At 38.3% G+C, this 144,179-nt stretch overlaps 1 protein-coding gene across 1 annotated transcript; it reads left to right on the plus strand.

The window, feature by feature from the left end:
- The first annotated feature begins 2,015 nt into the window (after window positions 1-2,015).
- On the plus strand, window positions 2,016-115,626 carry LOC145999665 (glycerophosphodiester phosphodiesterase 1). Its single transcript, XM_083136798.1, has 6 exons — window positions 2,016-2,408; window positions 12,713-12,888; window positions 32,622-32,727; window positions 37,974-38,066; window positions 102,299-102,528; window positions 109,136-115,626. The coding sequence occupies exons 1-6, from the start codon at window positions 2,061-2,063 to the stop codon at window positions 109,341-109,343; spliced, it is 1,161 nt and encodes a 386-aa protein (XP_082992924.1). The 5' UTR covers window positions 2,016-2,060; the 3' UTR covers window positions 109,344-115,626.
- Window positions 115,627-144,179: the final 28,553 nt, after the last annotated feature.

Genomic DNA, 144,179 nt, shown 5'->3' on the forward strand with positions numbered 1-144,179 from the left:
CACATCCATTTTGTAAAATCAATATTCCTGATTTTTACGTAACTTTCCAGACTACTGTACAATGATTTAACTTGCTTGTGTTTATGAAGTGTTAAGGTGTTAACAAGTGTCCTAGATTTTTTTTGCTTCAGTTTACGTATTACTTGTGCTTTTCTGCAGTCCAATAATGCCACGCTATGCGTACAATTTAAAGCATCGAATTTTTATGTTCGACTAGTCGTATTTTTTAAAATTATTATTTTATTTTGCGTAATTTTAATTTCGTCGGTCCCTCACATAGGCAACGCCAGGACATGAGGGTTCAAAACCCTACCTGCTTATCGATCAAGACTTTGAGAAATGATATATCGACTTTCGGGGTTATCAAAAAGTCGAGAAGTTTCAAATTGACAGGGAATTCGAACTTACGGAATGCTTAATAAATAAAATTTAGCACAACGAATCGAAAACTTATAATGAAATGGTGATATTCGTGCTACAAGTTCAAATACAACTGCTTCGGGCAGAAATGACACGTAACATTCCAAAATTCGGGAAATTTCGGAAATTTTCTGAGCATTTTTCGTCCAGAGAAATTCTCGAAATTATTCGTGAAATCGCAAACATTTTACATCCATAAGGTGTTAGGACTTAATTTCTTTCCCGTCTGTATTCCATTCTGTGCGCCTCTAATTTAGAGTTTTTAAACAAGTCGCTGCACATACGGGATGAAACAGGTAATCTGGATAAATTTACTGAATTGTGGTGGGAGTTGGTCATTGATCCCTCTTAAATGAGTGGTTACATTCATCAGTGATAGAAAATGCCGTTTTTTGGAGGATTCGTTGCATCCAAATTAGCAAAACTTAAAAGCCACTTTCAGACAGGCTAATCGGAACTACGCTTAGAGTTTAAAAAGCGATGCGCACAAATGTGCACTGTGCCATAACCGTGGATCGCACCCGAGCCTCCTTGATTACAAGGCAACAGATTTACTGAAACGCCATCGGAGAGGGCCGAAATGAGCAATGATCATCAAAGAAAGTTGTCCGTTTTCATGTTCTCTACGTCTACGCCCACTGAAAACGTGATATATGCTGACATCCTAGGTCCTATATGCACGTCCTCCTCTTTTCGTGCGTGCATGAACTCAATAACTTTTTCACATACACATACACACTTGTGTATGTTTTTAACGTGTTTTTTTTTTCTTTTGAAAACTCTTCTTGTGATGTACATGCAAGTTAATATATTAACGCTTGCAATTTCAAAACATGCTATGTCGTGCCATGAAAGTGGAAACACGTAGGATTTAAGTATTTTAACAAAACCACAAAAACACCCAACACAAAGACTGTTCTTCTTGTTTGACCGTTAGGTCATTATGCATGATGCTATTTTCAACTGTTCAGAGTAGTGGTGTGCGGGATCCCGAAAGGTCGGGGCGGGTATCTGGAAAAAAATTCCTGTCCCGATCCCGGAAAATGACTTACCGACTTTTCGGGATCCTGACCAGTCGGGAAATACCGAATGGTAATTTTAAAAAGTGGCTAATTCTCAACGTTTTCTGCATTTTAAGTGTATGAAACGTATAGGAAATTGTTAGTTTTTATTCCAGACATGCAAAAACAATCACTTAAGGTCAAAATGACGTGTAGAATTCGAGATTTTCAGAGCTTCGAGAAATTTCGAACATTTCTCGTCCCGAAAATTTCCCGACTTTGTCGGAAAATTGCGTAATTTTCCTGTCTCGAAAGTCGGGATTTAAAAACTTTCCCTTACCAACCAAAAAATATCTGTCCCGGACAGCCGTAGTTCAGAGACGAACAGTGAGTTCGCTCTATGGGAAGACGACGACAGGTCTTCTTTTTTTTTTTTTGTGGTTTTGTCAAAATACTTACTTCGAAGGACCTAGTTGTACTTGTAAATAGTAGAGGAAGATTTAATTTTAATCTAGATGACGTGATATTCCATCCGAAATCCGATACATTCCCTCAGAATACTTGGCTAAAATTGACTAGTGTGTCGATAGGATCACAACGGTGAAGAAGAAGAACAACAACAGCAGACGCCGCGAAAACATGGCGAGTTCAATGAAGATGATGTTTCTTTCGTGTGCAACCGCTTGGTTGTATGTTTTTGGAACATGTTTAATATTGATGGACCTTCTGTTTTGTTCCTTTCCTTTGGCACTAATAGGCGCAATTATTCTTTTCATATTTGTGCAAATTGTAAAGCTCAATCCACCAGATCCGTCAAAAGTTGAAGCACTTTTGGGTCAAGATCCTTGGATACAGAAAGATAACACGGAAGTAGGCGGTGATTCAGAAGATAGAAATTCTGCGAGTGAACCTTACTGCATGAGGGTTGTTGCCCACAGGGGAGCTGGATTAGATGTACCAGAAAATACACTGACAGCAATCAGGAAGGTAATTGTCCAACACGTGACGTAAGTACTTTGTGGAGGCGTGAACACCCTGTACCCTCTCGAGATTTACGTTGATTTTTGTTTTAATCGATATATTTCGATGTTTTTCGTAATATAAAATTGGTTCCAGCGCGCGGAAAACCCAAATAACGGAGATATTTGATACCAAAGTATGTACTGCGGAAGTAAAAACCTGCCATCATTCTATCTTCGTTGATTTTGTTAGTAAAAACTGTGGTAAAAATTTACTATCCTTCGGACACCTCTAATTTTTTCGTTTCGTCAATTTTTGACATTCATACTTACGTATCTGCTTCGCGGAACATTCCTGAAGGTGTAGAACATCTAGAAATTGCAAAATAAGCGAAAATAAGGCGTTAGTTTTCGGAATGGAAACTGTCGATTTTCGCGATTTTTTTTGTTTCACAACCAAATACTGATACTACCACGACACCAAATTTTAACTATGTTTGCCTAACCTAACCACGTGCCAATGGTTCGTGGGGCTAGCGTCAATGGTTCGCAATTATTTCCAATTTCTAGATCCTGATACTAACACGACACCAAATTTTAACTATGTTTCCTAACCTAACAGAACTAACCTATCCACGCGCCAATTGTTCGTGGGGCTAGCTATTCTCCGTCGGAGAATTAATTTTCAACAAACAACATGAATTTCAGCTATGAAACATTCCCACATCACGCAAAACACCTTCCCGATGTTCGACAATGCTACAGAAACGTATTACGGTAAGTAGTTTCTTCTGTAAAAATAAATAAATGTGTCCGAATTATAGTAAACTAGTACCCTTTCTCATGTAAATTTGAAGAAATCCGTCTCCAGTATAGTAAAGTGTTACCAAAATTATAGCTGTTGTTGTGGAATGTCGTGTTGCGTGCTATATTGACTTACGTGAAGCCTTCTGGCTTTTCTGCCTCGTGCTAAGGTAACAAACTTACTTCATTTCACAACACATCTCCGCAAGCTAAAGACAACGGGAAAATTCATAAACAACAACATTTCATAAACCATGCAAAATATTTAATTTTTTTGAAGGGTTACAGAGGTCAATTTATGTTAGAAGGTGTTTGTGAAAAAGTATCTACATAACACAGTAATGTATTTTCAAATTTACTAGGAAAAGTAAAAAAAAAAAGGTAAAATGCTTTCCTGTGCTTAGCACCACGTCATGAAGGCGTATAGGGGCTGTGGGGGTAACGCCCCACTTTTTCTTGATCCAGTCATGAGTGGGGGTGATGTGATCAGCATCACGCCCCTGACCACCTTTACCCCCCAGGGTTTCCACCAGGTACCCTTGTCATTCCAAGCTGGGTGGGCACCGGGGCCGCTTCCAACATTAGAAAAGTTCCCAGATTTGAACCGGCAGGGGATCGAACCCGGGACCTTTAGCATGGTAGTCAGATGTATAACCGACTGTGCCACTGCAGCCACCCACTAGGGAAAGTAGGCATTAGGTTTGGTAAAATAAAAAGACTGCACTTTCACTGCACAATTTTTGTGCTACTTTTTTCTCCTCTTCCTTGTAACTGTTTCCTCGGACCTATCCCACAAGAACTATAAAATGGGAAATTTATGAAACTTGTCAAATTGCATGGATGAAACTAAAATATCAATTCGTATTTTGGTTGAGTTTTAGACATACAACTTGCATTACGCTAATGTGAGTAGAAGCCCATATTGGAGTTATGTCACCAGATGTTCAGTACACCATCACTTTGCAACCCATTCAACTTCCCACCCACTTCATGCATTTTAATTGTCAAGTGCCTGAAATTTTGTTTTGTTTTACTCACTTGAGTTAGTACAAGGCTAGGAGATGGGTGAATTATGTTGTCAATTTTACTCTTTTGCATCTATCTTCAGAAGATAATATTCTGTGTTGGTGTACTTTATTTTGACATCTTCATCTTCATGTCTTTTGCCTATCCAATCAAAACAAAATGTAACCCTGTAGCAACCCAGGGTTGCTGCATATAGTCTGAATGCATAAAATAATCTTTCAGCTTTGCATCATTAAGGTCACTATAACTTTTAAAAATCTACTGTTTCAGTACATGTTAGTGAAAGGCAGTGTTGACATTGAAAGATACTGCACCACCAGAAGTCCCGGGGTGGAATATATGCATTCTTTTCATTGGTCTCGCATGGATTTCGTGTAATTGTCATGAGTGATTCTCGGTACCAGTTGTATAAGCCGGAGACACATTAAACTCGTTTATTTTCAAATAAAAACCATTTCTACTTACCTCATATGCATAGCAGAACATTTTTCAAGCTGGGGATAACTATTTTTTCCATGAAAAAAGCGTTATTTTTAACATTATAATCATTTATTGGTTGTTGCTAATTCGGCGGGCAAATCTTGACTCACGTTGTCTATTGTCAGCTGATGTGCAGTGTTTCCAAACTTATGAACCGATAAATGCCGCACAAACTATTCACAAAAGGTTTTTAAGCGAAAATTGAGGCTAGACTCTACGTCCTTATCTGCATGGTGATTGCTTCTTTGCGATCGTGGTGCGGCACCCGGCATCTTTTCGCGTAAGTACCTTTTTCTTTTTACACTTTCTGTTCACGATAGCCCCAATATCCATTCACGGGGCCGAGGTATGCCTACGAGGTTAGGTTAGGCCTGTTAGGTTAGGTTCCATTAGCACTCATTTCACCCCTAAATATGTGCTTCATCATCTAAAAAATTTCTCAGTATGTTCAATTACGCATATCCGGACAACATCGGTTTTTCTCGATTTACTCCTTCAAAAAAATTTTCCTCGCTTTGGGATTAACGTTGTTGAATTCCTTATAAAATAAGCTTTCCAACGATATATGACACGTATTCCTTAGGAAAAGGATGTAAACTAGAGTGTTACCTTAAATTGGAAAAAAAGAAACCACTCACACGTCATCTTGTAAAACTACCGCGTGGTTGCTACACTGACAGGGGGTTACATAATTGAACGCACGGAACATTTGATTCACGTAGCCGACGGTAATGGCAGCATGAGCTATCGTACAACGGAGATGCATGAATGACGAAAAATACCTTACTTACAGGCCAAATAAGTTGCACGATTCGAAAAAACAATTTCCCCGGCTTTAGAAAGTCCTCAAGAACGCAATTCCGTAAGTACTTTCTCGTCTTTTCTCTTGTAAATTTGAAGAAATCCGTCTCCGACTTATACAATCGTTACCGTGATTCTCACCATCACAATTGAACTGGAATAGCAGAAAAATATCAAGCCAAATAACAATTCTCAGTGTTCAACACTGGTGGTGTTTATGAATAAGAAATATATAGTCATTTGGTATGGATTTCAAATTCTTCAGTGGAGGAGGGTTAGAATTTACACTCCTTCCTCCAGTGATAAATTTCTATGGGAGGATGACATGGGTAAATACTCAAGGTGACCTTGTACCAGGACAATCATGGAAATAATGATGAAACTGATAGTGTGAAAAAGATACTCTCACTTTGGCAAGTCTATTGATTATATTCCATTATTTCAATACTGAGTCGTGTTTCAATATTCACATTTGATCACCCCAAAACATATATCTTTTCATAATTAAACTCTCTGTGGCTGGTGACCGATCATACACGCTTGAAAATACCAACTTTTTTCTTTCCAATCTGCACATTTTGATGTTTTAAGGTGTCTGAAAGTGATTTTAACATGTTGAAACCACAAAGAGCCTAAGTGAGATATTTATTCTTGAAATGTGACCACAGCACGTCCAAATTCTTTGCATTCCGGACCACAAAGAAATTTTTGTCATTCATGCAAGAAATCAACGGTGGATATCGAAGGATAGCACATAATTACCATACCATGGAGAGAAAAAGAAAAAAAAAGGTTAAATTTTTAAAAATAATGTATGCTACACTTCACACATTACTTGTTCTTGGCAACTCATGAATGTACGTACACACAGGCTCTCTATTGAAGAAATCATAAATTTAAGATATCATAGGTCAGCATGTTTGGTAGCACACTTTCCACTCGCGATGTTAACTTCAACAATATTTATGTTAAGTTAACAGAGCCTAGCAGGCCTAACCTAACAACGTAGGCATTCCTCATGATATCATACATCTTAAAATCACTAATTATTCGCTTACAATGCGTCTCTGCATGCTAGAAATAACGAGAAATGTTCATATGGATGCAATCAACGATATTTATGCTAAGAGAACCAAACCTAACAGGCCTAACCTAACAACATAGGCATTCCTCGTGTGCATGATATCATAAATCATACCTCATAAAATCTCCAATTACTAGCCTATAACACATTTCCGCATGCTAAAAACAACAAGAAGCATTCATATGAATAACAATCTTTCCAACCCACTAAAAAAATTTCAAGTTTTTAAGGGGGTACTGAGGGTCACCATCACCAACTATCTCATTCTCTCATCAATTTACAACCATTTTTTTTATGTTGTTCCCATTTATAATGGAGAAGAATGTAAAGAAAACACTGATGTTGCATTTTTGCCACACTTGTCATTTTTTTCATATTTTTTTAAAATTACAAATAATGGTGATAAATGCATTCGGCCTGTGCCACCGACACAGACAATGTCACACAGGTTAAGCAAGTTAAAAATCAAGGGAAACCAAAGCTGACTCAGTAGGTGGTTGGTAGAGCAATGGCATGGTATGCCAGAGACCCAGGTTTGTCCTGGTCAAGCCTGCATTTTCCTCTTGCATTTCTTTGTAATTCTTCTCCTGTGCGTCAGATCGTAAGGTAATATATGATGGGTGATAATATGCACCATTGACGTCACAGAGTCACTTGCAGTATTACTAACTGACACCATTTTCCACAGAAGCAAAAAATTAGGTGAAACCAAGGTTGGCTCGGTACCTCAGTTTGTGGTCCAATGACACAATAAATGCATTGTTCCTGCATTAGGCAAGTAATTTTCTGTAACTTACTTAGGCATGTGGATACATCTATCGCCCAACCCTTTAACTATCTTAAGGTATGAAATACACCATGAATTATACTGATCATGCATGCTGAACATATCTTTCTTTGTCTTTATTCTAACATCAACTGCAATTTTGGTACCCTTGACCCTCTGTACCCCCAAGAGAAAGTGAAATATCTTTCATGGTTTATGAAGATTTTGTTGATTTTAACTGTTGGAAACGTGATATTGTGAAGTAGAGAACATGTGTTACCTTAGAATGTAACTTTACTGTTTAAGCAGAACAGCCCGAAGGCTTCGCGCAAGTGAATATTGCACCCAAAACGACTTTCCACAACAGCAGCTATAATTTTAAAGTTAAGTTAGTATTGTTTGGTTTGGTACTGCTAGTCTTTCGCTATTTTAGTGTACATACAAACGGTTTTTACTAACAAAAAGCAGCGAAAGTACTCCGAAATTGCAGGTTTTAACTTATGGGACATTCTTTGAGATCAAATATCTCCGTTATTTGTGCTTACCTAATGCTGAAACCACTTTCACATTCCGTAAAACATTGAAATCTGTCGATTAAAAAAATTACATAATTCTCTAGAGGGTACAGTGGATAAACGGTCCCCGGTGTCATGGCCGTATTTAGAGGGGGGGTTTCTAGGGTTCAAACCCTCCCCCCCCCCGAAACTTCTGACATGTTGGATTAATGGAAGTTCAGAAACCAAAATCTGTAACTAATTTTCATTTTTTTTTCGAAGCATCACAAAAATACAAGGAGACAATGTTGAAACGATCGAGCTAGAATTTTCATACATTTGGAATTCTGAAACTTGAATGAAACGAAATTTATTCTCGGAATCGTAGCCCACCTGCGACCTCTCCATTTTCACTTCTGCTGTCCTCATTCCAGTGTTGTTCCTATGTCACTCAATCATCACAATGAATATAGACTGAAAATTGCCTTATGATTGTCCCAAAATTCCCTATCCGAAAAAGTCGAAAATCCTCCTTGATAGGAGTTCAAACCTAGTATCTCCAGTTTCGTAGCACGTTACGTTAGCGATTGAGGTTACAATCCATGCTCCAGGCAAAGTTTAAAAAAATGTAACTGGTTCCACACTTTTCAAAATTCCAAAAATTGAGTTTTAAGGTCAAACAACAAAAACTTTATGACTAAAATTTTCATCTAACTTTTACAGCTTTTTCTTGAAAGGATCTAAAATTTAATTACAAAGTATAATAATTGTGCATTTCAGTACACACTATATGAAACGTAAAGGAAGAAAACAAAGGAGAGACCTTGTGCTGGATATTCACTCATCTGCTGGATTGAGTAAACCCCCTCAAGGATATATCAATGTTAATAATAATAATAATAATTAGCATTATTATGGGATAAAATCGTTTTATTATTATATTTTAATTATTATTGTATATATATTGTTATTATTTCTATTATTCAAATTTCTGGTGACGCCCATGGGAACAATTATGAATGAACCCCCCCCCCCCCCCCCCGAAAATGTTTCCTGCCTACGGCCATGTCCGGTGTAATATTATAAAATGTCAGTCAGATGCTAGCCAAAATATGTACTAACCGAAGCAGTGTCATGGTTACTCCATGTTCACTTTCGTCATTAACACATGTCTACATGACCTCCTCTTCCTCCCTTACCTAACCCACTTCTGTGTAACATCTGCATCTGCTGTGTGTTCTGGCTTTTGACACCGATATTTTTCTCGTTATGTATTTAAGTGTTTGGATGACAAATCATGTAACCGACGTTAACTTTATGATATTATGTGGCTTAGAAGTGCAACAGGACAACACAGCTGAGCTTAGAACTAGAAGAAGATAACACGTTCAGCTACAGAAAAGCACTCATGTGCAGTATAGTTCAGTGTTGCAATCTTGCAATGAATATTGAATGTTTACACTGGCACCCCACATGCCTAACAGATGGTTAATCTTGGAGCAAACCATTACTCCAATAAACATTGCCTAGAATTTTATGTGTAATGCAGGACTTGGAGTGGAAAACTTTATCTGATGGGATGCTTGGTCGAGCCTTATGGTTAGCTGGGGGATGCTTTGTAAAATTAATGCTAAGAAGGTGAATTTATTTAAATCACTTTAAATAAATAATTTCTAGATTAATGTACATAACTACTTTGTAGATATCACAATCACTTTTGATGAAAGTACATTAATCTCACAATCATTTGATGTCTTTATTAGGGTCTAAGAAAGGAAACAAAATATATGTACTGATGGGGTGAATCTCGTAGGAAAGGAAATGTAAATTATAAACACACTTCAATTTCTCTTGATTTAAAATTCAATCATTTTCATAGGCAAGAACAGCAAACATTTTGTTTAGGATAATATGCAAAATACTAATCGTGTTAAACCATAAATAGTGTCATTATCATTAAACTGTAAATAAACATGGCAGGTGATATTTTGCAAACTGTCATTTAAGAAATCCCAAAATTCAGCTTCAAAGACTATAAAAAAATATTTTATGTTACAATTATATAGTACATCCAGAATGTTTTATTTTCACTGGAAGAAATGTTCCTGAAATTATTATTGTTTCGTTAACACACTCAACAAACATTTCCATAGTGTTCATATGTATACAGTATTAGAGACAGACAAATGTATATTTACATGTATTTTTTTATTTGATTTAATCAATCTGTTCAAATATTTTACAGGGCCGTTTACCAGAGAAAGTATTTCTATTAAAAAACATATATCTACGTGTATGGTGCAAAAAACCATACAAGCAATTTTAAGCATGTTTTGTTTTTAAAATATGATTTTTTAAAATAAAAATAATTACTTTTTATCCACCCACCTGACTAATGATCCCTATTTGACAAAGTACTTTTATCATGTATATTGCTCCCCCCCCCATCAGTTTCTATGTTCTAGTTGGAAGTCTTCTGTATTCTATAACAATGGAAGTATATAAGGATATTTGTGTTCGAGTTATTGGATATTTTTTGTTTTTGTAGTCTCACAGTTTTACAGTAATCTATCTAAAATTTTCTGAATAAAATTTGGGGCTATATGAATTAATCATTCCTCTGTTTTGCACTGGCACATGCATGGTGGAGGGGGAGGGTTGCGGAGCTGAAGGAGCTATAACTCCCTCCAAAATTTTGAGACTATCAAAATTATAAAATTCAAGTAGTAAATAGCATGTGTAAAACAGAAGGCATAAACTCAAAACCCCCTTAAAATGAACCTCGATTGCCATTTTTGCCTTTGAACAACTTTTAAAATAAATGTTAAAAATTGTAATTGCCCTGGAACGAATTTATATGTAAGTACATATCTGTGTATGAAGCTGAAATCAGTAATATTTTGCATCATGGCATGTAGACCCGAAAAATTCAGTTTTTATTTTCCATATATTATGTTTTGACTCATATTTTACATATTTTTGTTATTTTTACATATTATTTCCATATTTCAGAACATTTATCAACGTATGCTACATATTCGCGCATTAACTACATGTCCCCATGTGACCGAAAGAGATGGGTGAATTTCTTGCGAGCAACTATCAAAGTCCAAAGCAACGTTAAACAAACGAAAGAATAATACCTTTTTTAAGCCCTGGAATTGCATTAATTACAGGTTTTCTGTCATCGGAACAATTATGTTTTATTTTTCTTCAATTTTACACCTCCCAACTGTTTGCTTTTGCTATTGTAAAACACTTGAAATTTCTGTTTAATTACAATTATTGTCAGCAAGAGAGATTCAGGGCTCAAGCATCGGCTCCTGGTTGTTAAAAACGTTATTTCAGCAATGGTGGAAGAGAGTCCCAAGTCAAGCAGCCCATTGCTAACCCAACAGCAGCACCAGATGCACCAATTTGCAGCACATGTACGGGATTTGCTTCTGGTTTCTCTTCAAGACAGTCACAGTAATAGTTACAATGCCAAAACTGTATTTTATGTAGCTCGTGTAGTGTCTTATATCATTAAAAAGATAAATTTTTACAATTTTAAGTCCATATTTAACTCCACATTTTGATGGAAATAACTAAATATGTATTTACATATTTAGCACATTTTTACTACATATAAATCTGTTCCCTTACAATCTGCCCCTCCCTTAGAATGTAATATCGATCTTTATAATATAATTTCACCTCCCCTCTAAAAATAATGTGTGTGCTAGTGCTCCTGTGTAAAGGATTTTCGTGTATCCTCATGTGTGCATGTGTGTAAAATGGCAGAATATGAAAACTCCATATGTTGTATTATATATCAGTTGTATTATAAGAATCTTTTGGGGGCCCTTCGTGAACAGATGATAAGAAGTAGACCAACCATGAGGAAGAATGACTCATGCATTCTTCATCAGGACAACGTGCCAATTCACAACACGCTATCTGTGAAGAAGTTTTCTTTGCTCTTCCGAAAAGTCAATTCTGCACTAAAAGGAATCCGGTTCGAGTCTGTGGACGCGGTGAAAGCCAAAGCGATACAACTCTTAAACAACATATCAGATAATGACCTGCAATATTGCTTCTAACAGTGGAAGATCCTCGTAGAGCAGAGTAGGGATCGAGGAGGGGACTACATTGAACATTTCGATTGTCTGATTTTTTTCAATAAAAGAGTTACAGCATGAGTCTGGAAACTTTATTGCCACACCTCGTATCTCACTGGAAGAGATCTCATTCAAAATTTATTGACATATGGCCTAGAATTTAAACCTTTTTTTTTTTTATTGGGGTAGCATGTGTGTGTAAATAATGTACAGTCAGTAATGAATGTTCTAAATTCCTGCAACTTACAGCTATTCTGAATGACAACCATGTATCATGTATTTTATTTTGATTTTTCCCATTCTCTGGCCGGTCTTGTCTAAAAAAAATGTAAATAAAGGAGTTATGGTAATAATATATTAATACATATTATTGGCCATGGCCGTGTAGTTAAGGCATCAGGCTTTGGGCTCGGTCTACTACGGGATGCGTATTGGTTCAAGTTCCCTGGGGGAAGCGTAACAAATTTTCTCCTGAGATTTCGGCCAGTGTACGGGACTGGCGGCCACCCACCATCGTGAGGAAATTGCGGAGCTATGAATGAGTAGCTTAACCTAATCACCCAACTCTGCTGAGGAATGTGGGAGTGAGGCCGGCTGTCAGTAAGTTGGTCCTGGCCCTCAAGGGGTGTTGGTTAGGTTAACTACAGGAATAGGAATTTTAACATGTTTTCTTTAGTGATTTAATAGCTATACCAGTTTTCTCCTGATTGTAAATGTCTTAATTATTATTGCATGTAATTCTAACCTTAATGTAATTTTGGTGTTGTGTTATTTCAGTGCCGAGAGAAAGGGTGTAGTGCCATTGAATTTGATGTTGCTCTGACAAAAGACAACGTACCTATTGTTTTCCATGATGATAGAATAGACAGACTCACAGAGCAGACTGGAGTAATAAGTGCACTCACGTGGAATGAAGTCAAAGAACTTAATGTTTCTGCCAAACATCCTTTCAGGTAAAATGTTACATTATCTATAATCCTCAGTCTGCCAACTTATCAATTGAAATAAAATTCTGCCAAATTTGCTGTTAACATTTTGCACATGTAGCAATATCTTATCACAATTTAGCACTTTTATCCAAACACTATTTTATTTTCATGTGTATAGACTTCACAGTTGTACAGTATGATCAACGTAGAATTGGTCCCCACTGACTAATGACAAACCTGCATATCTGACAATTATGGTAGAATATAATTGCCTTACGTAAGGTAAACCTGAATAATGTATATTAATTTTATCTAACTACCATTGCAATAAATACAGTATTTAAAAGATATGTTGGAAATGCTCCCCTTGCATCTCTGTGCATTTTTGTGCACATGAAATCACACGTGACTGAATTTGCATAAATATAACTATCAGTGGTTTTGATTTTTCCACAGATGTTTTTCTTGAGTTTAATTTCATTGGTATAGTTATTCTGATATGCCTTTACTTGCCAATAATATCACCAAAGTCCACAAACCTTTGCAGGCCTCCCAAATAATTATTGATGCCTGAACGAAGGCACAGTGTTTCAAATTACACTTTAAACTATTGACGAGGGAAATGGAGGTGTGGCCATCGTTCATTTGTTTCCAATATGGCATCCAAACGTTGATAAGTTGTGGTGTGTTGTCTGCTAGCACTGGTGAGCAGCGGCCTATTCAAGACGCCAGGCTCGACGAGGGAGGGTTTCATTGAAAGCACAAAAAGCAATAACGGAATATAAGCCACAGGCAATGGAGAGCGTTTCTCATGTACGGGAAACGACCTCCTCACGTTGATGCATTTGTTTATGTTGTCAGTTCAAGGTTTATGGAAAAGTTTTCATAAGTTCCTGGCTGCTGCTATTTTTGTAATCTAGCTGATGTATTGTTTTGGTGAACAATTTCATAAAAAAATGATATAGGAGTGAGGAATTGATGAAAACCGGCAAAGTTATTACAATTGATGAAGGAATTGGGAGCTTAAAAGTCGAAACATTAATTTGCCTCAAACATCGCTCTGAAGCTCGCAAGTTGAACGTTCATTCACCTCACATTCCACCGGATGCAGAGCCGAGCAACAAGAATTTTCCACTTGGCTCTGCACAGTCAGCAAGGCAACGGCCCTCGCCAGAGGTGAGTGCACCTCCACTGTAAATTTCCATCTGCATCCAGGGATACCCCAGGTGCACAGTGGAGGTGCAAAGTCCACCAAAGTATGATTCAAATCCAATGTATAAAACCCCTGGAGTCGGTAAATCGATCTCTCACTTCGCTCCAAAATCACCACCAAACGATCGACGAGAAGAGGACGACGGCCTGCTGAGAGATCGCGACACTACGAGGCGGCGACAAGCGAGAAGTCCATAAGCAGTCCAGATTAAGCCAGCCGAAGAATCTGCAAGCCATAAAACAAGTCGCCGAATTGCCTGCCGTCTCTTATCGTCATCTTCGATCTCTCCAGCGGGCACCTGTCACCGTCACCCACGCCAGAAGCCGAGGGCCAGACCTACAGCAAGGGGTGAGTAGCGTTCAACATCACAGGCTCCCAACAATCCTTCATCAACCTCCTTAAGGGTAGAGGTGGTTAGCCAAGTCAAACAAAAGACCTATCGTATTTATCTGAGCTACGTCCCGGCATGACTCGATCCCGTACCTTGCCCGACGTCACACTAGACAATATTAATCAATTCACTAGCATAAATTCTTATTATACTGAAGTCAGAACATACATTTTAAATGCTACCATTTACGTTGTTCTTCTAAGTTGAATCATGAACAAATTGACAATGAACGAGGAAGTAATACTACACATTGAAGATTGAACTTCCTGGTATTTAGTCCTTGATACTGGATCTAACTTTCTTCCTTCCTTCCATAGTAATATATGCATTTATGTTGCTTATTCTATCATACCACCTAGATTAAATTTCAGCAAATTTCGATCCACCATCTAAATTAATAAAGAATACACCAACATAATATAAGAATATTGTTTATAAATATTACATCTTATTATATTTTACGTAACGACATACAAATAAACAAGTACTTAGGTTGTGCGGGAAAAAAGAACTTTTCACGAAAATGTAAATTGCACGCCAGCATATGCTGTGTTACTTCCTTGCCAATTAACAATTCCACTGCCCATATATTAACTTCTTGTCTGCTGGGAAATTTTGCAATGAATATGTTTATAGTTTTATATGAATTGCACCTGTAAACCAAACAGTACTTCATTGAATTTGGTTTTATTCTATGGGAAGTCCTCATTTCTTGATATTTGTTTACGTCAAAATTGGTGGGCAGACAGATCGGTGCATTCTTTAAAGATGACAACCCATAAGCTCATCCATTTCGTGATACTTTCTACTCTTAAACATTTATACAGATATCATTCTTCATATCTAATTAACTCCCAGACTATAAAATAAAGAAACGTCCTGTGAAACTGGTTTTCTTTATGACATTATCAATGTTTCTCCGTAAACGTCCATGCATGTATATGAACCATTATCACTAGGACTCGGAAGTTGAGGAAAAATCCTTTTTTTTTTCTAGTGTCCTAAGATGAGGCTCAACATAATATATGTTCATTTTGGGACATTGTAGACCAGAAAAGGGTGGGTTTTATTTGTCCTTGTTTGCCTTTTTCGGCGTTTTTTTGGCTTATTGGTCCTTTTTTAGCCTATTTTTAGGTCTTTATGGTTGTTTTTTTTTGCAACTTCACCTTCTTTCGACTAGGTTTTTACTGATATTTTTTTTTAATTCGAATCATCATCAGTTCATCATCTCTTAAACATCCTTTCTGTAGTAAAGAAATAAATAAATATATTTGAACCATCCCTGAAACAAGAAAAAAACGTTTTTGGACGACTGAAGCAGGTACGGTACAAGATCCTTTAACTGTAACTTGTCTGAAAGGTGTAAGTGGCAACTTTATCTTGTTTTGAAGCTTTCAGCATGGTGTATACGACCAGACAGCATGGGCCCGAAAACATCTTAAGTCAGATAAGGAGGTGCCGCACATATTCATTAAATATGTACTTAGAACTGAAGTTATTAATTAATTTGGATCATATTTATATGTCCTTTTTCCCGTTTTTAGGTACTTTTATAGGTATTTTTTTGGCAATTTATAGGTCTTCAGCCCTAGTTATCACTATTTGGAAGCTTGCAATTTCTACCACTTTGGTGACACCACCGTAGATTTCTTTCGTTAGTAGGCCCAGTGTGAATTACCCTATCCGTACATATTGACAAAACTTAGGCATACTGTGCATTTCTATGTTTTTGTAGTCTTGAATCCAAATTTGTCGATGTTCTGTAAATGAATGGGTGTGAATTACAGTACTGCATGGAACCACATTCGCTCGCTCATACTCGATCGAATCTCCCTCGCTCCAGAGTGGTACACTCGAATATAGAGTGTAAACAAATATATATGTAAACATCTGCCCTGGTAGTTTCAGCTGATAATCATCTATTCATTTTCATATATTGCTGTGTATTTCTACATTTTATCATGGAGGGAGATGATGACTATGACTATGATTATGACTAATTTCACTGTGTCTTTCACTTCACGATCCATATTTGAAGGCCCACTACTATAGACAAATTACGGTTAATTATTATTCGCTCAAGCGAAGGAACTTTCGATTTCGTAAACCATCTAGCATCATACGTTCCAACTATGAGACGATCGAGCATAAAGGTCTCGAAGCACTCTAGTGTGCATAGTTGAGTTGTCTGATTTTGATGATTGTCAGCCCTAGCTTCTGCACTATGACCATCAAATCAACCTTAAGAGAGCATACTGTATTTCACCGCATAATTGTCGCAGATTTTATGCATTTTTTTTTCAAGAAAAAGAAGAAAGAAAAGTGTCCTGTATTGCCGGTACTTAAAAATCATTCATTATTAGGTAAACTTACTTTGGTGCAACCACAGAATACTCTTAAATACATGTTAAATTACATCCAAATCTACGCACACTATTTCTTTGTGACTATTTAGCGAACATTTTTCCAGTCTCAAAAAAGTTAATCTGTTAGTTGTTGATTTCTTTATTATAGTCGAAAGATTACACTAGAGAATTTTTTTTTTAGTGTTACGAAGTATAGACTTACAAAATTTACTCTTGTGTGTCTGAAGATTCTGCGCTGCCCTCACCGGTTTCATTATAGTGTACTAATGCAACGATTATACAATGAAAGGTTATAAACCAATATTTGGACTGATAAAACAGGGTGTCACGGGTTCCTAATCCAACACGGAACTGCAATTTGAGAATGCAGCTCCTGTATGTATTGTTCTACATACCTATTGATCTCCCCATGTGTGTGTGAATTTTCACACAGGTAATGTTCACTTTTTTGGTACATACCTTTACTTCCTTAAGCTCTCGCCACGTCATGTGGCTTCTTCAGAAGGTTGGGCAAGGTTTGAGTTAAAACATGGTAAAAGGTAGATGGTTAAAAGGTACCAGATGTTAAAATCAAAGGAGCAGTTGCTCTGTCAATGCATGTGAAGTAGTCCAATGTTGACTTTTTGGTGAGCAAAAGGTGCAACTTTATACTTTCTGGATAATACTTCCTTAGGTGGTGCAACAAGTGGTACCATGAAAATTTTGTCCTTGAACTTTCTGAATAAAAATATGATTTGGCATGGACGTAATGTTTAAATAATATTCAAATCACGCTAGGGCCGCCGTTAGGCAGCACAAGACCCTGTGCAAACTATACCCGCGAGGCTCTTATATTTTGAAAAATTATAATGTATACACCTTCAATTCCTCATAAAATTGTACACTAATACCAACATGGTTATTAATATTGTATAATTTTTACCCCACCTTCAACACAAGGATTTCTCTTGAGACTCCAACGAAATTTGGCAGCGTGTTTAGGACATCAAGACAAATAACTTTCTTTAATAACTGTTTCCTACTTTAGGACCTGTTTCGACCTTCTGTCAGCATTCGAAAAACATATTTTATCCTGTATGTATGTAGCCATGCTCTATAGATACATCGTTATGAACGTTAAGAGCCACGGTAGTCTATTCGGTAGGGCATCTGACTGCCGTGTGGGAGACCCGGTTTAGATTCTCGGGGTGGGTGATCTAAGGTTGGTACGAGAGAATGGTATTCCCAGCAAAGTCCCTTTACTTGCAAAGAATCCTTCCAGCTTCTCTCTAAGACTGCAACAACATTCCCCAACCCACAACAATTATTCTTTACACATGTGAAAGTATAAATAGGTACTTGGTATGGTACAGTTGAGTTGATGGAAATTCTTTTAGAGGGGACAATGTAGCTTACCTCTCACATAAAATGTGCCCCTCACCTTTCTTGTACCAGTCCTCAATTCCAAGGGTGGCCGTCCCCTCCTACCCAAGTCCAATAGCATTCACCCACATCATGTCATAATCCTCATAAAGCATGAAGACACCATATATCTTTCACAACTGAAATCACTTTTCTTAGCTTTACACTTTAATTGATCCACCTTTCCCTGAAATTCTTCATTCTCTTCACCTAACGGACTAAATATGGTGCATCTGGTAGTAAAAGTGAGTTGAAACCAGCTAAAGTTAATGGATTTATAAGTATTATATTCTGATTTCCCCCTCCCTACCTCATTGCACATATTGCAACTTGATGCAAACGTGTAAACTTTTTTTTACACATTACAATATTACATATATTCAAGAAAAATGTATACATCTTGAATTTTATATTAAGATGTCGTCGTGGTCTTGCAATGTTGCTTAGTTCTGGGTTGTTCCAGTTGTTGATCGATCAGCTCTGATGGCGGCTCTGAGATGGAGTTGAAAGCTTGGGCAAACTTTTAAAGTGTTTCATATCGAGCTGTTCTCATGTTTTTTCATGTTGTTTTTAACTAGAATGTTCACAGCCTGTGATGTAAGGAGTTTTTTAATGTCATAAAATTTTATGTTGTTTATAATCCTTTCAATTTTTGCAGTATAGTCATTAGGTATTGCTACAGTATCACATTTTACTGTTTTTCATGGTTCAGTCCGTAGGATATCTAGCTACTGGACAGGGGATATCAATTGGGAATTTTTCAGATTATGTTTCTGTATAAGGTAGCTATGGGGTTCAAACAGCCTCTAACAGCCTTGGAGCAAATTTGGCTGGAGTGTTAATGGTGAACACATCACCTCCACAGTGAACAAAATTTTGAATGTATTGTGCCCCCTATCTCCACCCCTTCCCACTATGAACCTCCATGGCTTGTTGCACTTTGCAGGGGAAAGCTTTACCTTTACTGTTTTCCATGTATTTTTCTAGTACTCCTTAAAATACCTAATTTTCCAATTCATTCTTTTTGTTGGTTGTGCATTAACAATAATAATAATAGTGTGCTTCCTTGGTGGCATAGTGGTAACATCGCCACCTTGTAATCAAGGAGTACCGAGTTCGATACCCAGTGGAGGCACATAGTGGTTCGGATCCCACTTTAAACTGGAGGTCCAGTCCAGTGGCAGATCCAGAAATTATTGTTGGGAGGGGCGAATAATTTCAAAAGTCGGGTACCTCATCGAACCTACTATTGCACTGTTTTATATGAACAATAGCTATTGCGTTGATGCATAAGTTCGTAGCATTTTTTTCACCGTTGAAAAAGTTTTTTTTTTTATTTGATATGAACAAAAGACAGAAGTTAATCGGTAATATATTTTCCTTCATTGTCCATTGTTGTCTACCAACACTGAGGCAGTTTTTCGATTCCACGCCTGAAGAAATCAGCTGATTTGGGGTTAAAGACATCGCCAAGCCAAGTTTGAAGAGCATTTTGATTACGAAAGGAGTTTCCTTGAAGATTGGTAGATTGAGAGCTGAAAAGGTGAAGGGTGCAAAATAGGGGAAGTAAGGAGGGTGTGGAATAACCTCCTAACCAAGATCCTGGATAGCAGCTTTTGTCGTGTTAGTGGAATGTGGGCGGTCATTATTCTGTTGCAACAGCACTTCCTGACAGACTCGCTGATTTGTGGTGTTTTGACGTAAAGCATGTGCGGTATCCTGAACCTTACCCATGCAAATGTCGCACGATGGTTGAATGGGCACAGTTCATCACATTTGCTAATTCTTGGGTCGACTGACATGGTTCATTATGAATTAAAGCTTTTAAACCATCTTCATTAAAGCCCGATGGTCTTCACTGAAGACAAAATTGGCCTCTTTGAAATAACAAAGCCATTTTCTTACCATGCTTTCCCACAATGGCATTCTCACCATACACCACACAAACGTTTGGAGCTGCCTTTGCTCCTATGTTAAACTCAAACAGAAGAATATGTCTAAAGTGTTCGTTTTTCCCACTTGACACTTATTGTGCTTTAGCCCACAAATAACATGGTCTTCCTTCAAATCTGTAAAATTCAATGCATATTCACAAGCACAACAATGCCACTCCAATTGAGGAACACTAAATGATAAACAAACTCCTAACACCGCCGTGTTGCCATACCAAACACAAATGCTGCAAACTTATGCTTCAACCCAATATATGGTTCTTTTAGCAGGAGACAACTATGCTCTATGGGTTAGCTCTTTTAAGGGATCCAGGGCAGAATAGATGGTTATTGTAAATTTTTATCCATTGGTGTAGCAACATATTGCAAAACCCTGATCCGTTCTTTAAAATTTACATCTCAAAGTGCATAGATATAAAAGCTTCAGGCATACATCAGCAAAGGTATCATGAAATTTAAATACCCTATTTCTTCGAATTCCAGGTGCACCTTTTTCTTGGGTCTTTGATCTTGAAAATTTAGGTGAACCTTAGATTCGATGGCGTATTGATCAGAGTATGTACGAATAATACAGGATGCCTGAAAATTTTTACCTGTTGCCTAAATTTTCAAATTCAGTGCTAAGAAATGTTTTTTTTTAAAAAAAATGTTTCTAGTATATGAAAATTTCCATTACCTTTTTTTTAAAAAAAAATAATGAGAACAATATGTGTTTTTTGATGTTTGTGTGTTTTCTGTATCACATGTAACCTTACATCATCATATTAAACCTGGCATTATATTTTTTTTCACTGTTGCTAGCCGAATATGGCAATATGGTAGAGTCGGCCATATATTAGAATTATTGAATAGTTTTTCATGTTGTTACCAGTTGAACCTTCTTGAGGAAGGCCACTCTCATGCAAGAATTAATTACTTTTAATCGAATCCAATTAATAAATTAAATGTTGTAAGAACATATTTCAAAATGTGTAGCTTTATTTTAGTTGGATTCATGGCTTTCTTAGACTGTAGATGTAACAAACCCAAAGGTGTGGTGAAGCCAAAGGTTTTATGGGAAACTTAATTTAATAGATAAAGAACATGTGACAAGTCTCTAAAGATGACTGTCTCATTTCCCAAACACTTCACAAACCAATCAATACTTTGCATGTTCCCCAAACTGTATAAATAACTAAATTCAGTCTTCCCAACAAATTTAGGGCTTTATCAGGCAAAATAGTGGCTCAGAAGTCACCCGTCACGTAGCGCAGAGTCACTATATTCTCATTTCCTGTCTCATGTTTTATGGAGCCACTGGCTTCCCACCAGTCACGCTGAGTCACGTTGATTATGTTGCCTATACACTCATGACATTAGCTTCATTGCAGTAGCACATTCCACATTGCAAAAATACTACACATGGTACCTTTTCCCTTTACTTTTGTATATTTACCACCATCTCTCTTGCATCTTCTTGTAAAACTCTTCCATGCCAGAAACTTGGTAGAAGAGAAGCCTTTCACGTCACATACGTATTCTATTTCGAACCATGCAGTGCCAATAATAAGAGAAAGCCATAACATGACGACAAGGGTGTAGCAATGGCATTGGCCGGTTCAACTATCAAGTTGATATTTGCCGACACCAACCCCCACTGACATCTGATCTTTTGTCATGAAGCTTGTATTGTAATGCATTTTCTCCTGTAGGCACCCTAGAGGTCAAAATACCCTAAAAATCTCAAATATCATTTCAGATAAGTGTGATGGAGGACAGTACAACCTGCAAAGAAAACTGATTAATATACACAGAACTGGATCAAAATGCTCATGTGCAAACACAAAATCATGCACACTTTGGAATCCATAAATATTATGCAAAATTATAAACATTTGTTGGAAAACATTTCACGTTTACCACTTTATAAAGCGTGGCACATTTCACAGTTTAACGTGGAAAACTGTTCGAATTATTGTGGCACTTACAGCGTTTACCAATTTTAGTCTTCAATTACCATAGCCTAGTACACAAACAAATCTTACTGAAAGAATATTACTGACTTACTGAAAGAATATTACTGACTTTCATCATAATCTACCAAACATAATCACAATTGTCCTACCACATTCGCAAAGTTCCCGGTAAATGCAGCTTCCGATAACCCATGTAGCAACCTACCTATGCATTGTCATCATGCATTGTTCAACTGCACTTACATCGTAAAAACAGCTCAGTGATTAGAAAGCTCTCCAACGCAAGAAACCACTAATACTTAATAGAACAATTCTTGACACTAAAACCAACTTATGTGGTTAATATTATGTAAGAAATTCATTCACAAAAGTGTGACAGAAATTATATCCATCAAATTACAACTCCATCATCACCAAGTTCAAATCTTTTAACTTTCTTCCCCCAACCTTCTAGGATTTTTTTTAATAGCCATCAAAGACTTACAAATACCATAACGAACATTACAACATTCAAACCGCTACTAAGTAACTCGTTTAATGCCTTGAATTTGTGTGACTTTTGGAATGCATTCATTCATAAACATCAATTGTTATCATATATGCTCCAATATTTAGCATGTTAACACCAGAACAGACCATTTTTTATCAATTTCAAAACATTTTTTTCTTCTGGACTGTGTTCCTTTTAATTGTGACAGTTCTGTCGAACTAACCAAGTCAAATCTCTATGTGTCATGGCAATTTCTCCCTTACTGGCACTGTGTGGCTCAAAATAGAAAATGTGTGTAACATGAAATGTTTGGTTTTAGTTATGTTGTTATGATGGTATAAGGGTTGATAGTGCTACTAGGTTTTTGACATGGAAGAGGAAAATGGTGATGTGCAAAAACAAATAGAAAGAGCATTTTTGCAAAGAATTCTTAATAAATTAATCAAAGATAAGAAGGGAGTGTACAGTATTAAATGCCAGTGCAACAAAGAGTATATAGACCAAACGGGCAGGAGTATGAGCATAAGTTGGAAGGAAGGTGACAAAGACATGAGAGAGTGTGTTCCCCGAACATTATTGATGAAGGGCATGGAATTGGAAAACTAAAAGTAGTTCGAGAGGAGAATAAACCAATTAGCAGGAACGTTTATGAAGCCTCCTATATTTGTAAAGACAGGGAGAATAAACTAAATAGAGAAGATGGAAATGTAGATGAAGTATGGATAGGGATGTTCAAGAAATGGAAAAAACGGGAATACAAGAAAATAGGTTTCCAAGTCACCCCAGGCATAATCCGTAAGACTTGACTTTACGTAATAGAGAGGGGAAGGGTAGTGAGGAGAGAAATGGCACACGCACAACCTCCTGCATACGGCGAGGACTAAACCAACAGTCAGCACGGGGAAGTGAACAAGTGGGCATCTTTTTAACAGGTTTTTAGATCGAGAAATTTTTACAGCTATGGTTTTAAACAAATGAGGGAACATGGGGGTAGTAAAGGTTTTAGAGAAATTTTCCAAATTCTGCCTTCGCCTAAACTGTACCGTTTCCTTTTTTCCTGATGTTTGAGATTATTTGACGTGGCTATGATATATTTCTGGTAGCCGAGAGAAAGAACCTGAAGAAGGGGAACAGTTGTTCCCGAAACGTCGTTTGAAATAATAGATACTCGCTACACGTAAGTACAACAGTTTTGTATTTTTGATTAATTTATTGAAAATACGAATTAATCTATATAAACGTGAGTAAGTCGCACACATCATAAATTATGAATTCAAAGAATTCTTGCTAATCTGGTACAGTAATTCCTTTTGCCTATTAGGCATATCAAGGGACAGAAAGCAGTGTTGGGGTGAAGCAAGGCATCACAATGCAGTTTCCAACAGTAACTAACAAGTGTTGCAAGTACCTCATAAGCAGAGATGGAATTCATTAGTTAATTTTAATATTACCGTATTTACACGTGTATAATGCGCACCCTGGATTTTGATGGGGAAAAGTTACAAGAAATTATATCTCATGTATAATGCGTAGTATAATCCATGTTAAAGAAATGGCTTTCTTACTTGTAGGTTGTAAAGCTGTTGTTATGTGGACCAAGAGGAGTTACTTTTATTCATGGTTTTGCTCATTTTCTCTGTACTTTTTCTAAACAAAAAACAACAAAATATATACTTTTTCCGTGACTAACGTAACATTTATAAGAGGCACATTCAGGACTCTCAAAGTAGCAGTTAGCAGCACAAAATTTCTTTCATTAAGGCATTTACACACACCATATATGTCATATTATTTTAACAGTAATACATTTTAATTATTATTTTATTTTTCCTTATCTTTTCTTTCATCCAAAGTACCACAAAAATCACAGCATTTCTTCATTTTGTGGTGAGCTTATTTCAACAGCGTTGCACATTAGTATCGCCATTTTGAATGGAATACTGTTGCCATATTCAGGAAGTACAGAATTTAAGCTTTACAACGACATATAATATGAAAGGGTTCCGTAAACGTGAAAAATCAATGCAAATGTCACAAAATCCTGGAATGACGCTGTACGGTTTCATGTTGGCTGTCCTAATTATTCCGTGCATAATACGCACCACAGTTTTTGGGGGCAAAAATTTTGGGAAAAAGTGCGCATTATACATGAGTACGGTATTACCATTTGAGATTGCTTTTTGGCCTCATTAGGTTAAACCCCCTCTATGTAGATTTACATTGCCATTGCAAGGGGACTGTAGCATGAACGGCATTCATCATGATGCTTATTTCTACCTCATATCATCATCCTTCATTGCTGAATGTTTGACCTTTGAAGGGACCCATAAGTCTAGGTCTCTTGCATACAGTACACCTGGGAACCACAAATCTTCGGGGTCTGGCAGATGGACCCACAACCAGTATAATATAATAGCAATGGTTCTCAAACTGTGGTACACGTACCCCCAGAGGTACATGAACGACTTAAAGGGGGGTGCGCGATGAGCTCGGAAGAGAAATGTTGAGAATACCGACACAACAGCATTTTTCCTGGAGGTATATAGAGCAGACTTCATAGCGTTAACACTCGATAGGAAAATAAGGCTGATTTTGTCACTGACACTCTATATCTTTGTTTCATCTGTTTTGGAATAAAATACTCGTTTGAAATCTATAATAGCCTAAATTGGGAGCCAAATCTCCACTTGAAAGTTTCAAGTGCACAGCCAGACATCAAGAAACAGTGTCAGACTATGGAGGCACATCCTTCTCATTAGAAACTCTGAGGATTTACAATTTTAAAAAAACCTCCAAAATCGTGCTTGACAGTTTGTTCACCTTTTTTCCAACTCTGGAAAAAACGTGAAAATTCAATTTCTTTTATGTATTCTTAGCATACATGTGTTTCACATTTTTATTTTTATAACTAATCATAAGGACTGTAAACGAATAAAATACTCGTTTGAAATCTATAATAGCCTAAATTGGGAGCCAAATCTCCACTTGAAAGTTTCAAGTGCACAGCCAGACATCAAGAAACAGTGTCAGACTATGGAGGCACATCCTTCTCATTAGAAACTCTGAGGATTTACAATTTTAAAAAAACCTCCAAAATCCTGCTTGACAGTTTGTTCACCTTTTTTCCAACTCTGGAAAAAACATGAAAATTCAATTTTTTTATGTATTCTTAGCATACATGTGTTTCACATTTTCATTTTTATAACTAATCATAAGGACTGTAAACGTAGGGACACCCCCAAAAATAATAAACATAAGATTATGTTTATTTGTTTCCCATCTTTCCACACACATGCACATGCTTTACAGATGCACGCCTCCAAGGTATCAAAAACGCCCCACCAATCAGACAGCCAAAAAATTCCTCAAAACCAACTATTCGCAGAAAACCTATGGGAGGGTTACATTTGACATTTAGTTACAACTAAAGAGTACAATGAGAGAAAAGTTTGAGAACCACTATTCTATAGGTTTCCCATGTTGTCTTGTGCTGTGCCGTCCTTGTGTCCTGCCTCATCTTTCATAAATGACATAAGATTTTTAGTACTACCTGTGTTTCAGTTTGTTCTTGATAATGGAGTAGTGATATCAGTTTTTCAGTGCGTAGAGACTTGTTTTTAATAAATATGTCAATTTTTAGGAGTTATCTCCATAATGCTTATTCTTTTTGTACACTGACCTAAATGAGTTGTTTTTGGTAAGCGAGCTTTTCAAACTGGAGTGACAAGTTACACAAACTACAAGAAAGAAGTGACAACAAGCAATATGGACATCTCAAGCCTGTGAAAAAAAAAAAAAGACATTCACTGCACATGTACAACCAGCAGGCAGCTGCCACATGATACACTATTGAGAAAACTGCCCATTGAAATGACACACAAGCAACAAACAGGTTCGTTTCCATGTGACACATGTCACTTGTCACTTCAGTCTGAAAGCTCCCTAAGGGATTATTGACTTTGTATTAGAAGGGTGTAAGTAGTCTCAGTGATGATGCATCCATTATCAATTTTTAATAGTTAATGAGTTAATCTCATTAAGTTAATTGTGATGATGAGGATGAATGATGATTATAAATGAAAGTGATGAAGGCAAAAACACATGTGCCACATCAAAACCTCAACCGTACTTCCAGTGGCAAGATTGTGACTTGACCATTCAACTTCTGCCACTGTGCAACTATCAAAGTCTGGAAAATGTACATAGAACTCCAAAACAACTTACTGCTTGAACTACAATGGTAATTCTTATGCATTCTGCTGTTTAATCCCCCCCCCCCAAGGTCTATGTTGCACTCCCCCTTCCATATGTAGAACATTCCCCCTACCCCCCTTTATGCCAAATGATATACTTAAATTATTTTGGTCAGACAAAATTTGCAGAACTATACATATAATGGAGACATATTTAAACAATATATGGTTACTTTAGGTATTGTTTACAATGTGGACCTTCACATGTATATTTGACATTGATTGAAATAACACTTTACGTAAATGATGGTAACTACTGAAAAGTTGTTGCAGCAAATTTATTGTTAATTTCACCATTTTGCACCACATTTGAAATATCAGACTCAAGATTAATAATGCCCCCCACTTCCAAACTGATTCTAAAGCCATAAGAGGTGGTGTGTAATTTCAACCCCATCGCTGCGATCACCCACAGGTAGGTAGAAAAACTGTGCATTAATAACCATAACTAAAAATCAATAGCAACTCAATCAAATGAAATCCCCCCCTACATTTTTGTGTGAAGATATACAGAATTGGTAGCTAAACTATAAAATGTCCCCCCCCCAAAAAAAATACCATGACACAGGTGCATCATGAATGCCCCCTGTGGGCACCCCTGACTTAAACATTATTTTGCAAAAAATGAGCTAAAGTTTTATCTGGCAAAATCATTCTCTTCATTTCAGTTCTTGTATTCTTGGGACCATGTAATAAATATGTGTACTTCATATGTTTCTTTATTATTGTTTTAATATCAGGTTGTTTAAGGGTAAATCTAATGAAATATATATAAAAAGGCTTTTGTTCTTTTTCACACTGCTCACCAATATGAAAATAATTAGGTACATTACAAATATTAGAAATAAAAATTATTTTAAATTACATATCATATTTTTGGAAGTGAGAGACTCGTTAGTAAATATTTACAGAGAAACTTAGTACTCACATTTTGGGAAGGTGTTTTTAGTCTGTTCTATTAATTTTGGTGGCCACTTCCACCATTCTTGTTGGAACTTGCATTGTTGCTTAGAGCATTTATGTTGTCTTTTGTTCGACGATTGCTGCTAGGTGCACTGTTGTCACCAGTCTGTCTGTCTGTGCCATCTGCAGTTCACCGGTGTTAATTGCTGCAGTAGTTTCATTCCCATGAACTTTTCTCAGGCAAAATATTTTTTTAATGTACGAGGCGTATTTTTTAAGTAAATACCATTTCAATATGTACAAAAAAACAAGTAAACTTTTTGTAACAATTTTATTGTTACATGAAAGATATGACGCTTGTGTGGTTAAGGCAACTAACTAACCCGGTAAGTTAATGATAGTTATTTGGAAGCGCGTGGTAAATATATCCCTGTTAGTGCCTATTCCAAACAAGGGTCACAAACACCTTTCGACGCTACGTTTCCGTTGAGTAAATAAGTTCCAAAACATGTAAACCATCAACAGAAAGGCAACGTCGCGTTCCGCTAAATGCAGGAACCCGAGGAACGGTCAAAATCACGAAGATTCCGTTCCAATTACTACTATGCTTATTTATGTTGTCTACAGCAATGTTCCTGTAACAAATGATGACGCCAAAAAATACTTAATCACCATTAACTCACTTAATACTAATTGACCAAACAGACTTGCATAATTTAATAACCATCGTAATCTTCAAAAAGAAGCAAAGAAGAGGGGGGGGGAGAGAACAGTCAAAAAGGTGTAAAATGACTTTAACCATTCGAGAACAGTATCCTGGTTCCTATTCAAGAAAACATATTTATACATATATACATATATTGCTTTTCTTTCAATGTGTTCGATTTAACTCTAACGGAATGAAGCAAAAGATAAAGGAAAGAAAACTTCAATTTTAACCTCCTTTTTATTTCAACAATTTTAAACTATCTTGACTTCCTAATAACACGTGAAATATTATTACATGACCCTCAACCTCTCATTTTTAAGAGGGGGAATATTCTTTACAAAAAACGAGTACAAGGAACAAGTCCAATTGAAAATTCAACGTTTCTGTAACTGTATTGCTTAACAAAAGGCAACGCAATGCCAATAACAATCTACGGAGGTATTCTGCAATAACAATTAATCCTTAACATCTACGTACAATCAAGCATAAGTACCCTACATGTACATATGTATACTTATTTATTGTGCATGGCTTGGAGGCTACTGCGTAAGGTGTTTCGGGGATATGACTTATTAAAGCCGAAAAAAGGGGGGGAGAGTTAGAAAAAGGGGCACATCGTCATTTGACAAACTTGATTTTAAAATTGTTGCTTCCTGTCTTTCCGCAGGGTCTACACAGCAATTCCTTGCGTAAAGAAAAACAATTTTTTTTTTTTTTTTGCCACAATCGATTATTCAGTCTCCAAAAGGGACATGAGAATAGAGAGCTAATCGATCTTTCTTTGGGATTGGACGGTTATACGAAATATTGGAGTAAAAATGTCTAAGGCTTCGTGTTGGACGTACTTTCACTTGGTATCTTTATCAGTTCCAAAAATGCATACATAAATTATTAGAGTTCACAGTCCGAAAGCACTATACCAATATATTTGGCACGTTAATTTACATCCAAAAGTCAAAAAAGGGGGGGGGGGGTAATGTGTTGGAGAAAAAACTCCGAACAAAAACAGCTCGCTGAATAATCTCACAAAAGGGAGAGTAATTGTACAGTTCAAACGGGGCAAGTCGGTAACAGGATCAAATAAATCTATAAACGTCCACTTTACCTTGATGCAATCCTTCTGATGGTCCTTATCACAATCGCAAGCACATGGTATGGATCACGTAACTGCATTCGTGCGCCTCTTCACGAGTCTAGAAATCGTGGCTTCCAAAGTTGTATTCCCATCTCACCATTGCAATGCGTGGGCGAAGGAATTGCGTACAGGCAAGGCGATCCTGCTCCGCTGCTAGTTGACTGTATGTGGCTGTTTCAAAGACCGGATGCGAACTGTGTTACTGACGATCGGGAATCGTGCAAGAAAGGGGGGGGGAGAGTATAGTTTAGCGTATCTACGACAGATGGCAACACCATCTAAATGCCGTAGCGCTATCATATTTTGCGGTGGAGAGTTTATTTTCTCCGAAATAAACTCTATAGACGTACAAAAAGTACGAGTAATATTCCCAAATTAAATATATAATATTTGGAATGTTACAAAGACCACACTTTTATCTACTTTTCCACATAATTGCCACCAATATTAAGGCACTTATCATATCGAACAACAAGCTTTTGTATTCCGTCATCATAGAAGTTTGCTGCTTGAGTTGACAGCCACTGCAACACGGCCGTTTTAAGGCTATCGTCGGAATCGTGGCGCTGACCTCCGAGATGCTTCTTCAGTTGCAGAAACACGTGGTAGTCATTGGCTGCTAGATCGGGGTTGTATGGAGGATGATCAAATTGTTCCCAACCAAATGATGCGATGAGATCTTGACAAGTAAAGTCAAGGCACTACCTAAACGTTTGCTTTTGTGCACCTCAGTTAATATGTTTGGTACCCATCGTGAGCACAATTTTCGATAGTTTAAGCGTTCGGTAAGAATTTCATAGATAACACTTCAGGGAACTTCTCTGATAACGAAGAAATCGTGAAGCATCTGTCGTGAAGCGTCTGTTTTCTTTCACTTTTTCGTCGACTTTCTGCACCAAATCGACAGTGATCACTGAGGGTCGCCCACTCCGTTCCTCGTCATGAATATTCTTTTGGCCATCTTTGAAAGCTCTTACCCATTTGCGTACCATTCCATCACTCTTAATGTTTTGTCCGTACACTTCACAAATCTGACGGTGAATTTCAACTGCTTTCACGCATTTAGCACTAAGAAAATGAATAACAGCATGTATTTCACAGTCAGCGGGATTCTCATTCGGCAGAGGCATTTTAAATATGCAAAAGCAAATGTATACACGATCGATTGTTGCCGCAATGGCGTCTGTGGCTTGCCAACAGATGTAGGTACACAGTGTGCATGCACAGGATACCGACCGCAGCAGCAGAATTTCAAAACAGTACTTACTTTAAAAATACGCCTCGTATATTCGAACATACAAACCAGTGATTAAAAAGTAATGTAAGGTACAGCTATCCCCCCCCTTCCCCACACACACTGCAAATTACTATCATAGTCATGTGGGAGACATGAATTTAGTGCCCCCAAACACACATTCAGAATCTCAGCTATTTGTGAATGTGATGCGATCACCATGCTCCGGCAACCTTCACTCCATCCTCTTGCCCCCCAAGTATCAATTTATTAGAGGCTAGGTGATCCCCAGAACTGCTCCATGGAAGGACATTGAAAAATTCCCTTTAGAAATCACCAATCATGGGAATCTAACCCCAGTCAGATGCCCACCATGGCACCATACAAACTAGTGATGCTAATAGTATAAACAATGCCTACATTTCAACAGCTATTTCTCATATCTAGGGTGTTCGGGGAAAAAAGCACTAATGTTACCAACTGTGATTTTCGGTTGCTTTCATTTATGTCACACTGAATCAATCCCCCCCCAAAAAAAATTCCCATGACACAGGTGCATCATGAATGCCCCCTGTGGGCACCCCTGACTTAAACATTATTTTGCAAAAAATGAGCTAAAGTTTTATCTGGCAAAATCATTCTCTTCATTTCAGTTCTTGTATTCTTGGGACCATGTAATAAATATGTGTACTTCATATGTTTCTTTATGTTCGGGAAAAAAGCACTAATGTTACCAACTGTGATTTTCGGTTGCTTTCATTTATGTCACACTGAATCAATTAAAGAAAATATTATAAGTATTTTTACATTGGGCACATGTAATGATAACATTGGTGATCCAACATATGAGGTGTGTTCAAAAAAAGACCAAACTTTTGCTGTTCTTGCTTTATTGCTCATGATACACACTTTCAACCACTATCCCCTTCAAAGTACTCCCCCCCTCCCCCAGCGTCAATATACCTTTGTCATCGTTTCTTCCAATTTTGGAACGCCTGCTGGAACCCACTTTTGTAGATGGCCCGCAGTACTCTCGTCACATTTTCCTGAATTTCCTCGATATTCTGGAAATGCCATTCAAAGTGGTTTTTAGTTTGGGAAAGAGAAAAAAGTCTGCAGGTGCAAGTCCAGAGAATAGGGTGCATGGGGCACAACAGAAGTGTGATTTTTTTTACCAGATAACTTGTGACAAGGAGCAATGTGTGAGGTGGAGCGTTCTCATGATGCAACATCCACAACTAATTCCCCCACAGTTCAGGCCTCTTCCTACGCACAGCACCTCTCAATCGTGTTAGAATTCTCTGGTAGACTTCCTTGTTTACCGTCTGACCAGGTGGTACAAATTCATGGTGCACAATGCCTTTCCAATCAAAAAACACAACCATCATCACCTTGGATTTTTGACCGACTCATCCATGCTTTCTTTGGTCGAGGAGACCCTTTCCCCACCCATTGTGAAGACTGCCTCTTCGTTTCCACATCGTAACAAGTCTGTAATGTTTCCTATTAAAGGAATTAACATAAATAACTGCCTCCTATAAAATTTCATTTTTTGACTTAAGTCCTTTTTCCTGTACAACCTAAATATTACACAAGATGGTATTTTATGAAGAAATTTGAAGTGTTGTAAGTGAATAATTCTTAGTGTGGTTGAATGGCAAATTGTAAGCATGCATTAATTCATGTAATTGTGACTGTTCATTTGTTTATGTAAATTAGAATTCACTCATATTTATTTTATTCTTTCATTAATAGTGCCACATACCCGAATGAGAGTATTCCTCGCCTGGATGAATTTGTGGAAGAGTGTCTAAAGCTTGGACTGCGAATGTTCATAGACGTAAAGGACTGTGATTTGAAAGTAAGTTCATGTATAAAATTTGCAGCATTAGTGAAGTCTGTTTCTGTTTTTTGAGACCAAGCCAATATGTAGGTAGGTTACATGCAAGTGCTGTCAATATATTTCTCTTCCATCGGGTATTCTTAATGGATTAAAGAATATGAATCTGACTCATTGCTGAAGAATGTGTATTTTATGGACGTATGCATTGGTTTATCAGGATATATTCAGTCACTATCAAGGTGTCAGTCCTTTCCAGGAAGATGGTTGCAGGATAGCTTTGAGAGCTATGTATAAGATAAAACAGTATCATTGTGTTGCTTTTATTGTTCAAAAGACATCCATAATTTTTCCCCTGCGAGTTCAGTGAATGCTATGACTCTTACTACCAGTTCCGTTTTCAGAAACAGTTGTGTGCTAAGCCAGGAGTTCCATAACTTTTTCGTTTCAAGGTACTCTTAACGTTTCAAGATTTTTCTGCAGCGCCCAAGTCAGAATGTAGGCCTATCTAATATTTGTAATGCTCAGTCAGTGTGGTTAGGTTGCTTGCCTTAAGTTAAAAAGAATAAAACATCAGAAACATTGTATATGTAAAAAGTACAAATAAGCACATATTTGGAATAAGTGCCATTTCAGTGAAAATATTGGAACATTTCAAGCCAGCAGCGGTGCCCTAAGGTTCCGCGGTGCACACTTTGGGATCCACTGTGCTAAGCAATTATACTGAACAAATGACATAGACATTTATCACATGTACTAATGTGCTAATTAAAGAACACTTAAACATGACAATTGTGGGAGATTTCAGACCAAAGCAACACATGACACATATTGCTTGGGAACGTTTCACACCATAGTGGCATGACAGGCTACACAAGCCTGCATTCGGGTGGTGAAATCCTCAAGCGACAGGTGTCGTTTGTCGCTTCGATGTGAAATCGCCTTGAGAGTGATACATAGCTAAGATATCTCAACATAAGGATCAGTAATGTGAGATTAAATACTGGCATAAATAATGTACAGTACGTAAGTTCAAATAATCAGGATAGCAACGTAGTAACTACAGTACCAGTTGACCCGATGACATCTTCCTCCAAAATTCAATGTGACTTGCGCTAATGAGAACGTGAACTAAAGTCAGCAATTTGATTTGAATCTTGTCTCAGAGTTCAGGACAAACTTCGAAAAACAAAGCTCTTAGAGACTACATTAATCAATTAGTGTCAATATTTAACCTAATAGGAGTTCCAGAGGGATATGTTTTAAGAGAAGAGATTTTCATATTTTCACAATTTTTCAGAGAGATTCCTGCATCATTATGATTTTGAAGCATTAAGAAATAGGAAATAGACGCCTCACAAAAAGTTTGGAATATTGTTGTATTAGGCAATAAGTGATAAGCACGGGGGCATATGTCGGCGAAAAGAGGAGAACGTCCACCAGACAGATACCATGTGTTGTTGCATTCCAATCCTGTGTCTATCATGTATTGTCTAACGTAACAATATTCCTTTTTGTGAGGAGTGTATGATCCTAATATTCATGAAGATTTATTATCTATTCTGCCTATTCAAATTTGGAAGATGACCCATCCAAATCAGACATGATTAAATTACTATAGTGCCTTATATGCTTCATGGCATAGTGCAAAGTGCAGAGGGAACTTTACCATTTGATCATTGGTTATTTTCACTGCATAGAGGCTGGAAACATGCATTCTTCCAGTCGCATAGATTCATTTTAATTAAAATATTTCACATTTAAAAGTAAAGTATGCACATTCTTTCGTCACAGATGTTACCCTTGTACTGCCACACATTTTGAGAAAGTTTCCTTGAAAATTGCCTCCTCACGCTTCTGCAGTTGGTTTTCACATAAATCGTACGTAAAAATTATTTGTTCTAAAGTGTATGTTGTGACATTATAACAATACTAATAAGCACTTATCAACACTCATCACTTCTTGGTTGTAACCTTATCAAACTCACAGAAGTGAATATAAACCGTTCAGCATGACACAGCCACTTGTATAAAGGTAATACTAACATTCACAGCACAGAGATCCATGTGATCCAAACGCACTTTCTCACTGATGCGATTGTTTGTGCATTTCTAGAATGAAAACTGCCATTCAGAGAGAAAAAAAAAACATCCCTTTTCAGGAATGACTTCCAATTTTTTTTATTTTTTTTAATTCCTGAGAGACCTGAAATATGAAAAAAAAAAACATCCCTTTTCAGGAATGACTTCCAATTTTTTTTTTTTTTTTTTTTTTTAATTCCAGAGAGTCACCTGAGATATGCCAAGAAATGTCGAAATTTTGGAAAAAATGGAGTGCAGGAACATGAAACAATACAATTAATGAACCTAACATAACTGTTTACTGAAAAATTATGAGTTCTTCAGAAATAAAATTTTATTATTTTAACAGTGGACATCCTTTCAATTGCAATAATACCCCAAAAGTGCAGTTACATCAACTGATTACTGTAACATCACACCACACAAGTAACTCATGGTCATTACTTTGTCCAGGTCCTCGCATGAATTGCCCGGTGTTCAAAACCTTCGTGGCCAAGTAAAATGTAGTTGAACATAGCAGGATCATTCCATGTGAAATTTGGCATACTGAAAAGACCTCCTCATGTAGAAACCTATGCAAAGTTGCAGATCCATAGCTTTTGTATTTCTGAAATTACAGGGGTGTGAAATGGTTGATTTCAACCATTTTTTTCACAATCTTGTTAATTTTAAATTGCAATATTTCAGCACCTATAGAAGTGATTCAGACACCCTTAAAGTGTCTTAAAGACAGTCTTGAAGAACTTTTTCTCATGTGATATTCCATCCCATGTCAGTGGGGTAAATATTTGAAAATGGTGTAATCAAAATTTGAGTAGCCATTTTCTCAGAAACGGATCTTTTAATTTTTTCAAAAAATATATGATGTGCATACACCAGGATTGTTAAAGGTCCAGGAATATTAAATAAATTCAATTCCGGTCCAGGAGAGAAAATCATCAAGCGTAAATGGGTTCTGGACCATAAAGAACCATTTTATCTTTAAAGTATTTAAATTCGGTCCAGGAACCTTTTTTCCCGGTCAGTTTAAGTACGGTCCAGGAACCTTTTTTTTCTGAATGAATTTATATACGGTCCAGGAACCTTTTTTCCGAACTAATTTAAATTCGGTCCAGGAACCTTTATTCCAGGATCAATTTAAATACAGTCCAGGAACTTTTTTTTCCGAATCAGTTTAAATAGGGTCCAAGTTCTGTATTGAAATGAAACAATACGCAACTTGGATCAAATACGGACCTGACGATAAACAATTATCCACTTGCGAGCATGAATGACTAATCCAGGTGCTGGCTGTCTCGAGAATCTAAGGTACAAGGTAGAAATGGGCGAAACACAAACGCTGCAGGCATGTTACCCGTGTCCATGTAGTCCCATTCTATCGCGCGCGTTCCTTCCCTTGGTTGTAGCAACACTTTCTGCCCCTCTTGTGATATCTGCTGGGAATACAGCAGCCTCACGTTACCTCATCGACGGCTCCTATTGTCTGCAGTTCCCGGATCGGATGCCGGAGCAACACGTGACGGGTTTGTTTGAACTCAATGTGACGCCACACTAATATAGTCCATTGCATTATGTACAATGTACAGTAACTCTTCGACAAGGGAGTATTTGAACGTATTTGAACGTGGGCCACAAGAGAACAACAGCGTTATTATTTATTTCCTGCGATACGGTTTCTACAACCGCAGTGTGACGTTCCAGTGTAAATGTACTCGCGGACATTTTTAGAAGGCAACTTTTAATTGGTCAATCCTGGTCTACGAATTGTAAATAAATTCAATCAATGACTGGAAGAGAAAATCAGCAAACGTAAATGACTGTTAGACCTTTTCATATTTAAAGCATTTCAATTTGGTCCAGGAACCTTTTTTCCGGATAAATTTAAATTCGGTCCAGGAACCTTTTTTAAAGAATGAATTTCAATTCGGTTCAGGAACATGGGCTTGGAATACTTCATGAGAAAAAGCTCTTCAAGACCTTCCAAAGGGCATCCGAATCACTTCTATAGGTTCCCTGATTGCTGAAATATTGGAATTTAAAATTAACAAGATGGTGAAAAATTTGATCGAAATTGCATATTTTGCACTCCTGTAATTTTGCAAATACAAAAGATATGGATATGCAAAGTTCAATATTTTCCTACCTCAAGTGGCCCTTCCAGTATGCCAAATTTCAAATGAATCAAAAAATGAACCATTATTATTAAACCATGTTAAATTGACATGGATTGACCCAGCAGCATTAAATGTCATACCACTGTTGATGTGTAGTACATTGCTTGCAAAGCAGCGACCAAAATAAGTCCAAGAAATGTATTTTTCGACCAATTTCCTTCAAATGGTTTACCCTAGTTCTTCAAATATCTCATAGTTTCTGGGAATAGGGTCATTACTTGAGAGGGATGTTATTCTCAGGGTCATAATAGAGAGTTGACTGTATGTTAATGAAAATATCAATCAACAGTCCACATAAGCACTTTACAGCATAAGTTTACATAAGTTTTGAATGCATCCAGTAATGTTATTCTACATATGTTAATTTGGGGTTATGCTGTTTATTTGTATTTTATATCCTGTTTCATGGGTTTCCTTTCTTTTAATGTAATTTTCACTAACTTGTACAAAATTGTGATATGTATTACAAAACTTTTGAAGGTAAGAAATTTGGTATCACTGTAAATATCTGATTTTTCCGATATGCCAATTTCAGCTGATATTCATACATGAGTAATAATTTTTGTCACATTCCTACTTAATTGATTAGTACAAATACAGTACTTACGTAATATGTGACTACGTGAATTCGCAGTTACATAATAACTGTACGTAGCTCTCATAAGACATTTTTTTTTATTTGGAAAGTGTGATTTCAGTTTCTTTTTGTGTTCTTTTATATATTTTTCATACTTTTATAGTTTATATCTGAGTAAATACTGCTGCATGGTGTTCATTTATAAAATAATACTGTGTAAATTATATCCATACATATAATAATAATAAATATTGCAGTTTCTTATGAAGTTACACTTAAGCAATTTACAAATTTGACTTACATAAAATTCAAGTTATGTCAAGATTTATGCAATGCATTACTTACTCGGGGGGGGGGGGGGGGTTACTGTATTACTGTATTACTTTTTGTATTTGTTAAATGGCATGTTTTATACAAAAAAAAATTGTTTTCAGATTGTCCCCTTCATTCTTCACTTGTTCATCAAGCATGAGAATCTTCACGAGAAAGCTGTGGTGTCTTCATTTTATCCCCAGATAATTTATCTGGTAAGTAAAGATATTACTTTTCTGAGATATTTTGCAGAATAACTTGTAAGCTGTTTACGTATTCTTGTTATTGGCATGTGCCTGTAGTGGGTAGAGTGGGGGTTGCAATGTATATGTTGCCAAAACTCTTAAAATTTTCAATTAAATCATTGTTTTTAAAATTACTTTTGTGTTGAATGCTCTAATAGTACAAAAAACACAATTAACCTGTGGCATTCCATCAACATTTTCTGTCTTCAGACCAAATATATTCTGGGTAACTTTTTCAAGATGGCTGGTTTGGTACATGTCTCCAAGACTGCACTTTGGGGCAGCATGTTTCAAACCATACCAGCACCTTGTGGCAGCAATTAAGATGTTATCTCTTGAAAACTACAGTCTATGATATTTCAGTTTTCATTTCTGTCTTTTTTGTTCATTTATATACATATGTAAGTGTGATATTGTGACAATGGCAAAGCAATATACAGGGTGGCTCAATAAGTCACTTAACACCCCCAGTACAAGGCCACTGCAGCGCGCAACATGGAAATGGTGGTGACCAATCGTTATCAGGCCAAGGGGGAACCACATTGACGCCACCCACATGGTCAGCGGCCATCTTGATGTCCGCCATCTTGAATTCAACTTCAGAATTTTAAATGGGAAGGGGGTCGTGCGATATATCAAAATGGGCTAGAATTTCATGAGAAATGCAATGGTGAAGGTTTTTTCGACGTATCTTTAACCAGTAAAAAGTTATGACTGAATTATTGTACCAATTTGCTCCTTTTCGAGGTGTTAGAAAAATGCCTTAAAATTTGTTTAGCGCTTCGGTAATGCATCGAGATCAAAGTGACATCTATGGAGAGACGTTCGCATGCCATTGCACATTATTTTAATCGTATAATGAAGAGCTGTGCATTATGAATGGTTGTCGCGAACAATTTACAGTGTGACGCTTCCATTGAATTAAAAGTCCTTCACAGTGACAAGACTAATGTTTATGTTCATAAGGAAGTTTATAAACAGAATATGTGACCCTTGTCATCTGATAACTAACTTTGGACAAGAACTGGTTCATAACGTTCCCATAAGTGTTCTGGTGTTCTTCCCTATTGAAAAAACTCTGTAAAAAATACCTTCTTCCATAAGCAAGGATGAAAAAAACTGTTTATTTAACAAATCCAAGTAGCCCTAAGCATTTAAGGTTCCGTTGATGGAAAATTGACTAACCAATCGTGTTCCACACAGCACGCCACACCGTTAACTTACCACCAACACTAACCATTCAGCTTTGATCTGTCGAAAATGGGTTATCAGATAAAAATCATCGAATATTCTGTTTATGAACTTCCTTATGAACATAAACATTAGCCTTGTCACTGTGAAGGACGTTTAATTCAATGGAAGCGTCACACTGTAAATTGTTCGCAACAACCATTCATGGACTCGAGAAAATGGCGGACGAGTAGCGGACGTGTAGCAAGAGCTCCCGATTTCCCCCCCAGTCTCGCTGGCACATACATTACTCATACATTACTACCAGAACAAACTAGTGTCAGCATAGGAAAGCATCACTTCCAGCACCTCGGTGGTGATCTAACAGCTAAGGAATCTTACTAAATCGCATAATTATGCCTAAAGCTTCGATCACCGTAGTTGCCAGCCGCGTGGAAAGCGTGGAGGAGAGGCTTCGGGCCTTCGAGAGCCAACTTCGGGACGTCGCCGGTCAGCAACCACCCGCTGAAAGCAAGGAGAAGGGATTCCAGGCGGCGTTGCAGGATCTCAGCTCGGCCTTCCTAGAATTTAAACGGGAGGCGGTGGACACGCTGAAGTCTGTCAGGCTGGACATCCAGGATCTCCAGAAATCCACAGAAAGAAACTTGACATTGATCGACGACATGGAAATGTATTCCAGGAGGAACTGCCTGCTGTTACACGGCATTCCTGAGACGGCCAACGAGGACACGGACGAGCTTGTCCTCCAGACGATACACAAACACCTCCACCTGCAGCACGTAACCCTGGACCACATCGAGCGCTCTCACCGCATCGGCCCCCGGAGGAGAACAGCGGCGGATGCGGTCAAAACTGGGAAGAGGCCCATCATCTTTCGGCTTTGCAGCTACCGAACCAGGGACGCCATCTGGAAGAACAAGAAGGCGCTGAAGGGAACGAGAGTTCTCATCACCGAATCCCTGACTGCAGCCAGGCAGCAAGTGCTGCAGAAGGCCAAGGAGCAGCATGGCCCCAGGAACGTGTGGACTCAGGATGGCAGAATTGTCATACTAAAGAACAATCGGAAGATCTCCGTCACCACGCTGGAGGAACTACACAAAGTGGAGTGAACGCGAGGGGAAAAAGAGGACGTGCAGGGAATAAGCAGCCACTCAGAACGTTTATCTTTGCCTACTGAGGGCGCATCAAATTCCGCCACGTTATTGCGTAAACTCAGTTATTTTTGTGTATTAGTGTTTGTGACTACATTATGTTAGTTATTGGTATTTATGTTACTACGTTAACCGTTATGCTCGTGTCTGTTTGTGTTTGTGTTTGTGTGTGCGTGTGCGTATGTGTGCGTAAGTATATAGAATCCAGTTTTCGGTGCCCTGCAGGTTCTAAATACATCACTTCTGCTGGCTTGGTAAGTGAATCTCCAATTTCCAATAATTTGTGTTCGGTAGACGTAGCGACAAATGTTAATTTTATTTATTTATTATCTTCTCATTCCCTATGGCTCAAACTGATATTCTGGTGGATGTAAATCTGGCAACGCCCCCACCCGGTGCTTCTGTAGAACTTGAAAACCTGCCCCCCTCCTCTTCATTTGCCAGAACCCCCTTCCAGCGGCAGACCGTAAACTCGCTTCCCAACCCCTCAAACTGTTTGCCCGCCGGCAACCTCCCGGCAACACCGACGTCTGCTTTTTTCAGTCAATTAAGAAATATCTGCATTTCCCCAGCAAGCGACAACGACCTTCGCTTCCCAACCCCGGTGCCACAAATGGGCGACCCACCTCCTGGACCGCAGCTGAACCTCCCCTCGGGCAGTCTCAACGTCATCCACGTCAATGCACAAAGCATTCTCGCGCATCTCCTTGAAGTCCAAAATATTGCCCAAATAAACAAACAAACACGTGCATGCTCTGCTCGTGTCGGAAACGTGGCTGAAGGAGAGCCTTTCGAGTGAAATGGTGCACCTTCCAGGTTTTCGTCTGTTCAGAAGAGACAGGATAGGGAAGAGGGGCGGGGGAGTGGCAATTTATCTACGCGAAGATATTCCTGCCAAAATCCTTTCGGAATCACCCGGCGACTACGACCGATCTTCCGAATATATAATTATGGAAACTACCGTCTGTCGACAGAAACTCCTCCTTGCCGTAGTCTATCGACCACCTACCACTCGCCTCGAAAACTTCGAAAACGATATCGCAACATTTCTACCAAAATATTCTCACGCAATTGTTTTGGGAGACATGAATGTCGACCTGTGTACCACCAAAGAGGAGGCTATGCAATTCCGCGATACGTTCTCGGCCTTAAATCATACGATCTGTCACCTAAACCCAACCCACCACACGGCCACTTCAGACTCCTGGCTTGACGTCATTCTGGTCTCGGACGAAAATCGCGTAACGAGCCATGGCCAAATTCCGGTACCTGGGATTTCCTATCATGATTTAATTCACGTATCATATAACATCCGCGTTCCAAAATTTAAGCCTAAACAAGTATCTTACAGGGACATAAAGAACGTTGACGAAACCCGCTTGAACGAAGACGCTGCACTCGTTCCGTGGCACGTAATTAGCACGTTACAGACAGTGGACGAGCAAGTTCACCTGTTAAATACATTTATTCTTGAGCTGTTCAATAAACATGCTCCCGTCAGAAAGAAACGGGTCTCACGTCCCCCCGCCCCCTGGCTGACGGACGACGTACGTCGACTTATGGTCATGAGAGACAGAGCTTACACCAAATACAGAAATGACGTAAAAAAAGGTGACTCTAGCACATGCAGCTTCGAAAATTATAGAACCCTGAGGAACCGCTGCAATCAGGAGGTAAGAAAAGCCAAGCGCCGATTCGCATACGAATTGCTCAACCACCAAAATAAACCGGACGTTCTATGGAAAAAGTTGAAAATTCTAGGTGTTGGGAAACAGAAAAAGGACGACTACATTCCTAAGTTTGCACCAGATGTACTGAATAATCATTTTTGTGACGTCCCGACTATTGAAAATAATGTTAAAATTGAAACTATTCGGAACATCGCAACGCACTCCGCAAACGCTTCAAAATTTTGCTTTTCCTGGATTTCACCGGAAGACGTTAGAAAATCTTTACTTAAGATAAAATCGTCGGCCGTAGGAGTAGATGAAGTTTCCATTCTCATGATCAAAAAAATCCTCCACCATGTCCTTATTCCCATCACGGACATATTCAATTTCTCCTTGCTTTCTGACACATTTCCGTCGCTTTGGAAACTCGCCCAGGTACGCCCTATACCTAAAACAAGCAACGAAATCAATTTAAACAATTTTAGACCAATCAGCATCCTCCCAGCTCTGTCTAAGGCTCTAGAACATCTTATTAGTGGTCAAACCCGTGACTTCCTAGCACGAAATAACCTAATAAACCACTTTCAATCTGGGTTCCGTAGCAACCACAGCACATGCACGGCTCTCGTCAACGTAACCGACGACATTAGGTTAGCCATGGACAATCGACAACTTACAATCCTTGTTCTTCTCGATTTTACCAAAGCTTTCCAAACCATTGATCACGAAATTTTACTCACAAAACTATCATCCCTATTCAGCTTCTCGAACTCTACGGTTAACTGGTTCCGTTCCTACCTGTCTGGACGTCAACAATGTGTCGTCGACCCACATCGAAGATCATCCTGGAAAAGCATCCCCTGTGGCGTCCCTCAAGGCACCGTACTGGGCCCCCTCCTGTTTACACTGTATATTAACGACCTCCCGTCGGTGCTTAATCACTGTAGGTATCACATCTATGCCGACGACTTTCAATTATACTTTTCTTTCCCTCCTCAAGAAATATTGAATGCAACCGAACGTATAAACAACGACCTGAAAAAAATCAACAAGTGGTCTGTAGACCACGGCTTGCACGTCAACCCGACCAAAACCCAGTGTATGCTCGTAGGCTCCCCAAAGATTCTGAACAGAATTGACGAATTAAATCTCCCTAATCTTACGGTCAACGATAAACACTTGCCTCTCTCTACCACGGTTAAAAATCTGGGAATTACACTAAACAATAATCTTACCTGGAGAGAACACGTAAACTCCGTGTGTAAAAGAGCTTTCGGTGCACTACACTCTCTTTACCGGCTTAAAAACTTCCTCCCCGAACGTATAAAAACCAAACTTGTTCAATCTCTTGTTTTCCCTATTATTGATTACTGTGACACTGTTTACTCGGACGTAAATTGTGAGCAAGCTAAACGCCTTCAGCGAATCCAGAACGCCTGTGTCCGCTTCGTTTTCGACATAAAATATTCAGAACATTTGACACCGTATTATGCGAAGGTCGAGTGGCTGAAATTAAGTGATAAACGGATTTACCACAACCTTGTCCTACTGTACAAAGCCCTAGAAATAAAAGATCCAAAATACCTTTCCGGGCGGTTTCAATATCTTTCGGACTTTCACTCCCGCAACACCAGATCACGTGAAAAATCTCTGTTATCCATCCCTATCCACAGATCTAACTTCTACGCCAATTCGTTTACCGTTACCTCTGCAGGACACTGGAACAGACTGCCCCCCGAAATCCAAGCCTCCTCCTCAATTGTAACATTCAAAAGACAATTAAAATTATACATGCTAAACAATTGGACCTAGATTAAATTCCCAGAAAGAAATACGTTATACATTTAGCCCACGAAATATGCTTTCTATGTAGGTACTTGTGTGTGAATGTGTGTTTGTGTGTGTGTGTGTGTGTGCATGTAGAAACTGTATTGCTTTTATTTTTAATTTCTTCTAAGCTACTTTTTTTCATTGTGTTAGTAAAAATAATGAGCAATGTACGTAATTAATGGTTAATCCAGGGCTTGACTGCTCGTATTCAAACTGTATTGCTTTCATTTTTAGTTTCATTTTACTTTCACTACTTTACTTTTCTTTTATTATTTTATTTTTCATTTATCTTTTTTAATTTTTTAATTGTATACAATTTACTGCAAAGAAAAAAATGATCCCTGTAATTAATGGTTAAGTGGAAGAGAAGGCATTAATGCCTTAACTTCGCCATGTAAACAAAGTCGTAAACAAAGTCGTAAATAATGCACAGCTCTTCATGGATGTATCCAATTAAAATAATGTGCAATGGCATGCGAACGTCTCTCCATAGACGTCAATTTGATCTCGATGCATTACCGAAGCGCTAAACACATTTTAAGGCATTTTTCTAACACCTCGAAAAGGAGCAAATTGGTACAAGAATTCAGTCATAACTTGCTACTGGTTAAAGATACGTCGAAAAAACCTTCACCATTGCATTTCTCGTGAAATTCTAGCCCATTTTGATATGTCGCACAACCCCCTTCCCGTTTAAAATTCTGAAGTTGAATTCAAGATGGCGGACATCAAGATGGCCGCCGACCGTGTGGGTGGCATCAATGTGGTTCCCCCTTGGCCAGATAACGATTGGTCATCGCCAATTTCAAATTCCATGCCGCAGTGGCCTTGTACTGAGGGTGTTAAGTGACTTATTGAGCCACCCTGTACAATGAATCCTAGATTTTATATATCATATTTGCTTTCCTATAAGATGCAGTATTTTCCATTAAAAGTAGGTCTGAAAACAAGGATTGATTTAAATCAGATATTTTTTTAATGAATAATTTATTGAATAATGTTCATAAGGATTCAGTAGATATCAAAATCACTTTTGATGAAAATACATTAATCTCGTGATCATTTAATAGTGTTCATTAGGCTCTAAGAAAGGAAAAGAAAAGAAACAGAATATATGTACTGAAGCTTATTCGAAAGGAAATGTAATATGTAAACTGTAAACACGCTTAAATTCTCTTGATTTAAAATTCAATAAATTTTATGGTCAAAAATAGCAAACATTTTGTGTAGAGAAATACACAAAATGCTAACCATGTTAAACAGTAAATAGTGCCATTATCATTAAACTATAAATAGACATGGCAGCTGATATTTTGCAAACTATCATTAGAAGAATTACCAAAATTAGGCTACAAAGACTTTAAAAAATATTTAAAGTTACGATTATAGAGTACATCCAGAATGTTTTATTTTCATTGAAAGAAAAGTTACTTAAATTATGTATTATAGTTTCATTAACGCACTCAACAAACTTTTCCAAAGTATTTTTTTTATTTATAATATCAGAAACAGAAAAATGTAAATTTACAAATAATTGTTTATTTGCTTTAATTAAACTCTTCAAATATTTTAGTCATTTACCAGAAAAAGCCTTTCTATAAAATAAAAATCTATGTGTATGTCGCCAAAAACCATACCAGCAATTTTATGCATTTTTGCTTTTTTAATATAAAAAATCTGATTTAAAAAAAAAAGTGATTCTTATCCACCCTGTCTGAAAAACATGAAAAACATCTTATGGGCCGATACTCATTTCTTGAAATTTTCTCAGTTCTGAGTTCGACAATTTCTTTCTTGCTTCTTTTAGGTGTGTGAGAGCATTCCGATCATATTAGTAATGCACTGGATGGTACAGAGGACAATTTGTTGTATGAGAACTCAGATTCTTCTTTAGAAGAGGTTTCTAGTGAATCTTTTTTTACCTCAATAATGTGTACAAAAAGGGAGATACGGAATTTCATGGGGCAAAGCTGAAAAAACTTATAATTCGGGAAAATGTAAAATCGAGAAAAAATTTAAAATATATGTGACGTTCTAATCAATGGCTAAATAGGAAAGCATGCGTGAGGTCCGAAAGTTAGCACAAGTATTGGTAGAACGCACAATAGTCTTTATTTGTGAAGCCTTTGGTCCGAGGTTACGGAATGCCTCAAGGCTCTTATTGAACCTCACTTCTGACGGTCAGAAGTCGGACACAATTAAGCTTTGGTTTGCCAAAAAAATGTGCAACAATTTGCCTACAACAAAACATCAGCAGATGCATTATTCAACATTACACTTTAGATCTAATTACTTCAGTACTACACTACATTCTATACTACCTTCACCAAACACATGCACAATCATAAAGGCATCTTATCTTCGACGTCGCAGGTTAAATTACGAACAACGTTGTATTCAGTTTAACTTAATTCAATTTATTCATTTAGACGTTGATTTTTGATAACATGTTCAAATAGGTGCAAATATGCAATAGCGGTGTATCAACAATAGACGAATTTCATGCAAATTTAACATACTAAAAGGTGCATTCTCTCTCTTAATAACAAGCATCAGCAATTTTAATATTCAACAATCCAATTAATCATAATCAATTAATCATCTACGAATATAGATGCTCTACTAATCTTTATTTTAAGCATAAGCAATATCTTTGTTTAATGAAAAAAACTAAATGGGAGAAATGGGGTGTAGCGATCTCTCTTATTTAATTTCCACCTAATCACGTCATTAAATTTCAATTTCAACACTAGCATATATCCACACATGTCATGGAGTGCCACGACCATTTATATAACAAGCCCAGTGATTTTTACTAATGCAATTAATTATTTGAAGGTTCATAGTGTAATTCCTACACAATGGTTTCATGCTTAACACTTCACGCACATTGAAAAATCTAGTTTCGATTTAAATGTTCCAAGAAGCAATATAATTATTTACAGTTATTTCCACAAGAGACTTCATTAAATGCTTTTCATACGTGAGCACCTCGTTTATCTGATATTCAAAGTTTCAGAAACAACGCCTTTGAATATTCTAGACAGTCAAAATGCCGCTTGGTCAAAAACAACTTTTATGTTCGATGCACAGCACATACCTGTTTCCTTAGTCCAATGATACCACGTTGCCACGTCTAATTTTTGAAGTATGGAAAGTTTGTATCACCAGTAATTTTCCAGTCACTGTACCCCCTCATCAGCAAATGGGCAACCTTCGACAATACTTGCAGAAAGTCACAAGAAAAAGCCCTCCTTCAATACTTCTTGATTTGTGCGATGTAAGAAAGTTTGTATGACGTAACTTCGGCAACCTCGTGGAAGTGGGAAGTCAAAAAATGTCTACTGCATCCTGTCTCTTCTCTACGGTGAAGTATTCGTTCCATGGAATTTGAAGCAACTCGATGATGAAGTTCTCTGCAAATTTGGACATAGTGAATTTAGCATGGAAAAACGAAAATGCTAATTACGCCATCCTTCCTTGTTCGGTCTCGAACCCGCGAGACTCTTCGACGATCGCTGCTGCTCTACTTACATTGTACACCGCAAGTCGATGTCTGTTCCGCATCTTACTGGAAATGTCCTGGTTCTTGCACGATGCGTTGGAGTAGTAGGTGCTGCCATCTGGTGCTTGCATAACTAAGCTTTCTCCTCGACAGTTGAAGGTGCAGACAGCAACTTGTAGAGGGGTGGAACATCCTGAATTGTGGTGATTTTATGCGTCGAAACTAAATGACACACTTTTCGGCGAGAGAAACGCCACATATCTTACTATATTGGGACTATCCAAATTTAATGTACGAGGGTGATTCAAATGAGGAAATACAGAAAAATTATACATACATCATTTTTCAACGTAGTCCCCATGAAGTGTAATGCACATATTCCAGTGCTTCGGAAGTGCAGGGATACCTCATGAGAAGAATTCTTTTGGTTGTGACTGTGGCCACTAGTGCACCACGGTTTTCACCTCTTCGTTGCTTAGGAAATGCTTGTCTCCCATCGCCTCTTTGAGCCATCCGAACACATGAAAGTCACTGGGGGTGAGGTCTGGTGAATAAAGTGGGTGTGTGAAACATTCAAATTTCATATCCTGGATTGTCACAACCGTTAAACGGGCAGTATGCGGTTGGGCATTGTCATGCAATAACAATACACATGAAGTCAGAAGTCCTCATCGTTTACTCCTGATTGCAGAGCGAAGGTCACCTTCGACCTGGAAACAATGCAAAAGTTCCTTACAGGCATCAACGTGACAGTATCTCAATTCAGCAGTCAACTGACATGGCATCCATCTCCCCTCACTTTATTGAATCGCAGCACATCATGGACAATATTGTGTGCTGAACCAACACTAATATCCAAAATGGCAGCTATTTCCTTCACAGGAAATGCTTGTTTCCCATCACCTCTTTGAGCAAGATCTAGTGAATAAGGTTGGAGTGTGAGACATTCAAATTTCATATCCTGGATTGTCACAACACTTAAACGGACAGTATGCAGTCAGGCATTGTCATGCAGTAACAATACACTTGAAGTCAGAAGTCCTCGTCTTTTCTCCTGATTGCAGGGCAAATTCCTTCACAAGCTCTTCCGCTGTGGCAATGTTTTCGTTCGTCACTATGTGGTGTGCCTGGCCTGGTCGCGAGGCGTCCTCCACAGAAGTTACGCCACTTTTAAATTTTCTACACCACTCGTAAACTTGCTGTATGGACACACACTAATCACCGTACTATGCTTTCACCCTGCGATGAATTTCAAGTGGTTTAACACCTTCACTACTCAAAAAAAGTATCGCAGATCGCTGCTCTAATGCTGTGCATGTCAACAATTGTGTGGCCATCTTTGCACTGATGCTGCTTCCTTCTTCAGTGTTGCAGCATTATGTTGCCACCTGTTGGCCATTCTTTCAACCACAAGGGTAACTCCTGCCAACTTACATATCAATCGTACAACTTTTCGGAATTACATTGCACTTTTAAGGTTTTCATTTGTACCACCCTCGTATAATGCAGGAAAATGTAAAACCAGGGAACATAAACATTGGGGTTGCATCACATCACATCAAGTTTGAAAAGCACCTGAAAAGTTCTCCTCATGAGAAACTAGGTGATGGAAGAGCTTAGCGTCTAATATGGATTAATGAAAAAGTTTCCAAAATTTCATAAACGTCTTGTTTACCTCACCATGGTTTTGAAGAATTCATATCAGAAAATGATTAACGTTGGCCAGTGGCAATATGGTCGTGACCATCAACACATGTGTGCAATGCTTAAATTGCCTTTGTTCCACTTCAGTGTGTTTGTTACAAGTTTCAACAGACATAAATCACAAACACAAAAATCAAGCAATAATACACATCTCGGCCCATACAAGTTTTCACTAATCTGAAACTTTTAGTGTGCATTTTTGTTCTTCTCCATTCATGTTTGGATTATTTTACTCAAGGTGTCTGCATCTTCCATGCTTGAACAGTAAAGTTATAGCACAAAAACCAGTACAGAACTGTAGTGTATACATTTTGAAATCGTTTATGGATTTGTCGCACCCTAATATTGATTGATTGATTTGCTTTATTTTACTTCACTTTTTTTTGCCACTTTTGGCTAATTTGCGAAGATGGGGATGATTGATGATATGAAATTGATGAATAGACAATCACAAACATCCATGCCCAGGCTGGGATTCGAACCTGGGACCCCTGGCATCATAGTGCAATGTACTCACCACGGCAGCCGGCTCCCTAATATTGACATTAAACAAATTTTTACCTTAATACATGGGTGATAACATCGTGCATGTTCTACCAGGCAGTGAGCATTGTCAGTTGGGGTCCATGTCGATGTGTGGAGTGCCAATACCTAGCCGTATCTGATGGTTACACAATAAATAAGTGCATTTCTTGAGGAGGTTGGGATGTGTCTGTAAGAAGATGAGAAAAATTGCATCATGTTGAGTTCCCTATATTGTCACCATTGTGTAACCATCAGATACGGCTAGATATTGTTGCTGCAGGCTTCATGCAAGTCTTGATGACATTTTCGTACATTTTTGCCACGGTCCACCTGTATGTGGATCCACAATCGCTGTTCTACCTTTGAAACATGCTTTAGGGCAGTCCACAAAATGGTGTTTATTTCAACCTCGCACACACACAAAAGCACTCGCTGCACCAACCACTTTTGGCACTCCACACATCAAGGTGGACCCCAACTGACAATGCTCACTGCCTGGTAGAAGAACATGCATGGTGTTATAACCTTTTTCTGACACTTTTAAATTTACAACCCACGTACCTCACTATCCTTTGTCAATATTCGTGGTTGTAGAACAGCTATATCATCCTCTGATGTGGTCTCTTAACAGTAAAGTCAAAATTCTGACAGTTTTATATATATATATATATATATATATATATATATATATATATATATATATATATATATATATATATATGTTTTGTTTTAACATCTTGATGGTGGTTTATTTCTCGTTTCTGACCTGTTGGATGTAACAAACCTTCACTTTCCCTGCCAGGTTGGTGTTTGCCTTCTGTGGTTCGTCTACCTTATGAAAAGTTTTGTCCATCTGAAAGTCAGTCTTTCTAAGGCCATAGGTAGCCATAAAAATGCCATTGTATTCCTTGTTTTTGTTTTAACCACTTTTCAATCAAATTTCCTTTATTATTATTAATTACCATTTTGCCTTTGTAGATGTTCTGGGTATTGTGTTTTATCAGGGTGGCTACTCAAATTCCTGGAATTCTGCGTGAATATTAGGGTCTTGGAATTCTATGTGAATTTTTCACCTTAGACATGAAAAATTGCAACTTTTATTAGCCAAGTCTCATTGAATTTATACATATTTATACGGAAATATTCTGAGGCAAGTTTTTCACAGTAAAGGTTTTATTTTTATCGAGTAAGAAGGAAAGTTGCGGGGAAAATGAAACAGAATTCTCTCAATCCCTTTGCTTTTTTAGTGTCTTTTGCAGAATAGTCTATCTGACAGATGAAAGATTATTGCAAAATAAGATATCCTAAAGTTGAATAGACCAATTGCAGTTTGAAGTTCTTGTACATAGGAATTGTAGCTTTCCTGGCGACGTGATTCCAACAGGTGTTCTCTGGAGCAATGTATGGGTTTGAAACGTTGGAAGTTAACGCTGATTTAACCTGACTGGTAACCCAAGAACACCTGTTCGAGTTCTTGTACAATGAACAAATTTTCGTAAATTAGTATATCCTTTAATATCCGTCACTTGTGTTTGAAGATGTATTTCGAGTCTGAATATGTGGAATTGCAAATATAAACTCCGTACTTTAAATTAAATACTTTCAAAATATGTTAATTGAATGGATTTCGAAATTTTGGCTACATTGGAATCACACAGACCCTATATATTGTTAATATATTTGTGTGTGAATATGTGTTAATGGTGAGATTCATAATACGTTGATGTAGAGAAAACATCTGCTTGTATACCCATAAATCTTTGGAAAGTTCACCTTGAAAACCGGGAATTATACTTGAATTTTATCATGGTCCTAGAGTAGCCACACAGTTTATTCTGTGATAGAACTTCACAAAATATATTCTTCAGAGAAAAATAAATTCATGAATCTTTGCGTGTACAAGTGGTTTTGTCATAAATTCTTCTTTTGCACAAATTGAATTATTTCAAATATCGCCAGCTGAATACTGTTTTATTGTATTTCCACTTTTCATCGGAAATGTGTTGAGGACTTTATCGTGTTCCATACATGTTAATTCATCACATTCCAAAGCAACGTATCTGGATGTGAATTATCAACAATAATGTAATGTTTTACGCAAATCTTGTAGTGTATTCAAAATCCGCAAAACTCAAACTTTAATCGGCTGTACTGAAAAGTTAGTGCAGATGAACATACAACATACAGGGTGGCTCAAAAAGTCTCTTAACACCCTCGGTACAAGGCCACTGCAGCACGCAAGTACTTTTAAGTAACTTTTTAAGCCAATGATATGGTTATTATGTAGAAGAGTGTCTTGGCACTAAGGAAAGTCATAGCGAATGCTAGTTTTTTCTCCATGTTGTATATGCCAATGTAAAATATTATTTATGTGCTTGGCCTCCCCGATGGCGCAGTGATAGCATCGTCGCCTTGTAATCTAAGGGTCCCGGGTTCGATACCCGGTGGAGGCATATAGTGGTTCAGATCCCACTTTAAACTGTAGATCCAGTCCCAATTAGCCTTACTGTGCATAAAGTGAACTAAGACACCAATCAATCAAAAAATACTTCATGGTTGATACTTTTTATGTACCGTATTTGACATTTCTACACATGTATCTTTGAAGAGCAAAGAATAAATTAAACACTGTTACAATGATTAGAGATTATTGCAAAACAGTTGGGATGGAAAAACAATAGGCCATAGAAATTCAGTAAACCATGGAAGCTCATGTATTTGTGTCATGCTTCCTATTCACTATTGTGGATTTTATCTCTGTAGGTTCACTATATAATTCATACATAGTTTCATTGCATGTTTTGGTCATAATCATGGTGAGGTGTGCCCTGCTCCGTGGCTGTGCATGTCTAAGGTGTCTGGCTTTGGACTTAGACTACGGGATACACGCTGGTTGGAGTCTCCTGAAGAAACATAACAACATTTCTCCTGAGATTTCGGCCATTGTATGGGACCAGTGGCCACCCACCATCCTCACGAATTTGGGGAGTTACGAATGAGTAGCGTAACCTGATCATGAAAAACCTACAACAGTGACTGGGGGTTTGTTGTGTCGACCACATGTCACCCCGTAATTGGTTGGATGATCTCGCACCTCTGGTGGGAGTGAGGCTGACAGTAAGTAGACCGTGGCCCTCAAGGGCTGTTGTGCCACAGGTTATTATGGTGCAGTGTGATCACTTTGAATGTGAATGTCATCCTGATTGGTTAGTGTGATGGCTCTTTTCAGTGTTCTCTCCATCTTGATTGATCCACCCCTTTTTTTCTCTCTCCCCACTGCATGCACTGTGGTTTCATCCTCTCCCAGGCAGGCATCACACAAATATCTGGAACTTACGTGCAACCAGCTTGAATTTTAATTTGTACATAAACAAAGTACTATTTCATTCCTGTACAGTTCAAATTGAGCATTGTGTGGGTGTGTGTATCAAATCAGTTCATCTTATTTGCTGGTCTGCAAAGTATGTTTTTGTTCCACTAAGCTAAATAAGTATTTAACTAATTTCCACCCTTACACATTCGGGTGTAAGAAAAAAGCAGTGTTGAATTGTGGTCAAAATATTTATTTCTTGACTGCTACGTGATGCAAGATTATTTATCAAGTTAGGAAACATGACATGGATAACTTCTATGCCCAGAACTGGGACTACAACTGAAAAGGGTTAATCACAGTTGGCCAAAAGGTCAAAATGTCTGCTGTTTTTTAGAAAATAAATAAGTAAAGAAAACGCCTTTTTTTCCAACACTAGTTAACAGTGATCAAAATTGTCCTTAAGCCTATACTATAGGTTTGAGGTTAGTGTACATCCTTCTTAAGGGTGGCATAGTTTTCTTGTATAATACCAGTGAGGGAATGAATCTGTTCTATGACCAATCTACAAGGGGTGTTCAGAAAAAGACCGGATTGAGTGCACTACACGCAAACTACTTGATGGAATCAAATGAACACAGTTGCGCCATCTAGCGGCATCTTTGTGAAGTACATTGCAACAGGGCCCAGAGCTCAGTGCAAGCCGTTCACGCACGCGAGCAACACGTGTGTGTGTTAAATTTTGTTTCAAGCTCGGTAAAAGTGCCACAGAGACGTTCACAATGCTTCGGGAAGCCTTCGTGATGAAGCAATGATCCGATCACAGTGTTGTGACTGGTACACTCGGTTCAAAACTGGGAGAACTTCAACGGACGAAAATCCTCGAAGTTTGCGACCGTCCACGACAACAGACGATGTTCACATCAACCTAGTGCGTGAATTGGTTCGGGCAAATCTTCGATTAACAGTGAGGGAGCTAGCAGAAGAGGCTAACATTAGTGTAGGATCGTGTCATGCTATTTTGACGGACAAATTGGGCATGCACCACGTAACGTCGAAATTTGTGCTGCACACCACGACAACGCACGAGTTCACACCGCTCTACGTGTGACTGAATTTTTGGCCAAAATCAGGATGACGGTGATTCCTCAACCCCCATACTCCAGATTTGGCTCCGGCAGACTTTTTCCTCTTTCCAAAATTGAAATCGACATTGAAAGGTCATTGGTTTTGCACAATTGATGACATGAAACAAAAATGTACGAGGGACCTAAAGAGCATTCCGGAAGAAACGTTCCAGGAGGCATTTCAAAGCTGATAGAAATGTTGGGAGCGGTGTGTGGCCAGCCAAGGACAGTACTTTGAAGGGGACAAACATGAATAAGATGTACATGTTCAGGTAAAGTTGCTATTCCAACAATCCGGTCTTTTTTTGAACACACCTTGGACTTATCGTCAGACAATAGAAATAGCAGACTTTTAACATCTGAGAAGAAATGAAATTCAGAAATAAAATAAATTATTTCATTGTTAGTTCATTTAGCTGTCTAGATCTGCAATCTTTGTCTTTGCTCCTGGTCGTGTGAGAGATCACTGATTGATAAGTACCCAGGGCTCCACAGAGGCACCTCAGATATAATCTTGTTATAAATACTCTCAAATTTCCAGACATTTTGAGCTTACTGTTATCCTCTTTCATTCTTCCCTATTCATTGTCATCCCGAAGCTTTGGAGCTTTTGTCCAGGTGCCATTCTTGTGTGTGTGGTGTACATGAAGAATGTGGTGAAACTTTCCAGACAATTTCTGGATAAAATTCCAAACTTTTAAGGCGAGGAGGGACAATTTCCCCTTGGTCTTTCTCGCTGGGGCAGCTACCAACTTTTGCCATGAGTGTACATTTTGCATGTGACGTGATATTCGTATAGCTATAGGCTGCGTCACCCACCTTTTGTTTCCTCCCCATGTATTTTTATATATAGCGCTGTGGCTAAGATAAAGATGACAATTTTGTTATCCGGGAACCCTTTATTTTCGATTTTATATTAACATCATTGGATTATTGAGATGGGTGATGCCGCCAAATCTAGGCGGTGAAAACTAAGAAAGAATAAATTGCCATCACTTTAAAGCTAACGGTAATAGCAGTACCCCTACCCCTCTGACAACTAAAATTACCCTAGTAGGCACTTTATGCAGCCTTCGTTAATCTAGCTCCTTGAAAGTCCTCTTTAGCTATATTAATGGTGAAATTTAGCTCTATTATACACATCAGGTTTGGCAACACTGCCAGGATGGCCGTAGGAGGCAAGGAGAAATGCACTAGGCTTATGGGACCATTATTTTATTCGTTCTTTCGGGAATATCAAACATCCGATGACGTAGAAAAGTACATGGACGGAAAAAGGACACGTAGAACTATGTCATAGCAGTAGGAAAAGTCGAAACTCCCATTTGATGAGCCGTAACTTGAAGTTGAAGTTGATGTCCCATAAGGAATACATGGGATTCGGTAAATACTAATTCATCATATTTTTCAAAAATCGTATAAGGCTTAATAATCAACTTAGGAAACCGCTTCCACTTGCCACATGGGGAGAAATTCATACTCTTCATTTCTGCCGGAGATCTTTTTAGTAGCATTGCTCATTCCGACAATATTGGAATAAATGCATGCCTGGTGCGTAATTGTCCCTCTTCGCCTTAAGGCTCGGCTGGACCTTTGGCAGGTGAATGGGCGATTTTTATCAAATTTTCCTCTCCATTCGAAAAACTTCTTGGATATTTAAAAATATGAAACATTACATCAGCTTAGAATTCCTTCTAGAGCATTGACGTGAATTTTCATGTAGTTTTCTTTCATTGTTGTCTAGATATTATCAATAGTTTAATAGACTTATGTAATCACAAAACCAGCCGAGCCTTAAGAGCAAATGCCACTCTCATCCTTAGCAACTGAAGGGCAGTGGACAGAGTAGAGTTTAATGTATGGTCTGTGGTGGAAGGGAGAAGGGGTTTCTGGGTGTTCAAATCTTCTCATCATCCATACTCTACATTGAGTATTGCTGGCTGGACAGGTTTCATTGTTGGGTCATGCTACGTCAAATCATTCAGCCATTTAACCCACAATTTCAGATTTTATCAAATTTGCTACAATTGTCCATCGTGTTCAAATTTTTAAACTTGTTGTACATTTAGTTTTGGAGATGCAGAAGTTTATAGTTTGCTGAATACTCACCAACAAAAAATTGAAATCATGCATCCATTTCTTAAGAAATAAGCAAACATCCTTGGAGAGACAATTTTATGAAATTTTAAACCCTCAAAAATTCTCTCTTGTGCTAAAGAAAAAAATTAATAAATTTAGTAGTCAGTTTGAAAAGAGATTGTCACCATGATTCCCACTTTGATAATGGATGTTTTAGTAACCGAACATGGCAATTGTTAAAAATCTCTAAATAGAAATGGCATTTGAATGTATTTTTCATAACAAATCATGTCAAGTACCGAAATAGCATGTCAACTACTGACTCCTTGGAAACATTTAGCTAGAAACTAGAAGAAATAAAGTCACTTTTGGGACATGTTATGGGTTGTAGAATGAACCTGATGTTCATTATGATGAATATACAACCTCTGACAATAAAGTTCGGTGAATGATCCTGAATATCGAAAGTAGACGAATTCTTAATGAAACCTGCCTTACTGTCCTTCGAAGTAGTCCCCACCTTTGGCTATGCACCATTGAGAACGGCTGTACATGTCCTGGAAACTTTTAGAAAAGTCTTCTTTCGGGATGGTGTTCAAGACCCTCATCACATTCCGTTGGATGTCCGGAATATCCTCAAATCTCTGACCTTTCAAAGCGATTTTGAGGCGTGGGAAGAGAAAGACATCTGGAGGATTCAGATCCAAATTTCTTGCAATGCATTGCTACAGAGAATGAGAGCTGGTGTGTGAGGTATGACCCTGAAACGAAATGCCAAAGCATGGAATGGCGTTCTTCTGCATCACCCCGTCAGAAGAAGGCCAAGGCGGAAAAATTGTTGTTCCCTCCGGCAGGAATTCTTTGTGGATCATGCCATCACTGTCAAAGAAAGTGATAAGCATCGTCTTGATGCGTGATTTTTACGCCTTGGCCTTCTTCCGACAGGGTGATGCAGAAGAACGCCATTCCATGCTTTGGCGTTTCGTTTCAGGGTCGTAGATCACACACCAGCTCTCATCCTCTGTAGCAATGCATTGCAAGAAATTTGGATCTGAATCCTCCATATTTCTTTCTCTTCCCACGCCTCAAAATCGCTTTGAAAGGTCAGAGATTTGAGGATATTCCGGACATCCAACGGAACGTGACGAGAGTCTTGAAAACCATCCCGAAAGAAGACTTTTGTAAAAGTTTCCAGGACATGTACAGCCGTTCTCAACGGTGCATAGCCATGGGAGGGGACTACTTCGAAGGACAGTAAGATAGGTTTCATTAAGAATTCGTCTACTTTCGATATTTAGGATCATTCACCGAACTTTATTGTCAGAGGTTGTATTTTTAAAGAGTCCGTCATAACTTGGATGCTACAATAAAATTAGAAAGATAAAATCCTTAATGGTGTGAACTTCTAGTGCCTTTCATACCAGTGTGCACCTTCAATGGTGCAGTCTAAATTTAGATTTCAAAGGCAGTAGATTGAAAACCACATACTTCCAATAACTTTCCCATCTTTCCTTTCTTTTGCTATCTGCTAATAATGGAGTTGCTGTATTGTACTGAACTTTTGACTGACCCTGTATATTAATTTCAAATTTTTCACTAATGAAAAAGGTGTAAAATACAAAGATTGGTCAAAAAAATGCACAATCCAATGTAACTTGAAGCAAGTCTTTCACACACACTTCAACGAAACATCGTAGTATTTATCTTTATCCAAATCTACTTACAGTTTGTTAAATTCAAAGAAAACTCGGACGTCACTATATATAATTTCAATATATTTTCACTTATTGATCTACTGTCTTCTATTTTTTTCGTTGCTATGCTCAAAATATGTATAGAAATTTATACATCGTAATTTCACATTATCAATAATTAATTATACATCTTATTAATTCAACAACGTTTTGGAACATAACAAAATAGTAATTGATAACAACATAAATATCATAATGCATTTTAAACTCAAAATTAAACAATAAATATAAATGAAATAAATGAACATCTTTGGGCCAGTCACAATACGCACCCCTTCCGGGTGAAAATTTTCGACTTATTTAAGTTCTGTAAATATCGAAAATTTTACATTTAGTTACAAACTTGTGAACATTGCATTTTTAAATTACAACATTTTTTTTTTTTCAAACAATATTAATTCAGTTCACTATGATCTCCGTGAATCAAACTTGACTGACATATTAATTTTGTTTTAATTGCATGCATTCAGTACATTAAACTAAAGACAATATTCTTGAATATGCAAATATCCAACATTTTTCATTGTAGAAGTGTTCATAGTTACCTTAACCTAACTACATTCAAGAATTATTTAGGCAAATTTAAGCAACTCTGTTTTCCTGTCCGCTGAACAATTAAACTTCTTTACATTAGACAAATTTTGCTTATTTACAGATTTCTTCCCATCTAGAGACATAAGTTCCACATAATTATTCTTAACATTTTTAACTAAGTAAGGACCTAACCATAAATCCAGAAATTTGTGAATTTTCTTATTAAGAAAGCTGCTCTTCTCGTGGATTTTAACAAGAACAATATCGTTGACTGCGATTGTGATACTCCTTCCATCCTCTTTCTTCGATTTGGTTATAGCCCTTTTCTTCATTCTTGTTTTTGGCATTAGACATTTATTCTGCCATGTCACCTTCTCCAGTTCAGATGGCCAACTAATTTGATGAAATACTGTATTCTTGACATTATCATGAAGAAACAATTCATTCGGCATAAATCCTGTAACCTCAGATACCTAACTGTTTAAAAGTCCAATGATTACACTTAAGTGTTTAAACCACTGCTGATGATTATCCTTTGTGTATAGTCTTAGTAGCCTGATTATTTCCTTATTGTATCGCTCAATTGGGTTGGCGAAAGGTGAATACACTGATGTTGTAACATGTTTTATTCCATTCGATTCCACAAAACTCTTCCACTCAGCTGATCGAAATTGAGATCCATTGTCAGACAAAATTACTTTAGAAAGTGGATAGTGATAAAAATATTGCAGTTGGAACTTATTTATAATTTCCTTGGTTGTAGCTTTTCTCAAAGGGTAGGCCATTATAAATTTCGACATAACGTCCACTATTGTTATAATAAAGCTATAACCTTGTGATTTCGGTAAAGGTCCAATAAGGTCTATAGAAAGCATACTGTGAGGGGTTGTAGTATGTACATGCAAAATTTCTTTATCAATTTTTAAGACTGCCTGCTAAGTCTTTGCACATGTTAAGCAGTTTCTGAGATATTCCTTAATAGTATCTTTCATTTTTGGCCAATAAAAACAATCTTTGCATTTATTATGAACCTTAAAATATCCAAAATGTCCTTGCTTATCGTGAAGTTGATGTAAAATTTTAGGTACCAACTCCCTTGGAACTACCAGTTTCCACTTATCGTCTGGAAAGTGCTTCAGAAACAGAAGACCATCATGGAATGTGTAAATCTCTTTGGATCCTTTCGGAGTATTGCCTTCCTTTAAATGCCATATAATTTCAGAACAGCATTGATCCAGTCTTTGACTCTCCTTCCAAAAGTCAACTGTGTCCTCATCAACAATATCTAGATTCAAATAATTAATGTATAATTCATTGATGAGAGGAACGCCTGTAGATAAATCAGGATACCTACTAAGAGTATCGGCAGCTGGGTTACAAGTTCCAGGTATATGATGCACGGAATAATCAAATCCTTGTAGTTTTAAGGACCATCTGTTGAGTCTCTGATTTAATGACTTCGCAGACTCCAGCCATGATAATGATTTGTGATCAGTATACAAATGAACTTTGGTTCCAGCAACATATATATAAAATTTTTCAAAAGCAAAAAGAATTGCCAAACATTCGATCTCGTGCGTACTATAAGTCACCTCATTACCGCGAAGAACTCTGCTTGCATATTGTATAATTTTGAGATCCTCTCCTGAAGTGTCGCCATTTTGCCATAAAACCGCACCGATCCCCTTCTTCGAGCCATCTACATTTATGTTGAAAGATTTTGAAAAATCAGGTTGTGCTAAACCCTCGGGAGATATAACTAACTCACGTAACTTCTCAAATGCCTTTGAATGCAATTCCTTCCACATCCAAGGAACATCAGATTTCAGAAGTTCATAAAGAGGCTGAGCAGTTTTTGCAAATTTATTTATAAATTTTCGTCTCCAGTTGACCAAGCCAAGGAATTTACGAAGAGCTCTTTTGTTATTAGGTGTCGGAAAATTTATTATTGCAGAATTCTTGCTTGAATCAACTTTAATTTGGCTTCCAGAAACTATATGGCCAAGAAAAGAAATTTCCTTACATGAAAATTCGCACTTCGAAAACTTAATTGACATATTAGCCTCCTTGAGTTTCTGAATAACAGCTTCTAAATGCCATAAATGTTCCTGCCAAGTTTTACTGAAGATCAAGAGGTCATCCAAGTAGCAAAAAACGTAATCATTAAATTCCCTTGTGAATATCTTATTCATTCTGTCTTGGAAAACAGAAACTGCAGACTTTATACCAAAAGGAAGATATCTAAAAAGATACTGTCTTCCACGATATGAAAAAGCAGTATAAATATATGAATCCGGACTTAACGGGATCTGAAAATATCCACAAGATAAGTCAATAGAAGAAAAATACTGCGCTCCTAAAAAGCGTTGCAACATTTCATTGATTGGTTCCACTCTAACTTGAGGACTAATAACATGCTTATTTAAATTCCTAAAATCCACAACTGGCCTCCACAGACCCCCCTGTTTCGGGACTATGTGCAAAGGATTTGAATATGGCGAAGACTTGGTAAATTATGCCCCAACTTTCCCATTTAGCAAGTTCTTCTTCCAAAGGTTTTCTTCTAGAAATCGGAATGGGATATGGTGCAGTAGATACAGGTATTTCTGTGTCCATTTGTATCTTATATACCTCTACATTTGCATGTCTTGGTCTATCGGAAAATTGGTTATGATACTTACATAAAAGTGAAAGTAAATCTTGTTTTTGTACTTCATTTATGTCGTTAATTTCAAAAACTTTATTGTAAATGTCGCTCTTAGAAGGCATGTATTCGATATCTGATACAGGCACATAATTTAACAATCCACAACACTTCAATTTATTTGCTTTGGATTGAGGTTCATTCTTAATCGTAGAGCTACAATATTCATCACATTTAGAGTGTAACAAATTAGAATCTTCATTATTTAATGAAGCACAAATTTCCTTACCTGAAGAACTTACTAAACTTATGTGCTGTGACCTGAGATCTACTATAGCCTTATACTTTCTTAAGAATGGAACTCCCAAAATAACATCAGCGTTAAGTTCCTTTATAATAAAGAATTCCATAGGAAAATATTCATCATCAATTTGAAGGCTTATCGTTTTGCAACCAGCAATCTTGCACCTTTTACTTCCAACAAATCCAGACAATCTGATATCTTCAACCTTGTCTAATCTAAGATTACCAATCAATGATGTTTTTTTGCACCAAACTTCGTAATTTAAAACATTTGCTTGACTTCCAGAGTCTATTATACAAGTAATAGGTAATTTACATATGAGTCTATGTATCATTAGAACTTCCGTTACAGGAATAGGAACACCATCCTCATTAAAAGTCCAGTCGGGTTCATCGTCGAACCATTCTAACAGAAAGTTTATTTCAAACGTTTTGAAGGATGAACTCGCATTATTTACAACATTATTATGACCTTCTTCACTAACACTAACATCAATTGAACGTTGCCTCTTAACAGGACAGCAGAGGGACTGAGGCACTTCCTTCTGCGCAACTAATTTAAAGATGCAGAGTTAGGAATTTGTTGCTGTATCGATGCTTGTACTTGATCTATTCGCGAAATATTTTGTTCACGATTTGCCATTCTTGTAGAATCAGAATTAATTTGTGATACCAAACTTGCTGCTTCAGGTTGAGAATTTAATGAATTTGAATTTGCAGGAAAACGCTGATATGGCATTGTATTATTATTAGCACTGCGATTTTCATTCATGTAATAGAATCGCGATTGATTGAGCAAATTTTCATCATTAAATTGTCCTGTAGGTGAACGAGAATTATTTTGCCTGTAATTATTTCGGAATTGTCCTCCGTTTCTAGATCTGAAGCTATTATAATTGTTTCGTGCAGTAAAATTTCCATGATGTCCATAATTATTAGAGGTTCTCCTAAAATTGTTGAAATATCGACCTCGAAGATTGTTTCCCTGCCGATTTTCGTAACCTTGATTGATAACAGCATTGGAATCTACCTCACTACTTGTTGGAGTCTTAGTACAAACACTAGTGGTCTTCGAACGTCGAACATTAACTTGCCGCACATTTAACTTGCCTCTATTTTGTTCCGAATTCTTAAAAACCTTTGGAATATTTTCACGTTCGTTGTCTTCATTAGGAAGAAAACAAGCCCCTTTCTACTAAATTTTTTTACATCTAATCTTCTTAACATGCTAGTTAGTTGATCTACTGAACGAATTTCGTGACAAGTAATGTGATTGGCAATATTAGCAGGTAATTGGCTAAGTATTAACTGCACAACATCTATATCTTGAGGATTTTCAACCAAATTGCAATAACTAGAGTGAGTTTTTAAAGCAAAAGTCTCTAAACTGCCATGTACACTGGGATCGTATTTGTGATTCCTCAATACGGAGAGTTGTGATTGGATAACTTCCGAAGAAGCAAACTGATTAATGAATTCTTGTATAAACTGATCATAAGAATTAAAGTAATATTTATGAGTCCGAAACCAATAACCAGCTCTCCCAGTGAAGCATTGTTGGATACTTTGCAGTTTCATTTCTGTTGGCACTCCTACAACATTTAATATGTTATCCAGCTGTTCAATATATTCTCTCGCTGATTGTTGCTCTATCTTTCCCGAGAACTTAGGCAATTGAGATAATTCACTTAATTTTAAACGTCCACTTCTTGCATTTCCTTCTCCATTGCATGTATTTCTAGTTATAGGATGATCACTTCTTCCTCTCACACTATACAGTCGATTATAGCAAATATGGTTTGCTCCGTTTAACCCTGTGTTACTACAGTTATGCAATCTCGAACCATTTACAGAAGAATGAGGATCATCGTGATTGTTCGAAACTGAACATGGTACACTTGCATCACGATAGATATTACTAACACAATCATTGTGTGGGTTAGGTTCTGATATTTGTGGGTTAAAATCACACCACATACAAGGAGAATTAACGCTTTGATCCAGATGACAATGTGGATTATTATGTACATTACTAACATTGTCATTATTCTTAGTAAGCACAAAACTAGAAGTAGGATGTGAATTTGTACCAAACAGTTGATAGCAAGCATCAGTGTAGTTATATTTCTCAGCACCTAACTCTCGTTTTTGGAATGGACCTTCTGAGTTGTCACTTCGGAATTTCTTTACGGAAGTTTCTTCAGAGCTAGATCTTACAGATTTATTATACTTGTGCTTCCAGCGGACATGTTTACGAGCACGAGTGTTAGTAACATTCTTCTTACCGGAAACTGTCCTAGAAGAATCATCTGATACATCACTAGACGAAGTACTGAGTACAACATCACACTGAGTTTTTCCATTCCTACATGTATTAGATTCTGTATTATCCACAACAATTGATTTTGTTCTACTATTACTATTTGTAACAACAGAATTATGAACAGAGGAATTATGTGTAAGGGCTACGCTACCTTCATCACTATCGTTAACCGTGGCTGTTAAATCCTTGCCATCAGCTTGAAGCTTTTTGATATTTTGTTATATACCTTCAATATGGGAATTAAACTGTTGGAACCTTTCTGTACAATGAGAAATATGCTTATGTACATCAGCATTAACATCGTTTTTACTTTCTAAAATAGTGACTCTAGATATAAGATCAACTATATTAGCAGAGCATTCATTACAATTTGAATTGAGATTATCTAAACGTTGGTCATAATCAAGAACGTGTTCTTTCAATGATAATTGTACATTTTCAAATTCAGATAGTTTGACATCAACATTACGACATTTATTATCAAACACAGATTCAAGACTTGTAGTTGATTGTAAACACGCTGTACTAACCGCATCTATTTTGTCCTTAAATTCAGACATTAAAATATTGAGCCGATTGTTAACATGACTAATATCATGATTAACAGCTTCAAATTTGACATCAAGCTGTGAAGATAACTGTGTATGTGCACTAGATAATTCAGCTTGTTTTAAAGATATAACGTCAAATTTAACCTGAATATTTTCATTAGACAGATTTAATTCTGATCTAAGTTCCTGATTAGACTGTTTAAATTCCTGATTAGACTGTTTAAATTCCTGATTAGACTGTTCAAACTGAGTCTTAAGTTCCTGATTAGACTGTTCCTGATTAGACTGTTCAAACTGAGTCTTAAGTTCCTGATTAGACTGTTTGAGTTCTTGATTAGACTGTTTAAATTCCTGATTAGAAAGTTCAAACTGAGTCTTAAGTTCCTGATTAGACTGTTCAAACTGAGTCTTAAGTTCCTGATTGGACTGTTCAAACTGAGTCTTAAGTTCCTGATTGGACTGTTCAAACTGAGTCTTAAGTTCCTGACTAGAATTTACAACAGCTAATTGTATGCTTCTAATGCTGTTTAGTATGTCATTTAAATTAGGATTTATACTTTCCAAATACACTGGCAATTGGTAAGTATCGTAACTGGAATCACATTTCTTACAACAATATTTTTCCTTAGTGGTAGAATAAATTGTCCAATGTGTGACGGAAAGCTTCAAACATGAAACATGATACCACGAACGGCAATCAAAACATTGCACATACCTCAGGTCATTATCGAGCTCATCACAACACAGTCACTACTTCAATCTTACCTGACTGTACATCACAAATGTCACCATCGTGAGAATTACTACTATTTAAGTAGGTTCCTTCATATGCAACATTAGATTTTAGCCTACATGAATGTCTAGGCTTCGTTTCTTTAGATTTATCTGCCATGATTTCACAGAATAATAATAAACTTAAGAAATAAAATATTTAGGGTCACCAATTTTGTCTTTGCAACATGTTCAACAAATTGCAACTCGAAGACAAAATAAAATTTAAAAGTCTATAACTACCATTGCGCAAACTTCAAACCACGCATCAGAAGATTGTCCTTTTTTTCTTGAATCCTGGCTGTAGGCGCCAAATTATTGAAGCAAGTCTCACACACACTTCATCGAAACACCCTAGTATTTATCTTTATCCAAATCTACTTACAGTTTGTTAAATTCAAAGAAAACTCGGACGTCACTATATATAATTTCAATATATTTTCACTTATTGATCTACTGTCTTTTGTTTTTTTCGTTGCTATGCTCAAAATATGTATAGAAATTTATACATCGTAATTTCACATTATCAATAATTAATTATACACCTTATTAATTCAACAACGTTTTGGAACATAACCAAATAGTAATTGATAACAACATAAATATCATAATGCATTTTAAACACAAAATTAAACAATAAATATAAATGAAATAAATTAACATCTTTGGGTCAGTCACAAACTCGGGAATGGTAAGTAAGGACTAGGGAGATTAAATTTTGTAGGTAGAAGCATTGGTCCTTTGGTTCTTTGGAAATGTCACTCAATGTATGACCCATGTGCTTCACTACACTGCAGCCATCTTTGTTTCCATGATGTGAATGCACGTTCGTGAAACTCTTTAGGTTTGTATTTACACCACTTTTTCACACACACAGTAAGCTCGTCATCTCCAAATTGTTTCCTACGGAGATGAGCCTTCAGTCATCCAAACAGATAGAAATCCGATGGCACTAGGTCAGGACTGCATGGGGGTTGTGGCACCACTGTCCATCCCAGATAGCCAATCTTCTGAACTGTCATGGTTGCAGCATGCAACTTGATGTCCGTTGCACGTAATTCTGGCCTCTTTGTTCGTGATTACTAGAGCCCGGAAGTTTGGCAAAATGCCTCTTTTTATCTACTGCATATATTGATAAAAATTTTCCGGATATACGTTTTTTATGTTGTTTCGAATGTTTTAGAAGCCTTTTCATTTTGCCTACCTATTTTGCCTATTTGGGACCCCACTGCCTATTTTTAATTATAATGCCTTTTTTGCCTTTTTCAATGAAATTTGAACATTTTTTTTAAAAAAATGTGTAAATAAATAATTTGCTCCCAAAAAACGTTGTTGGCATTTATTTTTCTTCCGTTTATTATGTGAATAATTTTCGCCTTATTTAAGTAATATTGAACTTACGTATGTTTCAACATTGCTGAAGGAGAAAAGTGTGTTTAAAAAAAAATAGTATTTCATGCTGAGTTAAGATATTGCCTTTCCGTTAACATGTCCTTGTGAATGATTGACTGCTGAAAACCTGTTGCAGAACACCTGCACAATTACGTCATCACGTCCATCGTCCGTGTCAGGAGGTTATTGACAAGAAACAGCACTAATGCCCAAGGGCCTTTGCATGGATTCCAAAATCAAGTTCTCTATCTTTAGTGTAGTTCTGCACTTTGGAAGGAAAGGATTGTGTAGTTGTCATCATGCCGAAATTTAGTGTGCTATTAAGTGGTAAGTTACATGGTTACGTGCATGAATTTGGTGAAAGCACATTTTTGACAGATGGTACTATTCTTCTCTGCAAGATATGTGAAAAAACATTCAACCATGAGAAAGAATACTTTATATCTCAGCATGTGTCAACAGCAAAACATAAATCTGCATTTGGCAAAAAGGTTGGATAGAAGAAGATATCCCTAATTTCAACAGTGGGCACTTCATCCAACATGCAATCTCAGTTTTCTCTTGAACTGTGCAAAGCTTTCATGGAAGCAGGGATACCTTTCTGGAAAGTGGAAAACAAGTCACTGAGGAAATTCCTGGAGAAATAAACTAAAGAAACGGTGCCGTCAGAATCAACGCTGCGGAAAACATTTTTAAGCATCTGCTACGAAGAAGCTCTGCAAAGAATTCGTGCTGAAGTTGGTGGAAAGGAGGTTTGGATTTAAACAGATGAAAGTACTGACGCTATGGGACGCTGAATAGCCAACGTCATCATATGAACTATGGAACCAACATGCGGAGAATCCTCATCATTTCTTCTCACGTCAGAACAACTAGAGAGAGCCAATGGTTGGTCAATAGCTCAGTTATTCTCAAATTCCCTACTTCTGCTCTGACCAGATGGTGTACATCATGATGACATGTTACTTTTTATCAGTGATGCAGGCTGCCATAGCATTGAAAATTCTCTTCCCGAACATGCTTCATATCACATGTGTAGCCCACGTAATGCACAGAATCGCCGAAAAAGTTAGTGTGTTGCACCCAGAAGTGGACAGGTTGATTTCGAACACAAAGAAGATATTTCTGAAATCTCCCTCTCGAACCCGAACATTTTAGGAAGTTGCACCTGAGCTTAGTTTACCTCCGCAACCAGTCTTGACGAGATGGGGAACCTGGATATCAGCAACTATATATTATGCTAACAACCTTGAAAAAATCAGTGAGGTGATCGATGATCTTCCAGAAAATGAAGTGGCTTCAATTTGTGAAGTAAAGAAACTCCTGTGCTATTCAGAACTGAAGAATGAACTGTCGTTTATTTTTGCACATTATGGTGCATTGCCAGAGACAATTACAAAGCTAGAAAAAAGAGGTGAGACTCTTGTAGCATCCATGAAAATCTTCGAGGAATCTATGCAGCAGATGATGGAAGTGTCAGGAGAAAAGGGGTCAGCTGTTGTGGAAAAGTGCAAATGGGTAGTGAGTGCAAATGATGACTTGAAACAATTGAAAACAATTTGTGATATTCTAAAAGGTGAAAATGCTGTTATCGAAATGAGTCCAGCTACATTTGCTTGTTTTATGTATGCTTCATTAACATTTTGCCAGAAATTATAGATAAAAGTAAGTGACTTTCAAATGTGCCTTTTTCAGTTTATTTTCCCTTTTTTTCTCATTTTTAGTGCCTATTTTCCACATTATAAATGCCTTTTTGCCTGCCTATTTTAACAAAAATAAATGCCTGAACTTCCGGGCTCTAGTGATTACGTTATTTAGCTGTTGGTTAGGTGGTAAAGAACCAATGCTTCTACCTACAAAATTTCATTTTCCAAGTCCTTACCATTCCCGAGCTACAGTGGATTGTGCATTACTTTTTGACCGACCTTTGTATTATAACACAGATAATTATGATTCACACGCAGGTAGAAAGCAAAAATTGGTGCCACTTTAGGAGCTCAGCATACTGGTCTTCACTTGTTACAGTATAGAGGGTTAACTAAGTGTAGTTTTGTTTCTCCATTCTAACTGTTGGTCTTTTTAATGTGCATATATTAACCCTCCGTCATCCGTGCCCTCATAGTAGCACAAATGTCCCGTGCGGAGCACTCAGTGCCACCCTATCAAAAACAGCATTATTACATGAATTGTTAATGCAAATCGATGTTGAATTACACTAGCATTTACTGGAAATCAGGCGATATATATACAGGGTTTTCGTAAATGATTGTCAGGGTTACAAACAAGCACTGTATTTTACGTAAAAAAGATAGATACATGCAATTTTTTGCAAAATGATAGAAAACTCACCAAGTTTTTATGACAAAGTCACAAATGTTCCATGTGCTCGCCTCGCGATACCATAGTCCACTTCCTGCCACACTCGGTATAGCATAGCACGTGTAACATTGTTGATGAAATTCGTTATGCGTGTTTTCAGTTCCTCAAGGGTAGTGTGTAATGGAGGATAGTAAACGGTATCTTTTACGTATCCCCATGGGAAAAAATCGCAAGGAGAAAGGTCATCCTCATCACTCCCGTACCCAATCCAATGTTGTGGTAATTTTCTGTTGATCAATGATCGCACTTCACAGTGGAAGTGAGGTGGGACTCCATCGAATTGCATGATGAAGGTGTTAGAATCTTCTTCCACTTGAGGAAATAGCCACTCATTCCGCATATCCAGGAATGTCAATCCTGTAACCATTTTCTCCATGAAGAAGCGTGGAACCTACACCTTTTCTTGTGACACAGCACAAAAGACATTCACTTTAGGCGAGTCCCAACTCAACAAACTGATGACGATTTTCCGTTCCCCATATGCGCACATTGTGTGTGTTTACTTTTCCACTTAGGTTGAATGTCGCCTCGTCAGTGGAAACGAAATTCTCGATGAAATTGTCATCGTCAACCATGAGATTTTGCATATCGCTGGTGAACGTTTCCCGTACACGACGGTCGTTACGTGTTGGCTTTTGATGCAGACTTAGGCGGTATGGTTTCATGTTTAGCCGTTTTCGTAGAACACTCCATAATGTTGTCTTTGGAATGTTTAGTTCCTTGCATCCAGCAAGAATCCATTTTTTTCGGGCTCTATAGATAGGTTTCACGAACTCGCTCCACATCATGTTCCGACACTGATGGTAACATTTTTCTTTGAACTGTGCATACCACCTAATCGAATTGTCTGATGGTGCATCTTTTCGATATCGCGCAGAAAAATGTTGTTGCACAACTGTAACGGACCTCGTTGCGTGATATTCAAGGACACAGAACGCCTTCTCATTAGTAATATCCGCCATTTTGGAAAACTGCCGTCTGGCAGCAGAATCTGGAAACAGAGGTCTATGAAACAAATAAGGAACAAAACCTTTTGAGTTTCTCAACAATATCGTGCATTTGTGTTCACCGTGTCATTCACCCAGATCAATTACAACAATGAGGAAACCCCGACAATCATTTACGAAAACCCTGTATATAAACTGCTCGCCATTAAAATTGCAACACCCAGAAGGAAATGAGATAGAAACACGAAACTTGGCAAATATGTAGTTCATAATAAGATAAGAAAATGATTACAGTTAGAGCTCGGTGGTGTGACATGTGACACGTAGAACATGGTTGCATAACCCCAAGGAGTTAGTAGCGTGTACAGCCTCCACGGGCAGCAATAACTGCTGCAACACGGCGAGGCATGGACAGAATGATTCTATCGATGTCTGCTTGCGGTATGGCGTCCCAAGCGGCTTCCACACGGTGCCGGAGGTCTTCAACATTACGTGCCGGAAACCTGAGTTGGGCCAGCCGGCAACCCACCATGGACCAGACATGTTCAATTGGCGACATATCCGGCGAACGTGCTGGCCAAGGAAGCAGGGGCACGTGGTTAGCTTCCATAAATCGAGGACATTCCTTGCAACATGGGGGCGCGCATTATCCTCTTGAAAAGTGGCATTATGCAGTGCATGGATTAATGGGACAGCAACAGGGGTGAGAACCTGTGTGATGTACCGTTGGCTGTTCAATGTCCCTTGAATGCGTATGAGACGCGAACGAACACCTATGGCGATGGCACCCCATACCATGATACCCAATGAAGGCCCTGTTGATGATGCATGATGCAGGCATCATGAAGCCTGGTGCCACGGTGCCGCCACACGCGTGTACGTCCATCATGATGTTGTATACAGAAGCGGGATTCATCAGAGAACACTACAGCATTCCACTCCACCATCCATGCACGACGGTCTTGGAACCATCTCAGACGCAAATCCCTATGCTCTAGCGTCAGAGGAATCCGCAACAGTGGGCGCCGGGAAAAAATTCCCCGGTTCGCCAAACGACGAAGCACGGTTCGTGGGGACACTGGACGTTGTAAAACATCACGTACTTCATGCGCAATCCTCGTTGACGTGGCCGTTCTGTCTGTAAGGGCCATGCATATCAGACGTCTGTCCTCTCGTTCCGTCGTCCGACGTGGACGTTGTGAACCTCTAAGTCGCTCTACAGTGCCTTCCTGGACCCACTGGTTCCATACACGGATCACTGTGGATGCATTCCATCCTACACGGGCACCAATCTCACGGTAGGATAATCCGCATTCATGGTATGCAACAATTCAGCCGCGATCGAACTGGGAAACCTGCTGGAATCGCTGCCGTATTCGACGACGTGGCATTGCTGACCGATTTTAACACACTACACTCACGACCATGCACTTTCACTGCTCTTCTGCACCTATCTGACCTGCTACAGGTACCACTTACCAGATGGCGTGGCAGGCGCATGACGGCCTTGAACACCTAATCATTTCCTTCTGCACCTCTCCTCTACACACTGTACACATTTCGTCCGATTCCGATTACTCCTTCTGGGTGTTGCATTTTTAATGGCGAGCAGTTTATATGTACGCAAACACGTCCTTTTTTGACAGTTTTATTAGCTATTAAAGGATATAAACTAAAAAATGAGAGAAAGTGTCTCATAGAATTACAAGGTTATACTCTTGAAGCAAATGCCATATAATGAATGACCTAAAAATGTACTAATCATTCACAAAGTTTTTAACGTATTTTTCAAAAATTTTCAACGCATTTTACAAATATTTTCAACATGTATTTAAGAAAAAAATTCAATGTATTTTTCAAGACGAATTTAAACCGTACAACTTATATGGGATTAGAAAGGAGCTATTTGTTCCAAATTTCTCAGTCAAGATCTTACTGACTCAAAGAAAAAGCAATCAAATGTATGAAATACAACTCGAAGAAACATACAAAATATTTTTAAAATGTTCAAATCTCAATATTTTTCTCCTACTTTTACGAGATATACATAATAAAAGCGATACTGACTCAAATACAATATTGCCACTTTTCAATATCATTATTTACATAGCTCTGACATTTCGTATGGGTACTGCAATGGTTTCTGCATACAAATAATTTTCATTCCGAACAACGTACTGTAATTTTATTCTTCTTATTTCCGCCAAATTAATGGCAGGCATGCTATGATTTAAGGTAGGAAACGTTCTCCCGCACGGCACTGAGGCATGTAAGCAACTGAAAGAACACCAGAAAAAATGCACGAACACCTATATGTTTTCGTGGGAATAGTGTAGATAGGTTACCTAGTGCTTCTCTGACCATTATTGCACTGGTAAGGAAAATAAATGAAAATTTTGAAAAAGACTGCATTCAGTGCCACGCGTGTGTTACGGAGGGTTAAGCTATCACTGTAGCAACTTTAAGTGGGTCTTACTGTGAAACACTATTTTCAGCAGGGGCAGGACCTTCCAATGTGTTAATGTTGTTTAAGTGTTCGGCATTCTTTTCTGGAATGTGCCAGTTTTTCTTTCCTCATATGTACTTTTCCAATGATCGATCATCCATGTTGGGAGATGGTGGCGGTGTTGTAACAAATGTTTGTAGCTTTTTGAAAAGAGCAGGTCTCTTCAATGTCTTGGATTTTATTTTTTTATTTTTTTTATTGTGTCCTTATCTTTTTCATGTGTTGTGTTTGCCTTTACAACTTTGTAGTTTTAACCTTTCCCAAGGCATTCTTTACACCCTGTTTTTAACTTTAAGGCAAGGGTTTTAGATAAGAGGGTTTTCCTCGTGTACTTAGAAGGGTGCAAGAATGGTCAGAAATTTTAACAAATTCATTCATTTATTCAAACGAACCCCTATTTTTTTCTTTTTTTTTCTTTACCCATAGAGAGAATTTTGGTGGGTTTAGATTAGAATTTCATAAAATGTACATTGCAAGTAAGTTCTTTTACTTCTAAAGACACGTGCAAAATTTCAACAAATTCTAACCACTTAAGGGGTAACAACAATGACATCTTGAAATAACGAATGCAATTTTTTGTTGAATGAGTAAGTAAGCAAACTTTACACCCCTGTATCTCCAAAACTAAGTGTACAGTCACAGACACTTCTGCGTTGTCACAAACCCATTGTCGTACAGTGGGATCATTACAACCCAGAAGTGTCCGTGATTGTACAAGAATATTTAAAAAAATGTATTTTTTGTATAGGCCATATGAGGAATAAATGTAGCAAGTTATTTTTTTTTTACTTTTTATGTAATGTTATTTTTTTTTACTTTTTATGTATAATTTGATATCAAAGGAACCTGTCAGTGCTGTAAATTTCTATTACCTCTGCAATGGTATGATCAAAATAGCAGGACGTTGTGGTTAGCACATCGCACTACAATGCCAGGGGTCCTGGGTTCGAATCCCTGCTTGGGCACGGGTGTTTGCGAGTGTCCATTCATCAATTTCATCACATCATCACTCAGCCTCATCTTCGCAATTAGCTAAAAGTGCCAGAAAAGCGAAGTAAAATAAACCAAATCAATAAACAATAACCATTCATTGGATTCTTTGAATTCAGTCCTCCCCAGTTTTTGAGTGACTTCTTTAGCATATTACTATAACATAGGACCTGATTTTTTTTTTCATTCTGGCACACAAATCGTTCCCACGCTTTGTGAGGTGAGAATGAAACCCACGTACAACATGAGATAAGACCAAGAACAAGATAGACCTTCTCACGTAGAAGATGACACTGTACCGAGTTTCATCAAATCTCATTCTGATACCATCCATAACCAACAGAAGCACTTCAAAGTATTTTATTGATTTCGAAACGTGAAGTATTTCTTATAGCAAAATAAGAAATAATTTACTACCCAACCTCATAATTACCATGAAGTTCTCTTCGTGATACAGCAGTTAAGCATTGAGAAACTTTGTTATGTTTATTAGTGATGTACATGCTACATTGCAAATGTGGAAAATTACATCTTCACATAATACAGACAGTGGAATCAGCTTCATGAAGTACAATGTCAAAGATTAGTAAGAAATTGCATGATATATTGTCTAGAAATGCAAACAGATGACATCAACTGCTAGGGTCAGCATATGGATCCAGTAGACTAAGCATTTGCTCAACTAAGCATCTCAATTCTCAATTACCATATTTGCTGGCATATAAGATGCATTTGTACACATTTTTGAGGAAAAAGTTTTATCTCTGAATAATATAATAAATGATGTAACCACCATTTTAATTTTCATAGCATATGAAACTTTGACCCACAACAGAAAATTTCCAGAAATGAAGGTAATCAAATACTGATTTACTTGCATGAGACGTGCCCTGATTTTCAGACCTATTTTTAAAAGGAAAAATTGCTTCTTATATGCTGGCAAATATGGTACTTAAAAGTGATAGCATCTTCATTGTGTATACATTTAGAAAAAATTTTAGAAAGCAATTCTGAGGCAGGCCAATAGTTTGTATTATGTAAAAACATGCTGTATTGTATCATAGTTGCAGAGTGTTTATTATTTTTTATTATTATTTCTACATAAAAATCTAGGACAGTTTCAAAAACTGCAAGTTTCCTCACAAGTAATAATAATAATGCCCATGTATATCAGGATATTAATCTTGTTCAATCATTGTTTTAAACCCATAAGCTTCTGTTTACAATTCCCATTCCAAACCACAAACCTAACTTTGTGTTCGATTTTCAACTATGAAGTCTTTTCAATTTAGAAAAGTTCCATGATTATCTTTTAATTTATTATTTTTATTTTGTTGCACTGCCTTTACCTGTGGTATTTTTACCATTTTATTTTCTTTGTACATATCTAATGTTTGTTTTTAGAGTACTAATGAGCGAAGCTGAAAAATTGTACTCTCACATGCACATTGTATTCATCCATCTGTGACAACTATTGGTATCTCAGAATTTACTGCAGTTAAACAGATAAAATTTGATTGGCTGAGATGCTATGCAAATAGTAACTAATTCTGTCGTGGAGTTTGACTGGTCTCATATGAATGGTGATATCTCAAAAACTGTTAAAGCTAAATGATAAAATAACCATGTGTCCCAAACAGCAGGCCTCCATGGCAGAGCGGTCATCACAGCAGGCTACAATGCCAGGGATCCCAGGTTCAAGTCCCGGCCTGGGCGTGGGTGTTCTTTGTGAGCGTCGCTTAATCAATTTCATAATATCATCACTCATCGTCATCTTCATGATTAGCCAAAAGTGGCAGAAATGCAAAGTGAAATAAACAAAATCAGTCAACGAAACAGCTCATTGAGGGTGAAGGCCTACCAAGTAACTGTCTGTTGGATGATACATGGTCCGTTCATTTTCCTGGCTTTCTAGATTGTAGTTTGCTACTATTGCTTTCAAGTAGCTTCCCAACCCAAGTAACCCCAAAACACCATTGGCCAATGGTAATTTTTTGGCCAAGGCTCCAACTTTGGGCCAACATATGATTTTACGTTGGCCCAACATACTAAAAACTAAAGAACGTATAGGTTTGTGTTCTGATATATACATAATTCATTGTGAGGCCAAATGTGAACAATGGTACAAGTTATTTATGAAAGTAAATAAAAATGCACAACACTTTCTCAGTCACATGGTATCATTGTTTTCGAGGCACCATAGCTTCAAGTGGTAACCCAAAAACCTTCTAGAGTTGACTTAGTTTTCCACCTTTCATGGAAGTTAGTCTGCACATAACATCTTGACGGACATACCATATTTCACTGCATAATCATTGCATCCTGTTTTGTCAGTCAAAAAATTGGTTTATAATCTTTCATCGCGTAATCGTTGCATTAGATATTGAAACCAATGATAGTTGGGCAGAATCTTTGGACACAGAAGATTTAATTTTGTAAGTCCATACTTCGAAACACTAGTAAATTTCCTCAAGCGTAATATTTCAACTATAATGTACAACTAACTTGTTAACTTTTTTTCTCAGACTGTCGAAGAGAAATCATATCCATTCAGCTTAGTAATAAATTATTTTTAATTGCCGGTAATATAGACACAATTATTTTCATTAAAAAAGCTTCACACCAAGGTCGCACCCACATTTTTGCAAAAAGAAAAAATTACATACACCTAATCTGCGAATGATTATGTGGAAAAATGTTCTTTATGTTGATTAGTCCTTTAATTGGATGGCTGTATTCAACTGTACTTCCAGCTAGACATGATGAGACTAGCTCGAGAGGATGTATCTACATGCAATAGGAGAAGTAGGTGGAACATGCACAATAATTATAAATATATTTATATATGCATTATATATTTAACTTATACATGAATCAACGAGTTAAAGTGAGAACAGGAGGGGAAATGACAGAAGGCTGCGAAATTGGAAGAGGAGTTCGACAAGGATGCTGCCTATCGCCTACTTTGTTTAATATATATTTAGAAGATATAGTGAAAAATTGTTTCCAGGGCACAGGAGGTGTCAAATTGGGAGGAAGAAGAATAAACTGCATAAGATTTGCTGATGACATGTAATTATTCGCTGAGGATGAAATAACCATAAATAGTACGTTAGAAGAGTTAAACAGCAGCTGTGAGCAGTATGGGATGAACATTAATGTAAACAAGACAAAGGCAATGGTTATAGGATGGAAACCAAGAAATAATAATGTGAGAGCAAACAGTGAAAGAATCCAGCAAGTGGATAGCTTCAAGTACCTCGGATGCACTATAAGCAGTGACGTGAGCTGCAAACAAGAAGTGAAAATGAGAGTCGCAATAGCAAAAGAAGCTTTCAATAGAAGAAAAAAATGTTTTTTGTGGACCCATGGGCATAGGTCTAAGGAAGAGATTAGTGAAATGTTTTGTGTGGAGTGTAGCACTATATGGTGCAGAAACCTGGACGTTGAGAAGAAATGAAGAGAAACGACTCGAAGCTTTTGAAATGTGGACATGGCGAAAAATGGAGGGACAAGGTAAGAAACGAAGTCGTACTAAAAAGAGATGATGAAAAAAGATCTATACTGGAGACCATCAAGAAGAGGAAAAGAAACTGGTTAGAACACTGTCTAAGAAGGTACTGCCTGCTAACGAATGCCTTGCAGGGAATGGTTGAAGGAGGAAAAGTCCATGGAAGAAAGAGACCTCATCTTGTGGCTCAGCTTGTGGATGATATTAAATTAACTGTACTGTATGCTATTACGAAGCGTAAGGCAGAGAATAGGGAAAGCTGGAGATTGCAGTGAAAAACCTGCCAATTAGGCAGAAAACAATGAATGAATATTTATTGCAATAACATACACACATAAAACAACATTGAAGGTTTGAGATCAGTATTTGTTCGGCATGCATTTTTTGGTTTGTTTATCATTAGTCCATCAGCATGGCGACACCATAATTTGTTTTTGAGTGAGGTCAGGCTGTTGATATGTGGGACCCTACCGCCACACCCAGGCATGTCAGTGCAATGCACAGGAGGGAGGGGAACAGTTGATCCGTAAACTTTCAAAGAACACAACAAATCCCATCAGTAACTATTTCATAACAGAAATTATATCGGACCTTTCTTAACAGCATGGTAGTGCCAGTGGTGAGCATGGTGGAGAGAGGAGCGGTAACAACTAGAAGTCGATGGCATTTCAGGGAAAAGGTGGGGTGAGGCTGGAGAGGGTACAGTTGGGATCTGAGAAGACTGCGAGGCTGAGGAATGCGAAACTGAACTGCCTGTTGTCGCCGTGTGCAGCCAGCTCATCTTCCTTTCAGGGTGGCAGCGGCATAAATAAAAAAGGCATGGTACGAAAACACATTGCAAATGAATGGAACATGTTACATAGTAACAAGTGAAAGCAATACTAATAATGGAGTAAAACTTCACAAATCAAAGCAATCTGCTTCCAACGTGACTAAGAAAGTAAGGGTGTGTGCGTGCTTTTTGTGTTTTTCCTAGCGTCTTGTTAATGCTTCTTTCCTGGACATGGATCAATTAATTTTAACTTATGCAGGGTAGTACATTTTCTCCCTCATTCGTATTTACATTTTGGTATGTAGCATCGCTTTTCTGCAACTTTCGGATTATGGAACATGAAGTTGTATTGTCTCGGCCCCAGTGATTTATCCACCAACTACGCCCTAACACCCCACACAATTTTTATAAAAGGACAAATTTATGGTCATTTTGGCTGTAAGTATACCTTTTCACACACATAAACAGAAACTAACACCCCTTAAATAAAAAAATTCTGAATAAACCTTTTCTCAACCCCCAAGCCGGCTTTCCCGCTTTTCGTTGCATGTTAATTCTATTGATAGTTAATCTTCAGGACTCAGTTTACTAGATATAGTCTGCTGTATACATATACATTTACTTATACACACACTCCAGAACATTCATTCGATTTTTAAAACAAATTTATTTCCGAATACACGGAAGAAGTGTGAATTCCTATGCCGTTGCTGGTCTTTGAGATGTCCTGTGGCTTGAGGTTCATGAATGGTTCCGAACTTTTCCGAACGCCAGACTGCTCTTCACACTGTAAGTCCCAATTCCATTATCAGATTCTCACCCTTTCCTACAGAGACTTCTGCATGTCTGGCAACACTGAAAAATTGAACACCAAGTGGAAGCTGCCCTCCCCACACTTCCTCCCCGTTCACCCCGAACCTCACCCTCCACTTGCAGTCTTCTCAGCTCCCAACTGTAGTATTCATGCATTGCCATGAAGTTGCATGTGCGGTCTGGAGGCCATGCTCCAATCATGATTCCCAAACACTTGTGAAGGGTGTATTGACCGAAAATATCCACCTGAGATCAACCACCATTGGAACCAAATAAGGATGGTAACAGCCCAAGACAAGAACGAAACCTGACCCTTCAAGATGTAGTGCCCAAGACTTGTCTCATTCGAGCGAGAGGTAAACCATATTTGAAAACCATAATTTCTTTACTAGACGTACCAAGCTGTTATGTGTATATATAGGTCATATATTTTCTATATCAGAACTGCCAAGTTAATTCATTAGTGGGAACTTAACCTGTGCATCGTGGTTGCATATATTGAGAACAAAATTCCATTTTTCGCCGATTCACAGCATAGGAAACGTTAAGAAAACATGTTTATCTTGGTGACTTCTATACCTTTTGAAATATGTGCGCAATGACACTGTATAAATTGCTTATGCAGGGTGGTCCATATTGATGGAACACATTTGAAATGCACATTTCTAGGAATGGAACAAGTCCATTTATTAAGCACTATGTGTAAGAAATAACCAAGATACAGGAGTTTACAGCACTGTCCGTCGTTTGAATATAACATCTTGTATATAAGCACCACATTGAAGAGAACATTCTTGGGCTCTCAAAGTCATACTGTCCATACTGTGGCACAGTTAACCCCTTTACCGCGGCAGCCTTGAAGAGAAGTTCGACAAAAAAAGATCGTCTACATATAGACGCCACCGCAAAATAAATTCATCATAGATACTAACTATATTTAGACTCTCCGCAAAATGAAGTTAATCAAAACAATCTATATATAGACTCTGCCGCAATTTACCATTATATATTAATTTTTGGATTCATAAATTATTTTTATTTTTATATTTTTAAAATGCACATATTTTTAATTTTTACTTTTAATTATTTTCATAGGGTAACATGTGTAATAGTTTTTTTGTTTATTGAAATTTTTGTTTATTTTTTCAATAACAAAGAAAATACACGTAATTACAAAAATAATATTAGTGATTTTTTTTGTATTTTGATTACAATAATGACACAAAAACTTTTGTTGCTATAGAGTCAGTATATACCTAACTTACAATAAGAAAAACTAATAATTGCAATTGTGATCTACATTCAATATATAATGTCACTTTCAATAGTCCCATCTTTTTTTCTCAGGTTCATATTTACTTTGGTAAGTTCACCACTGTATGATACTCTCTAAAACATGGTATGATTCACAATGGCAACTCGCATACATCACAGCAATAGATACTTCTTCTAACTTTGTTTTGTAGTGTGCAATACACGCATCTTCTTTGAAGCTTCTTCTTGAGACCAGGTGCATCACCTGTAAGAATTTCGACTGGGAAATGTCTTCCTGTAAGCCTTGTGGGACATGTTCCTAAGTTGAGGGGACCTGTTGGTTTTCTAATCCAGTACACATCATTTCCATACGCACTGATGAGCTGCTCAACGAGATCCATTTTGAAATCAAAAAATTTCTTTCCACCTCCATTGCGCCTGTAAATGATGTGGCTGTTGAGAAGAGTTATCTCAAGCAATCTGAAAAATATCTTCTTGTAGTATTTCTTAACTCCTTTTCTTGTAGGCGAGGAAGCAGATGTAATTTGGTCCATTAGATCTATTCCTCCCATGTGACACCTTTTATACTGTACACACACTGTGGGTTTGCTAATGGGTTTTCCTGCAACCTGGACTTCTTCCTTCGTGTCATCATAAATTGTGCTCAGCGTATGTATATATTTCTTGTCTCTCCACTTCATGTGCATGAGCTTACTCTTGAACCTAACAATAGTTTCGCCTTTTTTCAACACTTTGTCATTTACTTCCTTGCAAAGGTTCTTCCTCGTGAAACGCACTGTTCCTATGGCATCTGATTTGTTAGTGACAAGAATCTCATAAAGCTCAGGAGAGGCATAGAAATTGTCTATTCCAAGAGTGTATCCCTTATTCAATAATGGTTCAATAAGACTCAAAACTATCTTCGTTGGCTTGGTGAATCCTTTGCTAATTTCTTCAGATATTCCTAGAATATTACAGGGATAAGTCGTTTTTTACCCGTGTAAACTAGAAGATTCCAAACATAGCCAGTTTCTGCTTCTGCTAATATGTAACATTCAGTGCCAAACCTGGCTCTCTTGAGAGGGATGTATCTTTTCCACCTGAGTCTTCCTTTCCACAAGAGCAATGATTCATCAATACTTATATTTTTAGCTGGAATGTAATGGGATTTGAACTTTCGGAGAAGAAAGTCTAGCACATCTCGAAATTTTATGGTTGGCACATCTTGTTCTACTTTATCAGACAAGTGCAAATATTTCATAAGTAAGCTGAACCTGTCCCTACTAATGCACTTGGAGAAGAAAGGAGTGGATATCAGAGGGTTGGTAGAGTGGTAAGATTCGATTGTCGGCTTTCTGACAATCCCTTGCAGAATAATGATAGCTAGGAAGACGTACATCTCACCAACACTTGTGTCCTTCCATAAAAGGTCTCTGCTTTTCCGTCTCATTTTACCTGATCTTCTTTTGTCATCTCCTACTTTACTAGCATATTTATTTGTTTCGCTCACAATATATTCCATCAGAACTTTATCAAAAAAAGACTGAAATATATCCAATGGACTTTGTGGATTGGAAAGCACTAACTTCACACCACTGTCACCTGTGAATGGGAAAGGGTCTCTGCTTACCATTGAAGATTCAGTCCATGTATCAGATGCAGTTTCATCTTCCAACTCACTGCCACTAGTTTCACCATCTTCTTCTTCAATTTCTGTCCTATCGTTTTGAGCATCTTCATCACTTGAAACAATATCTTCACTGCAAGTACCTTCACTTTCAACATCAGAGATTTCATCCAGAAACCATCATCTAAGTCATGCTCCAGTAGATGCTGAATATCTGTACGTCTGAGGTTTCTCCCCGCCATTGCAAAAATTCTGTGTGCAATACACAAAATAAATATGTACCATTGCACAATGCACACCACTAGCTAACAAAACTTCCTCTTGGGAAGCAGCTCTCGAACTAAAAGAAAAGCCACCTAACATAAAGCAGTATACGATAATCAATAGAGTCCATATAGTAACAATGGTAAACACACAATACAATTTTTTTTTCGCTACCAACAATGCATAAAAATGGACTGTTTGCTTCCAAACTTCTTGCACAGACCTGTAAAAGCATTAAAATGAGGGGCCTATAAATATGACTTGCCGCAATACAACAGCCGTTAATTTTCAAACACCGTCTATATATAGTCGCGCCGCAAAATAGTCCCGCTTTTTGAGAGTCTATATATAGTTCCGCCGCGGTTAAGGGGTTAATGGCCGGAATGGCCTATTTCTCCCGTAAGTTCAGAAGTTGTTTGGGATCTTGTAGTGTACATCCTTTCTTTTAGGTAACATTACAGGAAGTAGTCCTGTAGAGCTACATTTTGTGATCTGGATGGCCAATTGCCATCACCGAATCTGGACACGAGGCAACCAGGAAAAATGGTGTTGGAGGGTCCTCATTGGCAGTAATCCTGTATGACTAGTGGTCCATCTTGTTACGTCCACATTTTGTAAGACTAAGCCTACTCATTTCGGGAATGAAGACATGATTTACTAGTCGTTGTAGTGCTCAGCAGTGACTGTTACGGTTTGGATATTGCTCGGCTGCATTTGCAAGGCATTATATGTTCTCTGCACCTTCCAGAGATCACCCAGGCAAAGGTTTCTTGTTGGCATTACCTGTATCATGGATGTTTTTACAGCATGCAGGATTATTTTCTCAGGTGGGGCTTTATGCTTCTTGAAATGTTTTCTGAATTGCCTTTTTGATGTAACGATGAAGCTTTCACTTGTGAGGAGTGCTTCCACATCATAAGCAATTTCAACCTGAGTCCACAGCACCATAATTCATTAGAACAACACAATGGAAATAGTGTTAATATAAACTCCCAATCTCAGGCTTCTAAATACAATGGATTAGAAAAATGTTACAATATTCCTAATGTCTGAAGGTGGGGGTTACATGTTAGACGTAATCTTTGCTATCTTTTCCTGCATTTTATATTTTTTAAAGGAATACTGAGCCAAAGGGGGATGTTGTGACTTTACCATAAGCCATGTTTTCTTGAAGGGGTATGTATCAATCGAGACGAGATCGTAAGCGAAACATACTTCCTTACACACACTACTCGTCTCGATACCATTGTTTGAATAGTACTGGTCCTCTTGATGTGGCAGTCCGACGCCACTTCGACTGGTTCACAGTAGAGATAGGCAATTACAATTTTGTGGACTAAAGGAAGTAAGAAGTTATACCGAAATGGGGGAAGCAGCCAGAAAAAAATAGTTTTCAGTTTTTTAAATCCACTTCATGCACAGATAGGCTAATCGGGACTGGGCCTACAGTTTGAAGTGGATTCCAAACCCCTGTGCCTCCACTAGATATCGAACCTGAGGACCCTTGATTACAATGCAACGACGTTACCACAACATCAGGCAAGCCCACCAGAGAAAGTGAGTGGGGAAGCAGAATAAAGGGCTAGAATATTTTCTGTGGGCAGTTACATTTATATGGCGATAAATACCATTAAAATGCACTTTCTTTTTTTTTTTTGGGTGCGTTCGCACCCCCCTCCTCTGTCTCTCTCTCTCTCTCTTTTGGGGGGGGACAGCCCTGGAGGGTCAACAGGTACTAATGGACCAAATAATAATTTAATAAGGGACCAATATTTTCATTGTAATATGTATAAATTCTGATGTGGTCAAAATGAGCTACAAAATTGTTCCTATATACTTTTTTGCAAACCAAAAACAATATTAATTAATCTGGTCGTAAACACTTCCAGAATATTATTAAATTTTAACATTGCTAGTGACTCATACAAACATAAATGTTGCGGTGCATAACGAACAAAACAAATTAACAAATTTTATGTAAAAGTTTATAATTTAGACTTACTTATTAGTGTAAATTTTGAAATCGCAGTGGGGAATTTACCCTTTTTTACCCTCCTTGGGGGATGAGTGTCACAATCTGTAATGGTATATAAAAATCAGCAAGCTTGCATACACGATTATATTTCAAAATTATAATGAAAAATCAAGAATTGCCTATCAGAAAACGAAATGCGCAATCGTGTACAATCGCGGACAATTCTGCGTTGTAGCAATTCCATTGAAAGTAAGTTAGGCCATTACAACCCAGAGGTATCGGTGAATGTACGTGGTACTACCACACACGTCGAAATTATATATGAAATAGTAGATATCATACAATAAAAACGACGAAGAGAAAAATAAAAATGCTTGTATAAAACTGAAAGCTTGTTCCTGTATGAGTTTGTCTTCGTTTAGTGACTGGTGAAAATCGCATAGCATATAGTCCTATCAATGAGACAGTCGCGTGATTTCAAGACTACATTCGATATTCGGCGTCAGTTTTCCATAAAACTAATTCCATCTCGAATATCCTCTTCCGTCAGGCTCTTTGGTTTTTTTTAGACCTACTTCTTACATCAATGTTTGCTCCCTATTGCCTGTTCCCCATATAATTTATTTCCGTCTAAGGTTAAGGGGCATTGCCCCTTGACCCCACCGGGGTTGCGCCACTGCATTCAACCATACTTTGCTTTTAGTCCGCCGAATGTCATATTTTTGTTGTTTATTTTTATTTTACTAAAGAATCATTTGTAGGAAATTCGCAGGACGGCATTTGCAAATGCATTCGTGAATATTACCCATTATCATGGTCACGATATCTGCGCACATTTTGAAAAGCATATCAAGCAACTCGGTGAAAGGAGGTCAAAATATTTCTGTAAATCACAACGCACAGTATTGACGCGTATGCTTTAACATTACGGACAAGTGGGACCAACGCGCAAACAAGGTGGCGGCCGCTGCCGGATCTAGGGTTGCCAGACATTCCTCCTTTATCTTTAACTTCGCTGCTTCTGATTGAAGTAATATTAAAGTTACCAGACGTCCGGTTTTTCCCGGACATGTCCTACGTTGTCTTATGTCCTATATTTTGAACGTCGCATAATTTTAATTAGGAAAATACGGACGTGTTTCGTTGAACAAGGGGAAATCATGCAAGTTACAAGTCCATTTTCCTAAATAAAAGTTTGTCCTGCTAGAGAACAAACAGGAAAACGGAAGCAACTAATGAACAAAGTTTTGGAGCCACATTCTGATGCCAATGTTCAGTGCCTGAGCGGAATGTCTTGCCTTCGGGGTTCATACTGATGGAACAAGGTGTTTCCCATTCTTATTCAATATGTGTTTGTAAAGCAGGGGGTATACTAGAGAACAGAGTTATTCAGGGTGTCTTCGAGTCAAGAAAGAAATGAAAGTCAAGAAGAAGTGAAGAAATCAACAAGTAGCTCATGAAGTCAATAAAACAATTACTGATTGGTTGATTTAGTTTATTTTACTTCACTTTTCTGCCCCTTTGGCTAAATGCGAAGATGAGGATGAATGGTGGTAAGATAAGATGGATGAAGAAACAATCACATACACATAGGGACGACAACACAAGTTCCACATAAAATCATACTGGCTGTGAATCCAGAGGCCAGAACCTCGCTAGTCTGCCAAATGCAGTCAAGAATGCATTAATAGATGAAGCAAGTCTAATCTCTCTCTATATAAAAATGTATGTATATATGTGTGTTTGTTCCGGCATAACTCTCGAACGGCTGAAGCGATTTCAACCAAACTTGCTACACTTATCACTTGCAATCTGGAAAGGAATACTGTGGGGGTAAGACACCCCTGGCACCCCTAGGGGTGGGAAGAGGGTGACATGTAGAAATAATAGAAAAGGACCTATATTAGTGTGGAATCCATAGTTTTCGGAGTCGCTAAGATGAATAGTGTAGTGACACTCCCAATGCCGTTCAACTCAAAGACACCCCTATGGGGGGGGGGGAAGGGTGACATGTAAAATGACCGATATTAGAGTGGAATCCATAGTTTTTAGAGTCGGCAAGATGAATGGTGACACACTCAATGCCGTTCAACTCCAAGACACCCTTGGTCCCTTAGGTGTGGGGGTGTGAAGGGGTGATATGTGAAAATAATCGAAAACTACCGATATTAATGTGGCATCCATAGTTTTCGGGGTCGCTAAGATGAATAGTGACACTCCCAATACCTTTCAACACCAAGACACCCCTACACCCGTAGGGGTGGGGGTGGGAAGGGTTGACATATAAAACCACCGATATTAGTGTGGAATCCACAGTGTTCGGGTTCGCTAAGATGAGTAGTGACACTCCCAATGCAGTTCAACTCCAAGTTCCTTTTACACTATAGTTAGAATTCATTATTTTCTTGTCTAATAGAAGATTGGGTAAATAAATACCCGGGTAAGCAGCTAGTTCTATTATAAAATACAGCTTCAGTTTTCATCTTAACTGCCCATTTGGTAGGGGTTTTTCATAGATATGTATTTTCTTATTTGATAATTTCCAACTTTATTTTCTCTCCTGAAAAGTACCAGTTAAAACATGTAGTAGAAGTGCATTGTTTAGTATATTACAGTACATTTAAGAATTCGTTAAGAATTCATATTTTTAAACTAAAAAGTGTAATTTTTTAATTACTTTTTAACGTGTTCTGTAGAAATATGTATTATTTATTGCGAATGTTTTCTGTCCTACATTTTGACATAAAGCTTAGCGACTCCAAAAACTATGGATTCGACACTAATCTTTGTAATTTTTGACATTTTAATTTTCACCCCCTCTCATCTCGATAGGTGATGAACTTGGAGTTGAACGGCATTAGGAGTGTCGCTATTCATTTTAGAAATCCCGGAAAATATGGATTCCACACTAATATCGGTCGTTTTCGATTATTTTTACGTCACCCCCCCCCCCCACCCCCCCAGGGCTGTCTTAACCTCCACAGTATTTATGTCGAGATTTCAAGTGATACGCGTACCACGTTTGGTTGAAATCGCTCCAGGCGTTCGAGAGTTATGCCGGAACAAACATACACACACACACATTTTTATATATTATACGGCGCACGCTTTTAGAAGGAACATGAGTTCGGCCAATACCCAGCCAGTGCTACTGCGCTGTTGCCAAACTAACTGCAAGCGTAAGGGAAAGACAGAGAATGATTTGTCCAATATTTAACTATACCTGAAAGAAACTTGAAGGTATTTATTCATCACCACTCTCGTCGTCTTCCTCGGTCTCCGTGTCACTGATTTCACTCATTTCCGAGTCACTCTCCTGGAGGTTAATGATTAGATTTTGCACCCTTGGTGCCTGTACTACTGGTGGTAGGTTTTGAGAGTGACATTATTTAAAATAAAAAGAACACACGGAACACACACTATTGCACGAAAGGGCTGTATTTAATCTTTTCACAAACTGTTCTTTGTGGCGCACGAGTGAACGATAAGCGAATAATTTTACACCGGCCTTGATACTACAACGCTGAACTCAAACTGACCCAGAATTTTTAAATGTTCGAGAACGCCCAGAACAATGAAGGGTCATTGTTTATATCGAGGCGAATTTAACACCCACAGTTTTCCCTAGACACAACAACTCAGCGGCGTCAACACGGTGGCAACGAAAAAAACAGGCGGAAGGTAATGAAAGGTGATGTTTCCCTTGTTTCTTCAAGGAACGATAACTCCGGCTGTCGCCGACGGAAATTCATGGGACTTGGACAGTCAGGTTCAAAATGTATTTCCCCATCTTATGATGAACCTTAATGTGGCGAATTTTATGAATACTTCTTGCGCGCAAGAAAAATACAGAACACGGCTTTTAACTTCCGCGTCGCAGTCTTCTAACTGTACAACGTTGCACTCCTGCCATTGGCTGATCGCCACGCACACCCTCTGCGTGGTCCCAACCGATATCGCTTCTAAAAGCGTGCGTCGTATAGATTAACGTTTTTATGGTTAACGAACCTTATTTATTCGCACTATACAGTGAACAAAATATTTTAAGGTTTTACCCACTTTCGGGAATAATATTTCCAGTTTTAACTTTTGTTGGCATAATATTCTGCATTACTTTTACGAGACGAGACGGGACAGAACCCTTCGAAACGAGACACGCGACGAGACAAACGTATATTTTCGAGACGGGACGAGACAGACCAAAGTCTCGTCTCGTGGGCAACACTCTAGCGCCCACTTTAGACGAAAGCATTTCCCTTAGCACTTTTCTTAACATTTGTGCCATGACCAAAATGCTACCGTGTAAATGAAAAATCTTATGGCATATTTCATGGCATTTCTGAAGGATAGGACCCGTCCTATTTCCGTAGCATTTTTCGTAGCATAACCAATCAGAAGTGACCTCTAGGTCACGAGTGCAGGTGTAATGGCGGCCGCGTGAGATGTAAACAATGTATCACCTCACATTTTAAAAAGCCGATAACTATTAAACCGATAGGAGTAACGTTTAATATAAAATGTTATTATAGGTATAAAATAATGGCGCTGCTTAAATACATACTTTACAACGTTTATTGTACACGTAGCTATGGAAAAGTATTTTAGTTGTTTCAATTGTAAACACCGTGCACTCAACGTAGATGGTGTAACTCAACGTGCCTTCCATGCTGTATATGTTATACATTGTAATCGCAAAAGCTAGCCGAGAAGTTGCATGAAATGCCGGCCTAACGCACGGCCATGAAATTAGCAGGGACGGCGCTACAGGGGGCTAGAGGGGCTGAAGCTAGTGACCACTGAACATTTGATACTAAGTAATTGGCCAATCATGAGTCGCCAAACTTGCAACGAAATCTGCTGCCTGCCTGGTAGATTGCTGTATTCAGTGTCTGTGAGATTGTTCTTGGTGGTTGTACAATTATTAGTCTCTGTAAAACGTATCGCTATATTTCGGAATAGATCTAACAGCTGGGACAAATGATTTTGTTAAAAGTAGGACGACTTTGAAAATCTAAAGCAGCGTTATGTTTCTTTTCTGTTCGTTAGTTCCTCATTCGAGTACTGACAATAGCATGAGTGTTCGCGATGTTCTCATTGGTTTCATCGTTATATCCTTATCGCTGCAAATATTTGATGGAGAAATACAATGTTAAGGAATCAAAGAGTGCCTAATTCTAAAATGCTAAGAATTGGATGGATTTAAATTGGGCTCCCAGCCCCGATGGTCTAGCGATAAAACTGCTACCTTCATATCAAGGGGTCCTGGGTTCGATCGTCGTCCTCGATGGAGGTAACATTTCATTAAGTGGTTCGGATTCCACTAGAAGCTGTATAGCTCTCGTCCCGATTAGTATTTGTGCATGTGGTGGACCTTAGTACAAATCCAATCAGATATTCATTGAAATATGGTGCGAAAATCAGCATCCTTGGGCAATTGTATTGCTTGCAGTCCTAGTCCTACATGTACCGTCACAGTGGCCAATTACGATTCCGTGGAGGAGAATCAATATTTGAAGCACATCTAAAACTATTGATCCAATTCTGATAAGCCTTTATGTTCGTATATTACACCAGCTCATAAAAATAGGCATATCTTATATTTCTTGCTGTTATTAATTTCCTCATTTCAACAAAAAGCATTTGCAGTCTTCACATACAAATAGTGGTGCATGTAGAATTTATATTTATATCGATACAGTTGAGAGTGAGTGGCAAAATTTGATTCGGTGCAGTAGAATCAATCTTTGAAGCACATCTAAAACTATTGATCCAATTCTGATGATCATTTGTGCATAATATATTCTGAAATGAATGATCTTCAGCAGTTATTTTCACTATCAAAATGCCCAGTGCAATAGTTGCAACTATATTCATTGCTTTTTTAGCAATGTATTTGTCTCCTAGTGGAGCTGAATTTGTAGTGAAAATAGGATTGTTTATTGAGAGTGGCACCTCCTAAGTGGATGATATTTCCACATCCTCCCCATTTTTAGCCCCAGTTTTTAATTCCAGTTATTGAACCAGGAAACATCATGGCAGAGAAAATGGTGTAATTAACACACTTTGTATTCAAGGGTGGCATTCTTTATTTGATGCCTACTTGAAGTTAGTGCCGCTTTTCTGAAGCACGAAAAAGCTACAATCTTTCGCCGGTCCCTACTGTTGTGATTTGGACGTTTAAAGTTATGGCAACTACGAGGCAGAAATGAAGTAAAAATAAAGACCCTTCAGCAGCTGCATGCAATGGTTGAAACATTCAAAATGGCCTGTTACGAACTTTATTTATAAGCTTTGGGTTTTTAAAATGTAATGATATGATGAACTTGATGAATGGACAAAAAAGGGAGGCCCCCGAAGTAAGCCCGCCTCAACCGGCATAAATTCGAGGATACGTGCTTATTGTCCTGGTTCCTAAAAATATACACCAGGACGTCAGTTGCTCCGAATTTAGCGGTTTATTTTGTCTATTTATTACAATCTTATTGCATTTTACAATAAGCGTAATAATACATGAATGGACACTCACAAACATCCAACCCGGGACCCCTGGCATCGTAGCGCGATGTACTCACCACTCCGCCACGGGGGCCTGCACTCTTTACATAGAAATAGTGTTACGTGTAGTATTTATACGTATATCCAGCGAGTTGATAATGAGTGTAGTTTTATGGTGTATTTTGTACTGTTCGTATGGATTGTAAGTCTGCGATATTATTCCACTCTATAATGACTTAGGAAAAGAAAACAATATAATTATTGCACTTTATTTGACCCAAGATTTGTGCCTAAAAGTACTTTTGTACATGATGGAACAAAATGCACCCTCTAGTGATTTATCTTTGCATCTGACTGTAAAATATGTCACTGGTAAAATTTCTCCATAAAATGAAGTATTAAGTAAATAGTATCTTCGCCCAGTACCGAAAAACTTATTTTATTGACCCAAGTGATAACACGCGCCAAAACGGAAGTACCGTTTCGCCCAGAGGGATTTTTTTAAAAGATTGTTTCAATGTGGAGGGAAATGTGAAAGTAAAAAGCCAATCAGGTGTGGCTTCCAAAGGGGAGCCTTGTCGCATTGTATTAATAACAGAAATACAGATACATGTACATAAGAATACACAGTACAAACACAATATCAACAATAGTATTAGCCAGTGAGGTTAGGTTATAGGTGGGGTGCAAAGAGAAAGGACACGTGGCTGTACACGATTGGGAATTTTTACTTTCACATTTCCCTCTGGGCGAAACGGTACTTCCGTTCTGGCGCGGGTTATCACTTGGGCCAATAAAACAAGTTCTTCGGTACTGGGCGAAAGGGGAATGAATCAAGTAAATATCTATTAGCCGATATTAGTTAGACCCCCGAGAATTTGACTCCGAAATCTGTAGCCCCCACATATTTCACGCTGGCGCCGTCACTGGAAATTAGGCGGGTGGCAGAAGTTCGCGCTGTTGCCACGTCGGGCACAACCGTATTGTGTATTGTTCTTCAATCTGGAAGAGATTTTCTTCTTTAGTCGAGAATTTTCACTGTTCACCCGTACGCGCAGCGGCACACCCGAGGTGGGGGGTTAAAAATGACTATGGATGACCCCGGCTATCTCCCAATAAACAGAACCATTGTCAATCTATTAACTATACTAACTCTGGACTATGTGGAACAAGGCCGCGCATAGTGAGAGAAAAGGGGAGAAAGCTAGTGGGCGGAGCAAAGCAGTGGTAGCTGCAGTCGCGTAACAAGTTCTCTGCGCAAGTAAAACTCGAGAGGACTCTGCCAATGAACGCGTAAGAGGGAAAGAGAATGCATGAAAGGGAAAATACGGCTGCAGCTACCAACTGTTTGCTTACTCCCCTTCTGTGCTGTTATGCGCGGCCTTGCTCTACAGATTCCCGACACATAGTTATTGTAGCCCTCGTGGAATGTAAAGTGCATGAAAACTTTCCCTGAACCAAAGTTCTTTACTATGCCACGTAAATATAAAGCTACCCCTTTGCATATTCGAAGATGAGGTGAAATTATATACGGTGGAATGTGAATGTAAGGCCCCTACACAATCCCAGTCTCGGCCATGCGTGGAGGTAACTGAATTACCACCACTTTCCTGCAGCTTTATCCCTTGCCCCCCAGATAGCCATTTATTAGATGCTGGGTGACCTGTTCCATACTGGAACTTTGTTCGGAAAATTCCCACTTATTCATTCATTATCAAAATTATTGTCTAAACACTTACGTTTTGATTATTTTATTATTTATTTTGTAACATTATGTATCTATTACATCGAGACGAGATCGATACTTTCTCTTCGAGAACGAGAATGGATATCGACAAGATGAAAAGCTTTCTCATTAGCGAGGTGAGAGACTGCCAAATCTCGTCGATGAATACAGTGGTAGATTTGTAATCAAGGTGTCCCTGGATCGAGTCCCGGTGGAGGCACATAGTGGTTCGGATCCCACTTTAAACTGTATTTCCAGTCCCGATTAACCTTACTGAGCATAAAGTTGACTTAAAACACCAAATCAACGATCAAACAGTGGCAGGTTAACGACCTGTCCCACGGGTGGAGCATATGACTTTTCAAACTGTACTACGTTCTTTGAAAGTTTGTTATTTTAGGTGGAGTCTTTCGAAGGTGATTATTTAATTTTAGACGTTATAGGTTAGACTTGCCTAACTTGAAGATTTTGTTTTAAACGGCTCTTAGTGGAAGCACCAAGGACGAGGCAATCTCATTTTTAGATGTCAAGAAGAAAGCAGCCTTTGTAGATGGCATGTGAAAGCGACCGTCAATTTTAGACACCTAAGAGAAAACTATCGTCTGTCTTAGATACCAGGGATAAATCGATCGTCTATTTTTAGATATCGGGAAGAAAGCAAACGTCTTTATTAGATACTTGTTTGCTCTGTACGTTAGGTTAGGTTAGGTTAGATTAGATTAGAACGAAGCAAATTTGCGCTAAAAAAAATAGAAAATAGGACATTCTCACAATCACAGCACCGTAACTTTCCAACAGCCAATCAGAGAGCAAGAAATGAAACCGCATTCACAAGTTGACCGGAAAAAAAAATCGCATACCGGAAACGAAGCGATCGTCATTTTTAGACGCCGGGGAGAATGGGATCGTCTGTTTTAGAGGCAAGGGAGAAAGCGATCGTCTGTTTTAGACGTCATGAAAGAAGCGATCGTCTGTTTTAGACGTCAGGAAGGAAGTGATTGGATCTTTTTAGACGTCAAGGAGGATGGGAAGCAATCGCCTTTTTTAAACGATAAAAGAGAAGAAGCAATCGCTGTTTATTCTTAAGCTAATTGAAGGGTTTGCTGCAAAAAGGGGGTAGCTCCAATTTGATAAATTATTGGCAAAGTGAAAAAAAAAAAAAACGTTTAGAAATCTGAAATGTAAAGTTATTTGCAAAAAAATTGTTTCAATACATTCTGTAGGTCTTCCTTCAGAATGGGGACAATATCTTCACCCAAAACACATGTTCTAGATGACCTGGCACATGTTTTGTTGGTGGAGCTACCTCTTTGTTGCCAGCAAACGGATGATCTGCTGATTTCCAGGGAAAAGATTGGCGCAAACCAGTGATACCGTGTGTAATATTGTTTTGGAAATAGATAAGAATACAGTTGGATAATGAAGTCAGAACAGATACCTAACATCTACTCTTCATGTCAACCAACCATACCAGGCATTTGGCGCAAAACACAGACAGCTCCAAGGAGGTACCTCCTCTTTGCACCAAACGAACACGATAGTCAGCTCCATCTCGTGAGTAACGCGGGAACTACCGCTTGGAGCTACAACTTTCTTGCACCAACTGAAAGCGGCGGTTTTATTGCACATGATAAAGGGTTGAAGGGTTTGCTGCAAAAAGGAGGTACCTAGTTTATACCGCGTTTGGTAGAACCTGTCCCGCTTCCCGCGCTAGGGAGCGCTCAACAGTTTCGGTGTCAATGAGAAACGAGGAAAAAATCGTCTGCTGGGCAGCGAGGAGCGAATGAAAGCCAGAAGAGAGGCGTTTACGTAGACGCTGTTGCGACGTTGCGTATTTTAATTGGCTGCCTGGCTTTGACTTTCCCCAGCACGGAAACTGTTGAGCGCTCCCTAGCGCGGGAAGCGGGACAGGTTCTACCAAACGCGGTATAAACTAGGTACCTCCTTTTTGCAGCAAACCCTTCAATTGACGAGTTACTGTTTGAGGAGGGCCGTCGCTTCCTACCATCCTCTCCCTGAAGCATTAAGCGCATGTGAGTCGCGATTAACGTAAGTTGTGAGCGAATCAAATAAATTATAAAAGTCAGTATGGGTTAAATGGAGCGCGGCGTTGCCAGATCAACAAACGGAGAAGTATCCAGTCGCTGTTAATCGCTAATGATTGTGACAAATTTATTTCCTTAATATCGTATAGGAAATCTTTTAATCTATGAATTTTGGAAGAAAAAAAAACTAGTTACCTCAAGATTTGCATGTAAATGTTTATATTTCGACGTAACTATTTACTATTTTACATTTGCATTATATGTGTAATACACGCAACTATTGTTACTTCTTTCGTTGAATGTTGTATCCTTTACATAAACAGAATTAAATAAATACAAAAACAAACATTAAGATACATTTTTTCCGGAAAATAAAGCACACTGCACTTCCTACGAACCGGGGCACATGCCTGCAACTGAATTGTAACCTTGGTGGCGCGCATTGAATTTGATACGCGAGACAGCCCGCATAAACTAACTACGATTGCGGAATAAATAACGGTGCTGTGGAGTAACAATGCATTCTAAAAATAACGTCAAACAATTGTCAACACTTTTCTCGCTTGGTCTGCATGTGTATCGCGACAAACCGAAAAGTTTCTCGCTAACCAACTTTTTCGTTACAGTCTGATGATTTATACAAAATATCCAATATATATATACTCTTGTCGTAAAAAAGAAAAAGTAAAGTGTTCCCCTGTGCATAGCACCACGCCATGAAGGCGTATAGGGGGTGTGGGGGTAACGCCCCACACTTCCTTGATCCGGTCATGAGTGGGGGTGATGTGATCAGCATCACGCCCCTGACCGCCTTTACCCCCCAGGGTTTCCCCCAGGTACCCATGTTATTCGACGCTGGGTGGGCGCCGGGGCCGCTTCCATCGTTAGAAAAGTTCCCGGATTTGAACCGGCCGGGGATCGAACCCGGGACCTTGAGCATGGTAGTCAGACGCGTTACCGACTGAGCCACCGCGGCCAACTCTTGTCGTAAGCAAATTAATTCATTCAGGCGAAGAATATCATATCTACAAACACCATAGATCTCATGGAAAAAAAAACTGGCGAAGTTGTTCAAGCGGTTTCATATTTATGGCTTTTGAAGTATTTACTAGAAAAAATTAAGCGTTTTGCAAAATTGCATAATTGAGGAAATTTCAGATCACATGAATTTATGACAGGTTATATAATGCCGTCATTAAATAGAGCATAAAAAACTCTACAGGATAATGATTTCACTTTTTGAAATTTATGACTTCTACATTTTGTAAATTTTGTAACATCTGGCAACGCAGCGGTGGTAGAGGACAGAGCTATTGGCAAAACTCATGTATTAGAGAGAGAGGGAAGTACTCCATTTACTTCCATACTGACTTTTAAGGTTGAGACACTCTATATAAAGATAAGACTTGGTGGACAAGTCCAAAACTACTTACAAAGCCGTAAATTTCCCTCATTCCTCAGTTCCTTGAAGATACAGTTATAATAACATTCTGATTAGATCCCATTAAGCTTATAGCGGTTACCCAGTAAACGCCTCTTCAATTTGTTCTAACCTGAAAATATGTGTTTGTCTAAAATTCTTTTGGTAGAAACCCCAGTGACAGAGACGGGGGGGATTATATCGTGGGCGGTCTTTGCAATGAGAGCATTCGTGACACGGCCTTCGGGAGCATTCTCCCCTCCCCCTCGGAGTTAACAGATGATCAGGAATTCTGGGACATTGAAGCCGCCTGCGTGGGACCGATATCATTATTAGGCTGTGACGAAGAGCCCCGCTCCTTTCATGCTAGCATCTCAGACTGCCGGGGGTAAATGGGTATGAGGGGGGCTTTGTGGGAAGGTGTCGAATCCATTGTAACTTTCCGCCGGCCTGGCACCTCCTCTCACCGTAATCCACGTTCGGCACAAAGGAAGGTTGGTGATTTATTCTCGCAGGCATCCGGATTAAGCACCTCGGCATTGGTCGGTCGGCGGGGGCTAAAAGGTAATGTACCGTGCTCGTAGATGAAAGGGATAATGCAATTGACCCTGCCTGGGGATTATTTGCGCCTCAATAGGAATGTGAAGGCAATGGGCATCAGTCAAGCTTATGTCAAGGTTGGTGATGTACTGGGTACTGTTCATCAGTCCGCTCGAGTGTTATGTGGGACAGGCGTGCCAGACTGAAGTCTTTCGAGAAGCTTTCTGCATTTGGTTGCACTTCTCGTGGTCCCGTCTCGGCAAAACTTAACTGTTCCAGATTTCGTCACCAGAATAACTTACCGCAGATGTGCCCGGGCAGATCCTTTTAAATATGATATTTCTTGTCGAATGTGCTTTCGTCAAAGTTTGATTGATTGTTGTTTTAAGTTCACTTTATGCACAGAAAGGCTAATTGGGACTGGACTTGCAGTTTAAAGTGGGATCCGAACTACTATATGCCTCAACCGAATATCGATTATAAGGCGACGACGTTACCACTATGCCATCGGGAAGGCCCTGAGTTTTGTTTATCATCCATGTTGGGATATGATGACAGTGTTTTACAATTTTTTTTTTTTTTTTTTTTTTTTTTTTTTTTTTTTTTTTTTTGAAGAGCAGGGGTCTGTTTCTGAAGAAGTTTTTAGTCTATCGTTAACCTTTTTAATGTACTTGTCCTGTGCCGTTCCCTTTACAATCTTACACTTTTAACCTTTGTCAGGGGGCTCTACACACTCCTCTTTTAACTATCAGGTAACGATTTGTGAAAATAATAGTTTTCCTCGTACATTTTGAAGTGTGGAAAATGACCCACACAAAAATTTTAATTCATTCATCCATTCTTCGCAGTTCACAGTTACAGATTTTGATGTCTCCCCGAGAATCGTGAGTGGTCAACTATTCACTGAATACCACTCTTTCAGATCCGGATCCCACGTACAGTGGGATCCACAAGTATTACCAAGCAAATTGTCCATCACTGTGCATATCATATTCTCATTGTTTTAGACAATCAAAACTTCAAGAATTGAAACAAAACGCTAAACAAGCTACATACGTCAAAGCTTTCCTTTTAAACATGTAGGGTGCAAGAAAAATATCTGACTTCCTTTGCGGAGTGTCTACAACGCCAGGGGTATCGGGTTCGAATCCCAGACTGGGCATATGTGTTATTTGTGAGTGTCCCTTCATCATATCATCATCATCTCCGCGATTAGCCAAAAGTGGCAGAAAGCAAAGAAAAATCAATTTAATAAATCAATCAAACAAGCAAAAGTAAAATTAATTAGTCATTGACAATTTCCGGAGCATCTTGTCCTTCGAATCCCAGCATAGGCATGGTTGTTCTTTGTGAGTGTCCTTCATCAATTTCATCATGACTCATCCTCTTCGTCGCGATTAGCCAAAAAGTGCAGAAAGGAGTCGCTAAATAACAAAAATAAAATACTTGTGCATCTCACTGTACCGAGAGGAAATATCACAACTTCTCTTACAGGAAAACATTTTGAGGACAGTCAGAGCAAGTAACTAAGTACATCATACTAGTTTTATTGTGATATGTGCTATTTACACCCTGATTCAAAATGTACTCATTCTGTACACAGGGATGTTTCAAACAATTGTAATTTCTGGAGCAGCGGTGGTCCACTTGGTGGTAATAACAGTTGGGCTGAAAAGTTCGTAGGCTAACATAGTAAAAAATATTTTTTTGACAAAATTCGATTTTATTATTCAATATAGTTGCCTTCGAGGGCGATACAACGATTATAGCGGTCATACAATTTTTCGATGCCATTTTTATAGTACGATTTCTCTTTAGCCTCAAAATAGGCCTCAGTTTCGGCGATTACCTCTTCATCAGTGCTAAATTTCTTTCCAGCGAGCATTCTTTTAAGGTCTGCAAACAGGAAAAAGTCACTGGGGGCCAGAACTGGAGAATATGGTGGATGGGGAAGCAATTCGTAGTCTAATTCATATAATTTTGCCATCGTTTTCATTGATTTGTGACACGGTGCATTGTCTTGATGAAACAGCACTTTCTTCTTCTTCAAATGGGGCCGTTTTTTCGTGATTTCATCCTTTAAACGTTCCAACAACGCTATGTAATAATCTCAGCTATCTCGATCAACTTCACTTTACTTACGATCATTTAAAATTATTTTGTGGACTTTTTTTATGTTTTCGTCGGTAACAGCCTCTTTGGGGCGTCCACTGCGTGCATCGTCTTCGATGCTCATTTCGCCTCGTTTAAATTTAGCAAACCACTTCTCAACGGTTGATTTTCCTGGTGCAGAGTCCGAATAATGTTTATCAAGCCAAGCCTTGGCTTCAACAGTATTTTTTTTCGCCAAAAAGCAATGCTTTATTAACACACGAAATTCTTTTTTATCCATTTTTTCACAATAACAAAAGCTGCTTCACTCACAATGCTATATCTCACGAACTAATTATCCGGCAGCTGTGAAATTTATACACGTATCTTTTGAAGGTTAGTACTAAGTAAAAATCACATGGATTTAATTCTAGTAACGCCATCTATGAGTCAGCCTACGAACTTTTCAGCCCAACTGTTATGTAATAGTTTACATATCACATTTCCTTTCGTATGGGTACATACATTCTGTATCCTTCATTTTCCTTTCTTAGAGCCTAAATAAACCAATAAATGATTACGAGATTAATGTACTTTCACCAAATGTGATTCTGATATCTTTTTATTCTATTGCAAATCTTTTTAATGTGGTCATGCGTTGTTGGACGCGGTATATTCAGTTCAGCTGCTTTTTTCCGAATCGATTTAGTTGGAGACATCGCAGTTGACATAGCGACGGCACATGTTTCCTCACGCATGTTCTTACGTCCGCTACGCGGCCTGTCTTTGACACATCCTGAAGCAGGGTTGTTTTACGAGGTGGATCCTTGCCAAAGCGATCTCTAAACACAATCAATACCTGCGTAACGAAGCTGTAAGTCTGTACATTTTCACGTATTATTCTTTCGAATGAGGGATCGAACCACCCACTCCTGGGGTGATGTACAATAAAATCTCCATCCTCAGAGGAGAGTCTTACTCGCTAGCAAGCTGGCCTGATGGTAACGGCCCAAGAGGTACTACTGTAAGAAGATACACTAGAAAAGAACTGGAAATGGCAAACAGTTAACACTTGGATTTTAAAACCTTCGAACCTGAATCATACATGGCAAATTAGGATAATTACCAGTCTAATACTTGTACTCTGATTCCCAAATCAAAGAAAGAAGCGTAAGTCTGTACTAAGTTTCGGCAGGCTTCTGGTTGGTTTTCAGCCTAAGTCAGGCAGATTCAGTCTGTTCGAGAAAAACCAAAGAGTCGCATGGAGACTTACGCCATGCCGATTCGTCAAGTTTATTGCTTCCTATTATGCTAACAGATTACTGCCTGTTTACCTGTGAAATACACCCAGGCACATATCCAGAGGGAGGGCTCAGGCCTCCGAAATGTTTCCGTTTACACTAAATAAAATGATGTTTTTGGCTTGTGTGTATGAAATAAAATATTGTGATTATAATTTAAGGAGAGATATAATTATCGAAGAAAGGCGGAGAATGTTCTAGAACCCTCTTATTGATAATATTGTATGTAAACATTTCTTGCTTTTTCGGTGTTGTCGCAACGAACTTGAGCATCATTTAAAGATTTGTCAGCCTTTGGAAGTTGAACAACAAAGCACTGTTGAAGCGCCATGAGTCAGGCGATTCGTTGGATTACTAATTCTCTGAAAACCTCGAGAGGGAACGTTCTTGAATATAGGTGGAGTCGAACTAGTGGTAGTATTAACAAATCATTTTATGTGCGGAATATTCCAGAATATAATGTGGATATAAATACGCGGATTCAATTTCACGGTTGGTCTGTTCAACAGAATCATTCAATAAAACTTCAGGAGTAAGTGTGACAGTCGATTAGTGATCAGTCAGTGTCCATTGAAGGCCGCGGTGGCTCAGTCGGTAACGCGTCTGACTACCATGCTCAAGGTCCCGGGTTCGATCCCCGGCCGGTTCAAATCCGGGAACTTTTCTAACGGTGAAAGCGGCCCCGGCGCCCACCCAGCGTCGAATAACATGGGTACCTGGGGGAAACCCTGGGGGGTAAAGGCGGTCAGGGGCGTGATGCTGATCACATCACCCCCACTCACGACCGGATCAAGAAAGTGTGGGGCGTTACCCCCACACCCCCTATACGCCTTCATGGCGTGGTGCTAAGCACAGGGGACCAACTTTACTTTTTACTTTTTTACAGTGTCCATTGACAGTTTTTTAAGATGTAGTGATTCGGGGGGAGGGGGAGAGGACTAGTGACACATTTTCCTGGAAAGTACTGAAGTCTACTACTAGTACCAGTTCGGGTCTAAAGCTGAATACATTGCCGACAGAGGAGCCTCAGTGTAGTGCCAGTTTCGGGTCATGAGCCGAAGAGATTGAAGGTCTCTAAAGTGAATATTTCAGCAGTAATGGGCATTGGAGCATCATTTCTTAAAAAAAGAAATAAGCTGTACAGATCGACTGAAAATCTAAGTTTTGAGTGACGATTTATTAGTTGTTGATTTGTTGTTTTAAGTCCACTTTATGCACAGTAAGGCTAATCGGGACTGGACCTACAGTTTAAAGTGGGATCCGAACCACTTGTGCCTCCACCGGGTATCGAACCCAGGACCCCTTGATTACAAGGCGACGACGCTACCACTGCGCCATCGGGGAGGCCCTACGATTTATTAGTGACTGGACCAAGTTTCGTGTATGCAGTCCGAGAGTTTCGTGGGTTAAAAATTACTTTTAAGTCAATTGTTTTGCAAACACACTCAATCACTAACTACCACAAAGGGGCAGGCATGAAGGCCGAAAATTTTATAAATGTCGAGAAGAGAAAGCAAGAAGAAGTTGCATATGTGGAAATTTTAGCTGAAAAAGCTAGCTCGAACATGACCCCAAAACCAGTCTCTCCCTGCGACGCCAAGAGTCCCGGGTTCGACTCCCGCTCGGGCTTGGTTGTTTGTGAATGTCCATTCATCAATTTCATCACTCATCCCCATCTTCGCAAATTAGCCAAGAGGCACAAAACGCGAAGTAAAATAAACTAAATCAGTCAATCAAAACCAGGGTCTCTGGCATATACCATGCCATTCTTTGTTCTACCAAGTGAGCTACCGAGTCATCCTTGGCTTCGTTTGATATTTTGCTGTCGCTGTAGAGCAATGGCACGGTATGCCTGGTGGAGTCTGCATTTTCCGCTAAAATTTCTGCATAGCACGTCTGATGTGTATGCCCAACTGTAAGATGTTGCCTGTTTAATTAACAATCCCAGAAAAAGGAGATAGAATAAAGCAAGGGACATTCCCACCGGTTGAGGAGATATTTTTCTTCTGTGGTCAACACGAGCTGCCGTTTCAAGGCGACAATGAGATTGACCCACCGAGGAAGGTTTCACACTGAAGCTACAGCTATGCGTGTCGTTTGAGGATTTCACAAGTCGAACACATGCTTGTGCAGCCTGTCGTGCCGCTACGGTGTGAAAAGTTTCTGTTCATTGAGTCATTGCAAACGACGTGTGCCTTCGGTCTGAATTCTTCTTAAATCTTGAAGATCCAAGTCACAAGGATGGAAAATTAGAATTTTGTTAAGGTTACGTTTCGAAGGCAGGCGACAACACCATAAAGGATCATATCCAAAACTCGGTTGAACACATTCGAATGGATTGTCCATTGCATAACAGCTTCGTGAAACGGACACATATGCACATACTGAGATCGTTTCTGCACAAACACAACATTCGTACATTGCAACAGAGGAGTCGAGTGATAATACATGTCCCGAAATCAAATATAATTAAAATAATAATAATAAAAACGCAGCTCAGTGTCAGATTTAGGAGACAGTTGCTCCCCATTTTTGGCCCCGCACTATGGCTTTTTAATGCTAACCTTTGTCTGCCAAGAGAAAGTAAACTTTTCGTGCCCCCTCCCCCACACCATTTTGGGACTGAATCGCCACCATCGACCTTAAACCTTGCGAGGTTATATCTATACCCCTGTAAAAAAAGGGTAGCCCCCGAAAATAATAATCGACCTTAAACCTTGCGAGGTTATATCTATACCCCTGTAAAAAAAAGTGTACCCCCCGAAAATAATTTATGGATACGTGTCTGGTTACACCAATACTTCAGGAAGTCTGCTTACCACTTGACTTAGCATATTTGGAATACCTAAGAGGAGCAAGTAGCTGGTCAGGTTGAAGCTTCTTGAAAATGTACAGGCTTACAGCTTCGTTATGCTTGTGTCATTGTTTGCCCTGTGTGCTCTCGTTCGTGCACCCACACACATGCCACTAATCGTTCCTCAACTGTGTTACTGCAACCACTCACATCAGCCATTGCTTCACAACTGAAATGCTCCACGCGACCTTGAAAGCAGTACCACAACTAAAATTACACTGACATTGTTCTCTGTGATACTCAAACCTAGGGTACGGGGACTTCTCGGACACCCTGTACTATACACAGTATGTATTTAAAATCAAATTGATTGTTGATTTCTTTGCAGGTCCGAAGAGCCAATCGAAAAATCGTGTGTTCAATGGCATGGCGGCCATACTATCTTAGCTCTGAGACATACTCTGCAAGTGCATTTGAACTGCGAAAACGTTACAACTCGCAGCTGACACACATAGTTGCATGTGCTGGGGATATTGTGCTGGAATGGGCCATACACAACGTCCTTCCCTATGTGCTTGGATTGTCAGCCATACTTGTTCACAAGGATGTTCTCTCACCGTAAGTATAGTTGCTTGTAGTGTTGCCCACGAGATGAGATTTTGGTTTGCCCCATCTTAGGAAATGTCAATCTCATGAGCAACACTAGTTGCTTGTTAATGTTTAGAAGAATCCACCTTAAATTCAGTTAGTGCAATATTGAGCATTCGTATACTAGTGCTTAGAGAGAGTGAAGTATGAGGATCATCCAGAGAGAATGGAACGTTTTGGTGAAAAATACAAACGACAAATGATATGTGTAAAAAATGTATGGTACAGAGACTACATACCTTACTCCACTCTTCCACATATTCACCATACCCATTCACGCACTTATCATAGCATGATACCAGTTTGAAGATACCGTCATTGTACTTGGTTGTCACCAATGTATTCAACCATGTAGTGACAGCATCTTTGATTCATCAGCCGTGGCAAAGTGGTATTCATCACATCATTACCCTACACTTCCATTATTTGCTTATGAATTTCACTGGCAGGAACTTTTCTCGCATTCAGAACCCTTATCCCACTTGGTAGGATTCTCAATTTTGTCACATGTTCAGGGCTCGCAGCTCGATACCGTACAAGTATAGGTCTGCGCCATCTCGCTGCTTGGCTCGAACTGAGGGAGCATAGGTAGAACGTTCTGTGTGCTACAGTCAAATGTTCCTTTTTTCCGGAAAGCACTTTGCCACGGCTGGTGAACTCAAAGATGCTGTCACTACATGGTTGAATACATTGGCGGCAACCGAGTACAATTACAGTATCACAATATGATAAGTGCTGGAATGAGTATGGCGAATATGTGGAAAGGTAGAGTAAGGTATGTATTTCTGGACCATAAATTTTTGCACACATCATTTGTTGCTTGTGTTTTACACCAAAAGCTTACTTTTTTCTGCATGACCCTCGTAGATTGTGTCTAAAGTTCCGTCTTGGTTCTGTTTTTTTATTAACATAAAAGCATACTGATTCATTGCTTTTCCCATGTGAATATTCGTGCATCTTTATATCTGTGTGCGAGATATACAGGGGATGGACAAAAATATGAAAACACCTGTGAAGAAAAGCTGGAATACTGTAGCTATAAGGTGCAGGACCACCTTTAGCTTCCAAAACGGCCTGCAATCTCCGAGGAATGGACAAATACAAGTCCTGGATGGTGGATAATGGGATCTTGCACCATTCTTCATGCAAAACATGGTCAAAATCCTTCTCAGTGTCTGTCTGTCTCGTGTCATGCAGTGTACATTTTCGTCCATGCAGGTGTTTATCTGATGATGCCTTTCCAGACACATTATTATGTCATCATGATCTTGGATAGAGTCCCTCTCGCTACGCCAAATAACATGGCTACTTTGGCAACAGAGGCATCTGCAAGGCGGGCACCAATAATTTGCCCTCTTTGAAACACTGTCAGCTCGGACATGATTCAGTATCAACTACACTCCACGCTATCTACATCGCAACTGTCGACTCCTACCAGTCTGACAGGGTTCTATCTCACTGCAGAAAACACAAGAATGTCGCACTTGTCCGATTTCAAGTGGAAAAATTGTGTCGATATCACCCGTTCTGTTGTTGTGGTGTTTCCATATTTTTGTCCATCCCCTGCATATTGCTTTAATATAATATACTATAGTATTATTAAATGTGTTCTTATTTCTGGGTTGCTGTAAATCAAATTATGTAGAGCAATGTAGGTCCAGTCGGTGTGCCGTATGTGAGACATATGTTCGGTTCCCAGGGTGTCAATCCCAGGTGAGAATATTTCCAAACATGTCTCTGCATGGATAGGCTGTGGGGTTCACCTAGCCTCTAATAAAATGAGAATCTGGGGTCAACTCTGGTGAGATAAGGTGGTTGGAACATGGTTCTGATCACATCACTTCCACAAATAGTCGCAGTCATGTATGTGTGGGATCTTGCCTCGACATCTCCCACGTGCTTCCACGGCATATAGCAATGTACAAGGGATAGTTTTTCCTTTATAAAAATCACATTATATTGTGTACAGTTGCACTTACAAACAGCTCTACTTCACTTCTACACTTTCCTAACATGTAGAAAATGGTAACTCTTATAATCATAGATAATATAACAATTTATTTTTGAATAATTACAGTATCTGTAACTTCAAGTTCTCAAACTGTCTTCCTCATTCCCTATTTATGCGTGCCTCATTTTTGACTTCGAATTAGTGAAGACAGGAGTAGGGATTAGGACATCAAATAAAGCACTTTGGAATCACTAAGAGATGCTGCTTAGATGGCAAAGTTGTGCAAACTCCCCTTATTTCTGTACTTTACATGGACATAATTAATCTTAAGTTGCCTGATATATAGTAAATAACAGTTGCATCATGTAGGGAGAGAGAAGCAAATTACTTATCGAGCATTGAGTGTTGTTGTTTGCCTTGTTGCTAAAGCCAAAATCATCTTTACGTGCAATCATGCACAGCTCCTCAAACTTCAAGATGGCATAGGAGCCCTCTGCATCCTAGTATATATGCAGTGAGTGTTTGCAGGCTGGTGGTTAAAAGTGGAGAGCACCATTGTTGCTAAAATTTCAGGTTCTCTTTTCCATCATTTTTGAAGTAAAGCTTTGGATAAATAGAAATCTCAAGTAGAGTACAACACACATAAATTTGCCGTTGCGTAGATACCAATTTTCGTTTCGTCTCCCTCTCTCTTAGTATCACGTGTTCTACCCTGCTCGAAAACCTTCGCTAATGTTGCCATATTGTCATTCAATTCCTGGACGCACTCGAGCAAACATCATTGAAAACAATCGAATAGCGCTCCAGCTCGCGGTTCACATCGTTCGTCAGGGAAGGTAATGTGGCAATATAGCACGGCGTAGTGGTTGCTTCTTTTATGCAGTGCATGTTCATTGGCTAGCTAGTAACTAGTGTTGCCAACTGTAATAATGAAGCACTATTTCTGTCACGGAAGGGGAAAGGCAGGTAAAATGACGGTGAGTTTTGTTGGATTGGAAGCACCATATTTTTATTTCATACTAAGTATTTTACCGGTTTGACGTTGTGTGCGTGTATTGTGTGTGTATGTGAAAGTGTGTGTTTGTTAATGAAGGTTAAATTCCATAATGCCTCCAGTTCTGTCAAAGTTGAAATAAAAAACCTTACATAGCCAAGCTTGGGAAATTCTAAGCAACGTGCACGAGTTCATGAAGGAGGAAGCCAGTGAAGGTGTTAGCATCCCAATACAGCATTTTGGCAAGAGAGCAGCGGCTGCGACTGGAGTTCCTGAACGAACAATCAGGGCTATCATGAACGAAAGACAATCTCTTGAGATGTCAGAAGGCCCCTACACATCATTCCACACTCCCAGGAAAGAACGACAAAGACCAGCGACCAAATCGTCAGTGCACGCTTTCGATGAAAACGTTATCCGTAGGCGCATATACGACTACGCTCTGCGTGAAAATGAAGTGCCGACATTGAAAAAATTGCATGTCAAATTACAGGCGGACATACATTTTGCGGGAAGTCAAGAGAGTTTGCGACGTTTGCTGCGAAAGATGGGATTTAGGTGAAGGAAGAGGAGGCTGTCATTTTTGCTGCTTAATGCGATGCATATTGTTTTCTGTGTTAAAATTACCATGCTTTGATGGGTGACCAAGTTCATAGCAGGGCCGGCGGAAGGGGAGGGCGAACCGTGCCACTGGCCAGGGCGGCAAAATTTGAAGAGAAGAAAAAAATAAGTCTATTGAAAACTGTGGTCGAGCGAGATATTCTTTTGCGCTTAATAGTATTGAAATAGCATAAGAAGTCTCATTATTTATTTTATATTTTGATGTTTTACTTAGAAATATATTGATTTTCAATTTCTCGTTGCTGCGTAATGGCAAGGGGGGGCGGTCGAAATGGAGGGGCATCTGCCGCCTCCGCCCAGGGAGGCAAAATGACTAGCGCCAGCCCTGGTTCATAGCAAAAGAAAAAGCCGCGCAGCTTATCGTCTAGTGGCAGTATATGTACTTGATATTGTTGTGGAAACCGGCATCGTTTGTAAATGTAGAACAAAGGCAACCGACTTTCGCCGATCACAGAGAGGAAATAATAATACTGCTTGAGGAGGAGTGTTGTGGTCCAATTGTCGCGGTTTAACACATTGGCATGTTGTTATCTGCCGTTGCAGTTCCGTACCAGTGTATACGGGTTTTGGGAGTGAACAGCTAGAACGCCACCATAGCATTAATGCAATGAAAAATAATATTTTTTTATTTTGTTTGAAATCACTCAAATAAGGAATCGTGTGAAGAAGTCTTCTTTGCGGCATTTTTGGTAATTTTACGTATGTGTTAGTTCATATTTTGCGAACTTTTAGTCCATATGTATGTAGCTACATACAAAGCCACTTGTTAGTACATATTAATCCTAGTCCTGGTATAATGCATGGTGTTTAAAACTCAACTTTAGATAGACCTAAATTCTCTAATTTCCTTGTTGTACGTAACAGCTGTGCATCGGCGAACTGCAGCAATTTTTCTATCTGCTCCAGTAGCAACACTGCTTCTTTAGTTCTGTCGCGCATCGCTCGGCAGAAATATCTGCGCTGGACTCTATGTTGAGAAACCTTACCCAAAATGAAGTACTGATATAAAGAAGCATATCACAATGAATGAAAGGAAAGGAAGCAGGGTTCAATTAAAGTGTCAGGGGAAAAGGCCAGTTGAGTCACTGCTCGTCAAACAAAAAAAAATGCAACACGTTATTCAACATGTAAATGATAAGGTAGAAAAACATATGCTTTCATTTATGGAAGTGTCAAATGTATGAAATGAAAGAAAGCATGTGTTAGAGGTAGGCACAGCATCAACATGACACCACTATCTCTCACTTAAGGCAAGAAATTGACTTAACTGTTGTTTTTTTTTTCCCCTGACCCTTCAATTAAGAGATTTATGCCATTTACTCTACTATCAAGTTGACTGATAAAAAGGATGAGAAGGTTATCGGTGGAAATGTGTATTTTTCTCCCTCGAAGTTTTGTATCTTCTACATGGGATTAAGAACTGCTTTAGGTGAACATCTCTCCCCCCCTCCCCCAACGGATGTAAGAGCCCTTGACAGCTAAGACTGACCTACGGGGTGACATGAGGTCAGCAACATGAACCCCCAGTCGTTTTTGTAGCTTTCCATTCAGAACACCCCAATTTCCTCACGATGGTGGGCGGCCACCGGTCCCATACGCAGACTGAAATCTGAGGAGTAAACTTGTTACGCTTCCCCCAGGAGACTTGAACCTGCACGTGTCCAGTAACTGGAGCTCAAACCTTGCACCTTAGACCGCATGGGGACAGTGTGGTACATGTGGTAAATGTATAACATTATTTTTATTATATCTGTTTGTGGGTGTGTACGCACACCTACACATTCCAAACTAAGAGTTGAATACTATGTTGTCGTGTGTCCATCTGCACTAACCCTTCAGGAGAGCTGATTGTAGGTGGACGTGTGTAAATTTTGAATACACTACATGATTTCCGCATGATGATTCACACCACTTGACATACAGATGCGTCGCTTTGGAAGAGTGAACATTAACATGTACAGAACACAATAACGTCAACTCATTTCTGACGAAAAGTCAAGATATGACAAAACAGTATTCAGCCGGCAATATGAGGAATATGTGTGCACTTCAAATGATGGTCCTGATGATCACAACATGGTGTAAATACTGTCCTGCCATATATAACTAACAGAGCTGCCAACCAGGGTGCGAAATCCTGGGGGTGGCGGGATTCCCCCACCAACAATCTAGACCTCAAAAATCCCCCACCAAACATTTTCAGGGGGGAGAGTTTTTTTACAACAAACAAAAGATAAGCAATTATTTTTAATTTCAAATATACTGTACTAAGAATAATATCGAAAACATACACAAATTAGTGTAGTTTTGAGGGTTCAGTGCTTTTTCTCTCTCAAAAGATCATTAACAAATTACATCTATATGCACAATAGAAGTAAAACAAGAATGCAAAACAATAATAACTATGAAATCTAATTTATATTAACATAAAGCAAAAAACTAAATAAAAAAATACACATAATAAAACATTCAACTATTTCATAATTTATTAACATCTTTAACCAGTTAGTAAAGGAAGTAGTTTGCTACTTTATAATATCTGATATATATAAAAGTGACATTTTTGTGTAATTCATAATAATAATAATATATTTTTAATTTAGTAATTTATTTGTACTTTTAATAACATTATAAATATGTATATTGTATGTGGGGGGAATGAGAGGGGGTTTGTAGATTAATATATTTCTCCCCCCCACAAGTCTGAAATGATTTCGCACCTTGCTGCCAACACAATTTACTCCATTGCTGTACATAAATTGTAATATTTTACTAGCAAATTCCTTTCCTTGGTGTAAGAAACAATTATACCGTATTGACAATAATGAAACTGAAAAGCACAGAAATTGTGGAAAGTGTACTTGTACACATTATTTGATACATATCATCATAGCCTTATTTAATGATTTCACTAAGAGTGGTTATTTTAGTGTAATATATGTGCTATTCATTTACATAGTGATGTAGGCATTAAATATGAAGTTATTAATTGTATGTTTATATATATCCAGAGAATGGATTCGGCCATGGAGAGAGCGTAATATAAGAGTCATTGCATGGACAGTCAACTTACCTCAAGAAAAACTCTACGTCTCACGTGTGCTCAAAATCACCTATATGACAGATACGTTAGATGCTGAAAATCTACCTATGCTAAACAAAAGAATGGGGAGAATGTATGAAGAATTATTGTACAGAGGCAGCACACTGAAAGAATAACTCTTCATTTTGTACTGTTCGTTTTGCTGTGGTGTTATAATTTCACTCTTTTAACATATCTTATTTTGTGTTGAACGCATATCATTCCTAGTCTTTTGGCATATCCAATTTCAAGGCAGGCTTTTTTAGGGGGCAGCTTGGCCAGTATTACTTGGGTCAGTTTGATATATGTAGTGCAGCTGATACTTACGTGAGAGAGAGAGAAAGATTTGTGCTGAGATACTTTACTTAATATTGTGTTTAATGAATTATGTTCGTAAAGCTGTATGTGTGGCAAGCTTTGTTTTTCTTTTTAAAATTAATTGTAAATAGGGGTACTGAAGGAAGAAATTAAATAAATTGCCTTGAGTATAAATAAATTTAAAATTTTAACTGAATTATTGGTAAAATATTAAATACTAATTTGTAAGTACTACGAGGATACTTTTTCTCCTTGTTTTCAGTAAAATTATCTGGTCGTAATCAACATAGTGGGATCATTCTTTTGCAATATATTTTACTTTTCTATTTACACAGTTTCTTTTGCTATGCCATGTTGATTATTGTGAATGTATTTGTATGTTAACAACACATTAATGTTAAAGCGACACTGGACTCTTGACCTGCAACAGCAAATAGTTATCAAAAATTTCTCGAATTACTCTCCTTTTGAGAAACCACTGTGATATTCCAAATTGCATATGTTACAATGTACCTTTCATAAACCTTATTTTATTTATGAAGTAAAATCATAATCAGGACATTTCCTGTTATTGCAAATGGTGATGTATCATAAGTTTTTCATTTGAATCATCAGAAGTGCCCAATATGTCAAACTAAATCAAATCCAGCATAGTTGGTTGTTTATTGGTGACAAAATATCTGTCCTCATAGTTGCCAGAGCAGTCATCTTGGATTTTTAATTCCAACTCAATCAGATTTTACAACCGAGATGTTTTTTTCAACATCACTATTTGCAAGAAGAACAAGTGTGCAGTTTATCATTTCAAATAGTCAGAAGTTGGGCGTAATGTAACACAATTTATATGTTACTTTTTCAGTGCTTATGTTAATAATGTATTTCTCTTTTTCTGTACTTGCCTTAGTAAGGCATTGCCAAAATTACATGAGTAATTGTAATTCCACTTCATTACCTTGTGTTGTGTTTACATCACTTTCATAAATGCAACTGGAGGATTTATTTTGCAGAGCAAAACATGCTGTGTTGTGTTGTTTGTTGTAAATTTATCATTGTAAAGGTACACTGGGAAAACATGCACTAAATAGAACAGATTTGATACTTCTGTAAGCAGAAAAGCTGAGCCAATATCATGTTGATCCAATACCAGTTCCGATACTCATACAAATTCCCACCAATACCGATGTCCATACTTTGAAATTGGAACGGGCATAGGCCATCCTGGTCCAATAAGATGGGTGACATGAACGATGGGCTATAATTGCAGCGCATCTCTAGTATGTGTGTGTTGTATCCACCTCTTTCAAATTCCAACTCTTAGATGTTGCATTTTCTTTGCTGCTGAATTTTACTTGTACTCGTGTCCAGTTTAAAGGCACTTTTGTTTATACCCTTGAGAAAAGCATTGAATAATTTATATGCACATTGTGGATATATTTTATCAGAATTCTGCTTCGAATTAGCAGTTAGTGATGATTTCAATTATAATAGAATGGAATAGAAATTATAATAGAAATATATAATATATATAATTATTATTTTCATTAATTAATTATCAATCACTATATGTTTTCAGAACTTTTATTCAATGTTATATTTTTTTTACATTCCGAAAATTGTTACTGAAAAGATCATAAATGTGGTAATTGTTGAAAGAGGACATGTAGATCTCAGAAAAGAAAATGCTAAATAATAACACACTTAACAACATATTTTCTATGACTTTCCGAAAAACAGCACAAAACCCCCGTCTTCTGGAACATTTTCCTGGACACCACTGTTGTACCTGTGGCCGATTTCTCACACTGTGGCCCTGTGGTCGCTCCGAACGATGCGCGACAGTCTCCGCTGGCCTCTGTCATGAATGAGCCACTGTCGGCATATGGCTCGGCTGAAGGACGTGTCGTTGTTTGCCCATCGTTGTACCACTTTCGATACGTGCTCACAACAGCAGCACGAGAGCAGCCAACAAGCCGTGCCGTTTCGGAGATGCTGGTAACAAGGCATCGTGCCATCACAATTTGACCTCTTTCAAACTGTGAGAGATCGGCCGCTTTTCCCATTCTGATGCCAGAGACACTACTAACAGTGAGCCTGTAGACCTGCTCAATATATACTATGCTGCTATCGTGACACATGTTACTCTTCGTGCTCCAAGCATGCTAAATGTTCCCGAGTCAGGGTGGTCATAATGTAATGGCTCATCGGTGTAAATATTTTCTGTGGAATTATACCATATCAAGCTACCAGAGTTTTGCATTTAATCACAAAAGCCATTTCTCCACAATAGTGTTAGAAAAAATACAGAAATTCATGCATAATTTACCAGAATATTTAGACCCGCGAAAGTGATTCATGTCATTTTTGTGGACCACAAAACAACTCCAGAAAAGTATAGGTGGATAATAATGATTGATTCCAACTAATTATTTCCAATACCAATTCAAATACATCAGCATCGGTATTGGCTCAGCCCTAGTAACCAGTTAGATGTCCTTATTGTATGACAAATAATGGTAATACGTTACTTTTGGAAACAAAGTAATGGTAATGTCATTTTTTAGACACCCAAGGAAGTATACAAAATATATTTTCCAGTACAAGACAAGGCAGTTTCTTGTGATACAATGAAATGTGTGTTTATCCACAAAATGAGTTGACAAGACATATTTGTCCTTACCACCTGTTTTTTTAATTTTATTTTAACTTACACATTTTGCTATTTTCAAGATTGAGGTTTCACAAACAGAAAATGGCATTACGTGCTATTGCTAGTGTGTTGTAACGTCAAATTCAGCCTCCATAGAAGTGATTGGGCCTCCTCGATGGCATAACGGTAAAACCGTTGCCTGACGATCAAAGGGTCCTGGGTTCAATACCCAGTTGTTCGGTTGCACTTCAGGCTGAAGGTCCGGTCCCAAATAGATTTTCTGGGCATAAAGTGAACTTAAAACAAAAACTCGAAACTCAAAATAGAAGTGATTGTTCCTAACCTTGTTTAGTGTAGAAATTTTGAAAATGTATCCACAAAAATTCAAATTTTGTTTTATTGCTAAAGTAGCCACTCTGGCACTAGCCCATAAATCTCAGCCTTAGAACAGTGCAGTCTGCATAAACACAGTGTATTTTTCAACAAGTTGATAGCAATGAGTCAAGTTACCACATACTTAAGACTGTCTTTTATATTGGTGTAAATGTTCTGCGAGGTTTGTCCAATATTCAGTAATTATATTCTTTATAATTCATCTGTTCAGGTATGTTAATAACATGGAACTGTGCTGATTGTCTGTGAATATTTGAATATAAAATTTATGTTTGTTGATCTTTGTCAATCTCGAGGGTTTATTTCTCTTGTAGTCTACAGTTGTTACAAGCACTCTCTCTCCTCAGACATTTATTTTTAGTTTGATCTGTTATCTGGTTTGAAAACTGGTTAAAGTTTTTTTTTTTGTTTTTTTTTATGCTTTTAACAACACAAGAGAAATAATTCTACAATGCAGGCAATGCGTACATACAAGAAAAAATATACATCTATCAAGGGTTTATACACAAATTTTGATGCTACCTCAGTGACCAATCGAATTGAGTGGGTGACATAATATGTCGCCACTAAGGGAGACTTTCACACCAAAAGCAACAGGCAACATGTGTCGCTTGAGGATTTCACCAATCCAATGCAGGCTTGTGCAGCCTGGTATGCCACTACAGTGTGAAACATTTCTGCTATTTGGTTTATCCCCTAGCAGCGTGTATCACGTGTCACTTCAGTCAAATCTCCCATTCAGCTGTTGGTTCTAGTCCAAGCCTGGACATGGATATTTCTTTCTAAATACCCCTACACATATGTCATCTCATCATACAATTTGCATAAAGAGGGAGGAAAGCAAATTAAAGAAAAATTCAGATACACAATTTTCGATTCGAGAAGTATTCGGGCAATTTGAAGGGGGGAGGAGATATGGTCTCAAAAGCCAGAAAACAACTAAACAAATGTTACACAATGAAAGCTTGTTGGCAAACCGTGCCCCTCAAAGTGTTATTTGCACTGCAGAGTTAAGGATGAAGTAATGATAGCTTAAAAAAAGTTGTGAGGGGGAATTTAAATCAATGGTTAATAATGTAATCTACATTCAATTCTAGCAATTACATTGCAATGGCATTCTCACCAATAAGATGGGTTAAAAATAAGGAGCCTTGTTTCAAGAAAATATTGATCTTCAAATTTGAAGAAGGAGCTTAAAATCTCATTCACAAATCCAATACCATTTATGGATCATTGAGTAATGTGATGTAATGGAGTTCTTAATAATAGAAAAAATGTAATAGTAAATCAAATAAATTTTAAAAATCTCCACATTACAGGATAGTTTCATCAAGGAAGACTGGCCACTTCTGGGCTTAAGTGCCATGAGGAGATATTCGGTCATATTACGTTGGTATATTCTTGTTTATATATCCAATGTTTTGTGTTATAATTGTGATATTGGAAAGGCAACATTACATTACAGTTCACACTGTCAGAAGATGATAGAGCCTGTTGTGGACTTCTTTTTTTTTTTTAGAAAATTAATTGCGATTTGCAAGACACACAGGCAAAGGGTAAGCGGCATGTTTTCTGAAATATATTTTCACAAGGTATAAGTTACACATTATGAAAAAGAATCCTACGAATACCATCTTTCTTAGATAGAGTTAAAATCTTTTATAGCAATTGATTACAGCTTGTTTTATAGCAAATGATTACAGCTTGTTAAACTTTCTATACATGTTTTCAAAGCAATGGTACGAAAATTATCAAGCCTTCACAGTACCTGAGGGAATGTTGCATAGTCAGGCATGAGCTCACTGAAATTTTGGAAAATTACACTGCCCTACAATGTAATTTTTATGGAAACAAAAGTAGAAGTTTTCTTCATAGATTTTGAAATTCTGAATTTATATAATCGCATTATTCTCCATAGGTTGCCCTGAAACCACATGTGTCCTAGCATGTGCCATGTGGTACCTCAATTTGCACAACCATTATAACATTTATTATTATATAATAATTATTTTAATTATTATCAAAATTGCTTTTGTTTTTCATAACGAAATAATGTGAATTTAGTATTTTATGTGATTTTGAGTCTTTCTCACTAATTTCACATTTCATGCATATTCTGTGAAAAACTTCATGAAGATGAAACATTCTGGCAAAAGTAGAATTTATAAATAATCCCAATTCATATGGATATTTTCCAGATTGTTATTTTGGTACCCAAAAGGAAAACCTGGCTATGTCCTCAAGTGAATATTACATGCAATGATGAACAAATCTATAGTGAAATAATAATTTTCCTGAAAAACACCAAGACTACATTTTTCTTATTTTATTGTTCTTTTTATTTTACTATTACTGTGTTTTTTTCAGTATCGTCTTTGTTTTTTATGCAAGACACTTTACACATTTTATGTAATGTGTGTTGAGTGGTTTCATAATTTTAATATCAGTTATATACATGCAAATGAATTGTTTGTGGACCAAAACTTTTGTAAATTTTAGTTTTCTTATTGTTTACTTGTGTTTTTTATGTTGTATTTAAATTTTCAGTCTAGAAAAAAAAACTGTATCGTTGATCAAATAATCTGTTTGACAGACACAATACCTTACTGACAGTTTATGAATTATTAGCATGCACTTCTTTCTCAAATAATAGTGATAAAATATATTTGTACTATTTCTTAACTAGTCGCAAGGTTGAGAAGTGTTATTTAAGAAAGGTTACACTCAGCTTTTACAGTAATTATACATATCATTTTTGGCAGCATTTTTAACATTTAATATACTGGAATTTCCGACTGATTTTTAAAGAGTTTTTCTTTATTTTATTTGAAAGGTAATTAATGTTATTTACAAGTACAAAATTACAGGTTAAAAATGCTTCTAGTCCATGTTGTCATTGGCCATATACAGGTACTGAGGCTACTTTTTTGTGTCAAAATATTCTTTTATTTTTGGTGTTGTAATGGAAGAATATATGGATTTTTTTTTACAATTTATGTGCTCTAGTAATGTGGGCATTGGTAGAATTTGATTTGTAAGCTTTGAATTTTGTACTCAATAAATTGTGATTTTTTTCAACATTGATTTTTTGTAAAGAGATTGACATTTTGTATTGAGAATAAATGTACCCATTTCCTTGTTTAGTGTCTTGCCTGTGTGTTCGGTTAAGTCCTCACATTACTTCAAGTGTCTGAGATTCAAATATGCAGAGGTTGCTATTTTTTCCTGTATTCTTAATATTGCCAACAGCCTATGCTCACCGTACCTTGCCTAGCTCATACAAACCATTTGTTTTGCACTAATCTTTCTTTTTTGTCACTAAATACGAGGCTCGTACCAAAAGTAATGAGCATGTATTTTTTTGGAAGCAAATCTGTAACAGCAGTTGTCCCATCTGTTGTGTAGCCTTGACTGTCGTAAGACAACAGTATCTTTCATCAAGTGACCAGTATTACTCCTCTAACAAAATGGCAGACAACAATGTTTCATTTTGTCATTGCATTTCTCGTCAAAACTGCAAATCGTCACTGCAGAAATTCACCCAAGACTCATCCGAATTATCATTGCATGTACCCGACTGTATTTATTTTAGAGCACTTAAAGAGCATATAATCTTTGAACGGTCATCCTGTACATGCCAGAGCTTCTTGATTCAACAATAATTAACAAAATTTTGGTTTACTAAGAGAAATTCAAATATATGGATTTGTTTTAAATGTTATTGCTGTATATTTTTATGTTTAAAAATATCATAAATTAATTGTAATTAAATTAATGTTAATTTTTGTGGTCTTCAAAAATATCCTGCTTGCAATTCATGCTTGTACAGTGGGATCCATGAGTATTGCCGTGCAAATTGTCTATCACCATGTTCGTGCATTTTATTTGACCCAATAAGAGCTTCAAGAATTAAAAGATAACTCAATACAAGCTGTTGACAACTTCTGCACCAGCACACACAAAAATCCATTGCTTAAAACACATAAGATGTAAGAAAACAAATTATGAAAATAGTCATGGACAATTTGCCGAGCAATACTAGTGGATCCCACTGTACCAGGTGTGCTGGTTAATAATTCTTAATTTTGTTGCTGGATGGTGCTGGAAGCAAGGGTTGGTGCACAGTCTCAACTGTTATGTCAGTGTGTTGCCAGGACAGTACCTGTGAAATGCCGTGGATGAGCAACCGAGTGAGAGTGATCGGGTTTGTGTGGGAAACATGTTGACCTTGAAACCAAATAAGGAGCATGTGCAGTACGTCCTGCTTTTATTGTTCAATCAAAAGAAAAACGCAACTGAAACCCATTGTATCCTTGTGGAAATGTACGGTGACAATGTCCTAACGCAAGACGCGTGTGTGCGTTGGTTTCGACGATTGAAAAGTGGTGATTTCGACTTGAAAGACAAAGATCGCCCAGGCGAGCCAAAAAAATTCCAAGACTCCGAATTGCAAGCGCTGTTGGATGAAGACAATATGCAAACGCAACAACAAGTGGCAGAGAAGTTAAATGTTGGTCGCCAAACCATATCTGATCGTCTTCATGCCATGGGAAAGATCCAGAAGGCAGGAAAATGGGTCCCACATCATCTGAACGACAGACAAATGGAAAAGCGAAAAACGGTGTGTGAAGTGTTGCTTTCTCAGCATGAAAGAAAGTCTTTCTTGCATCGGATAGTGACTGGGGACGAAAAATGGATCTACTTCGATAACCCAAAATGCAAAAAGTCATGGGTTGACCCAGGACAACCTTCAACATCGACCTCAAAACCGAATCGCTTCGGAAGGGAGACAATGCTGTGCATTTGGTGGGATCAGAAAGTTGTGTGGTGTACCATGAGCTTCTGAAACCAGGTGAAACAGTGAATGCTGTTCGCTACCGTAAACAACTCATCAATTTGAACTATGCATTGATCGAAAAGTGCTCAGATTGGGAGACAAGACACGGAAAAGTGATTTTGCAGCACGACAATGCCTCGTCACACACAGCGAAAGGCATCAGAGACACTATTTCTACACTAGGCTGGGAATTCTTGCCCCACCAGACTTAGCCCCTTCGGACTACCACTTGTTTTCATCAATGTCTCACTCACTTTCCCAGCAACACTTCAACAATTACGAAGATGTCGAACAATGGCTTGCTGACTGGATCACCTCAAAATGTGAATGATTTTTCTGGAAGGGCATCCACAATTTGACGGACAGATGGGAACAATGTATAGCTAGCAATGGGGCATACTTTGAATAAAGCATTTGTTACCTTTCTCCCCAGATACATTTGTTTTCTTTTGGATATCAATTAAGAATTATTAACCTGGTAACATGTTACTCTAGTTGTATCTTATCTAAAATAAAGTCAGTGTTTGAATTGAAGAGGAGGGTAAGTCCCTCTCTGGATCTTTTCTCCCTGAGTGTATATGGGAGGTATAGATAAAACTAACCCTGTACATTGTAACATTCCATGAAGGCCTTGGTTGGGGGGGGGGGGGGGCACAGTCTTAGCTGTTTGTGGAGGTAATTTGATTAACGCCATGCTCTAGGTGTAGGAACATTGCTGGAAAAATTCCCATGTGAAATGACCCACACTGGGAATTGAACCCTGTTCTCCTGGTGGCTGTCAGGACTTCACTAATGGTGGTAATGGCATTGCCTTGTAATCGAGATGTCCCCGAATCGATATCTGCTAGGAGCACGTAGTGGTTCGGTTCCCACTTTAAACTGTAGGACTTGAAACAATAAACACGAAACTGATGTCAGTTAAGGCCTAATTCCGCGAGGATATCCAGTTACCTGGCTACCTGACCAGAAGTGATGGCTGGCTGCTTGGCTGGTTTTGAGGAATAGGTCATGTTTTAATTGCTACTGGCTTTCCTCAATTGGATTCCGTGGAACAGCCAATCAGAGCAAAGTTTGGCCATGTGAAGATAATGTGTGGGTTTGCAAAGGAGAGTTTTTTTTGTCTGTGGTTTCAGAGTGTTGGCTGTTTTTGAAGTATATTAAATGTTGTTTTTTTTTTTTAATCCTGTGAATCTCGTGCATGAACATGCATACCCGAGTTCATTAAAATGCTTGTTTGGTACGCATTCATTACCATAATTTTTTTTTTTGAACCAATTTCTAGTCCATACTTTTCTTTTTTAATTTTTAATAACAGCAGTAATTCTGCTACAACGTTCTTCAAATCACTTGTCCATCTTTATATCTTGTCTGCTCTGTGCAATGTCTTATAGGAACAAAAGTGTACCGACATGTACGGTAACAAGTGTCATGTGAGGCAAAAACAAGCGTAGCCAGTCCAGCGCCAACTAGATGTCCTACCAACTGGACCACCTTGGCTCTAAGTATGTATGTGCTATCAGTTATTATTATTATTATTCACTAAGTTTCAGTATTAAAACATAGTGATAAGGTGGGAAAGTGATAATTGTAGTAAGGTAAACCGACATAATATCAGACACTTTTTGAAATCACCATAATTAACCCACTAAAATTTAACAGAAATGCACGATTTTTGGTAATATGAACTATTGGTACCTTACCATTTACCTTGTGATGTGTTTATCTCCCTTATTGTTAAATTATTTGTTGTACAGTACAAATTAAAAACAATGCAAATTTGAGGAATCGAAAAAAGCCGTCCGAATATTGGATAGTTGTATGCCTAATATCGGATAGGAATTTAACATTATATAATATACATATTAACATTATATCTTAAATAAAATACATCTCATGATAGAAGCAACGTATTGTTTATTTTACTGGAAGGATGCAAATGCTCAAATATAACATGGATCACAAAAGTATGATTAGTACAAAAGAGAATGACTTGCTATGCTTTATAGAAATCACATACATATGTCTTCCAGTTGTCACTATCAGCACATAATTCATGTGCCCACTGAAAGCAACGGGTGCAACGAATCCAATCCTCACCCCTGCTGTTGTGCTCGTAGGCCTCGCCACAGTAGATGCAGTCACAATCATCGGCACTGTCATCGTCATCAGTAGAAACTAGTGTCAGAATATCTCGCAGTCGTAGTCCATAAAACTGTCTATCCAGTTCTTCACAATACTTCATTAACTCATTTTCTAAGTCTGTGCCGAGAGTTGGTTTCCATCCTAAAGGAACTGCTACAAGGTCCACAGACTTTTTTGTTGGATGATTAACATAATTTTCAAGTGTCGAACGCGGTACATTGAATGTTTTTGAAGCCTTCAGGAAACCAATTTCATGATTTTTAACAGCTTCCACTACCTTCAGCATCGACTCCTTGCTCCATTGCTTTCTCTTCGACATCTGTAACAAAACAATGAAGAACCCATTGTGAAACCTGCATAATATAGGATATCTGATATTTGGCAGGCCTCACTATCCGATATTATGCCGAACGCTGCCTCGTGGGAAACATAATGTTAATATCAAACAAAGACATTTACCAGAACAGGACTAGCATATCAACATACTCTATTATTTTATCTTTCTGTGAAATATAAGAAAGCTTTAGTTTCTCCTTACCTTCAATGTGAAATCCTATGATGATGAAATGCTTCCAAAAACTCAGAAACTGAAAATTTCTGTTTTCGTCGATCGTGCACGCGCAGCTTGCTCAACAGCGTTCCCACTCACAATGAAGAATTGGCGGGAATCGACGAACGTAGTTCAGTGGATTGTTGCAGATGGCAGCACCCACAAACCGAGAAATGGTGGTATCCGATATTGGGCGGGTATCCAATATTATGTCTGTTTACCTTACTAGCATTCTTTTTAATGAAAAAAATGGAAATGCTGGAACTGGACTAGAGGGAGAAGAATGACACGTACTACAGGAAAATTAACACATCGAGAAATTATTTAATGCTTATTATTGTAACCGGTGCTGAAAGTGAACTAGGAACATTTATGCACAGCCAGCATCCCCCCAGTTGTCATCATGTTATATACATGGGAGGAGCATCCTCCAGTTGGCCTCAAGGTTCGAGCAAACATATCGTCACCTTACGATTTCCACTTCAAGCTCTGATTTGGTTATCACATCGCGCTACGACGCCAGGGGTCCCGGGTTCGAATCCAGGCCTGGGCATGGATATTTGTGAGTGTCCATTCATGAATTTCATCATATCATCACTCATCCCCATCTTTGCAACTTAGCCAGAAGTGGCACAAGTGGCGAAGTAAAATAAAGCAAATCAATCAATCAATCAATTCAAGCGCTGATTGCTGCTATTATTATTTTATTAGGTTTTTGCACATTGTTTTTCTTTACTAACAGGCTTATGTTAACGTGCATATGTGTTCCCTCTCTCCATAATTTCCATCAGGGGCGACACTGTCATAATGATGAACAGTCGCGGCGATTGTGTTCCAAAACTGGGGCGGGCAAAGACAGTATATTTTCCTTTGTATATAAGGTTTAGCATAGTGCGGGGCCAACGCTCCCCCCCCCCCTAATCGCCGCCACTGTGATGATGAATATAATGGAACTTTCATTGTTTCGACCCCTTAATAACAATGTAAATATCAAAATATGTTATTTAAAGAACCGTCCTCTGCCCCCCCCCCCTCATTTTAACAGTCCTCCAGTGGTCCACGTACACCAAAAAGTCTGGCGCTCCCACAAATTTGATATTTGAAAAGGCGTTCAGACTTCAATTGTACCGTATACACTGTATACTTTTAGGCTGAACCCCTTTAACATTGTACAGGGTGTTCCATAAGCACCGCACGATTTTTTAAATATATGTTGGAAAAACCTTCGCCGCTTCATTTCTCGTGAAGTTCTAGCCTGATTTGATATATCACATCACCCCATTTTCTTTGAAATTTTTGTGTCGAATTCAATATGGCGGTCAACAATATGCCGGACCTGCGCTTGACACATACGCGGCTAGGAATCTCCCGGTACCTAACCTATTTATTTCATGACCAGCATAACTTTTACATTTTGTAGGGGGTGTTAAGGGACATTTGACTCGTCATAGTTCATGTAATGAGCATTTTATCAGTCACATAGTTAAACATATTATTTTGCACCTATCTTCTGATCCCATTGCAGTCCCAGAATGATTTTTTGATATGTTTTAGAGTATGGCATGAGGGACCAAATATATTTTTTTCACGATTTTTGGTGATGACATGTTGTGAGATATTCAAGGTCACGTGACAAAATTATATTTTTATCCAAACGTAGACTTGTTATATATCACTGGAAAGCTTGTTCAATTCCCTGTACAATAAGCTTTATTTGAGCTTCCTAGGTGAAACAGGGGCAGAGTTACAGTACATTTAGTATAGCTAAGCGAGCTCAAAAAGGGCAATTTATGCAAACTTTCACCTTGAATAATTTAACAATTACAAGAGACAAGAGACTCAAAATTTTCATAGTTGCTAAGTTCCATGCATAGTTTCAACTCCCCACATTTCATGAAAATCGGAGCAGGTTGTAAATTTCACATATCTGTGTTGATTTGGCATAGAATGACTTGAACGCTATATGGTGGATATTTCCTTGCAAACTACAAATAAAATTGGCCGCAAACATGGCGGTTGTGCGCATCCTGACGTCACATGAAACCCACATATAGAGGTGGAGTGTACACGACCGTATTCGCGCGGTGAATCTGTTCGTTAACGCCAAGTCCATAAAGCTTGGCGCCCACTGAGACGTCGATAAACGCAGCAACAGAAAGCAACAGCACTTCTGTTGTCTTCTTCTATTGAAACCAAATGGTGTAACGCACACTGCAGGGAAACGTGCGGAACCGAAGCGGGAATTTTCGTGCCACAAGTCTGCAGGTTATCGCCCACTGAAGACGCCGGAAACAGGTCGGTTGCTGTGTCCCAGTAGGCGTCAAGCTTAATAGTGACCCAACGAGTTTTCCGCCGAGTAATCCACCGCTGAAAGTCCCACATAACCATAGAATAGAATAGAACATAGGTTTATTTCAGAATGAGCCTTTGCGGCTATACACACATTTCCAAACATCAGTGAAGATTTTTTCCTCTTCTGCTTCTTCCCCCCCCCCCCCCCATAACCCCTCTCTTTATGCCCTCACATGTTCAACTTTACCTTTCCTACTAATTGTGGATTCTTCTCTCACTACAATCTATCAACCTGTTTCATTTTTCTCATAATTTTACTTGATGTCCCGGGTCTTTGAAACACGACCAGCATTAATCCTGGAATCGGAGGCCATCCGTGATGAAATCGACGCTACTCCTATCGGAATGCTTTGAAAAGCAAATTAGTGGTTCGGCTGCAGAAGTGCTTCAATAACAGAGGCACCCATCTGAGTGATATGATCTTCAAAACATGATTAAAATATACTCTGTCAAACTCCCAAGACGGCTTACCAATGTCCTATTAGTAAATCGTACTTAGGCCTATCGGTTGTGTTTCTCTGTTCAAATCGGGTGTTTTTTGTTTCTTTTGTGTACCGCCTATATCATTATTGTTACTATTAACAGGTATATTATTAAATGTAAGTGTGTGTCAAATTCTTCGGTCTTCCTTTACTTTTATCTTCATTATTTACTTTTCTGTATTATAGCCACAGCATAGGCGCCGACTCCATGGGGCTTAGGGGGGCTCGAGCCCCCCCCCCCCAATGTTAATGATGTGGGGGCAGAGCCCCTCCAATAATTTTGGTATTATTTTTCTTCTCTTGTAAAGTTTACTCTGAACTGTGCCACATGAACTTAACTTTAAATACACATTTGAAATGTTCTAGACCATCAACTTTGGGTGGCTGAGACCGCTAAACCATCAACTTTGGGGGGGGGGGGGCTCTGACCGGAGACAGCAAAACACACGACTTATTACTATATACTAAGTATATAATGATTATTTATTATTATACATATATTAATCAGAGACATAATGAATTTAGCCAACGACTTGTTAAAGACTGTTTGGGAATCCCCTAAAAGAATGCAAATATTTAGGAATATTATTGATGTGAATGAGAAGGCTGACCGTACTGGACTGCGACCACTTTGCCCTCGTCGGTGGACGTTGAGAGCCTCCAGTATGCAACAGATCTTAAGGAACTATGAAAACCTTCTCAATTTTCTTGAGAAATTTTCTGAAGAAGATTCTACTGACGCAGCATCAAAATGTGCTGGATACCTGGAGACAATGCTTCACTTCAAGACATTTTTCTTTCTCTTCCTCTACTGCCATGTGATGAGTCCAATAGAAGAGGTAAACTGAAATATTCAGTCTCCACGCATTGGTGCTACAGAAGTGGAATCAAAACTAAAATACTTGACTGATATCTTTCAAGAAAAGCGAATGTGTTTTGAGCAGTTCTGGCTGAAATGCACAGAGGGCAAACCGAGTCTCGTTGATGAGCCAGAAGAGACTTGAAAATTCTGATGCTGCCAAACATCACAAGTTCTACACTCCAAAATAGTATTACAAATCAATATACACTGACGTGTGTGACACAGCAAAATCATGTGTTAAACAAGGACATGAATCTACAGGACTACAAAAAGTAACAGCCGTAGAGACAGAATGCATCTCGGCTGTGAACAGTTGCACAACAAACTTTCAGCAAACGCGATAATTCTTTCGCCAAGATTTGGATGCCGATAGGCTCTCCTTACACATGTCCATGCTTGGTGATATCGCCAAACAGAAGAAAGTGGTTCTAATTACCATGCGTGACATAAGGAAGTTTCTTTTGGAAGACAGCACCCTACAGGAGCCAAATTCATGATGGTCCTCCGCACTGTGCCAGTGACGACAGCCACAGCCGAAAGGTCATTCAGTGCTATTCGCTGACTAAAGACATATTTGAGATCTGCAATGAGGCAGAAGAGACTAAGCATTTTAGCGGTAGTCCACATACATCAAACTGTGCTTGATAATTTGGACCTGAGACAGGTCGTTAATGAGTTCATAAAAAAATAACCCAGTGCGTAGAGCAACTTTTGCTTTATTTTTAAATCATATTCATATGTTTTTGTTGTATATGCACTTTATATCTTAGTGTACATGATATTTTTTTATTATTGCAAAATTAAATTTAAAAAGTAAAATATTGTAGCAAGGAAAAAAGTAAAACTATTTTCCTGCAATTTGTGTTAGCATTTATGTAAATAATTAAATAAAACTGTTAAATATTCGTTATTTATGGGTTATTTGCAACCCCATCACATGTCTGTTGCGGACATTAAAACACACCCATGCCCTCGCCGGGACTCGAACCCGGAACCTCTGGATCAAAGCGAGTTGAGTTGACCACCCAACACGCTCGGCTACCGAGGCCGGCATAAAACTGTTAGGTTGGTCTCTTAATGTAAATACATACTTTTCAATAAAAATGTTAATTGTTATCTAAAAAACAAATGAGCAGACACAAAAGACATAAAGAGACTTTGAAACATTTTCTAAACGTTTTTATTGTTACATTTCATTTGCATGAGGAATATAATAGCTGCTTAAAAACTGCTATACGAAGACGTAATTTTTATTTTTAAAAAAGGGAGGGAGTGAGTCATTCATTCATTTATTTCAGTGATCAGAGCCCCCCCAATAATTTTGACAAGTCGGCGCCCCTGAGCCACAGTAATTGTACACAACTTATATTTTTTTTAAGAAACGGTCTGTGACTTTTAATACATTTAATTATACATTAAATAGTACCCTCAAAGGCAGTATCTAAATGTGAAGAAATAATTTTCTGAATCCCCCCTTCCGTTGTCCACTGTATAGGTTTGGCTTAACGGGGGCAAGGGCTGCACTCGCTCCCCCCCCAAATTCCATGTTTATTAAAATCTATATGGTGGTAATTTGTTTAACCATTTTGAGCCTGAGGTTCATGTTTTACCCTCCACTCCCCCAGTTACGCTGATAGTCCACTGAGATATAGTTTTCCCCAAATGGTAGAACATTTACGTAACCACTGTGTAAAAAGTGTGTGAATGAGTTCTTGCGAAGCCTTCCAGGTGGCAGCACAAACGCAAAAGTGTGTAAGATCTACCACGAAGCTCACAACGAAATTTCAATGTATGCACAGCACTACACCTTGTTTCATTCGAACACAGGAAAAAGTAACTCAATTAAAGAAGATAAATAAAACTGTGATCTATTCTTTATTGTCATATAGGGGCCTCCCCATGTGCATAAAGTGGACTTAAAAACAACAATTCAATTATTGTCATGTACTAACGTGTGGCCCGATTAAGGGAAAGGCCAGTCCGTCACCGGTGTGTGAGTACTTTTCGAAATAAGTATATTTCTAGATGCGTTCCTTCTCACCTTTTATAATATTCCTGGCTCAGTGATATATATCCACACACACAACAAAGGGAAGGCCGCCCGCAGTGGGCACTTGCCCTCCCCCCCCCCCCTTTAGATATTTGGATAAAGGTTCATGTAATTCGAATGGTGAAATGATACCAATGTTTTATTACAAATAATATTGTTTTCTGCGATTTGCAGGCTGTCAGTTACAGCAATTATCTCCCATGTGCAACAAAATAAGTAGGGGGTATCCGGTATGAATAAACAAATTGTCGGGACGGGATCTGGAATAGATATTAATAATCCTAACCTTCGGGACTGAAAAAACTTCTCCATTTCCAGACTACGTCAGGAAATTTTACAAAATTTAACCTGTGCGGTGAAAATCTTGAATTGTACGTACACACTATTTTCCCTTCATGTGATTGTTTTTGCATTTCTGGAATAAAAACTGTTAATTTCAAGAAGTTTCACACACTTATAGTGCAGAAAATATCAAGAATTTACCTATTTTAAAGAAGATCCTTTTGTGGAGCATGATCGCCTGCCCTAGCTCGCTTCCTGCGTATACAATGTTAAGTCAGCAGATGAGAAGGTGTTTGGCCCCGACTTCCGCAAGGACGGAGAATGCTATAGGCGAGAAGTCGGGGGAGAATAGTCAGTGCTTGATTGGATTGTGTTGAGACAGGGAGGAAGCTTCGATTAGTGTGAGCTAGTGTGGAGAGGCCGTGCACCATCATCGACAGGTACAGTACTGGCCAAAAGAGTGTCAAGTTTTGGTTTTTTTGCTGTAACTGAGGTATTTATTGCAAGAATTACACAATATTGGCACCAAAACATCTTCAAATGAATTACATTCGACTGATAACCGAGTGGTTCGGCAAACTGTGAAATGGTCTAAAAAAAGAACAAATTTATGTAAATAGAAAAAAAATACACACCATCGAACATAAATAAATATTGCACTTCAGTTCACCGGGAAAGGTCAAAACTGGTGTTGATCAACACAAAATTAACAAACAGCATCTAGTACTTTGTGGCAAAGCCTTTGGCGATGACGCGGCTTGGCAATGACGCGGCATGGAGTCGATAAGGTTGTGGATAAAATAGACTGGTATCTTCTTCCATTCCTCCTCCAACTGAGCAACCTTCTCATCAACATTTTGTGCTCTCTTCCCTGCCAGACAACGCTCCAACTCCTTCCACATGTGCTCAATCGGATTGAGATCCGGGGATTGGCTGGGCCACTCGAGAACATTAACGCGACGGCGGCGGAACCAGTTGCTGATGTTTTTGGATGTGTGTTTTGGGTCGTTATTTTGTTGGAGGGTGAAGTTACGGCCAAGGGTTTGGAGAGCAAATGGTCTCATTGTGTTCTCCAGTATGTCCTCGTACTGGAAACTGTTTATAATACCATTGATTCGGCATAGTAGGCCGACGCCATTGACAGTGATGCACCCCCACACCATCACAGATCCCCCTCCATGCTTGACTGTGGGAAATTGAAACATGGGATCAGATCTCTGGCCGACAGGACGTCTAATACAAACTATTCCGTCTGTTCCAAAGAGGCAATACTTTGATTCATCACTCCAGACCACATCTTTCCATTCGCTCCTGGTCCACGCCAGATGAGCTTTACCCATGCAAGTCTGGCCTTCTTATTCTTCGCCGAAATCAGCGGTTTCTTGACAGGCCGACGTCCATTGAGACCGGCTGCTTGGAGACGACGTCTGATGGTCCTTCCAGATGGCGACGGGGTGGTTGGGAATGATAGCTCCCGAGCAATGTCGGCTGACGTCAGTCTGGGGTTGCTTCTGCTGATACGGAGGATGGTCCTGTCGACGTGTCTCGACGTGATCCTGGGTCGTCCTATATGGGAATCCTTCAACAACACCTCCCTGTTGCTTCCACCGCCTCAGAAATTCCCATACTGCACTTCTAGTGATTCCAAACTGTGTTGCCAGTTCCTGCAGTGTTCGCCCTCGTGCACGTCCGTTAGCAATGCCTCTCTGCATGTCCGGAGACAGATTGGTGCATCCAAGGCGAGTACCCATACTCTGAAAACATAGAAATGTGTCATGCTGAACACATATTGGACAATGTCTGGTACACATTGTTACAATCATTAACCAGCATGGATAGGTACAATAGTAATTTTTCGGCGGGTTTTGTAATTCCTTAATATCATGGTGAAAATGGTACACTTCGACCAAAATACATGCGTTGAACATCAGAAACATCCTCAACAACATATCATGCGACGTTCATTCTCATCGGATAACATTGGCAAGAGGTATGCGAAAAAAACATGAAGTTGACACTCTTTTGGCCAGTACTGTATGTGTTTTGAAAAACTCAATATGCTGAACAAGGCAGAAATTTATTTTATTATAAAATATAAATTAAACGTAACGTTTCAACCTTCTAGCAAGGTCTTCTTCAGACTCTGCACCAAGTACAAATGTAAAAAGGTACAAAAAAAGGACGATATATATACAAAACATTACTCCGCTCCAGACTATTAGAAAGTTGTTCTGGAACATTCTAGCAGGTGGCTTTCCCTTGTCAACTGTACTTTCACCTAAAAGGCTAAACCTATTTTCTTCCATCTAGGATGTGGTTAGACTCTTTATCTCACGCTCTTTTTCCTTCATTCTTCTTCCTTCTTCTCTCCTCTTCATCTCTTGTCCTTTCCACTATTTCTAACACCTTCTTCCATTCTTTGTTTATCTTCAGTCCCCCATTCCAGTTCATTGTGTCCAATGAAGATAAAGAATGAATGGAAGAAGGTGTTAGAAAGAGGAGAGAAGAAGGAAGAAAAATGAAGGAAAAGAGCGTGAGTAGGTTGAGCCTTTTAGGTGAAAATACAATTGACAAGGGAAAGCCACCTGCTAGAATGTTCCAGAACAACTTTCTAATAGTCTGGAGCGGAGTAATGTTTGTGTATATATATCGTCCTGTTTTTGTATCTTGTTACATTTGTACTTGGTGCAGAGTCTGAAGAAGACCTTGCTAGAAGGTTGAAACGTTACGTTTAGTTTATGTTTTATAATAAATTAAATTTCTGCCTTGGTCAGCATGTTGGGTTTTTCATATCATGGAAACAAGGCTTAATGGTGTTATGTATGTGTTTTCCAAAACATGGTCCGATTCGTTATTAAATAGTATCAATAGCCCGAATTTCTATCTTTCACCTTTTACTTCCTATAATTTGACGCAGAGTCACTTGGGGATGGTTCCCGAATATCGCGGGCATCCTCTTTTATATAGACCGCGCCAAGGCGCTCTTTACACTTCGGCTGTTTTAGATTACGAAAAGTCGGAAAATAATTTCCTTAAGGCTATCTCTTGCTCCGGCGAAAAGTTGAGCATTTTCCATCTAAGCTTATGGGGGTAACTTTGGTCAGGGTTATCTCGATAACCAGTCGACAGAAAATTTTCAAATTTTAACTGAACACTTAGAAAGGATGTATCTAGAGAACCACTGATTTATTTTTTCAGTTTATGCATCAACGTCGCGAAAATTAATGAATTCATCTTTATCGCACTTTTTTTAAAACTTTTCTTGAAAGGACAACCCTGCAGGTGCTGGCGGTCGCCTAATGACCTTGCAGAAAGAGGGTTGAAATGTGGCGGGTGGTTTCAATCCAACACACAATAGGTTTAGAAGATGAACAGACCTTGACCTTGATAACTCACACCTCTTCATTTTGAATTATCACTTCTTTTTTTTTTTACAGTACTCTTCGTCACATAAAAAACATAAGTCAGTGATACCATGAAGGACAGTAGATTAAGTGGTCTTTATTTGATATCTGTGACATTGCGAAAAGGTACAAAATGACAAAAACTGTTCATCAACACAATTATAGATATTTACGGAAAGGAAGCAAGTCGAATCCAGTTTCTATGTAAATGGTATACTCGAGTTTGAGTCCAAAGTCAAAGTATTTTCAATTGAGTTTGAATTTTATAATTTCTAATTGAATTGTTGTTTTAAGTCCACTTTATACACAGAAAGGCTAATCGGAACTGGACCTACAGTTTAAAGTGGGATCCGAACCACTTGTGCCTCCACCGGATATCGAACCCGGGACACCTTGATTACAAGGCAACAACGCTACCACTGCGCCATCAGGGAAGCCTGTATTGATTGAAATGGTGTTTTAAGTCAACTTTATACACAGGTAGGCGAATCGGGACTGGACCTACAGTTTAAAGTGGGATCCAATTCAGTAGTGGGTTTTACGGTACGGACGGCGCGAGAAAGTACGAACCTCTCTCCAGCAGCTTTGGCCATACTTAAAACTTGGTCAACATGCCCATTTGAGTTTTTTTGCTCAAGTGTAGAGCTCTTATAATTTAAGATTTTTGTAAAAATGCCCTCGGGAATTTTTCAGAAAGTACGAACCCCTCCTCAAGCAGATTTGCTATACTTACAAAAGTTGCATTAGCCAGATTTTTGTCAAAAATTGATATATTTTTGGCCACACCAGAAATTAAGCTTATAGTATGTTTTTCTGTCAAAATCCCAGGAATCTTGAATTGATATCTATTGGGTTCTGAGACCGAGTGGAGTGTGGTGCATTGCCTTGTAATCAAAAGGTTCGGGTTTGAGTCCTTATAAAATCTGATGGCAAAATGTTAATATTGTTGTTTTGTAAACAAAGGAGCTTTGGGTTCGAGTCCTGATAGATGTGGCATTCCATATGTGAGATTTTGCTCTGTTGATAGCTCCCAGATCTTAAATTTGGTAAAAAATGTTATATAACAGAGCAAAATTATTCTCTATTAAGAATCACCAGAGTTTTGTTATCTGGGAGCTCAACAATACGGGGCAAAAGTGCATAATCAATACAATAGAATGGAGGTCACGTAAACATTGCATGTTCTTTCCAATCTTTTTGATCAGTTCCATGTTTTGGCCAACAATAAATTATTGCATGCCCGTGAGTTGTATGCCAATAGATATAATCTATACTGCGTCTTTTCAGAGAGTTATTTATTATTAAAGAGTAATTGCCTTCATTCTGTTTGCCTGAGTGATTATATCTATTGATATTGCCTCTATTGTGTATTTTCCGAGGGGAAATTACATGTTATTTGTCATGAAACTCAAAGAGAAATTCTTATCTATACTATGCCCCCCTTTTCAGGGACCATCCATCATATTGAGGAAATTCCTGGATATTGTCATTGCAAACTGAATTGCATTTAGGCTTGGTCTTGTTGTATACAAGTCTGTAACTTACAGAATAATTATTGCAATATTTCTGTATTTCAGCTTTTGGCAGTATTTTAGGTAGGTATCTGCTACGAGCAGAGGTGGTATAAAATGGGTAGGTAATATATTTCCTGACGGTAAAGTATTGTTTTATATCCAAAGAGTTTCTGTGTTTGAATCGTGTCGCTAGTTCGAGTTGCTGTTTTAAGTCCATTTTATGCACAGTAAGGCTAATCGGGACTGGCCCTACAGTTTTAAAGTGGGATCCGAGCCACTTGTGCCTCCACCGGGTATCGAACCCGGGACCCCTTGATTACAAGGCAATGACGCTACCACTGCGCCATGGGGGAAGCCCTGAATCGTGCTTCTAGAACTGCTCTGTGACTCTCTCATTTCTCACATCATAAATATATGATTTTTCACCTATGAGAATGACACTGCATATGGTGTCTTCAGGTAATGCCTCGTGGAATTCACAGATAATTTTAATGTTTGTTCTGTCATTGACCACAACTTGTTTCCTTTTTGAAGTGTTAATTACAAACATGGGTCTCCGTTCCTTGAATTCATCTGGTGTGTAGTACAGGTCTGTATTCCCGGTAGTGACTCTTTTGAAAGCCGAAAAAGCTTCATATAATTTGAGAAAATCATCCTTGGAAATGTCTAAATTGTAATTTTCCCTAGGGAATACCTCATTTCTGCCATTTTTAAGATATATGTTCTTGATGTTGCAGTTATCAAATCTACTTGAATTTTTTTCCTGATTGTTGTGTCTTCCAGTCTGAAACAGTACCACCACAAAATCGGGCATGTCAAATTGAATACTAGAGAATGAATTTGTGGCATCAAATTCATAATAAGTACCAGAGGCAGGCTTCTGTACGCATTGATATGTGTAAAATTGAAGAGGAACCTGTGGATTTTTTAGGATATCTGCTTTGTATTTAAGAGCGTAACTGGCCTCATATTCAACAACGGGGATTCTTAGCTCCATAGTCTGAATAATGCACTTGCCCTCATCAGGTAGGGTATTAGGCATAGCTTCCCCCGTAGGGTTTAATGTGCTGTACCTCATCAAAGCATTATTATCATTGGCAGCTCTTCTAAATGTAATTCTTAAACCACCCTTCCACATGATATATTTGTAATCCGAGAAGAATCCTGGCAACAGGCGCATCGGGAACAGCACTGTGTGGTTTTTAGATAATATCTTATCACCAGCTTCAAATCCACCGATTCTGTAGTATGAAGCCTCGGTTTTGGATAATTTTAGAGTGGCCAAAGCTGTGGAGGTAATGCCGGGATAATCTATTCTGTTTATAACAACCCCATGCTTTCTGATCTCAATTTCAGAGAACAGATGCGGTACAAAATTATCAACCAATCTTATATTTGAATTTGCCGGGTAATCTGTTCCATCGAGCTTTACAACATCAAATTTGATGTATAGATCTGCTCTGTGGGGGTGTATAAAGCCATCCCCTACATCAAGATCCACCTCTATTTCCGTGTTGGGTTGATTTAAATTTGCAAATGTCCTCCTGTTTGGGGGGAATGATTGTAGCTCATAACTCTCAATATTTTCCATTGTATGTATTTTTATTTAAATGTTAATCTCTATGATAGCAGTTGTTGTGGCTCCAGCAAAATCAACTAATTCTTCTTTTTCATTAGTGACCATCAATTCAATGTAATCTATTCTATTATGGCATACAGGAAAATATAATGTTGGGGATGGATTGTAGATGATGGGCTCCATGAATTCTGAATTAGGTTTGAATGTTGCAATGATGCCAGTTTGTTTGTGAGTACCTATGCCATTTGATTTGGTGATCATACCCTCAGCTACATTACAGTGAATATTCAGAGTCTCTATGGCCAAGAATTTAGGTATATTCATAGCAGTGTGTTTGATGGCCGGTTCAAGTTTTGTGTTGTTCTCAAAGCCCAACAGCTCTCCTATAGTACCCAGATGCACTGTCTCCGTAGCAGATACAATCTCTACTCTGTGAGTGACAGAATTTTGACTTAACACTATACCTCTGGGTAATTGAGCATTTAGAGTGGACAGATTATACTGCCCTGGAGTGATGACAATTTTTTGATCCCCTACTGCAATTGTGTTGTTGTGGTGCGTAATATTAGGGATCAGGTACATGCCGTAAAATGCTCTGAGAGATATTGTTTTGGGATACACTATGTCATCATGCAATTTGAGTTTCAATATTGAATTTTGGCTGGTGAGATGGAATACCCCCATGATGTTTCAGATACCACAAGGCCTTTTGAAAATTTTCAATTGATGGTTTATTTATTTGAGACATGTATCTAAGAACAGATAAACACAAATGTCCGCAATTAACATCTTTGAAGTTTTGAACACGGGCATTATTGTAATAAAGATTAGCCGATTTTAAATATTTTATTAAATTTTCAGGTGGAACACCTCCAAATGAATCAAACACAAATGCCTTATTGTTTAAATATTTAAGATAACAAATCCAGTGAGTGCCCTGATTTTTGTACTCATCCAAATTAACAATGCCACACTCTTTGTTGAGTGGTTGTTCCGGTAAAGAATCAGACATGTACACACCCCTAAAATGTTTGATGCCCAGTGGCTTGATTAAAGCTTCAATATCTTGGTTTGTAAGCGGCTCTTGTTTTTTTTAAACTTATTCATGGCTCTCTTAACACCTTTGCCTTTTTTCTCCATGGCCAGGTTATGGCGCTTCTGCTCATCTAATTCTGCCTTATTCTTCTTGGCATCTATTACTGTTTTTGCTATGGCAGCTGATCCCCCAGCCAAGCTCCCAACAGCCCCGAGAGCAGCTAAGATGGCCGGGATGGTAAATATGAATCCCCCTACATGTGATTTTTTCCTGGATTGCTGTAATTTTTTTAATTGGGGGGTGCTAAGCAACAATTTCATACCATGCCCCTTTGCAATACAAGAGCTTTTTTTCTTGCGCTGCTTTTTGGTCAAAAGACTGTCAATAGTTTTAAGAGATTTGAGACCTGCATAAGGTATTTGATACATAACACCCTTGGCCTTCATTGTAGGTTTATTATATACATATTCACAACCCCCACCCCAGTTTTTGTTTGGTGCTCATAGCTATGGTGGTTCCCAATGCTGCTATTTTTTCACTCAAAGAAGCATCTTTGCTTACAAATCTACCAAATGCAGCCTCTTCTAATTTCTTGTCTGCAACATGTCTCTTGTCAAGATCAGAATGTGTGTTGTATGCTATGTCATGGTCTCTACAAGCAGCATCTAGGGGATTAACACCAGGATCCCCTCTGTTTAATCTATGGTCCAATTTTGTGCCGGGACCACAATACTGATAGCCTGGAATATGTAGTTCAAATGGCAGTTTGTTTATAATGTCATTAACCAGCCCCCGACCCTCAGAAACATTCCAAAATTTAGGTGGTAGAGTATTAATAATTTTTATGAGATATCCAATCCCCTTAGGGTCATTCACTATAAAATTAGACAATTTTGTGCTTATCATGTCCATAATTCCAACCTTTTCATTGTAAAAATTGTGGTTGCCTGCATTTTCCTCCCCAGCTATCACCAATAACCTATCTACAAGTTTCCTGACATCATCAACCCACACAAATTCTTTAGGCAGGGTGTTGTATTGTTTGATTCCACTACCTGTCTTGATCTGTGACCATATGGGCTTGATTAAATTGTTGTATTTTGCTCCACTGCTAGACTTGACTCTTTTTTGTGTGGGATCATTGTTCTGGTACAGAGCATCTGATTTTATTAATATTTCTTTGTAATGCTCATAATCTTGATCTGTATAGCTGCCAGGCCTCTTCCTAGTCATCAGTTCCCACAACCCAGGTGTGCCGGGGTACTTAACAAAAGCACCTTTTTCTCCGAGACGAGATTCTGAATAAACAATGATATCATCCCCCATAAATGTTACTCTGAAATTGCCAATTCTATGTATGATGCTACCATCACGCTCTGTGTCGGCATATAAACCAAAAACCTCATCTTTGTTGTCTTTAGGTGTGCTTAAATATTTTTGAGCAAGAAGACCCAATTCAATAGGATCCTGACTAGCTTCAATTCTTCTAGGAGCAACAGGACTAGGTGTATGAATACTGGAAAGTGGGGTGAATGGATAATCTAATATGTTCCTTGCAGCTACAGGCACAAGCTCTGTGATCAAATCTTGATTCTGCTCTGTAACAGTTTTGATATTCTTACCTAAATTATTAATAGCATCAATGACAGGCTGTTCTGTTTGTTTGTGTTTTTCATAAATTCCACGGTTCTCTGATTTCCATCCCTTAAATCTTTTTACAAGATAATCTCTTAACTTAAGATCATCAATGACTGGTCGTTTCATGGTTGTTTATTTATGTCTCAACGTCTAGAAAATCGTTGATTTTATTTCTGTATTTGCCAGTATTAGGTGTTCTTGTCATATCAATTGTGACAAACCCATAACTGTCCTGGCTCCAGCACCTGCTGCAAAACTTGGAAAAATCATTGTAGCTCAAGTCCCCACCTACATATTCATCGTGTATGTGTTTGAGGTTGGTATGATCTTGATAAAACACACATATAAAATTGCTGTTGTCTCGGATCAGCTGCTTCGGTATTTTAGAAAAAGTCTGTGCCAGGTAGAAGCAATCAATGTTTTTGTGCCGGCCCTGTGTAAAGAAATTTCTAACCTTGTTTTGATTATCCAGTATAATGTCATCAAACACAACAACGGAATTATCGAGACATTCATGAAGTGGCTTAACATCTGGTTCAAAAGTGGCAATATCCAATCCATCATATAGCTTCATCAGCTGCTGATATTTTAATTGTTCCAAGCTCTTAGAGAAGACATACAAGTGCCTGTTTTTCCAGTCTAACCAGTTGGGTGCCAATAAAAAATTATCAACCATTAGTGTAGTTTTACCACAAGCAGATGGCCCAACAATAAGACATCTAATATTATCAGGCAGCAAGTTGCCATTTCTCTTATTCTGTTGTTCAGGTTCTGGCAGCCTTTTTATAACATCCCAGGTGCTCATATTATCACTTTGTCTGCATCGATCCAGCTGTTTTCCGGATGACCCAGCCATTTGACAAATAACTTGTTGCCTTTTCTGCGGATGATTTTTTCTATGAGATATGTGTCAGGCTGTTTAGTTTTGCTGAGCTCTTGTTCATAGAACCTGCCTTTGAGAATTTCTCCTCGGTGGTCTTTTATTATATATGTGTTAAGGGTCCCGGGTTTAACTTGAACCACTGTAAATAATTCGGTGCTCCAGTTTCTTGTAAAGCCTCTTTTGAATAAGTGCTTATATTTGCTGATTCTTACTTGATCGCCCACCCTGTATTTGGCTCTTCTTGTTGTTGGCTGGTATCTAGGATAATAAACAGTCCTGATCAATTTTTGCTCATCAGATGAAGTTACTTCAGAAGGTTTCATGTTGATTGTGGAATGGACCGAGTTGTTATATTTATGTAGAAGTTCTGGAAGAATATTAAGCCATTTATAATTACCTTGGAGTGTAAATTGTTTATACATAAGATTTTTTAAGGTTCTGTTGAATCTCTCTACAATTGAGGCCTTGAGATCACTGTAACTCGAATAATGTTTTATTGCCTGGCTTTTAATAAATTGTTGGAACACTGAATTATAAAATTCTTTGCCATTATCTGTTTGCAAATAGCGCGGGGATCTTCCTGAATGATTGATGATTGTCCTGAAGGCTTCTGTAACACATTTTCCAGTCTTGGATTTGAGTGGCACAGCCCAGGCAAATTTTGAAAATGTGTCTATGACAGTGAGTAGATACTTGTAGCCCTTGTTGATTTTGTCTAAGTTTTTCAACTGTCCACTTGCCAACTCAATCAAGTCGCTCTGCCATAAATCATCTATGCCCTTTGTAACTACTGGCAGTCTCTTAAAATTATGTCTGGCTTGTCTGTGTAATTCATCAACAATAATTTGTCTAGACATAATATGTAAACAAGAATATTGCAACTATAGGGTGTTCAGCAGCTGATACTGCAGGATTTTCTAAATATAATTTGTCCCCTATTTGTATTTTAAATTCCAAAGAGCCATCATCTTCAGCATAGGCTGTTTCTAATGTATTGGGATCTGTAAAATCCTCTAACTCTACACTGGTGATTTTCGGTTTGTTGTCAGCATTTGTTATCGATAAGGTGGGGTAGTGGTGTGCCTGTGGCTGATGCCAATATTTGATCTTGATTGGTCTCAATGTGCCCCCAACAAAAAATTGATAATAAAATTGTGCAGGGGACAGCATATATATTTTGCCTCCTGGTGTAAATGGTGAATCATATTCTTTGTTGGGGACGCTGTACAATTCAAGAATTACTGTATGTTTTGGATTCTCGATTATGCCCGTTATTTCCTTTTCTGCTGTGAGCAATCTGCTTGTTACAGATTCAAGGTGCTCATTGATGGTTCTAACAACATCATCGTGGCCTGGCTTTATTTTTATGTCCACAACAAGTTTCTTGTATTGTTGCACAATTTCTTGAAGCTGGGTGGCAAAAACAGACAGAGCATTTGCTTGATTGGATTCCATGGTCCCTAGCTGTTGCTTGATATTAGCTACAATTTGTTGCAAATTTTCAACAACTGCCAATTTTGAATTTTGAGCAGTAAGATCATGGACCTGTCTTCTGATATCCTCAAACAGGGCATGCAGTTCATTAATATGTTGATTGGTTGGTAGAGTGGCCACTGTCTGAGTGAGTTGTTTGATCTCTGCTTGGATATTCTTGATATCTTCTGATTTCAATATCCTATTCACTGCCCTCTTAATATTTTTAAGTTCCTGTGATGTGGGCAAATTTGATACTGTATTTTGCAAAGATTCAAGTGCCAATTTCACATTGTTTAATTCAGATGCATCAGCCACATTTTGCATAGCATTTTGGAGCAGGGCTATATCTGCCTGAGAGGGTGTTGATTGTTGTAAAATTTCAAGCTTTGTTTGGATATCATCGATCAAGTGATGAAAATGAGATAGCTCAGATTCAGTGTTGAGGTTTTCAAGCTTTGTGATTTGGTGCTGGACACTAACAAGTGTGTCTACAATCCCAGGCAATCTGGATTCTAGTACATTTGCCAAATCACTTTGCACTGCTGCTATGGTACCTTCAAGATGGGTTATGGAACTTTGAATTTTTCCAAAATCTTCATATGTTTCAAGTTGCAGCTTGATGTTGGCAACACTCCGAGTTATTGCATTCAAAGCATCAGAAGATGGCAAATTGTTCATAAAATTTTCAAGTGTCTCAATTTTTTCTTTAACCTCGGCTATGGCATTGTTCAGAGGATCCAGATTAGGTATCTGGAGTGACTGAATCTGTTCTTTTAGAGTGGAAATCACTAGATCAAAATCTTCTTGTGACTTTATGCTTTTGACAATTGTTTGGAGCTGTACCTGGACATTATTTATCTGCTCTTCCAATTGCTGTTTCAATTGCTCGGAGTTGTTAGCCTGGGTCTTAAATTTGGCTTGAAGAGCCGCTACAGCTTCTTCTAAACTTTGAAAATTATCTAATGTTGCCAAGTCAGTATATTTCTGAAGCAATAACTTGAGTTCTGAATCAATTTTAAGAAGAGGGTCCATGCATTGTGATTGCAAATTTGTAATTTCTAATTGAAGACTGGCATTGAGTGTGGTTTGTAAAGCTTGTAAATCACTTCTCAATTTCTTGACTCTGACATCAAGCATCAGAATCTCATCACTGTGATCTTCATGTCTTGTGTGGCCAAATATATCATTAGGCATTTTTGTTTTACTGGTTATTTATTATAGAGTATCTGATTCTTAATTCTATAAAAAAGGGTATAAGCTTGTCATATGATCCAGGGACCTCAATATATAAGCAGTCACCAGCAGAAACAGTATATACAGTGCCAGAAATCATGTTTGAGTGCTTAATTCTATAAATATTTCTCCCTATTGAAATCTTGACATCGCCCTCAGGGGTTGTAATAAATTGCAATTGACCACCTACAGGTAATTGGTAATGATTTAAATTATTGTTAAATATGTACAATGTTTTGCCTGTTTCTTCATCATTATCTGTAAGTATGCTGTTCAGATGAATAATTAACAAGCCACTCAGTTTAGACATTACAGATTGTAAATCAGAAGAGGGTTGTGGTGTTGGCAGGTCCATAATAGCCTGTTTTTTGAACCCAAATAAGTTCATAGGCATGTTTATTTATTTCAAATCATGCTCTGTAATTGGGCATTGTTTCCCACTTTTCAAATCACAATGCCCCCAAGGTAAAGTATGTGTGCCACATGACAAAATGCATCTCTTATCATCATGTGGGTCCAGAGCCACTTTTGTTACAATATTTGAAGTCAATAAGTGATTCTCACTCTGAATTCTATTTTCTGATGTTCTAATTGAATTCTGTGATTTGATGCAATTTTTATAATCTTCAAATACAAGCTCTTTTTCCACAGTAACTCTGCCAATGCCCTTGGCCTTTTTGGCAACAGCGCCACTACATGTTTCAAAACTGTACATCTTGGCTCTTAACCCAGCAAATGCCACAATAACATCACCAAGTGTCTCATCTTTTAACTTGCCAGGCACCTTTTTGTTGTGGTGTTGTTGAATCTTTGTATGTTCACTGGTATCAAAATATTGAAACAATTCAGACTGTGACATATCTTGATAAACATCTTCTGTTTGAATTTCAAGAATAAAACTATCCGTGTCCATGTACAATAATTTTACACGATCACCATAAAAAGGTTTCAGCACATCATAATACAATATTAACATATGTAATTTGGACAATTCCAATATCACAGCCCCTACATAAATAGGTTTATCAAACTTGATCTTTGTTTTCATCATGTTGAAAAGTGCCATGTACTCATCATAAATTCTTCTGTAATTGAAGTTGGGCTTTGCAACCAATTTTTTGCTCCGGCTGGGGTCAGTAATTATTTTAACATCGGTATGTTTTCTGACATTTTCAATTGTTTTGCCATATACTGAATTCACCATCAATTTAAACAAGCCCTTATCAAATTGGCTCTTTGCAGATGTTCGAAGCTCCGTGTTTGTATCAATGTATGGTTTCAACCATCTTGAGTGCCTGAACCTCAAAACTTTGCCAACTTTGGTCACTTGGACACCATGTTTCATCAGGAATTGGAGGTTTTTATAATATATGACATAACCCTGTTTTGGCTCCAGTGTCATCATGAGCTTCTTCTGTTTAGAACCAGGTGAGCACTGAACCTCGGGAATTGGGGGCAGATCAGAAAATTTATTGTGCAAATGATCTGGAAATATCAGATCAGCCTCTATGAAGAGGCCACTGTCACTGTCATCAAAATTCTTAAGATCTTCAATATTGAAATCTTCAACCCACTCAAGCCCTGCATATGGCAATTTATCCATCATAGCATGACCATAGAGGTTGTTTGCATCTACATACAGTATATAATTTGATGGCCGTGCTGGATCATAATCAGGCATATGCTTGTTATTTGCTCTGGCATATCTCTGGGAACATTGCACCATCCCCCCTCTTATACATTGCTCCATAAACAGATACATATCTTGATCGTGGATCAGATCCAATGGCTTTTTGGTATTGAAAAACGTTGCGGCCCATGCTAGGCCCGGGGCACTGTAAAAATACACTGGGTCCAGTCCATAATTTTGCATAGAAGATTTTCTGAATGCCTGCAATATATCAGCTAAGAGGGTCGTATCAAGTTTTAAATATGCCATGTGATAATCACCAAATGTCTTGCATTTTAAATTGTTCCACATCAATTTGGCATGGTGATAATCTTCATCAGTGATTCCAGATCCTCTGATTCTGCTGTAAAACGCTTCTTGTGGTGGCAGGGAACACTCATCAAATTTAGAAAAATCTGTGACATAATCATATGGATATACACCCTTCCGCCTAATTAATTTCAGCTCCTGATCTGGAAACGAGGCACGTGTGATTTTCAAGTCATCATCAGATAATTGAGAGGCCAGTGTAGCCAGGCTAGCAGGTAAAAATCTGTAAGAATCAAGAAATCTTAATTGAATAGGAACACCATCAACTTTAATTATCTTGCTAATAGATATATATTTCTCGTCATTTTCAGCTAAAATCTTTAAATTCTGCTTGTCAAACCCCTCGTACCTGATCAGATGATGGAAATCATAATTGGATGCGCCATGGCAAAATATGGGGATAAATCTTGGTCTCTTGATCTTAATATTACAGCTATTACACAGGGCCTGTTTATATCGACCATCTGTATGAGAATGGTGATGAACCTTGATATTTGTATCTGAAAATTCACAATCACATACCGGGCATTTTTCTGCATTGTTGAAATCTTCAATCTGTTCCTCTGTTAAAGGCAGCATAGGCTTTGATTTTAATAAGATGTTAGATGCTATGTCACGGCACACATTTTCTATTCTATGTGCAAATTCTTTGATGGCATTTGGTCCCTTGTATGAATATTCTTTAATAACAACACCATCCCGTATAACCACACAACAAAAGCTGGAAGGTTCATGTTGCTGGTATGGTGTAATTGAGGATTCTTCTGGATCTGGGCTACAGAATGCAATAGGTTTGAGGTTCGATTCGAAATCACAGACAATATATGCTGGGTGTTCCAACAAGGCTTCAAACTTTTTGAATTTGCAATTTTCACTTGGATTGGGCATCACCATATGAACAGGTTTATGGTTCCCACAGTATTTCAGATGCTCAATTAACTTGTTTTTAGCAATTTCTGCATTCTCTTCCCGAACCCCCTTCACCATTTTTTGACCATCAAATACAGTTAAACATCTTCTGCACAACTTAAATATTGTATGAGTTTTGTCTAGTTGTGTTCTCACTAAAGCTTCAAGATTATGTATCAGAGTGTAATGGTGTGTATCATCTCCTTCAATTAAGAGCAGATCAATTGGAATAGCAGATTCATCATCAATTGTACTAATTCTGAGAGGTGCTATCGGACAATTACCAGTGGAACAAATAAATACATTAATAGATAATTGTTTGCCATTGATATGCCTGGCCTTTTTTTCAAATTTATCAATATTCGGAACTGACATTGGATATTCCAAACCCTCCATTACATCGTCAAAATCATGTTCATGCTGTTTGTAATAAGTTATTCTCTGAGGATCCCTTGAAACTGGATACAAAGCAGCTAATATACACCACAAAAAGCATTTCTGGTCGGCGTTTTTTATATTGACCACGGCTCTTTTGTTTTTGATATTAGCAGGCAAAGGCACATAAGTAGATCCTTGTAATGGGCTGAATTCAGAAATATTAACATAGAGCTTGTGTGATGAACCGCATAGGCTCCATCCTGACTCTTTTGCCGCAAATTCAGAGTGTTTGATGTTCAGTTGATTTATCAAGCTGCTTATTATTGTGTCTGAATTTGCATTTGAATATACAGGTACAGTTTCTGTTATGTGGGGCTGTGTAAATTTTGTGCCGTTTGGTTTCTTATATTGTACAAACAATTTGAGGGATAGCTTATAAGAGCCATTTTGTGCATTAAGAATTGCCTGCAGATCAGAATTTATACTGTTCAAGAAATTCTCAATGCCACATCTTGGCTCTGATACAAACCGGTGATCCTTTAATTGGCCGTTAAAACTGCTACGGATAGGTGCATGGCGTAGCTGTTTTGCTGCTCTGGTATTAACAGGTGCTTCGTGCTTTCTTTTCAAACCAGATGTAGATGGTTGAGAGGGCAATGCAGAGCAAGTATCTTTATGTTTATATGTGAAATATTCCATGTTGTATTTTCTATTGCATTTGGGGCAAATTTTTGTGGGAGTTTTGTATTTGTCTGGATTACAAATTTTTTGATGCTTGGCCCAATTAGAGCTGGATATATTTTTATTGCACTGATTACAATATTTTTGATTCGGCATTTTTGCTGTTGTTTATTATATACAATTTCCTGGGTTTCAATTCAAAACTTTATACTGAATAAAAAATATCAGTTGGGTTCAGCACTGTGATTTGTATGTGTATATGTATATATGTGTATATACACTTAATATTTTTGGCTTTGGTATTTATATAAAATTTCCTGGGATTCAAATCTAATCTCTATGGATTAATATTATTAATATTAATCTTATGACAGGTTGTAAAGCCAATAGCTTACAAGTGGAAAATCATTCACACTGACCCGGCACAAATGCCTGCACGAACATGCATGTATAGAATAGCAATGACCTTGTTATGTATAACCGGCTAAGACAAATATAAGCTTGACTCTAAATATGAGTAGATTACAACAAATATCAGATTTTATATTGCTCAATATGAATTTAAACCTGTAAGTATGAGAAGCACTGTATCAACACGTCTGTTCCCCTCAGTCAGTCCCACAATACTGGCTGATGCAATATTCAGGAATTTCTGTAAATACTGAGGAAAAAAATCAATACTACCGTCTCGGGAATTGCGCACATTGCCACAGAGGAGAAACATGCAAACACGGACCAATTCTAGAGGTAGGCTCTGCATATTGCATTGTTTTAATATTAAATAAGCAAATCCAATTAAACTTAAACCTGAAGTAAATATGTATAGGTGGGTATGGATACAAGTTTATAGACAAACTGATACAATTTTGTAAATCTGCTTGAGGGGGGTTTGATATTTTCTGAATTATAAAATTCTTGGGTTAGGCAGGTGCTACACTTAAACAAATAAACATGTTGACCAAGTTTTAAGTATAGCAAATCTGCTTGAGGAGGGGTTCGTACTTTCTGAAAAATTCCCGAGGGCATTTTTACAAAAATCTTAAATTATAAGAGCTCTACACTTGAGCAAAAAAACTCAAATGGGCATGTTGACCAAGTTTTAAGTATGGCCAAAGCTGCTGGAGAGAGGTTCGTACTTTCTCGCGCCGTCCGTACCGTAAAACCCACTACTCAATTCCTAATGTAATAATAATATAAAAGCAATAATAATTACGGTTTCTATGACTGAGGGTACCCTTGCACAAAGTCCCAATTTATGGTCATTTTAAAGCTAAATTTACATTTACACCCCTCCCCCCGCCCCCAAATGGAAAATTCTGGATAAGCCC

The sequence above is a fragment of the Lepisma saccharinum genome, chromosome 15, assembly GCF_977018435.1.
Source record: "Lepisma saccharinum chromosome 15, izLepSacc3.1, whole genome shotgun sequence".
Taxonomy (NCBI): Eukaryota; Metazoa; Arthropoda; class Insecta; order Zygentoma; family Lepismatidae; genus Lepisma; species Lepisma saccharinum.

Coding starts and splice junctions, on each gene's coding strand:
- LOC145999665 (XM_083136798.1), top strand. CDS start 2,061: ATGGCGAGTTCAATGAAGATGATGTTTCTTTCGTGTGCAACCGCTTGG. Junction 12,889..32,621: donor TCTGCCAAACATCCTTTCAG/GTAAAATGTTAC, acceptor TTTCATTAATAG/TGCCACATACCCGAATGAGA. Junction 32,728..37,973: donor TAAAGGACTGTGATTTGAAA/GTAAGTTCATGT, acceptor AATTGTTTTCAG/ATTGTCCCCTTCATTCTTCA.